This window comes from Sturnus vulgaris, chromosome Z, assembly GCF_052056855.1.
Source record: "Sturnus vulgaris isolate bStuVul1 chromosome Z, bStuVul1.hap1, whole genome shotgun sequence".
Lineage (NCBI taxonomy): Eukaryota > Metazoa > Chordata > Aves > Passeriformes > Sturnidae > Sturnus > Sturnus vulgaris.
The window spans coordinates 47,675,717-47,799,365 of NC_142283.1; the positions used below are offsets into that span (position 1 = coordinate 47,675,717).

The following is a 123,649-nucleotide window of genomic DNA, read 5'->3' on the forward strand; positions in this document are numbered from 1 at the left end:
TCATTTTTAACCATTTTTTGTCTTCATTGATTCACAGACTTGCAGTTTTCAAATATTTGTTCTAGTTGCAAAAACCAGTTTGATACACAAAGTAATCACTATCTCACTAATTAATGGTCTTCTATCTAATGCAGTCTCTCTCCTCTCACAGAGTCAGAATTGTTGAAAACTATGTAAGGAAAAAGTTATCCTTACGGTTCAAGGCATTATACTGGCAGCTGCATTCTTCTCCACAAACATGATGTATGAAAAAGCAAACAATATTTATTCCAAATACAGTTTAATGCTGCAAAGTATTACATGTTTTACACAAACATTTAGTATACAGACTTAAATGGAGATGGAAGAAACTCCCAACATTACGCCACTCCTTACATAGTATTTCTTGAATTGTTAATGACTGTAAATTGAGTGTTTGCTACCACTGAAAACTAACCATCCTTTCTAAAAAAACCTGAAGTTTAACATTAAAGGAATTATGGATATGCCATGTCAATATTTACAATACGCTCAACACAGCATTGCATACCACTAAATAGACTAAAATACTAACTGAACCTAAAGACTAGGAACTAACTCACTTCTTGCCAGCAGAGAAAGAAAGCATTCTGGGGCTTTAAAACCTGCAGGTGCATATAAATCACTTTATACTGCAATATAATACAGCTCCTTGTGCATACTCTATCCATCTGTATCATCCAGTGCATAAACCATTCTGTACACCAATCATATACTTCTTTGGGTACTAATATTACTGTGTAGATACAATCTGTAAAACTGTGAATCTTGTAAAAAATGCATAATTTTTATTTTTTAAAATAAGTGTAGCTAATTTCAGTTATGTAAGTTAATACTAATTTAATGTAAAGTGAAATAGCTAAATCTAAAAGTGGTGAGCTGCTGCTACAGAGGAATACCCCAACGAATTCTACAGTGAAGCTTTGAACAACACATAGTGATCTTTGTTGACAAAATCTCCCACGAAGGGTAGAAAGGCTAGAGATTAGATAATAAAAATACAAGAGATGATTCTTGGCCTTTTATCTGCATTAATTTACTTCTTAAATAGCTGAATGCCCTACTGAGATTTTTTAAATTACAAAATTAATTCTTTGTGAGCAGTCAGACTGCAGAGTAGAAGACAGCAACTGACAGCAGATTAACTAGAGCCCTTTGAGTCAGAGGTTGCTTTCAAGCAAAATATTAAGTAGAAAGGCTCCAGTCATTTTGAATAGTACATTATGTCTGCAGTCATTAGGTTCCCAAGCAATACTGAAAATAACTTACTTACCATAACATAATAATTTAGCAAACACTATCAAAAAGTCTCACTCAAAGTAGGGCCATGTTAGGCATCAGAAAACTTAGCTGGGTTCCAGCCAGCAATCCTATCTGTATAAGGATCTAATAATAGAACTTTTAATACCTGAGAAGTGTTTGAAGCTGAGCATTTCATAAACGGGGGAGAGGAAGGAAAAATAGCTATGTTTCAAAGAGTAACAAACATTACTACACAAATTTTTCTAAACAGGTTTCATACAAAAATTATATTACTGTGTGTCAAAAAAAAAGATGTCTCAAATCTACTAGCAACTGTTATAAATATGTCCTGTTCCATTTTATGTCTGTGCTGCTTGTAAGATTTGGCAGTCACCTGACAGTAGTCTACTCACCTATTTTGAAGGTCTCATGAAAGTCGTATCTTGTACTAACAATTTGCTTCAAGAGTATCAGCATACACCTTACTTCTTGCTTTCTAAGCATAAATTTTAATATAAAAGTTTTAAAGGTTTTAAAATGCTTAAAAAATAATTCAGCTGAAAGTTCTTGCTAAAAGCCACTTTCAAAAAGATGATATTGTATAGAGTACATTTTTGCATTGATAAAAAACAAGTACAACTTGAGACATATAAGCAAAAGACAAAATCATGGTCTAATACTAAAAAAGGAAATAACAATTAATAATAAAAGTGTACATTCAAAGCCTTATCCCACTTAGAGTTCTGATATTAGAGGTATGAGGAATCTGAGTAGACCCTTTTTTCTCCAAAACTGCAGTTATTAGCAGCTACAATTGCTCATACTTGAAAATCATGCCTGCACTTTGCACCATTTTTATAAACAGGCCTTATATTAATTGCTTGCAAGAACTATAGCCATTCCTGAACCTCAACAGCAATAATCTTAAGACTAAATGGACCTAGACATCCCTTTTCTTTACAAAATGGACTGAAATAAACCAGAAAATCAGAATCTTTTGCAAGAATGCAGGACTCAATATCACATCTCATGGCTCACTGAAATCTAGGTCTTCAGCTTGGTTTTTAAGCAGTTATCTCCTTTTTTCCTAAGTATAACCAGCGGAGCACTGGACTATTTTTTACATCACTTTGCAATGCATTGGTGAGAAGTCAGGTCTCAAATTAGAAGTGCAGCCAGGCACCTATGAATTTTTATAGTTTAATCACACTGTCAATCAATGCTGACCTGAGATCTTACTGAAGGTAATGTTCACACTTCTGTGAGCACTTCAATGCCAAATTCAAAACCAAGCATGTCTCAAGAGGTAGACAGGGATTTCTGTGACATTTCTGCAAGAAAGAAATACACACTATACAAATATTCACAGGACAGTGGAAATACAATAAAATCCTTGAACTCCCATCTAGTTTTAGAGACTTGTGTCAGTTCCCTCTGCATTTACATCGCCTAATTGCACTTACAGCGTAACCAGCTGCAAACACTCATCTCCTGTTGTACTTGGGGAAGCAACCCTGCATTCAGTGATCCAAAGCAATGCACAACCTGGGTGCCACACCAGGCTGGGAACAGCATGGGCTTCGAGCACACTCTTGTGGCCATGTGTAAATGCAGCAAAATCAGATCTAGGAAGGACACAGATGGGATGTAGGCATCTTGGACTGCTTTCTTTCAGCAAAAAAAGTTACAAAAGAAGTGGATCAAGCACCGAAGGTGACCTACTGCAAAAAGATCATTCCTTGACCCTGCTATTTGAAAAGAGCTTTCATGAAGAGAAATGTTACGTCAAAAACATGGCGCAAAAAACAAAGAAACCATTTTGTTACGTCAGTGTTCAAGTGCCTCCATGTTCCTGCTTCCTCTCTCTTCTTCAGAGAAGAATGAACAGACTTCCCTCTTCCTATGACACTTGAAGTGCTGCCTATCTTAGGAAGAAGAGAAAATACAACACTAGTCATTTATCATTATATAAATATTGTCTGTGCTGGAATGTAAGTTTATGTTGAAAATCCATCCCCATTCCATGGCTTCCAACTTCAGGTAATCTTCACAGATCTTTTTTTGTGTGCGCAGAGGAGGGTGACGTAGGGAACTCCAATGAATGCCCACCTTTCACTGGGCCAGAACTTTATGACAGGGCCCTGCTCAGGGATCTCAGAGGCAGCATCGAAGTAAGCAAAGCAGACACATCCCAGATATGCCGCAAGGCAAATCAAAATGTGCCTGAGAATAGCCACCCACACACCAAGAAAGAAAAAAAAAAAGGAAAGAAAAAGAGTATCAGTAATATAGATTCAGTAAAGTGATCAACTGTATAACCATACTTTAAAATCAGTCTGTCCTTCACCATCTTCTCACAAGCCCCCCACAGGACTGCTGTCTGTCCTTTGCATGCATGCAAAGAATATTTGGAAAGGAAAACTAAAAAACTCTAGTTTATCCCTGGTCTAAACAGGCTCCAGCATTTTGGCTTCTCTGCACCTGTCAGATTTGTGCAGAAACGCTGAGATATGGCACTTCAAATAAGTAACTGTGACTTGCTGGGTAGTAAAAGAGAAAAGGCATCAAAGCCCTTCACTGCTCCTCCACCTCATCATCATTAATTAATCACTAATCCTCATTCATCATGAGAATTACCATCATTATCAATGGCAGTTAAAGTTTTCATAGTCACAGCTGTGGTTTTTAGTAACCAGTATGGCAAAGAATTCAAGTTACAATTAATGAACCTAGTTGCTTAAGAATATGATCGTGCCAAAGAGACTCCTAAATCTGTCATCCTGAATAGTACAAGATTTGTTCTGGGCTTATAAAATCTTACCATTTATTCTGTTTAGAACTAACCAGAAAGAGCCACCAAGCAGCACAGAAGGGTAATATGGGGAGGACAGATCACATTTGAATCAAACTCTGGACTTTATACACAACACTTACCACACACAGTGCAAATAGGGGAAGTTAAATGAGGACCAGATCTCACAAAATGCTTTGTCACTGATCCAGCAGAAAAGTGCTAGCATCCACCAAAGACCTGAAAAGAGACCCAATTTGTATACACGAAGGTTTTCACACCTAAGGAGAAAAACATAAATAAATAGTTATAAAACAATGCCAGACATGTATCATTAAAATGACTCCACCATAAATGTGCTTAACAGATTAATTTCACTTACAGTAAGTCTGGCTCTGATGCAAAGCAGAAGCAAGTAACAAAACAAACCATTTTATCAGTAGCTGTGCTCTGGGTATTGTCTTAAATACCAGTGTACCAACGGTGGGCAAACATCAAAGTATTCCTATATCTAGGGAGGGGTGTAACATTAGTTACACATACAGTTCATTAACAACCAGCCGTGCAGCAAATGCTCAGATTTGCTCGTATTTGTTACTGTGTAAAGACTTCTGTTAATGCTAAGGTATTCCTCATATAGTGAGAGGTACTATTGTTCCTAACAGCATTAAACCATGTACCTAAGCAGCTATGCATAAGAATCAATTTTGCTTTTTAACGATAAAACTAGACTACTGAGATGAGAACTTTTGTGTCCTGACAAAGGAAAGGGTATGTGTATTGAGAATATGAGGCTTTCCTGGACTGTCTGAAGGAGATAAACACATGCAACTGCATCCCATTTAAGATAAGAGGTTTGACCTCAGACTTAAGAGCTCCTTCAGTCAGGACCTGACTACCTAAATACCAAGAAGAAAAGGCAATTAACCTGCATGGTTCAACGAATTCAAGGCTGCAAAGGAAAACTGAAGGCTTATTTACCCAGGACAAGATCAGCCATGGTACCGACTGTAATGAGAGATTACACCTCAGGTGGTGCTCAGTACCACCATCATGTACTGCAAATTACTTTTATAAACTGAAGACTAGATGTTGTAAGGTGTTCTACAAAGGACTACTTTAAGGCAGAAAGATCACAAGGAGAAGAGCACAGCGTGCTGATGTCTGTAATACTCCTGGGTTTTCTGAGATTATCTATCATGGGGTATTCAGTTTCTGCAGTAACTGGGCTTCGGGTGGGGGTCAGGACATGCTTGCTGGGGAAGCAGGAGATTGCAGAGTCACTGCTTTTACTACAATGAAGAGAAGTAATGCAAATACCACTTGGACACGTAGCCTTTCTTTTATTTTTCAACAGACATGGACACTGTTAAGAACTAGAACAGAACTTGTTAGCTGAAGGTCTAAAAAACACATTTATGCTGTCCTGATCCTATCCTACTGTATTCTGAAGGAAACTGGATCCCATAAATCTTGCACTTCTATTTCCTCTTTCATCTACACAATGCACAATGTCGTCCGTTTAACAAAAAACAGTAATCAAATATCAGCATTTCTGCAAACATTTGTGAGCTCCAGTCATTTGTTATTTAAGGGACACTTAAATACACAGTTCCAGCAGCATTATCTTCTAATGTCTTGAAACCCCCAGAAAAGCAATCTAGCTTTTCTTCAAACCAGTGCAATGTTGATTCATTGAATGTTACACAGATATCTCCCTATCCTAAGGAAAATTTAAAACTTTTAACTAGCTTCACCTTTTAGCCAAGGGAATAAAGGAACCTGCTATAATGAAGCAAGGCTCTCCCCACAGTCAGATTTCTAGTAGAAGAATCAAATAATGGTCAGACCAGAAACTAGGGTAAACCTTCATTGCTCAAGGCTCAGAAGTCAGCTGAGCAACAACACCCTAGCATCTATCTGCACATGGAGGAAGTTATATGCCTGAAGGTAACTCCCTAAATAGCTACTAACTTGGTGACTTTATAATTTCTGGCTTGGACTAGGCAAGTCAAAGGATACACATCCACCTTCCCACTGATACCATGTTCTAGTAGAGCTTTTCCTTTTTTTTTTTTTTTTTTAAGAAACACAGGAAGGGATTTGTTATGACAGAAATGAGAATAAAGTTTAACAACTTCTTTGTCTTTCAAGAGCACTTGACTACCTTTTGCTCTTTTGATCACCTACCCACAATACACTCCTCCTCCTTCCCAGCCATACACTCTACCTTACCAGGTCCACATGTAAGAACGTAATGCTCTTTTGTGACAAAATTATCTCCTCATCAAAAACATTATACAGAAAATTTTCATTTGAAAACAAAGTGGTTCTGATTCCCCAAAATTCTGTACAAAATTGAGACAGCCTAGAATAGGAATAACAACAAGGAGTTTTGCTCTAAAATACCAAAATCTTCAGCATGGAACAGAAGCAACTTTTCCTTTCTTCCCCAAATATCTATTTCACAGAAGAATTTCCACTGCAGCCTGCCAGACTTGGATGTGAGGTCCCCTCCTGGCCATGGTAGCACAGAACGGAAAAATAGCAAATCTTCTAAATTATGCTTAGATTAATTTTCCCCCTGCAAAAGATGACTCTGTACCTCTCACTTTACAAGAATGTAACCCTTTTAATTTCAAAAGGATCAGTATAGCTTACAATTTTATTTGCCTTTTACATTTAGGAATTCATCCACAAATATTAGCTGTGTTAAACGATCCCAACGCACAACCAGAGAGTTCCCTATGTCACTTCTGGTCCCTGTTTAGTCATCAATTGAAAAAGAAGGTCTCTCTGTGTTCTTAATTTTCTCCCTAAAACAAAGGCTGGGAAACTCCAGATATTTTAGTAACATATGACTGTCCTGGGGTGACTTTATGATTGATGCTGGATTTCCTGCCATATCTGTCCCAAACCAGGACAATGACCCTGCAGAAAGAGTTTTAAAAAACAAATACCTGTAGGCATATCAGTTCCTAGATTTGAAACAACAGGACTCAAACTTAGAAGACACTAACAATTTGTCCTTTCAAGTTTCTCAGGAGCTCATGTCTGGAAAACTGAAACGGAACTGACAGAGAACTCAAAGATTATCCAGTGCCACAACCAGATGCCCCTTTGCCCTGTCAGTAGTTCCTTCATGCTGTCATCAAAATGAGACACCACCAATATTGTTCTGCTATTGACCTTGTCCACAACTAACTTGTGTGCTGTTTCCAAGTGTCTTTGACCACAGAAATACACAGAAGGATGTCTAATGTGAAAAGCCTCATGCACACCTTTACAAAACATTGTTTGGAGAGGCTTCCATTGTACAGCAGTGGCAGATCAGGGTAATGTAGCAAACAGAAAAATCTCTCTTCTAACAGACGCAATCAGAATAAAGACATTCTGTTTCTTGTTTTGATGGACATATGCAACACATAAGAGCAAGCATAAGATGTCAACTCTTCCTCAGACACTGCAGAAGAGGTGAGAAAGGACAAATTCAAATGCTAGTACTGCTATAGTCCTTCTCATGGTGCATGAAGAGATGGAAAAAAAAGTCTCTGGACAGCTGCTGGTATCACTACAACAGAAGAACTTTCTAAAATGTGGAAATCGGTCTTAGGTTCTTCTCTATTTGCATTCTGGTTTTATGATTTCTACGGCCTTGACGGACATCTATCCTCCAAAATGTAGTAATTAACCTTATCTCTGTCACTCTGACTCCATCACATTATTCATATCAGATGACAAAGTCTTGCAAGACTCACAATACAACTTTGGAGTTGGAACATCTTCCACGTGTGCTTGGGCCTTGCTCCATATTCCCGCTAGCATCCAGACTGCAACCATGCCATCACCTCACCCTTATGCACACTATACAGAAAAAATGCTATCCATAAAGGGAAACCTGGGCCCTAATTTCACTATAAATAAACAAATTTGAGGTAAATCAGGTTGCAGCGAGAGGTATGTTGCAAGACCCCAGAAAGTATCTGACCTACTATAATGTCCTAGGGAAAAGAAATCCAAAAAATGTCTCAACTGCCAAGCAAACTTATACTATGTGTGCTCTTGCATGTGGTAGAAGCATTTCTGATCTGCTGCCACAAGCACTGAGACAGATCTAGTGTTACCATCTCATGGTGTCATAAGGATCTGAGACGGCAACACTGCCTGCATTGAGGAGAACTGTACTTACCTCTTCAACTCAGCAATGAGCAAAGCTGTGCAGGGAACTCCCAGTGTCATTAGTGAGATGTTGTTAATGGCAGGCTTAATGAAGGCCAGGCAGGTGGTAACTCCAGACAGGACACCCACAGCAGCTTTAAATCGGCTCCTGAATAAAGTTTATGCACAGAAAAATTGCTTTTAATTCAAAACTTTTAATTACTAAACCCAGAAATTTCAATATTACTTTAATAATGTAACAGAATCTAGGTCTACCTCTGTACACAGTACTGTACATCCTCAAAAATATTCTGTATAATTTTTCAAGCTTTAAATATGGATTTTCAGGATATTTTCTTATTGTTAATGCCTTAACCTATACAGCTATATTACAGTCTGCTTCACTTTCCTTTCTCTCTTTAGAGTCTTCAAAGATACTGAAACTTACATGCTAGATTAGAATATTTCCTTAAACAAATTCAGCAGTAGGTGAGAAATTCCCAGACTTTTTTATAAGACTAAGATTTGTTATATTCTTAGAAAATATGAAATCACTATTGCACCCTATGTAGACAGCCTGACAACTTTTAAATTAAAATTTAAATTTAAATGTTAACTGTTGTTTAATCTTCAGGTTTGCACTTCAAACAACCCACATCCAGTCTATGGTTGGGCTATGGCAGTAAGAAGATCACCATGCTGCCTTTTAACTACTGGCCCATAGCTTTTTAAAACAATTGCTGTCCAAAGATGCTCTTCTATGTTTGAAGTAAGGTTTCAATTTATTTGTACACTACCACTCCATGGCCACAAGTGTCATTGCCTTCACCTAGGTTCATTCCAATTTGCCTTCTGTTTTAAAGCTTTTCTTTCTGCTGGAAAGCAACAAGTTACTTAAGTAGTAAGTTCTGATATGACATTAGTGTCTTAATGAATACATACATCACGAATTACTAATGATAGATAACAACATTTTCAGCATTGAAAATTCTAAGTGTGATAAGGATGAACAAAGTGAAGTGTACAGCTGTGAGCACACAATAGACATAATACTAGAGGATTAGTCAGGCAAAGCAAAAAACTTAAAAGTATTAACCAAACCATTTCTAGGTTAGGGTTCTGTCTTGGATTACAAGGTAAGGTATACATTCTATCACCACCTCTAGCACCTTCTGATGAGATGTTAATGGTCAGTCATTTGCAATAGCTGCCCAATGCACACTCAGCCTAAAGCAGGGCCATCTCCGATCAAGGGCCATCAAGGATTCCCTGGAATGAGTCAGAGAGTTACATCATCCCATTGTGAGATGCCCCACCCTAGGGGGACGTAGCTTACATTCCTACCTGTATATAATTATGGGGCCTGGGACACCATTATACCACCAATGGATTCCCAGAGGACAAGAGCTCTCAATAACCACCACTAGACCTCCAGAGAAGGACCAGACCTGTCTACAGGATCACCGTTTTGACAAGATCACATCCATCACTCCAATGGGACTGTTGCCACCACCCTGACCAGCAGGGTGTCTGGCTGTATTCTGACTTTGTCAGTTTAAGCCAGTGTTTCTGTGCTATTGCCTTCATTGCATATTTTTCCTATTAAATTGTAATTCTGACTTGGAATCCCTCACAACGTATTTGTGTGGAGTTAATTCCTTCTGCTTGTCTGCCTTCAAACCAGCACAGGTTTGTTGCCCAAAGTGTCTACATACTTTAGAAAGGAATCAAGACCTTCTCTAAAAAGTAACTGTCTTGACACATTCTCCCAAAAGTGGAAGGATACAATAGAATCTTTCATCTCTCAGTATTTACAGTTTTAACACAAAGTTAAACAGAAACAGTATTTCACCCCATAAGTATGATTCCTTTACAAGCCAATAGTTTAACATCTTGGTCCATACTATGAACCTACTCTGCAATATCAGAAGACACTAATTGACAAAATGTAACCTCTAGGCTTCTGGGGGCTCATTTACAGAGTTTATATAAATTACACATGAATTTAGGACACTGAATTCTTCACTTGAAGTAAACATCTATGAGTCAAACCATAAACCAGAACAGATCAGTAAAGCTTGTTAAGCTGACAATGTTCTGTAACAACACTATACTGTAATATGCAGAAATACTAAATTTACACCAATGCAACAAGGCCATTAAAACACATAGAATCACAGAACATGCCGAATTGGAAGGCACCCAGCAGGATCAACACCTTCAATTCCTGACCCTGTACAGCACCATCCCCAGGTGCTTGAGAGCACTGTCCAAACGCTTCTTGAGCTCTCTCAGGCTTGGTGCTGTGACTGTTTCCCTGGGGAGCTATTCCAGTGCCGAACCACCCTCTGGGGTGAAAAACCTTTTCCTTATATCCCACCTAAATGTCCCCTGACTCAGCTTCAGGCCATTCCCTCAGGTCCTGTCACTGGTCACCACAGTGAAGAGACTGGTTCCTGCCCCTTCTTTTCCCCTCATTAGGGTGTTGAAGACTGCAGTGTGCTCTCCTCTCAATCTTCTCTTCATCAACTGAATGAACCAACTGATCCCAGCCACTCCTCACACAGCTTCCCCTCCAGACCCATCACAATCCTTGTTACCTTCCTTTGGACACTCTCGAACAGTTTCACATCTTTCTCATACTGTGACACCCAGACCAGCCCCAGCACTGGAGGTGAGGCTGCCCCAGCTCAGAGCACAGCAGGACAATCCCCTCCCTTGCCTGGCTGTGATGCTGTGCCTGATGCCCCCCAGGACAGGGTTGGCCCTCCTGGCTCCAGGGCACTGCTGGCTCATGGTCAACTTGCCACAGACTGGGACACCCAGATGCCTTTCCATGGCACAGCTTTCCAGCATCCCATTCCCCAGTCTGTCCATACATCCAGAGTTTCCCCATCCCAGAATCCAGCACTTCCTCTTGTTGAACTTCACCTGGTTTGTCACTGCTCTCATTTGTGGAGGCCTCTCTGCCCTCAAGGGATTTAACAGCTCCTCCCAATTTCGTGTGGTCATCAAACTTACTTAGTATTCCTTCCAGTCCTGTGTTCAAGTCCAAGCCATTTATGAAGACTTCGAAGAGAAGTGGGCCATGCATATAGGCTGTATACAGTAATTAATGGTACACTCTACTCAGTGAAAGCTGTTTTGAGGTAAGGTCAGTCTAGGCACCAAACTTCTCTCCATGCATTAGCAATTTCTAATCTGACATACTGTCAAGAAAACAAACAAACAAACAAAACCCCAACAATCAAACAAACTCCAAAATCTCCTGCAAAGACTAACAGTGTAAGAGGGCAAAAGGCAGCAGCCTTAGCAATCTTCAGATTGCACTGATGTTGCAATTCAAGTCTCTCCATTACCTCAACTTCTTTACTGCATAAAAGAACAACAAAATGTTTTTATGGGGGGGCAAACCACAAGCAAATGGTTTAAACTGGCTATAATGTATTTTTTAAAACCTGCAAGAATAAGAAAAAAAATCCCTTTACAACAACAGGGTTCTAAAGAAACACTTAGCCTTTGAATACCTAAACACTATCCTTAACCACTGCCTTAAAAATTCAGATGAACATTCAGCTAACTTCCATAAGTTCACTTGTATATACACTTTAGGGTATACAAAAGGAAGGAAGAAAGATGGCTTCTCCTACATTAGCTGTAAGTTTTTATATAAACTACTTATCATAAAAGTCTCCCTATAATCAACCAGAACACACAATTTCAGAGACAAGTCATCTCATCTAGTCACCTGAAGTTACAGGACACTAAATCCCACTATCAGCAACTGCTGAGTTGGGAATTTTGAACAAAATGGGCTGATGGAAATACAAGCAACTGGAAGAGAATGGAGTAAGAAAAAAATAGCAGTGATAGTGGTAAGGTTAATAACTTATAATGATGCCATTATGTGCAGGTTTAGGTGCTAGCACAAGAAGTTTCAAAAAACATGAACGTGTACGTGTATCAGTGTATGATTACCTGTCATTTCGAAAAACTCTGGGCAGGTATCTCCTAGGGAACCACATAGCAAGAGCACACATCAAAACCCAGAGAACAGCTAGCTCATCCAGCATCTGGCCCAAGAAACTGAGGGTGGCGTGAAAATAAACAGATCCAATTCCTGGAAGAATGAATCAAGAGACACTATTATGCAGTACCGAAATATACTGAAACACTCTGCTCATGCTCAGAACTTCACAGGAAATGGTAGCTACCATTTGGTGCAGAAAAGGTTATAAAGAAACTTTACTAAGAGGCAATCCAAGTCATCATACCCTTGTTAACGATGAAGAAAAGTACGTTACAAAAGTAGCAGCTAAAAATGTCAGCTCCCACTAGAAAAGATGTGTAGGAAGAAACGTCAGGTGGAAAAGTAGAAAGATAAACCGATCAAGAAATAAATGCCAAATGCTGCTTCAGAATTTGCTCAATAGCACAAGAATGGGCAAAAGAAAGAGGAAAAGCAGCATCTGATGACTACTCCATGATATAGATTTACAGGTGGAAGTGTCACACTATGCCAGAGGGCTTCGATTATCCCCTTGAAGTGCCTCCAGGAATGGACACACTTCAGAATCTCATATCTGTATCTTTAGGCCTTCTCAGTACAATGAAAACCCTATTCCTCTCTTGAGTTGCACTGGCACTTCAGCTCTCATTTAGCAAAGAGGGCCAAATTTCCCACCAACCTCAGTTTCCAAAAGGCATTTTCCTTTCAGAAACTATGGCTGCTTTGGCTTTAAGCAAGCACAAACAAATTCTTCCATAGACGTCAGGATTGCTTTGTTTTAAAAAACAGTCAAGTACAAGGAAAAACTGATGCCCTCTCTCAGTTCACACATGAGTTGGTAAATACAGAGTAACCAACTTACCAACCACGACTAGCAGAATCCATATTAAATATATTCCACTGTTGAAGCAGATTGCGTATTGACGAAACAAGCACATGCATATGGGTGGTAAAACGAAAAACAAGACGTTGCTTATCTAGGGGAAAAAAACAACAGTCTCACAAAGACAGAAAATAAACACATCTTAAATATCCACAAGATTTCTATAGTAACATTTTGTCATTCAGCGAAGCCCCAGTTCAACAAATTATGATCCCCTCTTTCTGCCTATGCTGAGCTGTTTTTGCAAAACATTGTTTTGTTTAACATCATTAAATTAGTACCAGCATAAAAACTTTCAGGAATGTGAAATGTGGCTAGTCACAATTCAAGTTAATTCCCAAAAGAGTTTTATTGAGAATCTGCATTCAAGACTTTGGCAATTCAGAAAGTGTACAAGATCAAGCTACTGAGGACCAGTGACCTGTCCTCTCAAAGGCTATCAAGCCTAGCATGGAAAAAGCACTAGAAGTACTGGCACCAGGAAGAGCTAGACAAGCTTTGTGGAAGTCAATTTACTGAGCAATAGTTATTGTCTGGAAGGTCTGAAATACATCACTAGGCTAAAAGAGTTAAAACCCTTTCTGTGCAGGGTAAAGAGAGACTGGAGCTGTAAGTCCTTTTATACTTCAGTTTTTTCCCTTGTTTCTCCACTAGAGACCATGATTAAAAACTAGTTATAGGAAGGTGGAAAGGCTGTAATTCAGACCAATGCTAGGGGTTTTTCTAATTTAATATGTATGATTTGAATGAATGTTTTCTGTTTTTAATTGCTTACAAGAAAAAACAGCCTAAAGCATGATTCTGTAAATTCTGAAAACATTTTACTATCAATTAGCAGGAGCTGTCATTGTAGTAGTGATCAATTCGTCCTTCCCAGGAACTGCTGGTCCTGAGGGTCAGCCATGGCATAGTAACTGAGCAGTTATGAAAAGACTATTGCTGCTTCACAGTGAGCCAAAGAACAGGAGGAGTCTCCAGCCTCAGCTTTCTCATGTTTGCCTGCTTAGCACAAGCACAAGACTAAATCACTCCCAGAAACACTCTTTTGAAGCTGACACAGAAAACAACTTAGGGTCAGAATATTCCTTTGGGACATATCTCCTCTTCACAGAGACTTACAAACTTATACTAACAATAATGAAAATTTACTGGAGAAAGAATTCAGTAATAACACAGGAATTTTTCGTTCAGCTACTGTTATCAATCTCTTCATACAGTCTGAGAACAGATTTCAAGAGGCAGATCAAGTTGTTTTAACTCATGTAATGCAACCTATACATTCAACAAAACAGGTTCACCTGAGCAACTTTCATTCACAAAAAAAACCCACCCGGTCTCCATGCAGCAGAGATGTCGGCAAAGCTGGGAATACAGTCATGGACCAGGATCCCAGTGTATGATGTGCTGGGACATACACAGAACAGGAAGATTTCCCTCACCCCAAAGCAGGTAGGAACCAAATACAGTGACAGTAGGGATATGAACGAGTTCTCTGAGGGCTTGGGAGTGCTCTGTGCATTTCAGGCATTTAGACACAGAAGGCAAGTGTCAAGGAGCAAAAAAATAGGTGGTTATAAACCAAGTGGTTTGGAAGTAAACTTTTCCATCTCTACAGTTGAAACTGACCAATGAATAAAATTAGAACAGGCAACCAGTCTATCAAAATTTGGCTAGAAAGTCCTTATTCCACCTAGGAACAAGATGACAAAGGACATACTGGATCTACTTATTATAGCTGTAGCAATGTCGATTTATACAAGTGATTAGCCAGCAAGGGAGCAGTTCTTTGCTATGGTAGTACTCCTCTGGCAATGAACTCCCAGTCATGCTAAGGTCCTGCCTACAAATGCAAGAAACCCCTTGCAAACCGGAGCCTAAGCATGACTTGTTCACAGTGGCCATCAGGAAGATTTCCTAACATTTCAGAGGCTGAAATAACTGTAGTAACTAGACATTTCAATATTAAATTATGGCTTCAGAAAGTATGCTACATGTGCATTTTTTATATTAATACACAGTGGCCTCCATGATTTGGTAATTGTACAATTCAAATACTTTGATAGTTATGTTAAGTGCAAAAAATGACATCATTTCCTTTGGCATCTGCAAAAGACAATGATTAAATATTACAGCTCTGGAAAACAGGCAAGCAGCCTTTCAGTAACATTCCATTCATTTAGCTTCATAGAATTCTGGACTTTTAATTTTATTTTTCAACTAATTAATTATATTAGAGAAATTCAGGACATAGGCTTAGAGGACAGAGAGAACAGGCTTGCTTAGATCATGATCATGCAACTCCACTCACATCTGGCCACTCTCTTGACACAGTATGTTTCCTGCAGTCCTACCAAAGCTCATGTATTCGTCACTATTGATTACATCTCCCAGAGAACAGCTGCAGCACTCAACAACCACACCGTGTCTACTGCATTGTGTCTTTCTGAGCAGAAAGCAAAACCGGTCTAAAGTAGCTCCCAGTAACAACAGAGGGTGTGTGTGTCCTCCACATCCTGGTACCTAACAATATTCACATACACTAAAACTCTTCTGCGGTAAAAAAAGATGCTGTAGGGAGAGTACAAGCATTCTCTCACACTCTTAGGACTACCTCATAACTTTTAAAAACTTTTATTTCCACACTACTAGAGAATAAAAGAAGAAGAATAAAACCCTACCAATTCCCTTTGTAAACGGAAATTACAAGCACAACTAAATGCAATACACGGAATTGCTAGATACTGACTTTCCCAGCCAAGAGGGGAAAAAAAAAATACTCTTTTCAGGTATTTAAAACATAAGCAATATGTTTTATTTTGTAAATACCTATCCACAGAGAAAATTATTTTAATCATGTGGAGGCATTTGTTATGGTCTGAAGTAGGGTTACGCTACATCAGAATACACCCTTCATTTCAGAAGAAAAAAAAGGAAAAACATACTTTTTTTATAACTATTCCTTCAATTTGAGCTAGAGTGTTTTGTGGCCTCTTTACTGAAAAAGTTTAAGACTTGAATCACTTCAGCTAGACAAAAATCATGTTAAGTCTAGCTTGTGTATGTTTTAAAAAATTAATTTGATCAATTTATACATAACCTCTAAATAGATTTCTCCTACTGATTCTCCTACTAATCCTGTTGAGTGCTTTGGTTTAAGTCCCACCACAACAAATAATTTTTTAAAAAACACGTTTCAGATAAGCTGCTCCAGTTTTGTGCTTACATGATTATTATGTGAGACCTCAACCACAATTCTGACCTCAGCCATGGCAGTTTAAAATGTGGATTAGCAAGGTTTTAATCTAAAGCTTAATGACCCAGATGCCAGATTCAGGTCTGCTGAAGAGTGCTTCCTGGAACTTAAAGGGAGTTTGAATCAGTCAAAACAAACTGATCCTAGAAGGAATAAAATTTAGTTTCCACCTAAGGTACTTTTTAGAGTAGGGCCAAAACTTCTTAACTGTACTCTGAGCATCTGGTTTTTTGAGGACACAGTTGCAAAACCCCATCAGTCCACTGCAACTCACTGTTTTAATTTTCAGAAGTTGCTAATACAGAAATCAAGCCCTAACAATGCCTTGGTATTACTGAAGAGAGCCTAAACATGACTACCCTCAACATTTTCTTTCTTGTCCCTTTTCAGTGTACAGCTTACTGATTTGTATACAGCTGCCACAACACAGCAGGCTTCAGGGCAAACTTTCTTCTGTGTCTGTCCACCTGTCTGAAGCATCAGTTATTCATCTGGATACAAGTGCAGTTTCTAGCATTTTGGCACAGTGCTGTGATTTAATCCTACCCAGCAACTAAGCGCTGCCCAGCTGCTTGCTCACTCTTGTCACAGCAGGATGGGGGAGAAAATCAGAAGGGTAAATGTGAGAAAACTTGTGGGGGTTGAGATACAAACAATTCAATAGGGAAAATGTAAGCTGTTCATAAAGAATTCATTCAGCACTCCCCATGGATAGGCAGGTGTTCTCCATCCCCAGGAAAGTAGGGCCCCATCACATGTAACAGTCACTTGGGAATACAGATACTACCACCCTAAAGCCCCAACTGCTTCCTTCTCCTTCCCCCAGCTCTACATACTGATCATGACACCATATGGCCTGGAAAATCCACTGAGTCAGTTGGAATCAGCTGTCCCCTCCAAAAGCTTTCTGCACCCCCAGCCCACTTGCTGAGTTGGGTGATATGAGGAGCAGAAAAGGCCTGACTAAGCCCTGCTCAGAAGTAATGAAAAAATGCCTGAGTTATCAACACTGTTTCCAGCACAAAACGTCACCCTATACCAGTGCCTAGGAGGAAAACTCACTCTACCCCAGACGGAACCAGCACACACAGTAGGATACCCATCCCCCTGCATAGCTGGCTACAAAACATTTGCTGTCTTCGATAACTTGTTTATTCTGACCTTTTCCTCCCTTTGTTTTTGGTTCTTGCACAGTGACATCAGACACACAAAAAAAGCCAACAGTTTCCCTCACACACCCTCAAAATTCTTCAGTGGCACAGACGAGCTACCATCTTTAGGAATTTGGCAGCTAAGTACAAGAAAAAAATAAGTTAGCAATGTATACAGTACACCATGGAATTACTTGCTCTATATGTGCAGAGCCTCCCGTAATACAAACTCCAGTGGGGGAAGCCAGACACCTTCTTCCACTATGTGTTGGCAGTCAAAGAAGCACGGTTTGAAAGGGAAAGGAAGTTCAATCAAGGATAGAATTTTTGGGAAAAAAAAAACCTGCCCACTTTAAAGTATAAAAAGACAAAGCAAAAGCTCCAGCTCTTCATATGTGCATACACCACCTCCTACAGAACAGAAAACAGATAGCATTTGCAGGTTTGCTTCTAGACAGGTGATTTTTATGGAAGGGCAAACTACCCAAAAGCCAACGGATTACCTTACTCTAGGGGATCTGTCACTGACATTCTTTACATCAACAGGATGTCGGGAGCATTGCTCCCTTTCTAAAGTGCGTGCTGTGGCTGTTTTTGTAAGTTCTTTCCAACAGCTGAAAGGTATTGGAAAGATATGAGAGGACGCGGGGGTAAACCATGAGTAACTGGAAGGAAGCAACAATTACATTATTCCTCTTCCCTCTCCTTCCATTCTTTAGTTGCTTTCTTAAATAGATATCTCCCCCTCTTCCAAAAATACCCTCCTGACTTCATCCTGTAACCTAAAGGAAAACTCTCCATGAAAGCTCTGTCTTCTTAGAGCCAACTATGTTTAGTAGAACCCCAGTTTTGCCTCCAAACACCAAGGTACTTTTTTATCTTGACCCATCAATTCTGTGCATGCCCATCAAGGTGCTGACACCTGTTTGTGCAAATGGGTACTAGACCAGGGTAATCTAGCACCAAAAACTCGCTGCTTGACCACCGCAAGTCTCGACAAAGACGAGGACAGGGCCTGCTGTACATTACTTACCGGTACTACTATGACTAGTAAACCTCCCCTTGTTATACCTGAAAAACTAGGTGAAAATTCCTAAATTTTAGGCATGACAGCGACCGGAGAAGGAAATGAAGTCGACAGCCATAGCAGGGCACGCTACAAACCCACGAAAACCCCGCAGGAGACGGGGCTGGCAGGCAGCAGGAGCCCCCCGAGCTGCAGCGGGACCTGCCCGCTGCCGCAAGCTCGCCCACCCGCAGCCCCCCGGCGCCGAGGCAGCCGCCGCTCCCGCTCCGCCGGGCACCGCACCGTGTTGTAGAATTCGGCGATGGCGGGCACGATAGTGTAGTTATCCTCGCACCAGTCCACCTCCGAGCTGCCGGCCCGCAGCGGGTCCCACCACAGCAGCGCGCCCATCGCGCCCGCCCAGCCGCCGCTCCGGCCCTGCCCGGCGGCGCTGGGGGCGGTGACCGATCCACCGCCTCCGCGGCCGCCAAGGGGCGGGGCGGGCCCGGGCCGGTCCTCCGCGGGCACAGGTCGCGGGGTCCCGCACCGCTTGGGTTTTCTGCGCCTGTCCCGAAGGTCCCGGGCAGCCGGGCGGTGGGAGTGCCCGTTCCCCGCTCCCCGGCGGCTTTGAGCAGCCAGCTGCTCCACAGGCGTGGGCAGCACGCCCGCCTCCCTTGTACGCTTAGAGATATCTCACACAGATTTACAGAATTGTTAGGGCTGGAAGAGACCTCTGGAGATCACCCAGTCCAATCCCCCTGCCGAGGCAGGGTCACCTAAAGCAGGTGACACAAGAAATGTGTCCAGGTGTGTTTTGAGTGTCTCCAGAGAGGGAGACTCCACAACTTCCCCAAGCAGCTATTCCAGTGCTCTGCCACCCTCAGTGTAAAGAAATCCTTCCTGTTAAAGTGAAACTTCCTGTGTTTTAGTTTAGGGCCATTACTCTATGGTGTGCCACCAAGCACCACTGAAATTTGTCTGGCGCCATCCTCTTGGCACCCACCTTTGAGGTATTTTTATGCACTGAGGAGATCCTCTCTCATTCTTCCCTTATCCAGGGAAGAATAAGCCCAGCTCCCCGAGTCTTTTCTCGTAAGAGAGAAGCTCCAGACCCCTGATCATCCTTGTAGCTCTCCACAGTAGCTCCTTGTTTCTTTCGTGCTGCGGAGGCCAGCAGTGGACAGATGACACAGTGCCAGTTCCAGCCGTGTGATGGAGAGGAGCGGCTGCTCCCCGCACGCCCCTGCTCCCGTGCGCAGGAAGTGCTGGACACAGTGCCAGCAGGGAACCACTCCATCGGTGGGAGCCGCTCATGCCGCGCAAACAATGCGCCTTCCCCTGAAAGCCAGTGTGTCCCGTGTTGATGGCACTTCTTTTTACAGGTGCCAGCGCTCTCAGCCCCGTAGCGCCTGCGTGCTGTTCTACTGGCCGCTCCGAAGGAACAGTCTTTCTCCGGCGAGAGGCACCTCAAAGAACCAGTGACAGGCCCGGGCCTTCCCCAGGCAGCAGCTTATTGCCCGAAGCCAGGCGCGTGAGGGGGCCGGGGCCTGGCCACAGAGCGAAGCCACGCCCCCGGACACCCCTTCGGCCACGCCCCTATACGTAAAAGCGTCACTCGACATTGGGCAGCCTCGGTCACGCGGGGCGTGGGGGGGGTACTGCTCTCGCGAGAGTTTCTGGGTGTATGTAAGAAGTGCGGGCGGAAGTGCGGCCTTTTCCGCGGCGTCGAGACGTGGGCAGGATGAAGGTAAGGCCGCGCTGGGCTGGGGCCGCGCTCGGGTAGGGGTCTGGGGCTCCCCCGCCGTAAATGGCCCCGGCGCTGCCCACAGAGCCGCCGTTGGTGGCCAGTGGTCTGCCGCGGCGGGGCTGGAGCGCACCCGCCGGGTGGATGGCGGTGGATTGCTGGCGGGCCCCGCTCCCTCGGTCGCGGCTCTGCTGCCGCAGGGCTGCGGAGCGCCGGGTTTCTGGAGCAGCCGCTTGGCTTGCAAGGACTTTAGCGGGTGAGAGGCCTGTGTAGTCCACTGTAGGGCCCGATAGGGGCGTACCGTGTGCGCTGTTCCCGAGGCAGTGGCGGCAGGCGCCCCTTCAGTACTGCGCTCTGTAGCGTCCCCAACGTAGCACAAGTGATCTCCTAAAGCAGGTGCTGTTCCCTTGCAGTAATTTGCGTGTCTCTCTAATGCTGTCTGTGCTGAGAGGGGTTTGTAGGAAGAGGAGAGCACAGGTTTCTGCTGCTCGCATTCTATGATGGACCTCAGTTTTCTGTGCGACTCAAGGAGTTGTACAGCCCGATGTGGCCAAGCATAGACGTCCCTGTCTTGGCTCTCCAAGTGTGGTGGTGACAGGGTTTTCTGGCGAGCATTTATGTAAGCAGCTGGGGAATTCCGGCTTTGAAATGCCAAGCTCAAATCATCAGATTAATTGTGACGTTTTGTTAAAACCTTTCCGCAGAAGTTTCAACCAGATTTTTTTTTGTTTTCTTTTCGTTGTTAGCTCAACATCTCTTTCCCGGCTACTGGCTGCCAAAAGCTCATTGAAGTAGACGATGAGCGTAAGCTCAGGACGTTTTATGAAAAACGAATGGCCACGGAGGTGCTGGCTGATTCCCTTGGTGAGGAGTGGAAGGTGAGTAGTGCGGAAGAATGTGTAACAGGTGTATCTGAGAAGCTTAAAATACAAAATTTCTCCAGTATGCACTTGTCACACTGTAGTGCTTGTATGGTGTGCATTTGGCAGTCAAGTTAAAAAGTTTCTCCTGGTATAGATGTACTGAACTTACTGGTCAGGGTAGCTTCTTTGGATACCTGAGTGGGGAGTTTTTGGGTTTTAAAGCCTTAAAGTAAAGCCTTTATATAGACTTTCTTGCTCCCCTTCAGACTAGCTTATTGCTTTTCCTTTGAATGCTGTCTCATGGTATTCAGGACAAGATCAATCTGCAGTATAAAACTTCTTGTCTGTTCAAAATTGACTCTGTTTAAACTGCTGCTAATGTATGGGAAAAAGCACGTTGGGCCTGGCAGATGGGCTTGGAATAGTAAGTATTAATATGGACAGTGCAGCTGAATTCAAGGAATGCAATCTTTTCTGCTGCCATCTTCAGAAGGAATGTGATCAAACCCTTGCTTTTCCTTTTTGTCTGTGTGTTGCTACTCTAGAGACTCTGTTCAGATTCTGTTTGCAGATATTCTGTTCAAATTTCCAGTTTGTCAAGATAACTAGCTGTAGTTGTGTTTACAATTGCAGAAAAACTAGATGATAATGGTAAAAGATTTTGCGCTGTGTTACTTTCCAACAAAACTTCAATGGGATGGAAAGGACATTAAATGTAAATTCCAGTATTCAGAGGTATTTTTTACATTTTTTGAGTAAAATTGGTGAACGGTTCCAGAGGTGTTGGTTAAAGTTACTGGCGCTAGCAGTGACAATGCTGCATCATGTGATGTGCAGTCTGTTGAGATATCTATTATTTCTTGAGATGATACAGACGTGAGTAAATCAAGTGTTTCTGTTTTCCTAGGGATACGTTGTCCGGATAAGCGGTGGCAACGACAAGCAAGGCTTCCCCATGAAGCAGGGTGTCCTGACTCACGGCCGTGTCCGCCTTCTGCTCAGCAAGGGCCATTCCTGCTACCGCCCCCGGAGAACCGGAGAGAGAAAGCGCAAGTCTGTCCGCGGCTGCATCGTTGATGCAAACTTGAGTGTCCTGAACTTGGTCATAGTGAAAAAGGGTAAGAGTTTGGATGAAACCATCAATAGGTAGACATAGGCCCTGGGAAGGAGCCTGCTTCATAGTGGTTGGTAAGTTGTGTGGAATGGAAGTGGCAGTCCCAGTTTCAGAGTGTGACAGAGTCCCTCTGAGCATTGCATTCTTGTAATACTAAAAATGGTTACTAAAACGCTTCTTGTTGCTGCCAGCAGTCTGATCATGTCAAAGCAGCCAGGGGTAGCTGGGATGATGCTATTGACAGGTGAACCCTAAAGATTACCTGGCATTAAACCTAAGTGTTTTGCTGCTGAATCAGGTGCTCAGTAGTGTAGTAATTAGCATGTTTAAACTTACGTTCCCAAAGGTGAAAAGGACATTCCTGGGCTGACTGATACAACTGTGCCCCGTCGTCTTGGTCCCAAGAGAGCCAGCAGGATCCGCAAGCTGTTCAACCTCTCTAAGGAAGATGATGTTCGCCAGTATGTTGTGAGGAAACCTCTGAACAAAGAGGGTAAGAAGTCCAATAGTACAGCTCTTCAGGTTTCTGTAATTACTGCCAAGGTGTGCAGCCTACTGCACTGAATAAAGCACAGTTAATAGTGCCTCTAGGAAGTTGACACCGACTATATATCAGCTTAGTCAGCTGTAGCTTGTGGAAAAAAAGTAGAATTTCTTGGTTGCCTCATTTCCTTCACCCCCCTCTGCCATGTTTTGTCACAGTTTGTTCTTAAAAGTATGATCGAATCTGGAGAAATTTTTACTAGTGTTTCTGAGAATAATCCAAAAGTAGTTGCTAATGAAAGAAAGTTAGATACAAGGTAGAATGTTGTTAAAACTTTTATGGTGTGGGGGAAAAGGCAGTGTAGAGAGAAGATGGTAAGATTTTTCTACCCCCAGGCAGGCAGTCTGATCTGAAATGAGATTTTATTGGCAGGGCACTGCTTTGCTTACTTACCTCTCTCTTGCAGTGTAAGATTTTAATACTGTATTTCAAAATGGGTTTTTAGAAGAATATGGTAAGACTTGGGTACTGTGAAAACACATCATAGGAAATGGTTTTCTCTGTTAAGAATATGATCCTGGTGGATATCAGACTGATATATGATTGATAAAGTCATATCAGGCTTGCTTAGTAAAATTTTATTTTACAGTTGTGTGTGGTAGTGTGTTTTGTTTGCTCATTGTAGACTGTAGATCTGTTTTTTGGGATAAACAATGTCCAACCTAAGTAAAATTGTAGATGGCATTTTAATGCTGGAAAGTACATTCTAATGTATGTACAATTGCTGTATAATGAATTCCTTTATTACTAAATAATCCAAGTTTAGGGGTAGTTACAGGAGACAGACCTGCTTCTAATAACAAATCGCTGCATCTGGTGATAATTGATCATTCCTCCTGTAAAAATCTGTGAAGATGTTGAACTCTGTATACAGTTGCTGTAATACGGGGTACACTAATTCAAACTTACTCTCAGGATGGCTAGATGAGGCCTGTGGCCTCTTTGGAAGGTGCTCTGCCACTTGGTTCTGATCTGTAATGGTTTTTAGGGAAGAAACCCAGAACGAAGGCTCCCAAGATCCAGCGACTGGTGACTCCCAGAGTGCTGCAGCATAAGCGCAGACGTATTGCCCTGAAGAAGCAGCGCACTCAGAAGAACAAGGAGGAAGCTGCAGAGTACGCGAAGCTGTTGGCCAAGAGGATGAAGGTATGGTTGCCATTTTAGCTCAGCTGTATGCAGTATAGCTCATCTCCCAGAATCAAGGGATTTGGTAAGCTGGACTGTAGCTCAACAGTTGCACTATGTACCTGCTTATTTTGTATATAAGTGCCCAAATATGACTATAAACATAGCTGGTCAGTTGGGGTTTTTTGAACATTTCTTTCTGTTTCTGCCAGTCATAGAGCAATAGAAATTAGCCAGGCCCATTAATTTGAGAGCTTTTTTTGAAGGAAATAAAGTTATGCCTCCAAGGATATTTTCTTCTGTAGCTATTTTGGTTCAAATGAATTCTTGTTCTACTTAAAGATGCCCAAGCATTTGAGTGATTGTGTGGAGAAATGGGATTCAGCCCTTGATGGAGAATAGGTTGGCAAGAAGGTATTTTTTAGTATAAGTTTGCCCTTGCTCCTAAAACTACAATGACTGATGAAGCATTACTGCAAGTAGTACAGTTGGAATATTTAGCACAGTGCTTCCTGAATTTCATTAATTTCTTCGAGAGAAACAGAGATGCACGTTTGGTGTGTTGAGAACTCTACATCAGTTTCTTAATTAAAGTTTTGGGTGCATACTGTGCAAAGGCACAGGTCTGTGCTGCTTTGGATACTTGAAAAATTCTTCTGATCTGTAGAAGGGAAATTATTTTGCTCTGTTGACTTAAAGAATCCATTCCTTCAAGTTTCATTTTCCCTAGTTTGTTCTTGGTAGATGTTTTGAAGTGCTTGATGGTACTTAACATCTTCATACTCCATGTCTTTCAGGAAGCAAAGGAGAAACGCCAGGAGCAGATCGCCAAGAGGCGCCGGCTTTCTTCTTTGAGAGCTTCTACATCCAAGTCTGAATCAAGTCAGAAATAAAGATTATGTACACGATACTAAAAAAGACATTGTACATTTAATTACCAATAAACTCCGTTGGTGGTGAATTTCCAGTATGAGACTTTGTAGTGCATGTTGTTACTGGCAGTTGCTTCAACAGGAGTTCAGACTAACTGCATGATGTACACTGAACTGGAATAACAAACCATCTTCATGCAGTTCTCTTATGAGGAGATTGTGTCACTAACTTTTGATACTGAGTATAACATTGGCAAAACTTAAAACCTTCGGTTGATTCTTGGCAGAATTAAGTGCTCACTGGAACAAGTTCCCCGGGGAAGTGGCCACAAACCTGCTAGAGTTCTGGGAACATCTGAATGATGCCCTTAGTCAAAAGCTTTTGTGGTAGATAGTCCTTTGAGGAGCCCTGGTGTTGCTCTTGATGATGATCCTTAAGGGTTAGTGCAAACTGTGATATTTGTGATTCTTTAGGTATTGCAGCATTCTGCTCTTAAAATTGGTACTGAGCATGAGAAGGCACCTTCTAAAAGGTTTGACTTAAAAAATGACTTGAGGATTAAAAACTACAGTAGCCTTAATGTATTCAGTATGTACTGGGTGAGGGTAATGGGAATTCGACTTCCCAGTGTGGTATAAGCTATTCTGTATGCCTTATTCTGCTGTATAGGCTGCCGGTACATCTTTCTCTGAAGCAGTGCAACTGAGACCCAGTTGTGTTAAATGTGTGAAAAACATGTTTATCAAGTTTTGATGATGTGTGGCCTTGTCAGAGCCAGGAAATACATGGCCTTATCACCAGTAGCAAAAAAAACCTTTCTACGCTCTTCTCCCTCACTTGTTTCCTGGACCTGCCTTACGAGTTAATCTGCTGCTTCCTTCTGTAGTATTAGGCTTTCAGGTGCAACTCAGCCATATCATGACTTGTAGACTCAAAGAACAGTCCTGGCTTAAAGGGACCTTGAAAAATCATCTGGTCTGGCCTGCTCAGGTCTGTGAGGTGGCTCTCCTTGCTGACATGTCTACCTCAATCAACATCGGTTTAGTGACACAGCAAACGTGGTGAGTGCTTTTGGTCCCATCATCCAGATCATTCATGGAGATGTTACAATGTGGAGCCCAGTACTGATTCCTGGGGGGCCCCGCTTGTGACTGGCTGCCTGCCTCAGTAAAACACACTGATCACCTATGAGATGATTCCTGCCCTTCTCAGATCACCCCATCCAGTCTGTATTTGACATCTGTCTAGGAGGAGACTAGGAAACGGAGTCAAATGCTTTGCCAAGGTCTAGCTAAACAAGGCTGCTCTCTCTTGACATGCTCTTTTTCTGTAGCACTTAGGAATGTAGCCTGGCATGATTTGCCTTTGATTAGCTCACACTGAGTTTTCCTAGTCACCTATTTTCACCATGGCTTTAGGTCATGGATGACTCAAATCCCCAACCTGAAGGAGGCTAATGAAGTATGAGCATATTTTCTCCGCCCCTGTGCACTGCTGGCTCTACTGCAGTAGAAACTGCTGTAACACCACAAGGCCAGCAGCTGCTGAAGTCCCTTAACAGCAGTCCAAAATCTGTAATACTAAACACAATGCCAAATGCTATTTGGGAATAGAAACTTTTCCTTGAATGTTTCAGCAGTTTCGGCAGGATTTCTGCTCTTTAAGGGCAGTTTTTCTGCAAGCCTGAAGCTTGGCTGCAGACTCAGACACCTTAAGCTTCAGGACAAGTAATGGACCCTGGTCAGAACCTGATAGGTTGCCATTTCATCTCTCAAAACCAAGGGAAGCTGAATACACATAACATTGACATACATAATCATTTTAACCAGCAAGGTCTGAATTTAGACAGCATGACACAGAAAACAAATGAGGAAAAAAATGCATCTTAAAGAAAAGCATCTTGAGGAAACCTAAACAAAAATGTTGGAACGTCCCTCTGAACTATAGGTGAAGTAAGCCTCTGCTCTTCCCAGCAGTTTCTGTCTGCCACCCATCTCCACGGAACCACTGAGACTCCTCCAGGCAACTCTGAGAAACAGTAATGTGCAAACACCTGCTGAAGCAGGGCAGTGGCTGGTCAAGTCTGGGCATTTTTTAGGGCTTGTCTCAGGGTCAGGTTGGTGCCCACCAAGAACACGAGGTCTTTCCTGCTCAGCTGCTGCTAACATGCAGGCTTGTTAGTGCACAGAGGCAAGACCTTTTGGATTACTTCTCAGTACCCATCAGTTCTCCAGCCTGGCATGTTAGTTGACTTCCTTTTCTTTTTAGACAGTAGAAGTTTGTCTCTACAGAGATAGGAATAACTATCACTATTACTAGGGAACTACCACGCAAGGTGGCTCTGTCCTCTCCCTCAACAGGCCACATGAAGGATACGAAATGTGAAGAGAGGGTAACATTCTTAGCAAGCAGTATTACTGAAAAGACAGCAGTGACAAAAGCAGTCAGAGGAAAACAAGGAAAATCAGTATGATGCTTACAAGACACTCAAGTCCAAAAGACTGACTGTTCCTCAGCTCCCTATCTAAATGCAGGTCTGGAAATATATTAATTGTGAATCTTCTCTACAAGATATCAATTTGTGCTACGCATATCAGTCTCATCAGCAAAAAAGGTCTTTAGGGTCTGGTATTCTTGTTACTGTCAGATTAATGAACTGACTGCTGTACATGAGGGTGATTGAAAGATACTCAGTTATGAAGGTGAAGGCCTGAGGCACTGGCAATTTCTACTACTTAAATTTTACCTCAGCCTCACTCCCATCCTTGCCCTTGCCCCATAAAAAATAAAAAAACCCAAAAAACCAAAACCCCAAAACAAACAAAACAAAACAAACAAACAAACAAACAAACAAAACACCAAGAAAACCCCTAAAAAAACCCCTGGAAACTATATGTAACCTGCAACTGTGTTACAAGTCAAGAGGTCCACCAGTGTTTTTGCAAGCTAGGATGCATCAGGCGAAAGCATCACTCTGTGCCCCCATTACGAAGCCATTGAGAAATTAGAATGTCAGGGAAGTGTTCTCCCAAGTAAAGCCACAAATATGCTGCAGAGAGCACCAGCTGTCCTCAGGAAGCCAGGGCCATGCTCTTCCTATAAATAAGAGCTTGACAGATTCTGCCACACTGAGTCTCTTTTGCAGCTGTTCTTACCTCTACTGATGCCCAGTGCTTGCTGAAGGCACCACAGAGCCTCGTCTCCAGAAGCCACATCTCCACAAGTGAATCCCATTTTTTATGTCCCCCTGCCTCTGCTCTTTCTCACCATTCAAATGCCACCAAGATACTGTGAAATAATTACCCAAAAAGACAAATGTCTTTTGCCCTACTATAGGCTGAATTTGCACATAAGATTAAGTTCTGTCAGTCATGTAAATTCCAGTGGTGAAAAAAGCTGAAAAATGGCACATTTTTACACAGGATGCATATATATTTTATTCTGGGAACAATATTAAAAATTGCTTCTTAGTCTAGAATATCTATACAGAATTCAGGATATAGAGTGCCCTTTTAAACTCGAATTTTTTGTCAAATGTACAAAAAGATTACAGAGAAACTAATTGTTAATCAAAGCACAGTAAATGGATGCCATTTTTCAACAGTTCAAAACAGTCTCGAAACCAGTGCAAATTTTATTGCATTAAGCTTCCCAGCTCACTTAATAGATTCATAATTTATTCACACTATATCATTTCATCCTTGTTACAATACTTTATTTTAAGCTCCTAATAGGAGTTTAATGTGCTTCTAAATAACAGCAAACAATCCCTTTTATTTGCACCATTGGTTGATGCAGACTGAAAGAACAAATAAAAACGCCATCCGATTCTCTCAAGTATGCATCACAATACAGCACAGGAGAGTACAGAACTAGAGTCCAATTCAACCATTCAACACTTAAATGGTAAAAGAGTATTTGTTTTTAAAAAGATCCATAGTGAAAAGCAGATATACAGAATGCATTTTAAGATTTTTATTAGTTGAAAGGAAAAAAAGAACCCTTTTGTTGAAAATACACAGTTATGTGAATAAGATTACCTGCTTACTGTTAATAAAATAGGAGTTATTTGCATTGAAGTAATTGCTGAACTAACTTTTACAAAGAAAAAGCTACTGAGTGGATTCTTCAGTTCCTTACACTTAAAAATTTGTTTTGAAAATATAATTTCTATGATCTAATTTAATATAAATTTTAAAAATATCCCCTATGTTGCAGTTATTCAAGGAAAGCAGTAAACTCAATGAAAGGTATATTCTTTCAGCTGCAGCAATACAAAAAGCCATTAATTCACAGTTATAATAGAATATTACTCATTCACAAGTGCAATGTAGCTTGAGCTTAACCAATGTGAAATTCCACCAGGAACAAGACTAAGTTACTTGCAAAATTAATTTAGTTTGAAACACATATAGTAAATAAAATATTTTCCATTATAATTGTATTGTCTAAAATTGAGTTATATAAAATGTGAAGACAGGATATAAATAACATACAGATGCTTCTAGTAACATGTAAAAGCTGGTACCACTTACTGTGCCAACACTGCAGCCACATCAGTCTCCTAGGCTTAAAGGGTTTTCAAAGTTGTCAGGTTTTGGTGATATGCCAGAATATAATTGCTAAAGAAAAGCTTTGTAACTTAAGAATCCTGATTTTGAACGTTTAAGACCTCATTTGTTGTTTTAATTCCACAAAAAACCCAGCTCTTCTTGTGTGAGCACACAAGCTATATATGTAACTGATTTATAGCTGGGTGAAAGGTGCAGGATAGTATCTCAGCACAACTGGCTGCAGTTCAACATAGTTAGGGAAACAATTCAAGGAAGCTTCTCTTTGACAATTGTTCTTCCAATACAAACTTTCTAAGTTCTTGGGCGTACCTGAAATTCAGTGTTTGCGTCCACTTCTGTTATCAGGTTGCTTTACACCCTAATTTTGTGCACCCATTGCATGTTTTGAAGTTAATGCTGATCTGTAAATGTTTTCTTTAGGTAGTACATGGGAATTAAAAAATATACACAGAAGAATCATCTCCTGAACACTGGCTGTTGGGATACTAGAAAAAGTACGTGGACGCAAGAGTTCACAAATGAGCAAAATGCTAGTTCTGTTTATATTGACAGAAAAACAGAACCAAAATCTAGCTTATCCTCATCCCTCCTTCACAACACTTTGCTCAGATCAGTAATGTATTAGGGACTCAGAAAAATTTGGATTCCTAGGAGCTGGTTCAAACAAGTTAGAAGCATTTGTACATAACTAAGTCATTCCCATGTAGCCAAAGAAGTTCATCCTGTCAACTAAATTGCAGAAGTGTGCCTTTAGTCCCTAACAAAAGTGTTTGCAATGCATTCGCAAAAAAACTTTTGAAACTTTTACCGGGTTATTTTTGGCCAGATTTTCTGAAACTCTTACCTTTTTTTTCCCCCCAAAAAAGCATCTGAGATGAAAACAAATTGTTTTCAGAGATGTCCCTTTTCATCTGAGCTATGGATTACATTAAAAACCCAACTGATTAGTTAGCTACTCGAAAACCTAAGCATTAAAAACTAAAAAGGATAAGGTTTTCCTTTTTTATTCTATATTAAAGAATTAATTCCAATATGCAGATTCAAGATTTCAAGTAGCTACATGCAGGACTTATACCATTCTGAAATCCAGGTGCCTACACCAGGAATAACAGTTAATTTGTAGTGTACAAAAATGCCAATATGCAAGAGCAAATCAAAGCAAGTTCAATTCTGCACTGGTCTTTTTCTCTTCTGGCTTTACTTTTGATGGAGTTTTTTTTGTTTGTTTAGTGTATATAGCTGGGAAAAGTTTAACAATTAACACTAGATTGTGACACAATCTGCTTTGCTGTCTTTACAACAGCACTACCTTATTAATCTATATTTTCAGCTACAGATGAGAAAGTTGCTTGGAAATGAAGATGATGCGTTTAGGGAAACTAGTACATAATAATATTATTTACTATGTTTTAAAACTGTTTGGATGTCACATATCTAAAACAGCACTCACTAGACAGATTTTCCTTGCCATTTAATGAGCTGGGAGAATTTAAGTGTAACTAAAATTTGATTCCTTGCAAGTTGCATCACATAATCACATGGGTTCTCCATTTAACACTCAAAAATGGTCTTTGTGTAGCTGTCTGTTAAAAAATAATGTATAGAGTCATAGAGAAAAATTTGCTGGCTTTGATTTGTAGAAATATTAATTTGTTTTGACGAATGCTTTAGGTAGACTTTAATTTCAGAAGCATTTAGAAGGACGGAACCATGTCAATTATGTAACTGGAGAAGAGAGGAAAAGATGAAGAATCAAGGACTGTTCTTCAATTGTGATGTAGGTCAGATATCAGCAAGCAACTATGCATAAACCCAAAGAATAAAGAATAAATAAAAAAAAAATTGTGTGCTTTCTTGCTTTTAGTTGTTGAGAAAGCACAATAGTTTCATCAGGAGAGAATCTGTCCAGGTAATATCCCCATATTAACTTAGGATCAGCACTTTTAGACAAAATACAAGGCCATAAGCCTATGATGTAAATATATTTTGTCATAAATAGTGCAACTCCCTTGTTTTCACCTCATGAAAAAAAAAATTGGTTTGATTGTTTCATGTAAAAAATTCTTCCAGACAGATCTTCATCCCTCATCATTTTGAAGAATGAAAAATTTTTAAAGTAGTATCAAGTAAATACATTCATACCCAGATGCAATTAATATTTTAAGCTATGCTCCTTTTGCATGCTACAAATATCTATTTTCTCTATGAATTATTCCATTGTAAAAGTCACACCACTAACTTTCAGCAAAAACCTGGAATAAATCTTATCATATTCTTCAAGTAACAGAAGCACTTAAACTGTTGACCAGTATCCAGGCTCTCCTTGCCAAGACTATGACTACTGTAGTCAATTAAATATGTGAGGCGAGGAAGTGTCTCATCTACTAGAAGCAATACAAAGATGGATACATCTTTTCAGATCATACACATAAGCACTTCATTTCAGCTAATATACACCTTGAAGACCACATTTATAAATACATCTTAATTGAAATATTGAACCTGGACTATCAGTGCAAAATAATTAACCCACAGGCTAGTATGAAACCAAGGGAGAGGGTGGTAAAGAATTTGAGGAAGACACCTCTTAAGCACACATGCAAATAGTATAAAGCATACTTTTTTTGCAGGCAGTATCTGTTGACAATTCTTGTGTGTATTCTAATACCATTTGAGCTTCCTACATAATTTTTAGAAAGCCATCCATTTCTGAGCTGCTTTGTGTAGAACCTATTCTTCTTTGGAGAAAGCAGACAGTACCTTTACAGGATCTTATAGTTTATCAGATAGAGAATACAAGACAGTTGAGTGTAAGTCTCTGTTTTCTCACAGCTGTAGACACACATTTTGAAAAGGTGAGCAAAGGTAATTCAGAATACCGACTGGGACACAAGTCGAGGAGAAGGGTAGCAATTGAACGTACTGTGATCTGATGAAAGCAACAGTGTTGCAGCTTCCAATCCAAGGTTTCAAATATTCACATTCATACAACTATACCACACACTAATAAAAGGATCCCTCTCTAGGTAAAGGTCATTTTAAAGAAGCATTGAAGAATCTGAGAACTGGAAAAGTACTTAATGAAATACACCAGTAGTGGTGGCCCCTAAGAAAGTCACCAACTATAGACTACTGTTTCATCATCAGCTTTTTGAACAACTTGATATTGTAGAGGAAAATTTTAAGGGAATTAAAGAACATATTAAAAAAAATGGGAAAAGCAGATCAACCACTGAAACAAACTCATAATTTTAAAGTATTTTGACATACTTTACAATGCGCCTATGAGATGAATTAGAAGAATATATGTTGCCACTCAGTGAAACTCGTTTGACAAATTGCTCAATTAACACCTTTTGGGACTGAAAAGTGTATATATCACCATGCTCTTCAGTTTGTTCACCTCTGCTTTTGTCTCTCCAAAGTTTGATGTGTGTCTTCCTTGCTTTTATATTAAAGGTGCTCCAAAGCACTTCCTGCAACACTCAACCCTGTTGCTTGGTGGAACATCTATTCTCTGCATCTTTTCAAGAACTTCCTTTGGTAGTTTTTTAAGTGCAAGTCTGTATTCACTATCAAAGACCTCTGAAATAGAAAAAGCACAGTTGAGCATACTACTATTCCTACAAAATGCTTTTGGTGATTTTTATATAGTAACAAAATTATCTCCATTAACTAGATACTGATTTTTTTTTTCAAAATGCACCTTCTCAGAGGACCTGAAAAGCATCTCCATAAGATGGTGTGGCATTACAACACATGACAGTGGATGCCCATTGCTTCTTTCACAGTTCCATTTGCCTGTTCCCAATCACCAATTTCCCCTATCACATTCCATAAGAGAGTCACTTTGATTGTGTAGTACCAAATAGAAGATAGGATGAATGAGATCAGGAAAGGGTGAGAAATCAGGATCTTAGATAACACAGGTCTGATATGTGGGTCAGAGAAAGATAGGCAAGACTGGAAACACAAAGAACTAGAACTACAATGAGAACTTCAAGATTTTCAAATACTCTTTTTTAAGGTGATTCATTACTGGTTTCAAACAAAGTCAAAATTAATAATTCCATCTGAATTATATTTATATAAAAGGAACACCTAAAGACTGACAGTGCAGTAGTTTTCACTAAAACACAATTGAATCTTAGAAACAAATTTTATACACTAGCTTTCATGTAAAATATCCACAAGGATTGCATTTCACAGTATTTTTTACTTACCAATGTCAATGTTTTCTCTTCCAAGAGATACCAGAGACAGGAAAAGAATTTCCCTGTAAAAACTCCTAGGGGAATATTTTGAAAGGCGAGTTACTGAATTAACTCAAAATTAATTAATTAATTAAAGCATCAACTAATCTGTGTACAAAATCAGTATTGCAGACTTGTTATGTAGTTTCTGCAACTGTTCTGTTAACCTTGCTTGTGAAGAAAGTGACCAATCTACATGATTATTAGCCTAAGATTTTCTAATGCCTGAATACTTTTACTTGATGCAGAAAGCCACACTACTGTTAAATCCTAGTAGTTACATTTCCTATGAAAACTTCCTCTATCATAGAAATGCCTAACAAACAAGAAATATTAAATTAACCACCATTTTTTATTTATTATTAATTCATTCCTGCCTGACCATGAAGCAATATGTGGGTGTGAGTTTCTTTCAGATCACACATAGTTTTGTTTTTTGTTTCAGAATGCCATGGTCAATCTCAGAAACAGATATAATTAAACAATCAGATATTATTTTTTCCCTTTGTGGAAGTCATAAAGATGCTTCTCTAGGCAAACCAATTTCTGTTTCTTTTTAGTAACTACAAAACACAGAAACAAAGATGATGTAGCATGACAGACTTCAAACATCTCTTGTATCTCCTGTAATTTACTTCAGAGTCTGTGCTTTTGAAAGCTTTCCTTGAACTTCAGTGCCGGTTACAAAATATACCATACAAGAATTATTTCCATATCTCCCTCTCTTTGTGGCTCATGCTGCATCCACTTTTCAAAGCCAGTACTCCAGGTTGCTAGAATTTCTGAAGATATAACTAGGGCGAATATTCCACACACTGCAACAGGATGCTGTACACTTGTATTTATCATTTTGCTAAATCTGGAGCAACATCAAAATCAGTGTAATTAATACCTGCATTTTTCCTACTCATTGTAAAATGTCCTTTTTTATAAAAGAATCACATACATCCATTTGATCTGGATGAGTTATGCATCTGAATATAAAGTACATCTGTTTATAAACATGGGCATAAAAAAATACACATGGTCTTTGGTGGACCCATTCATGAAACTGAATCTTCCCAGAGGTCCTTATGAAATTATCACTATGAAATGTACACAGTCTGATCTTATTTAATTTTTAGTGGGGAAAAACTAAGAAGAGATTACGCCTTTACCTCTGTCGTTTCACATCTGGCTTAACTTTCTGTAGGAGGAGGTTGATTGGTTTAACAACATCATTATGCTGAATACTTAGTTTGATGTTCTCTATCAAAGTGTTTGTTGCCTGCTGATCTTCTGTCAGTGTGGAGGGTTTCTTTTCAGAAGAATCTGGGAAGTGGAACCATACAGATTATTGGAGCACTAAAGATTTTTTTTCACTTGGAAATATTTCTGGTTATTAAAAAGTGAGATACAGATAGAGAACCTCTACTCAATCTACAAAAATTTGTTATAATGGAAGGACCCTGTCTGCTTATAGTCTTAATTCAAAAGTAACTTTACCCATAAGTTACAGGATGCATCAAGTATCCATGTGCAAGAGGTCCCACAAAATAGAGAAAGACAAGAGACTGAAGAGCACCCAGCATCAGATGTTTCCTGTGATGACTGGTTATACAGTGGTTGGTTAAATACAGTTTTATTGCTGTATTTAAAAATAAGGTTCACTGCAAGAAGATTATTGTTATACAAGGGAAAAGAAGTAAAATAGAAGTGTCAGTTTTCTTAGCAAAGAAACTTTTCTTATCTAAGCCCTTCTTAAAAGCCATCTAGGATTAACTGGTAACTTTGGGATACATATTGAAATAGATAATGAAAGTTGAATCAAACGGGAAGGAAAATTACCAAGACATTTACCATCATGCTTTGTTATTTAAAATGCCATGTTCAGAATAACACTGAACTATTTATTTTCTGGAAGACAGTGACTCATGAGGGAATAGTAAATCCACGTACTGGCAAACAAACAAGTTTACAGATTAGGCAGCGAGTACATGGTGTGTAAATGAACTGCAGACCAAGCCTAGTAATCTTCACTACATCAACATGATGTTTTCATAAAATATATGATGCTTTACAAATGTGATTTGTATTTTCAGAATATTTTCTGACAATGCTATATGGCCTGCCTATTCCACATCTAAAACAGGCCCTTTGCACCCTTGTTTACACAAATATATATATTTATGCATCTTCAGTCATGGCTAAATGACTTGGGGATGCTTTTCATCTCTTATGGTTACATCAATATGCTTGCAGTATTTGAGGGAAATAACACATGTTGTTCTGGTGCTCCTGACAGTAATTTTCTGATCAGTCTCTATTTTTAGGACATTTATCAACAAACCCCTTTTAATTCCTTAGAACCAAAATCAGCACATAACATAGTTTTTAGCATAGTTTTTAAAAGTTAAAACATGGTTTTAGAAGTTTAGGTCAACTAAGTTTTTTTGATGATCAGAACTAAGGAAATCCTTACGGTCTTATAACCAATCTGCCTGTTTTTATGCTAGACAAGGCTTTCTTTGTTCTTACTTTTTGACAGTCAAGAAGGGGGCCAAATGGACAGACTGATGATGTTTCATTCATTTACAGAAGTAAAATATACTTTTTTTGTAAGACAGCCTTCTTCTACGTGCCTGCATAGCTGTTATCAGATAATGCAGTGAAACATTCAAATCAAGTGAGGCTTATTTAGCACCATGTCTAGAGCAATCAGCAATTCCTCCCATCCTGTAAGTGTATGACATATGATGAGCAGATTAAACCTATTTTCACAACTAATTTGATACAGATTATGTGAAGTATGTAAGGGATTGCAGATGCTTCACACTAAAAAATTATTGTGAATTGATGGGCTGTGTACACTTCAGCCACTATAAACCAACAGTTTCTTTCAATAGTCTCTTCTTCCTGTTTTCGGTAACATTTGTTTTACTTACTGAGATTTCTCCAGGATATATATAGGGGATCCCCTGGCTCTTGGTGGAGATTGATATTGTCCCATAGAAGATGGATGCATACTAGCTTGCTATCTTGAGCAAGAGATGTCAAAGGAAGCTAAAATACATGAGGAAAGGGAATGCGTTTTAAAAACACCAGTATAGTGTTATGTTATTTAAAAACCCTGCTATTTTACTGTTTTTGCAAACAAAGAAGGTTAACTTTATTTAACTTGAATCTAAAAAAGAGGAGCAGATGTTATCTTCTACAGTACACTGCACTCAACCAGAGAAGTCACAAGTACTGCAACACTTAATTACTCTTTTTAGTTTATTCTAATGTATAAAGGCCATTAAGTTTTCTACAGGCATCTGAAGAAAATATTTATGAGTGTATCTGGAAGTATCTTTGTGCACTACACATTGTACTTGATCTGTACTACTAATTTTAACATATTGCAATATTTTCTGACCTTTGAGCACTTTGGTATGCATGGCTACATGTTAGCCTTCCCAAAAAGCAGAAAGAATCTTCATACGTACACAAATGTAAACTATTTATTTTCTATTAAAAATATATGGTAGTCAAAACAACACTTATGTAACTCTTTAATAAAATCAAGTGCCTCTGGAATCACTAATACAGTAAGAATTACCAGGCAAGAAAAACCTACCACTTAGTGTGTCTATTTAAATAATAATTACATGATATTATGTCCGGTCTTGCTGTATTTTCCCTGTTAATGCAACGTGGTTTTCCAGGATGCTTTAGATTTCATTAGTATTGTCTTCAACTACATTTCTTGGAAAAATTTTCTTAGTTCTAGGTGGGTGTTTTTTTGAAAATTGAGGGAAAGAATTTTGAAGTTGAAGTGTGTACAAGTAGATAGGAAAAGACTACTTTTTTTGGCATGCATCAAGTACAATTACATATTCAATTTCAATTTGTACCTATACATAGAAATGATATCAGTTTCAATCTACTCCTTTAAATTAGAAAGGCAAAATATGCAAAAGACAGATCTATTCTACATTCTTGTGTTCTAGTCATGTAGTAATGAAACTCAGTGGAGTTTGAAGAGCAAAACTTATTCTTGGAAGAGAACAAGAAATACAGTCCAGTAACATTAAATATTATAAACTCAAGTGTGTAACTCACTCTATGTGTATGCAATGTATCACAATTTCTTCACAGACACATCTTGTTTCCTATTCTTCAATGAGTCTTACTCTCTGGCTTTTTAAAAGAGACCATGTTGACTAGAATTTGAATACTGTTTTCACAGATCTCCCTTCAAGAACCCTTGTGGGAAACAAATCTATCTACTTGTATTGTAAAAACCCCAGAACGTATATTCAGCTGTTCAGGATTTACTTACCCGGTTGTTTTGAACCAAGCCCTGCAGCTTAACTCACTGTCATACCTGCTATCTAACGCGAGGAAGCCATTTACCTGCACTCCCTCATTGCAGTGTTCAGATGTTAGAATGAGTCCAGGTAAGTTGCTGGGCAGATCCAACCGTTGGAAATACCAGACTAGGTTCCAGAAGATTATTGGGTGTTGATTGATGAATTTGGATGTATGAATCACCTGCTCTCCCTCATTCTCCAACAGTGATTCAAGCTCCTTATGCAGTACCAAAGGGCTCAAATATGGTACAGATACAGGGGCAGGGTTAGGTTGTTTTATTAAAGGATCCTAAAAAAACATGCACAAAAAAAAAGGTTTTGTTTTTTTGGTTTTCTTTATTTGTTTTGGGGTGTTATTTCTTTGTTTGTTTGTTGTGGGGGGTTTTTGTTTGGTTTTGCTCTCATATTGTTACTAAATCAAATAAGGTATTTCTTCCAGAAATACTTTTCAGGATTACTTGCCCTGGAAACCTTCATTGTAGAGTTTCTTTTGACACTTGGAAGAAGCCTCTGGAGCTACACAATAACTTTAACAGTATCAGCAGTTTTGAACTGCTGGGGATTTCTTAATTTTAAAGATTGATCACCTGGGCTTTCTCTATTATGTGAACAAGAAAACAATGCTAATTTGTTATAACTTGTTCCTGATGGTGCAGTTTCAAGCTATCTAAGCTGGTAGCCAGTACAAAGCTGCAAGCCTGCAGCAATGCAAATTGAAGAGAAATGTCAGTAATTCTATCAGCTATGGAACTGAATCATGACTTCACATGTTAAGGCATCCTCTGGAAAATAAGAAGTACCAAGAGAGGAGAAACAATTTTTTTCACAAGAAAGGTAAGAGTCTCAATACTGCCTCTTAGCTTCTCCCCAACAGAATATATGGAAGGAGTGTAAGTAAATGCATAGAAACAGAATAAACTTTCACTCTTGCAATGTGTTGCACTGTTGTGTTTAGTCAGCTGCCTTACTACTGAACTTCCAGTTTTAGAAAGACAAAGAATAGCTTTATTCTGTTAGAACATTTCAAATCAAGTAGAACTGTTCATTTGACAAGTAATGGAAAAGTCATTTTAGATTAACTGAAATAAGATTTTTTTAACTGTAAAAAGGTGTAAATATGCTTGGCCACTCCCATTCTCCAAATGGACAAGAATGCTAGTAGTAGAATATTAGTAAGTTCACCATCTTAAATTTCTCTCAACTGAATATGCAGCTTCTAGACTTACCACAGCTTCCTGCAAACTATTTGGAAGACTAACGGTTGAAAAGCCATGAGATGGTCTCTGGGAGAGATCAATGTTTTGCAATGGACCTCCCACACTGTGGCTCCGAGTCAAGGACACTCCCCTTTTTGGTGGATTATTGGCATGTGTCTTCATGGCTGTGGGATCTGTAGTCTGTTCTTCTGCCAAATCACTGTGTGAATTTTAGAAGAAAATATGCTAATATTTCAGCATTTCTATGGCAACAGGAAGGAAGCAGAGAAAGGCTGCCAAGTGAAAATCCCAAACAAATTTTCTCTATTAATAAGAAATTGTATTTTCCCAGTTAGCTCCATTGTTTAGGGAACACAGAACAAAATGCTTCTCCGACCAGTATAAACATCTCTTCAGAAAAGCAGTTAGGTATAACTTAAGATATTAATCTGAAAGCACTGCAGTTCTGTACAGAAACCACTGCTCTTGTACAGTGTACTCTCGCTTAAAAAACCAGCAATCCAAAGTTTTGCCAATCTATGACGATTATCTTCTTTTGACCATGCTCATCTTTATTCTCTCTTCCCTGTATGTTTTAGTGTCATAAACAGAATAACACTATAGCAGAAAGCAATTTAAAAATTGCATGCCTAAGTAATAATAAAAAAATTATGTCAAACTCATCCAGCAAGCTAATTTAAGTAAACTCAGGCTTGTCAGATTTAATGCACACAATCAAGACATTTTCAGATCTGGGAATATTCGTTCTGTGCTCCTTATAATTATAATGGATATAACTATATTAACTACTATAATGTGTAAAACTACTGAAGCTTCAACTACAATATAGAAGAACAAAGTGAAACAGAAATTGTCTGCTTCCATATAATCTGCAGAGAGAAGAGATTATTTACAGGTGACTTCCAGTTCTAAATTTTACTTTGGTTAAAAATACATTGTCATCAAAACTAAGATGTTAACGTAAGCAATACCACCTTTAATTTTTAGTGTATTAACACTAACTACTATTGCACTGATTAACTTTTAGTTGTCTGACACAGGTATTAGGTCATTACTCTCGAGCACTTATATTCCAGAATTTCAAACGAATGATGATTAAAAAAACCCCAAACAATTACAACAAAATGTAACCAATCCCAGCAAAAAGGTCACAATTCATAGCAGAATTATTTCAGTTCTTCCCTGGTCCAACATGACACCTTCTCCTTAATGCTTTTTTTCCTCAAACTGTTTCCAAAGTGATATTGTTTTTCAGAGTTTCAGTTTTACACAGGTTTTGTCATAGAACACAAGCCCTGCACAAGTCTTGAGTGCTCCCAGAACTTTCTCTCAAGCAAAATGTTCCAGGAAACGGACTTATTTTTTCCCATAATATAGTGTCGTTCTCATTAATCATACACACAAGGTAAGAAGAAGCAATGCTTGAATTTCTGTGTGAGTTTAAATAGTGATTGGGTTTTAACCACATTGAGTAGAGGTTTTACCTACTGACCAACAGCAGATGGACATGAAGTTTCATTTCTCTATCTGTATCTCTAGAACCTATTCACTTGGTGGAATGAGTTTACTTCAAACTGGTAAAAGCATGCTTAAAACATGCAAAAAGTGAGGAAGGAAAGAGATGATCCACAAGTTACAACTGTACTTTATACACATTTGGTATAAAAACCAGCCTTATCCTTTATAAGTACGGAACTACTGATGCATTTCTGACAGAATTAAAATCCTGTTTAACCTACCCCTGCTCAGCTGAAGAGCTGGTTTCTTCAGCTATGGTGTGGCTGGACTGGAGGTGATCTGAAAAACTGATCAAGTCAGCAACAGCTGGACTGGTCAACAGTTTCTGCTCCAGAGGATCTGTGGTTAATGGAAGGCTGCCACTCTGTAAACTATCTCCTGAGGTACTTTGCTTCAAGAAAAAGCTAGTTACAACATGAATGGGAGGGAGAAAAATATGAAGGTAAAAATATAAGGATAAAATCATAAAGTTATTATTTTCTACATTTACTTTTCAAAAGTAGCAAATAAAAGAAACAACATTTAAAAGCTCGACAACAGGACATAAATTTCATCCTACTCTCACCTCTGTAACTTATACAGGCAGAGTAAATTAACACGTAGAGAGATTTGATCGGCAAAAGAAGACATCCTACACTGGACATAAATAATTCCAAGTGACCTTAGTTTGTCATGGTTTCAAATCAGCAACAATGTATTAATAGGTGACACATCACTGAAAATGGTTGCTATTGTAATGTGACATTACAAATTAAACGATCATACACCATTGTAAGCACATGACAACATGAATGTGTCTTGCTTGCTGAGCCTCTGAAGTACACACTTTGCAGTTAATACAGATGTTCAATTTCTGCATTAGAGAACACTAGTGGAACCTCTGTTTCACAGCAATAAACACCACAGTGAGAACTGGAACTTAATTTTAAGTTCCATTTCTCACAGTGAAACTAAAAGAGGCTAAAAACAGTAAGCAGAGAAGCTTAAAATGGAGAAACAATAAGATGGAACATCTGGAACTAAAAGCTGCTAGCAAACTTGGTCAGGGAAAAATTCTTTGCTCAGAGATTTTAAAATCTCTTCATATGCTTTTATAAAGTTTAAAGTCCATAGGCTTTGTTTTAACATTGAAACAAAATGAAAACTGACTTAAACCTTCCGTACAATTATGCTTACAAAGAAAATACGAAACAAGAAAGGGATAAGAAGGCAACCATTTCATTGGATTTTGGCTGTTTTACAATGCAACCCAATATTTTACACAACTTATGATTTCCTTCAGTACAATGAGGACCACTGAATAGGCAGTAACATTCTAGCATACATCTAGATGGGGAAAGATATCAAAGATCCTCTTGTGATAAATATAACCATGCACAGGTACAAAGGCAGGAACGGAGTATCTATAAAATGCACTGACCTTGCAGAGCCACGCAGGTCTTTAAACTCAACATGAAGCAAAGGTAGGAAGGTACTTTTACAGAAAGGGCAGGTAGTGTTCAAGTTTGAGTCATCTGCTGTCCACCCAGCCATTATTTCTTCATCATAAACCAAAGCATCACAAGCTCTGCATTGAGAGCAGCTTGACATCAAGACCTAGAATAGGAAAGAATTAATATTATCAGGGTTCTTTTACAATTGTTTTTTATAGGCTTAGTACCCATAAAAGTTTAACAGGTATCAGAAGGTCAGTAGGGAGAAATGAGTTCACCACTTCTGTCTCATTATACCACCATAATTATCTCATCCACATTAACTTTTACCTATGAAATTAAGACATTAATAATTTAGTTCTGACAGGGAAAAAGCATTACCCTAAAAGTCTACTAATTTAGCTTTGCAGTTGCTTGCTTCTATGAAGCATATACAAATTATATATAAATTATATACAAATTGTTCTGAATTGTATATAATAAGTAAGTATAAGAATAAGTAAATGCATGTCTACTTATCCAAAAGAGGAAAGAAATCTCACAAAACCAATCAAACACAAAACCTTTTATAATAGTGTAGTGTGTTGACCCTGGCTGGATGCCAGGTGCCCACTAAAGCCACCCTAGCAATCTCCCTGTTCAAGTGAATAGGGGAAGAAAAATATGACAAAAGGCTTGCCATTTGCTCTGTCAGACATGGGGGAAAGTTCAGGCAGCTCCTCTGCTACCAAATCCTTACCATACCAACCCAATACAAGTGGAAAACCAGAATGTTGTGTCTTTACCTAATAGAAGTCTCACCACTAAACTAGATAGAGAACTGGAGAAAAGATGGTAAAAGTAATCCTGTACTAACTGAAGAATGGACTATACACCTTGTTCCTCTTACTTCATTTTTTTCAGTCACATGGATGAAAAACCACAGAAAAAACAGCATCAAACACAGCTTCTAATAAATTTTAGAGCCCATATAATTTAGCTACTCATTACAATGACATTTTTTACTATGCTATACCCTTTTATATAATATACCCTTCTGCAGTGCAGAAGCTCGACAAGCCTAGACATCTAGAAAATGAAACATAAATGAAAATTACATAGGATCTAGCAAAATAACACTGCAGCTGAAAGAAAAGCAATCAAGGCAAATGCAGTGACCACTTTCTATGTATCTGAAATCTGAAAAGCATCTACAGGTAATAACTGAAACAGAGAACCATACTAAAACATTATTTAATTTGGTTTGGCTGGGATAGAGTTAATTTTCTTGTTAGTATTCTTTATAGTCCTGTGTTTCAGACCAGGTAACCAGCTCCATGTTAACTGATAACACTCCAATATCTTAGTTATTGCTGCACAGGGCTTTAAACATCATCGTGGACTTTTTCATTATGTGCACAACTCAGCCAGGAGGCTGTGAAAGGACACAGCCAGGAAGCTGACCTCAGCTGACCAAATGACACTGTGAAACGACATAAAACTCTATGTTTTTCCAAGGTAGTTCTTCCTTGAGGTGTCAAGGGTGCTGACTGATCTCTGCATTACTGTGGTTTTTTTGTTGTCTCCCTCTTTTTAATTTTACCCCAAAATTCATGTATTAAATTGTCTTTATCTCAATCCTTAAGCTTTTTTCTTTTGCCCTTTCAATTCTGTCAACCATTTAAAGGGGATTAAGAAAATACCTTTGTGAGGGCTTTGGTGCTGGCTGTGGTCAACACATCACTATTATTTAGTAACAACTAATTTTCATAAGGAAAATTAAATCTAAAACCCCACAAAAATTCTGTTTCATCTTAACTTCTCTTTCACTTCAAGTGTTGACCCTTCCCTCAACGTATTTTTCTCTATATATGATGGATGCATGAAAGTATTTAAGACATTCTTCTTCTTAAAGCTGCTGTCGCACTCCAAGCTACAAGTATTAAGCACCTCTGCAGCAGAAACAAGTAAAATTGTTTTGAAAAAAACAACCACAATGCAACTAAACAAGTAATTAATACAGTACTATTGACTAATTATAGCTTTCATCTATGAGTTCATTAATCTTACCTCCATTGCATAGTTCTGGAAAATGCTGGATAAACTAGTATTATGTGAAGAGCTGTGCTCTGATTTCTCAGAATCTAGAACTTTCATACTTTTTGGGAATGAAACTTCACCTGGACAAAAAGAGTCATTTGAGTTTTATATTCAAGCAAAGAATAATTAATCCAATCCCCAAAAAATAACTGCTGTTCAACCAAGGAAAGAAAATTGTACCAAAAGATCTCCAAAGATACAAGTATCTGTAATCCACTAACATAACAATTACAATACAGATAAATAAAATGTTTGTGATTAACATTTCAAGGTTACTTTCCTAACAAAATAAATTACACATGAGTAAAAGAAAAACACAAACAAAAAACAGACTGGCAAAGAGCAGCAAGATTGTTCAATGTATATTGACCAGGTCAAAAAAGTTAATTATGATTTCTTGAATAATACATCCATATGTAAATAGCAAATGTAAGGGCACCACCAGGTGAGGCATATGATACCAAAAATGCCATTACTACACTTATATTTTCCCTGATTAACACTGCACTAAATCAAATATTCTTTCTTTGGTAATGCTAGCTTTTATGGTTATGAGCATTGTCGAGGAAAAGGGGAAAAGGAGTTGGAATACATTCACCAGAAGGAAGTGGTTGGAATCACTCCTAGAAGGCAAAATTATCAAAATTATTTTTTTTACAAGCCCAATTTTTTCTATTAAAAACATCACCACCAGTATCCCCACATCAAAAAGAAGGCCCCTCTTTTCTCACCTCAAGATTATGTTTGTGAACAAATTTTATATACCCTGTTGGCTGCCACTCTTTATGGTTAGCTCTTATAACCCTCCTAACTAACTCGAACTAGAAGGTATCTTGTTAAGATTTTGTGAAGCAAGGCCACCTTATGTCCAGTACACAAGATAGCTCTTCTTGATGCAGTCCTCTCTTGATGCAGACAACTTTACAATATTTGCATCACTGAAGTATTGTATTGCTAAAAGACCTAAACCAACCCCACAGCTGTTCAGAAATACATATTTTTTTCTCAAACTAAGAATCAAATCCAACTGAATTGAATCTGAACTGAAAATTACTAGATTTATTTAATCCAGTTTTACATCTGGCAAGGAGAAGGGAAAGACAGTTTGCAACAGGCTCACAGTCATCAACTATTTACCCACGTAAGTTCAAATCAAGTATGCATACAACACCTCATATTCCATGGTAATGATGAGTAACTTCTGGTGTGTATTGCTTTATGCCTTTTGTGCACATGGAACTATGGGGCTGTTCTGTTGGTTTGGTTTTGGTTCGTTTGCTTCTTTACTCCTTCAAATGATCTGTCTCTGTTAGTTATCTAAGTACTTGCAGTTCTCAAACTTCTTAGCTTTTCTGTATCAATATTTCACTATTAATACTTTCAATGGTCTTATATAATGAACTTTACATGAATGAGCAGGTGTTTCTTGTATAACTAGTTAGCAATCTTCCTATCACATACAGAGGAAGTATTTTTATCATTAAACTCCTGCATATTGTATCAGCTTTTTATACATTCAACGAAGAGAGAAGCATTAGCTACTTGCTACAGCAAGAGAAGTGTATAGAATGGAAGTAAAAATTTGCTTGCAATTCTCTTAAGGGATTGAAATAATTTCACATTATCATAGCTTCCACTGTTTCGAGTGATTTCACATACAACAGTTTTTCCTGTTTATTGTATTATAATCAAGTTATCAGGGGAAAACAAAGCCAAATCATCTCACCTGTACTGTAATGCTGTCTTCCAACATCTCCACCGCTGCTGCTACTGCCAAGACTAGTAGTGCTTTGTGTAAGCTCATTTCTATGTAGGCCGGGGACTCCAGTTCTTGATGACAGATAATCTCCTAAAATATTATCTTCAAAGCCCACAGGGAAGTTATAGTCTTGATGGCTTTCTTCCTTTAATGCAAGAAGAAAAAGTAGCATTTTTGAGTACTTCCACATCCATTATTTGACTTCCATCTTTATCCTAAAGAATAAATAATTAAACTAGCAAATTAAGATAAATCCTGATGTAAAAAAATATCAGATGTAAGGTAAATCCATGTAGCCTCAAAAAGTCCAGATATTGGACAAAGCAGAAGGGTATTAAAAAACTGATAAACTGAGTGACAAAACAATAGGGATATAAATTTCTTCATTACAGGAGAAACTGGAAAAGTGATGCAGAACAGTGATTTGTTGGACATTACACAAAATGAAGTAACTGTCAGAAAAAAGGTTCAAGTTAAAGTCTTATTTTCAGAACTGAAGACAGGAAGGAAACATACCAGCTGAAACGATACAGCAGTAATGCAGTCACCAAAACACAAGATGCAACAAGGTACAATAATTAGGATATTAAAAAAGTTAAGTTAAATAAATAAAATAGGAGACAATGAAAGGATGCTTGAAGAAAAGTGAAATAAGTCACATCTTTGGAATTATGTGCCATTAAACAAAATTCTATGCAACTATTCTAATAGAAAGGCACAGAAGAAAACACAGATCATAGGAAAAAATCTCAGGAAAGAAAGCAAGGCAGCAAGATCTCATTGTCACAGTCAACATCTGGTTAAAAATTAAGATTTTTTATTTATTTATTTAGTATTAAGAGAACCCATTAGTAGTGTCAGTTAAATTTGTTTCACGTAGAAAAAAAGTCAAAGCTCTCTTCCCCTTCTCTATCTTTTAAGAAGGCTGGGCAAAGAAAGGAGAATTTGCAAAAGACAACAAGAAGCTATTTTAATAGCCTGAAGAGGAGAGAAAAAAGATCCTTAAAACCAAACACCAGATTGAGGGATTAACTGGATCAAGGAGAGGCCTTTCTAACTGAGAAAACTGTGTTTGAAGGCACAATAACAAGACGTAACAAGAAAAAAGAAAGTTACAATGTTCATCCCTCTATATCTTCTTTCATTCTTGTCGTTATTGTATGAAATGTTTCACTCTGAAAAAACACACTGTTCATCACGGAAGAACCATAACATTTAGTTTCCAAATTCCTGGTAAGTAAATTTACTAGGTCTCAGGCTGTACCTTATTACTTTCAACTTTGACCCTCACCCACCTGACTTCCTCGGTTTGTACTTTATTTTCACAACCTAGTTTTCTGAAGTAAGACAAGGCAGTATGGCATCATTCAAGTAAGTACATAAATTTGTACTTACCAGGGTTTCTTGGTTCCGTTTCTTTACATATAAATAAAAACATAAATAAATGGGAGAATGTTGAGAAAAAAACGCCAAAATCTACTGCTTTGAGACCATCTAATTTGCTTTTATCTGAAAAGTGGGTTTTTTTAATGGCAAGAAAAAACACCACAGATAAAGTGTAATTTTTATTAGCTCATAAAAGTCAATACTTAATAAAAAATACCATCTAGAGAAGCAATCTTCTGGACATAGAAGTTAGCTCTCTAATTTTGTGTCTCCAAATTTTTAATACTGAAAAACACTTACCTCATCATCTGAGTAACTATACGCTGATGTTACAACTCCCCACATCTTACTGGCCACATTGGCAGCCTGCTTCATGCCTGATCTCAAAACATCCATTTTTGGTCCAGACAGTATATTGTCTAACTTCAGATTGGATAAAGTTGTTACAACAGTTCCCAATGAGCCATGTGGAGAAGAACGGCCCAGTCCTGTCAGAGACAAAGACCGCTCCTTTTGAACTTGTGTTTGAGTTTGTTGCTTTGATCGTCCAGTGAATGTTTTGGATCTGGAGACAGAAGGACTTCTTCGATTTTCATAACACTTGGAGGATGGCAGGATGGGATCCAAAGGCAGGCTTGACCTCCTTTCTTGGGAGTGACTAAGTGTACCAGAAGCTTCTGTTTCCGTAATCGGCTTGTGCAGTTCCATGCTGGGAAACTTACTACCCAATGGGTTTTTCAAATTCATATAGCTCTCTATTTCATCTGCCAAATTACGTGCTGCAACTGGTGACATCAGCTTTTCCCCAGGTTCTGGATAACCTGGTTGTGTGCTGTCAGTAGCTAGCAAAGACAGAGGGTCCAAGCCTACTTCAACATCTTCCCTCTCGATTGGCTTAACCACTCCATAAAAGCTATTTCTTTTAGCAGTTGCATCTTTGGTTTCTGGTTTCTGGTTTTTAGACTCAGCTGACTGTTCAAGATTCATGTCTTCCGCTGTGGTCAGGTTTCCATCTCTTCCATTCTCAAGATACTCCTGCCCTTCCCCAGGTTCTTCCAGCACTGGTGAAGACCTATGTTCTAGGTCCCAATCACTCTCAGTCACACCACTCCAAGCACCACTTATGTCAGAAACCTGCTGATCAGTGATATTTTTAAAGCTGTGGGATTTATTCATATGAGAGGGTGAAGTTTTGACTCCAGATAAAGCTGCTGTCAGGATCTTGGCATCTGCTCCCATCATTATTGCTATTTCTTTAGAATGCAAGTCCAAGCTGCCTTTTTTCAGCAGCATTCCAGCTCTGCTTTCACTGCTGAAACTGCAGCTTCTCTCTGAAAACAGCTTTTGCCTCTTCTGTCTTTTTTCACTTGTCTTCTTAGGAGAAACATCACCAAAGACTGTATCTTCGACTGAATCCTGAGTTATGAACAGTGGGCTAGAAACAGTATCTAAAAGAGAAAATGTATTAATAATAACGTATCCATATCTGCCAAAAATGCTTGTTTCTTGAAACCATGTGAAGTCTCCTTACATAGAGGAAGCTGGGAGTACCACAATCCCAAGATACCCATTAAGAAGTTACACTAGCATGAACACATTATTTCACTGTGAAGACATCCTGCAGATCAAAAGCCATCTACTATTTGAAGTCAAAGCTGTTTATGGGCTTCTACCTCCTTTCCCTGTGCCAACATCCAGAGAGTAAGTATTGTATCTGTGAACTAAAGGAAACTACAATTTTAAGTAAACGTTCCTCTGGTTGGTTTTGATTTTTTTCCCCCAAGAGCTACATTCTAGATTTAAACATCAAACTCTATAGTTCATTCTGGTTCTGAAAAAACTATCATGTGTGTCTGCCCATAGAGATGCACTATTTCATTTATGACACAGTGGTATATTTAGAAAATGCTAATTAAGTTTAGCATGTGGAAGATATAAACTAATTTTATAAATATTAGCTTAAAGTAATTCCTATTTCCTCAGGGTAACTGTGAATATTTACTACCTAGATAGCTGTGTTAGCTAGGTTAAAACCTCTGTTAAGTATGGAAATTTTACTATATTAGGACCTCAAAAGAAGACCTGTTGTACCATATCCATCTGCTGGAGGATGTTTGAGTCTCACACCAATGCTGCTTCTTGGCTATCCATCAGTTCTCATAACTGCGTGCCAAAATGTTCCAGGCAACTTCTTACCTAGGACTCCATTCTGTGCTATCAAGCCACACTGAAACTGGACTACTTCGTCTAGACATAAATGCAGAAAAAAAATGATCCCCAAGATTTGGCTTTTATAATATTCACAAATCTTCCTCATCACAAATCTTGAGATAAGTAAATTGTATGCAGCACAAAGACTACACACATTGTTCCTACATTATAGATTGACAATGTAAGCTTCAGGAATAGAGACTTGTCCGAGATCAGCAAGGTTTAGGTGACAAAGTAAAAAGTGGAAACACTATTTCTCTTTATTTCCTAGCATATTAGTGAAACACCCAGTGCAGTGCAGGGAAAAATCTTGTTTTTCAGCCTTAGAATCCAGAGATTCCTTCTATGACACCTGTACAGGATAATGGCAGAACGCATACATTGTGCGAGACATCTGCACCTTGAACAGAAGTTTTGTTTCTTTTCATAACACGAAACAGATTGCAAAACACTACAGCACAACAGGGTGAGGACTTTAGCAAGCTCTGCTTCACCCAGCGACTCACCATCACTGCTCTTCCTTCCACTGCTATCAAAAATGCCTGAAGGAACTTTCACAATACTGTTACCCCAAGCAGGTGGATCAGCTGGGCTTGGAGTTTCTATATTCAGCTGTTGCTTTTCATAGGATTTTTCTGCAGAAATCTCTGCAAGAAAGAGAATGTGAACGTTAGTACATATATAGATACAGATAGATACATACATACATACTTACATACATACATATATAGATATAAATTTAAGGTTTAACTCAGTAATTATTTGCACTGGTATGTAAAACATAAACTTCATCTGACGCCTTTTGTAATAACAGACTAAAGGATCAGTCCTACTAGGTACTGAGCATCTCCTGAAAGCAATACCCAGAAAGGTTATAGCTGCCAGCATTATGCAGAGAGTGCTTAGATGTTCACAGGGTTACAGCATTTGTCAATTTCTCCCCCATAGTATTTTTTCAACTAACCAAAACAAAGCAGAACAGATTTACATGCAGGGCTATTTGTTTAATGAGAGCTTTAAAAGCCCTAACTCACATAAAGGATCTCATAACTCAGATATGAAACAAATTCAGTAATGAAAACAAAAAAATACAGAAAAACTAAGGGCAAAATTTAAACAGAAGACAGGAGATGACCATAAGGCCGTCTATAGCTGGGAAGCATTTGTAAGAAAAAGTAGTTCCTTTTATTAGGTCAACAGGTACAGCTAAAAAAAATTGTCAAGATTTTAAATAGATAAATGAGAGGAATGGAATGTAAATTACTGCTTACCCAACATTTGTCCCATTTTTCCATCTATATTAAGTTAATCTAATAAAAGGTTATTTCTACCTATACACATTCCACTGCTATAATTTCGGGCACAGAAGTAAAATAACTATATTAAATCTGTTGTATTCTGAGCCTTGGAACACTATTAATTCAATGCATTGGGTGTCTGTGGTAATCTTATGCATGAAACACACGTATTTCCAAAAGTCTTCACCAACATAAACACGCATACTTAACCTTCTATTAAGTCTTCAATGTGAGAAGAAATATCTTTCTCAACTTCTGTTTCAGTTGCAGGAAGACTATCCTCACCCTCTCCCAAAAGTTCATCCTTGGATCTGTTACCCTGGTCTGACTGACCACCTGTTAGAAGAAATACAAACACATGCTTCAAGTTAGTTTTTCCTTCCTAAATTTGTTTATCAATAAGAAAATAAAGGATCTGAAATTTACTTGTTTCACATGTTGTCTCTCCAAAAAAGTTCATAGTAAGATCTCCAAAATATTGAATTTCTGGAAAGATCTACGCAGGGATGATAACACCAGAGATAACTAGGCTATACCAATCCAAATTTACTTTGCTAACTATATTAAATATGAGTTATTCCCCTAGATACACTGTGGTGACTATTTTTAATGCACTGTATCTGCTCTCATTCCTTTCCTATCACATTAGCATGAAATATTTAACTGCTGGGTAGGCTAAATTCTCAAATGTATTAACAAAATAAATTTTGACAAGCACACCCATAATTGAGCAAGCTTCAAACAGTGAATACAGCCCTAGAAAAAACCTGTACCATAAACTGTGCTATATCTTTGAACCAAAGTATGCCAAAGTATAAACTGTAATTGAAAAAAAGAGTAAAACTATAAACATTTTTTAAAAAGTCTGTTCCTCTGCTATACCAGTTAAACTTGCCAGCTGTAACTCACTATAAAACCAAAAGTTTACAGTAATCAAAGAAGTCTGTCACATGAAAAAAATCCAGAAAGTCTCTTTTCTCTGTTATTTTTATCTGAAGTGCTGCTGCATGTGCTAAAAGACAAAAATACTATGTGGACATATTTCTCAGCAACATGTCAAACAGGATTGTTTATATAATTCAGAGTAGCTATTAGCATTCATTATTGTAAGAAAAAAAGATCAAAGTAAGTTATTGAGCGTGAAAGGTGTTAGGAAGCTCCATAAAACTTGGGCGACAGATACAATTCATCTACATATCACTGCTATTTATTTTACCAACAAATAACAACTATGTTAAAAAGAATTTTAAGTTTGAGCAGCCATCAATTAAAACATTTGGCTACTATATTAAAAACTTTTTATATAGAAAATTAAGTTCTGACATTCTTTGGTGCTCATTTTCTCTCTATTAGATTTTCAGTAATGTTAGTATCCCTGCCTTGGGCAGAAGTGCCAATACCTCATCAATAAATGGGTGAATTACCTGCAGGAGTAACATTCAAGGGTAGAAATAATGCACACGTGCATCCAAGGCTTCACACCATAAGTCTGCACCCCACACCGTGAGAGCCAAGGACAAATGCGGCACCCAAGAGACAGCAAAGAGCAAAAAGCAGAGCAACAAAGAGCAGAGAGAAGGGAAGTTCAGTAATCTAGGCAGACATATCAGATGAAGCACAGGAATCAGACTCAAAGTTCTCTTTACAGAAGGGCTCAAGATATTAAAAACATGAAGAGTGTGCAAGAATCATTTTGTACATTAAGTTTTGAAGTACACACAGAAAAGAAGTTTAGTTGAGACTGCACAGGTAGGATGTGATCATTACTAAAGCAGATAAGAACAACCATGCATTTTGTCTTGCCATCTTAAATTATTAACTTCCTGTGCACTCTATTTACTTCAGAAGGAGTGCACACTATGTTTTATATAGAGTTTTTCTCCAGTTTACAACCTGCCTTTCCTTTCCCACGGTGTCTCCTAAAAACTGTATAACAAGGTTCTGACAAATTCTGTATTTATTTCAAAGTTTAGCAACGACTATTGGACACTTGAATATGGCCTTTAAAAGGACAGTTTGCCTAAGCTAACATAATGTACTAATTCCATGAATGCTAATTAGACCTTTCTGGAATATTACCAAGACAAAGTATCTTCAAGTTTATTTTATCTTCTAAACACCTCACCAAATATCACTCCTTTCCTTTCATGGAAAGATTTTACTGACATAGACTACCATTTCTGTGAAAAAATGACAATATGCAAAAATTAAACAGCCTCATATGCCAGAGCCTTTTCTGAAGATCAACACAAAAAGCAGGGTACATGAGACCACAGCAAAATATTTATTTTAATATAACAGTATTTCTGCTATGGTACATTCTGAACTAAAGCATGATGTGCAGTAAAGGAGAAATGTTCAACAATAGTGTAGTTCTATTTCTACAAAAGTTAACTCCACACTTCTCTACAGCCTCAAGAAGGGAAAGTAGTAGTTGTGAAGGGGAAATCAACAGAAGACTAGAAAATGTAGCCTTTTGGGGAACTGTTAGTAGCAAACCCAGCAGAATCTAGTACCTGTGCTAGAGTGATTATCAACGGAATCAAGCCTGACTAAGTCACTGACGAAGAGGGTGTGCTCCCCACTGTTAGCATCATTAGAACTATCCACGCTACCATGGCTCACCATGTCCCCATCACTTCCACCTGTGGGACTCCGCAGAGCTAAAGACATGAATGAGAGCTGGTTAGTGAGAGAGGACTTAATTGTTCAGGTTTTTAAACAAATCTAACGTCTTCAGACAACAGTAAATACTTCTGCTTGCACATACAAAATAAGAGTATGAAATTCTGGCAACAGAAATCAAGATAATTAATTTTTCAGTATGCAAAAGACATTCTAATCCTGTTACAGCCATCAAGTTCACAAATATCTATTTTTATACGTTTAAGGACAGATTTCCCACTTTCAAAAGCCACCATGTTAGCTGCAATCCCTCAGAAAGCATGTCATGCTCTTGCTTACCAGAAATAAATCAATTTCAACTAACTTATTACCTGGTATCACAGGCACTCGTGGGCTCTGCGTTGATTTCTTTAAACACTGCCTAAACTGCGCTGTGCCATGAACTATATTTCGCACCTTTGTCCACAGGAATATGCCACTGCGGTTACCACTAGGCCAAGAAGACTCTAAAACTGCCTGCAGAAAGACACATTTTTGCAATAACAAAAACAGTAAGGCAGTTATATTAAAAAACCACAGTATGATAAGAAGCCTTTTTTTCCCTCTCCTAATAAAAAAAAGAAACCATGAAAAAAGAAAGAACCATGAAAAAAAAAGAAACTGTAAACCATGTAAAATAGGACAAATACTTGAATTTTTATGATCACTTCCCTTTTATTCCACAGCACAGTACACAATAGCTGAGTAAAACCAGACAATGGATCAGAATTTCTTTAATTAAACAAGTTCTGTTTTTATCTATATATTTTGATAGCAACAGAAGATCACAATAGCATCTCCTTTCTTTTTCCTTTATATAGTCTACCATGTAGTTTCATCAGGATATTACAGGAACTTGGAAGCAGGGAAGGAGTGGGAGGCTCCTTCAATTAGCTTAATTCCAGTCTTCATCTATCTTGGATCTTGCTATGTTAAAGAATACACCTTAGAATAGGTATATTTGACATGGAAGCACTAGATGTTTCCAAAATTTGCAAATGGAAACAGTGTAAATCTATATTTCAATAGAATTTTTGGTTAGCCAAACAGCACAGGTACATGAATTTAACAGTGTAAAAACATTTAGATTCAGTCGTTCTGTAAGCATGTCCAAACTGATTGCTTGACCAACACAATCAGCAAATCCAAGCCAAGAGCTGCAAGAAACAAAAACATGCTACCAGACATTGGGAGTGGCAACTGCAAAAGACACTGGACCCTTACCTTATTGTAATAACCATAGGTGATGGCATTCGGCTGTATTCCAGCATTTTTCATTTCAAAAAGGACTCTCACAGCCTGAACAGGCTGACCCCACAGTCCACAGAGCTGCATTACTACTCTGTAACAGACCTGACAAGATACAGAAATGTGTAAATGGAGTAAGGACAAGAATTATGAAGCATCTTAAGCTCTTTTCTGATTTCCAACTTTTACACATGTAAAAGGGAAACCTGTGAGAACAACTAGTTAGTCCATAACATGCTACAGCCAGAAGAGGGAGCAAAAATTAAACAGCAAGTCACGGAACCTCTGTTCACACTGTTGAGCACGCTGATATTTTTTTTTCACTCAGCTCTTCTATTTGAGAAATAAAGAAAGGTGCCCATGTGAAAAAGCAGGATAACTTGCTGCTGTGTGCCTGTGGATACTACTGAAAGAATAGTATGCTGCATATAAACCCATTACCTCTTCAGTGCAGTAAGGCTGCAAAACATTAATTAAAGTGCAATAAAAACCAGGGACATTCAAGAACTTCCTTTTGCAAGTCTTCAGTAGGAAGACTAGCAATATTGAGTTGGAGTACTTGTCCCAGCAGACACTATGCTGGGGATAAAAAAGAGAATTAATTTCCAGTTGCTGCAGTTAAGCTGACTTGAGATGATTTTAAGGCGACTTTAACACAGGTCTAACCATAAGTATGCTTAATCTGGCAGTGTCAGCAAAACTGTATGGCACCTTGTCTTCTATTTCAGAGTCATGGTAACTGTATTTGATTTGCACTTGCCTCATCTAGTGGTTCCACATCAGTTTTCCTCATTTTAATCAGAACATCATATGCCTGTTGCAGGGCTTTGACCTTGGGATGTGCAACTCTGACATAGGCTGGCAGACAAATAAACCACAGACTGTAACTATGACTGAAGAGACACTTAGCCCACTGGGAGGGGCTTACGTAATACTTCTTGGCTAATTTATGGGCTGTTTTTATCTCCTGTAAGGGTGAAACAAAACACAAAAGTAGACAGAAGATATAACATCTTGAATCTAGAAATCTAACTCATATACTGGCTTCTTAAGAACAAGCATTTAATACTAATAGACACATTCAGCTGAAGATCCCTTTTTACCATTCTGTTATTAAGACCCTCTGCAAGCAAAAACTAGTATCAGGATCAATCTTTTTTTTTCCACACAAAAAGCATTAATTTTGATTTTATTTTATATTACAATCTACAGCTTAAAAATGCGTTTGACAATAAACCGCAATCTCAGATAATAATTTTTTAATCTCTTCTGTTTCTTTTATTTATAAGCGTTCATTCTGAATAGTTACAGAGACCAAACCTCTAACAACATTAACTTGTAGTGTAAACAGGCTGTGGCAGTTTTACCAAGAGAATTTGTATCTTTCAGTGATCACACAGTGATTACAGTGAGACTCATCTGACCTGTTTTGTCCTCTTTGCCATGAGGGCTGGACTATTTGAAATGCTGCTTCCAGCTGGGTGTCTGCTGAAGGAGAGCTTGAGCTCCTGTGGCCTGTCAAAGAGCTTGAAATCTAGTCGCGGGAAGTTTTTATAGCTATATAGATGATTTAAAAAAACAGAAAATAAAATCTTTTCACACACCTGCTCATAGCAGGAAAGCTACGCAAAGACAACTGGTATGGAAAAAAAATACAAACAGCAGAATAAAGAACTAGGAGGAAAAAAAAAGAGAAAGCAGCAAGATCCTTTTAGCCTTATTCACAAAGATACTACAAGATGCCTTGGACATTAAACCTCCAAAACAAAGGAAATGGGAATCAGACTGCTAACCATGTCATGAAGGTCAGGGGAGCAGAGACTATGATTAACAAGGACAATAACAAAAAACAGAACCCTCACGATCTCCAAGAAAGGCAGGAAGAATCAAATCGTACCCAGAATGTCTGAAACGCCACACTTCCAGCACAGGGCTGAAAGACCGAATGCAAGAAATCTGAAAAGTGGAGTGGATGCTTTATTCTTTTGGTTCATTGTCTGCAGATCAGTAGTACCAGGCAGACTCATAACCCACTCTTCATCATTCCCAACATAGAACAAAGAGCACTGCACTTGCTACAAAATACACACAAATGGCTCAAACAGGAAGAAGGACACTGAACACATGCAGAGAAATATTACTATAAAGTCGGCAAGAAGTTATTGAAAAATTAATACCATAACCCACAGGTTCTCACATATACATACCCAAACCACTGACTTCTAGAGAGGTTCATAAACTTACCAGAATCTGGGCAGTTCCTATCTTTCAAAGAGTTCTTCTGCACAATGTATTAAGGCAAGTCTTGCACCAGCATGGAACATCTGCCCTGCTAAACATCATAAGCACTCTAGTTTCACTCTGTGTGACTTGTACCTGTATTTTGGCACTTGGTCCTGGCCATCATCAGCAGGTGGTTCTGGTGGCATTATGAACACCGTGTGCTCACTTTTTTGTGACTCATCAAGCTCAATCAAGCGTGCATCTTCAACAGAATCTAGATCAACCTGAAAACAGAGTTTGTACACTAAGTACAGAGTTTGGCTTTGTAACAAAATGTCCTCTTCACATCAATTGTGTTAGAATATGTAAAAATATATTTAATACACGCTGTATTTGATTGGATATATATAAATTATACTTGTTCTAATTATTCAAATATCAAGTCCACAGCCCTTTCCAATTTTATGTCACAATCAGGTATTCCTAAACATTTTCAAGGGCAAAGTACCTTTTCTCCTTTTTCCGTTCCTTTGTCTGGAAAGAGCTGGGAAAAGAAAAAAAAATTAAGCATTTTTTCTCAATTCCAAATTAAATCCTAAATAATTCTATTAAAGCAGTGTCACTTGCTGAAATATTAAAGAAGAAACAACCATTTTCTATATTACTGTAGAAGCAATTTAGCTCTTTTTCAAATACTTCAGTGAAGAATTCAGCAATCAGCATGCTTTCAGTCTGATGACATTATCTACTAAATACAAAATGATTAATATATTAAAGGAAAAGTGCTTTCATTTTCTTTAGTTGAGAGAAACTTCTGTTTTGCAGCTATTTCCAATATGACAACCTACAGTAATCAATTATTAACAAAGTATTCTCTAGATCCACATTTAGCAGAAAAATGGAAAGGCAAATAAACTTTTGTCCATTCACAAATGTTAATCTGATTAGAATCAATACTGAATCAAAGACTCAGTCTATAAGAACTTGTTATTAAAACGAAGGCCCTGCCCAGAAAGAATAATATATATCTGCCTTAAAAATTAATAATAGTTATAATCATATGTATATTTATCACTCATATATAATTAATAATATTTATAATATTATTATTTTATAATGTTTTTAAAATAAATACAATACTCTAGCTGCTAACTTTAATATTGAGTGCTTGGAATTTTAAAGATGAAGCTATAAATTCCATAACCTATCTAGACCAGAACCATACTGATGTGACTTCATTGGAAAAAAAACAAACAAAAACCAAACCAACCAATAAAAAACCACCCCCCTAAAAAAACTCCATCAAAAAAGAAAAACTACGCAACCCCCCCACCCCCACCCCCAACCCCACAATCTTTCTCCTATAACATGCATACAACGAAAGGGGAACTTATCCACCAGTCCTGACGACATCTGAAGCAGTAGGCATATTTAAAGTTGAAATTGTGGGAAAAACTACGTTTTTGGTCATGACAGATGACCACTGGTAGCAATTCCTCTTTAGAGGGAGGAAATTAACATTTAACAGGAAGACATGGATGGTATTTTGTTAAAGTGTCAGCTACTGGTAATTCTCACATTATCTTATAGATTGAAATCCTTTCATTTCCAACAACACAGAAATTATCACCATGCAAGAAGATGAAGAAAGGAAAATGACTCCACAATAACCACCATGAATTCCAATCAATCCTTTTGAATACTTCTTGCCAAAGTTATGTACCTTCTCAACTAATGGACAGGACAGTAATACAAAGTGAACAGAATATTATTATTTAGTAGGATATTTTTCACCTTTTCTATGCAGTCATCAAAAAATGCCAAGCCAGTATCCTTGTCACTCACAAAACTGCACTCTTCAATAAAGCGGCTGAATATCTGTGTTTTGGTGAGATGTGTGTAGAACTTTGTATAGGCACGGTCTCTGCTTTTTAAAAATCCTGGTTATAAAAGGAAACACACAACTAAATACCAGTTAAAAGTTCTATAAGAAATTAACCATGAAGTATGTTAACAGACTTTAATCACATAAATTATTTAAGATGGTAATACATGAAGTATTTGCTTTATCAATAACAACAACTACTTATATCTACTTGCATTTGGAAGATTAAAATAACAGCATTTTTAATAGCTATTTTTTTAACATCCTTGGCAATCAATCACACCCATGTAATCCCTTCTCACACTGCTTGTTAATTCACTGTGCAAGAAAAAGATGACCTTGTACAAAAACATCCAACAGCTAAAACAATACTAAAATAAAAACTACGTTATTCTAAAACGTGATGGGCTTGATAAAATTGAAAACTCTCCAAATGACTGCCTAAAAATCTCTTTTAAAATCTCTTTTCCAGTACTTAAAAAAAAAAACAAAACAGCAAAAGAAGAAACAAAACCCAAAACGCCACCAGACAAAACCCTTGTGACATTTTATGTAGTATCCAACTCATTATTAGATCTGAATAGTTAACAGTGATGAGGGAAGTGACATATGCTGACTATTGTTTATTGCTTTGCCTATTTCTGGTTTCTGCCTCATTCTCTACTATTTTTTCATTTCTGTCAAGACCATTACTTCATGCCTCATTACTTTAGCATTTTTGCATCATACAAACTGAGAAATATTTTTTCATTCCCAAGAAATGCCCTTGCAGAATATGCCATGATGAGAGGGCATCATGCTACTAAAAAAAAAAGGTTTTTCTAATACTGGAGCTAGTGCAAATCTGCAGTTTTATGTATCTGTGTTCCAGTCAACTTTGAATAGCTTAACTTTAGACAACTGCAATTTTAAATACTGTCAAGAACTGCAGAACCAAAGGGAACTTTAACCTTTTAAAGCTATGCAGCTCTTCAGCTCTAAAGTTGCAACACTGCCAAAGCTATCAGCAGCTTGTTTGCCCCACCCTCACCTTGATGATCAAACAGGGAATCGGCAGCAGTTGCTTTATTTGAAGGTGCCTGCGTGATTGGCTTGAGGAATGTTCTGTAACCCTTCAAAATAGATGCCATGAAACGGAGAAATGCTTCTTGGATCTCCATCTCAAGTTCTGTCATCTTCTTCTGCCAGGAGAAATCTGCCTCTATAGGAGTCATTTCCACTGCAGAAGAGCCTTCTTGAGTTTTCCTGTGAACTAGCAACGAACAAAACATACAATTCTTTAATAAAAATTCAGTGCATTCAAATTTTTTTCTCTATTTTCCCGTGTTCATAAAGTGATAAGCACTAGAAATCCTGTGATTATTTTCCAGTTGAATTGGTTGACATAAAAGGCAGGTGACCTCAAAGGTGTATTTTTCTAACTCATGTAGCAGCCTGTGACATATAACAAGGATGCCAGCTCAGTTAATGTTACTTCATACTCAACTGAATATAGTCTTTCAACAGTAAATCAACACAAACACAAAGCACCATGTGTGGTAGTTTTTTCCACTCCCTGCTCCAACCCAGCTCCTTTTGGGCTGCTATACAATTTCCAGTCTCCTCAGGTATTCTGTTTAGGACTTGGCCTTGATTATTGGCTCCTGAGCAGTTAAGGTCTCCTTCAGCTTATCAGAAACGTTGGCTGTTCTCAGGAGCTGCTGGTGCCTAAAGAACAGTTCTTGCCTAATGGATAGCCTTGGAATACTATTTGACTGAATAGCAGCTTGAACAGAACAATATTATTATTATTATTATTATTATTATTATTATTATTATTATTACTAGACTCTTTGAGGAAAATTACGGTATTCTTCAGCCTACAGGATGAAGACTGACAGATGACTGAAGCTAATAATTTTGTGACACTATGCAGATTAGTTCTAATCCATCAGGCCCTCTGAGCTCTCCTGGGCAGTATGACTGCACCAGTGCCTCATTCTCTGTGGGACCACTCAGAGCTCACCATCTCTCCAGTTTGCCATAATCTAAGGACCATTGCTGAATCCTGCTGACTGGGTCTGGGCTACCCCCCAGAACCACCCAATCCTCAAAGCTCAACCTGTCACCTCTGGAGTGTTGTCATGGGATAAGAGTATCTCATTCAAGGTGAATTTTTAATAGGTACATACACCTTTGCGTTCAATTCTTCAGGTCTGTATGCATGTATGCGTGAATGGATTTAAACACACAGTGGCAAGTGTGGTACAAGTATTTCCATCTCAGATCTGTAATGAAGTTATTGCGGTACTTATAGTAAATCTTATTAAATCACTTTGTAAATGTTGTATCAGCCAATGACTAAGTGCTGCTAAACCCTTTAGACAAACCTGGGCTTGGCCCCTTAGTCTAAGGCTAAATTTGGATTCACTCGCACCCAGATTCCATCAGGAACTTAGCGGGTCCTCTCTGAAACTCTTGACTCTACAGAAGAGTCTCCCCTAGGTCTTTATACTATTGCCCCTTTGCATTACCAGACTTTATTACAATTAGTCTACCTTGATTCTAATCTGATTTTCCTTTTGTGTTTTATCCATGTAATCAGTGACAGTGAATCTTGCTGCTGAACTTTGTTGTGCTTTTGCAAATTTGCATGAAACCTGCTTTTGCTGATACCTTTGCTGCTTATTCTTCAAGTGACATAAACCACTCATTTGTTACGCCATGTTTTCCCTGTTCTGAAGAATACACATCTAAAACTACTTTTCTAACATCAATCCCAACATTTTAGTGCACCAAATGGTGGAAACAAGTAAGTGATATTTAGAGTTTACTCTTGCAGTCTTAAAAAATCAGCAGCAGGTACTGCTGAAAATGACAATTCCACACTTATAACAAAAATATCAGTTATAAGAATAAAAATACCTCTACATAAATAAATATTACAACATAGCTATTATAATATTGTCAAAAATAGAAAAATTATTTAAGAGAGACCACTGGCTGTGCTCAAGACAGAATTAAGAAATAGCTCCTAATTAATTATGTACTCACTGCTGATAAAAGTAAAAGCCAAGATTTTCTAAGAGATGAAGTAAAGGTTATTTGCAAAAAAAAAAAATCATAGAAAATTAAGGCAGGAACATCTGCCTCTTATTTAACACCATTTTTTGGTTTTGTCATTCGCGAATTTTGTGTATCTTAGGTACACTTATGAGGTCATCATAGTTTCCTTCCCCATTATAATATAACCTTACATATCGTGAACCACCTTACCTGAAAGAACCTATCTTCAGTTAGAAAGAAACAATACGTGAAAACTGTTAGGTCAGTTAGAACTTAGCTCTTATCTGTCAAAGACATTAGCCTGAAGAAGGTCAGTTTTTATTCTTCTTTTGACAAAACAGTTGGTCAAAAATTAGCTACTCCATTATTGTGGTGGAAAAGCCATTATCTAAGATATTCACTAGCACTGGACCCTGGGAACTACCACCCTGTCAGCCCCTCCTCTGTGCCTGGGAAGATCATGGAACAGATCCTTCTAGAAGCTGTGCTAAGGCACAGGGAGGACAGGGAGGAGACTTGAGACACCTGCACAGCTTCACCAAAACCAAGTGCTGCCTGACAACCCAGCAGACTTCTGTGATAGAGTGACTATATCAGTGGACACAAGGGAAGGGCTACAGATCTCCAGAACTGTGTAAAGCCTTTGACACAGACCCCCACAACATCTTCTCTCTTAACTGGAGACAGATAGATTTGACAGGTGGACTGCTAAATGGATAAGAAATTGGTTGGAGAGTCTCATCCAGAGGGTAGTGGTGAATGGTTTAGAGCCCTGATGGACATCACTGACAAGTGGTGCCCCTCAGAGATCCATATTGGGTCCTGCATTATTTAATATCTTCATCAATAACACAGACAAAGGGATCGAGTGCACCCTCAGCAAGTTTGAAGATGACACTGAGCTGAATGATGCTGTTGACATGCCTGAGGAACGGGATGTCATCCAGAGGGACTTGGACAAATTCAGGAACTGGCCTGAAAATGGAAATCTCATGAGATTTAACAAGACCAAGTGCAAGGTGCTGCACCCTGAGTTGGGGAAACCCCCAGTATCAACACAGGCTGGGGGATGAACAGATCTCTGCCAAGGACTTGGGGGTGCTGGCAGATGACAGGCTGGACATGACCATGAGTAAAGACTAAAAAAAGATTAAATTCTAAGAAGTCATATAAAAAAATCTAAAAAATAAATCACACTTCATGCGATAGGAGAAAATCATTACATTTTTATACGAATCAGAAGATTTTATTTTATCTATTTCACCTGCTGCCAGCTGTGGGTGCAGTTTCTTTAAGGTGCTGAGAAGGCTTTTACATGGCTTTTTAGGAAATTGCTTCCAGTTGGTGCTCTTCTTATCATCTGATCTAAAACACATAAGAGACAAAAAAAATATAAAATACAGGCAGTATAAAAAAGAAAAACATCGACACCCTTAAGTCGCTTCATTTACAGAAGAAAGTACCTTCAAATTATTTTGAAATCTTGTCACTGTGCCTATTTTTTAAAAACAAAAAAATGGGACTGACATAACTCAGAATTTCATTTCTTCAGATACAGAACAGTATAAAGTGAGTAAGGAGTTTTCTTCAGTCTGCAAGGAGGATCTGCCTTCAGATTTGATTTAGACTTTATAGACGATTTCCCTTACAGATTTTTTATCAGCCTTGCTAACATGATTTAAGCACACTCTTCTACACGTGATTATTATACAAAGTCTGTTCTAGTGTAAACTTGCCATACCACTGCTGATACAAATAAAGGCAGTTCTGAGCAGAATACTTTATTGAAAGAGGCCAGATCCATCTGAGAACTTGATGGTACAGTACTTTGCAATATGCCTACAGCAGCCCAGTCCCATCTTCATAGTCTAACTACCAGTACTAGAAAGACTGGGAATTCAGCTCACAGTTGGGAAAGGATGTGGTTGATTAAGCAGTGGGGTAAATTGCCTAAAAGGATGCTCATCTTCTTTAAGGAGAACACTGGATACAACGTTAGATCTGCTCTAAGCAGTTGGATATAAATAAAGAGTAGGGAATAAATCCCGGGAACTCCTATGCCTCTTTCTGGAAGGCAGAAGATGGGAGAGAATTACTCTTACAGAGACTTTAACAAACCTCTTTGTCATGAAACCTAATGAGTTACTAGTACCCAAGCTGATAGTGGCACTAGCTGTTCTTGCACTTTGCATCTGAAATATTTGTTACATTATTTGCTTTATTGGCATGAAGACAGAAATATCTTAGGAAAGAAGTCAAAGTTTCTGGAGTTAAAGAAAAATTCCATGCTTATGGATGTCTTTGCCCATTCTTCCCCAACAATAATGGTATATCTATAAAAAATGTATATGGTACCATTCCAAAAGTGACAGAAGAAAAATCCTGCTTAGAAAATAAAACAAATGCTCAAATCTTTGCCCTAAAAAGGCTAGTATACCTTGAAAGCCCATTATGTATCATAGAGTTAAAAAAAAATTTAAAAAGCAATAAGGAAGATGATGAATGAATAGGTCTTTAGTAATTTTTGGTATAACTTAAGAAAGATAATAGCAGCATACTTGCTTTCAAAAGACACTAGACAGACTGATGTACCAGAAAATAACATAATTTTTCATAATATTAAGCAGTCTTTCCAAGCCAGCAACAGTGCTGCTATAAATACTTTTACATCTAAACAAACATATGAATCCAGCACTACCACACTGCCACAGAACTAAAAACTAGTTTTCTAGTTTCTAAAACTAGAAACTGATGTGGATAAAATTAGGTGAAAGAAATCTTTATTCACGGATAACACAATATTCTCATAATTCTGTATTATCATCAACACAAAGTGCTTTATGGAAATTTGGGCTTACCAACACACCTCAAAAATTGAAAGATATACTCACTGCCAGGTTAAAAATGCTTGATAATGCAGGTACCAATACCTCCCATTTACCAAAGTAAAATGTTAGAGATGTCAAACTCCTCTGGAAGTCAAACATATTGTATAGATAGGACAAATGCAAAATGGGCAGCAAAACCAGAATAGATCAATTCACTATTGAAAGAGAAATGGACTTATAGGACAGTAAAAGAAAGGGTAGGAAAGCCTTTTCAGTTGATTGCCTCCTAAGAGGTCAGCCACTAGATTTTTAGTTTAAGAACCAGTCCAAGTAGTGTTGGTACTTAGTCTTTCTAACAGTCCTAAAAGCATCTTGACATCCTTATCACCCTGCAAAATCTCCTGGGTATATCTCTATTTTTCTGCAACACAATCCTCAACTTCCATTCTACTTATGAACAAAAATACTGAGATATTTTTCCCTGCAAGTATCTTCAAACGAGTAAGTTATCTGTCATGACTTTCTTCAATACATTTTGCTTTCACAACACCCTTAATTATTCTCTTGCTGGCATAATACTTTGTTATAAACTGATGAAAATGATTTTTGAAGTGTTTTTTATGGAGATGTAGGGGAAGGAGAAAAAAAAAACAGATAAAAAAATAGGCACAATTTGCTCTATTGTTTACCATTTCCTGTGATGCCAATAACAAAACAAAGCATGTCAGTAATGTAAACGAAACACTGGCATCAGTAGAGGAAGAGTCCTTCTGAGAGCAAAAATCAAGAAGGCATTTCACTGATCCACAGATCAAATTACTAACTCTAACTTAAGTGAGTAAAAAAAAAAATAAATCAAGATTTAAATAAGACATGATAAGTAAAACTAAATTTTCACAGAGATAGAAGGTGTATTTGATTTAGTGATGATCACCCTCATCTTCAAGTAGCTTAGATTTTTCATTTCCATTATTTGTACTCACATTATAGAAACCCAGAGAATTATTCTGAATTAGCCTTGCCTCAAGAAGGTGCAAAGAAACTGCTCAAAGAATACTTCCATTTAAGAAAAGTACTTAAAATACAATAATCAAGTTAGAGTATTTTAAAATTAATGTAGCAAAGACACCAAATTTTGCTTGATTGGTCTCACAAAAAATCTGGTCCTTGTAATGTCAGAAAAATTTCTTTGCTAACACTAACATAAAGTAGCCCAAGTGCAAGACAGTATCAAGAGTTATTATGAAGGATCCTGAAGCATTCATGTTCATGTAGGTTAGAAAAGACCTTTAAGATCATCAAGTCCAACCACTTACATAACACTTCCATGACCACCACAAAACCATGTCCACCACTAAACCAAGCACTGCATCTACATGTCTTTTAAATACCCCCTAAGTTTGGTGACTCAGCCACTTCTCTGAGCAGTCCATTCCAATGCCTGACCACGAGTGAAGAAAGTTTTCCTACTATCTAATCTAAAGCTTCCCTGGTGCAACTTGAGGCCATTTCTTTTCGTCCTGCTGCTTGTTACCTGGGAGAAGAGATCGACCTCCACTTGCTACAACCTCCTTTCCTGCAGCTGTAGAGAGTGGTAGGGTCTCCCTCAGGGTCCTCCTTTACACACTACACAACCCCAGCTCCCTCAGCTGCTCCTCACAACCCTTGAGCTTCAGACCCCTCACCACCTCCTCTGGACATGCTCCAGCACCTCAATGTCTTTCTTGTTGTGAAGGGCCCAGAACTGAACACAGAATTTGAGACATGGCCTCACCAGCGCCCAATACAGGGGGACAATCCTTTCCGTACTTACTTACCATTGTTACAAAATTTACAGCAAGATCTGCATCATATTTTTATAGGAAGTGTGAAGTGTTGATCCTTGCTGTACTAAGTTTTAATTTACTTTAAAGCTTTAGAAATGAGAAAAAAATGGGACAGTAAGAAACAAACCACATTGGATCAACCAGTGTTTAACAATTTTGTCTTGTAAGCACTTCAGCAATCTCTTCAGCTTCAGAAAAATGTAAAATCTCCATAGAACTTACATGTAGACCATGTTTGTGTCTAAGTCAATGCACACAATATCCTGTGGTGGATCGTACAGATCAAAGTATCGTGAATCAACTCCAACAATAAATGGAAGAGGTGCACTGAGTACGGTGGCCAGAGACAAAGGACAGAGGGGGATATATGGACACTGCCACTGAAATGGGAATATCATCTGAAGGAAAAATTAAATGAAATAAATCATTAAAACAAGACAACACATACTGTACAAGAAAAAACAAGACGTTACATGCAGCACATTGAAATGAAATTACTAAAAGCTTTGTAACACTATCAGAAAAAAAGTCTCCAAGTTTGTCACTTTAATACAATATAACTCTCATTAGCTGTGCAAAATTTATGATCTTTCTAGGAGTTCCTAGCTAGGACAATTGAACTAAATGCCGTTGCTGGGAAAAAATAACCATTTAGTACATCAATCATTTTAAAAAGCCTTGTTGCAACTGTGGTGTTTAAATCAATTTCTCTCACTGCTCTACAGAACACTTTGTACTTACAGCTACTACAGCTTCAGCAACTCCTGTTAACACAGCTGGTCTGAGGGAATGGAGGAGGATCTTGCCTTCTAGTAATACAAAGAGTAACAGAGTGGCACAGTTTTCTGGTCCAAGATTCATGAGCAGAGTGCTAAAATTTGCTCCACTAAGGAGTGGATGGGAAGGGGGAAGAAAAGAAAAATGTTACAGGGTTTTAAAAAAAATTCACTACTATCAAACTTCTGACAACTGTTAAATGTTTGGGATCAACTAGTTGCATGGTGCTAATACACATCAAATACCTACCTATCTAACTAATTGCTATCATGTCATTTTAAGGCTTGTACTACCCCAAAGAAACCTAAATTTGACCTCTATTGCTAAAGAAACATACACTAAACCATGTTACTGCTAAATTTGTGTTGTCTACAGCACTCTCTCTCAGAGGTGCACTAGCATCTTGTCTTCATAACAGTAAAGCAATTGCTAATTCAAACAGAACTAACACCAGCAGTTTCATGTGATGAATTACCTCACATAAGAATCATGGACTAGAGTATCCTTTTGAACTTAGAATCACAGTGTCAAATTCCTGTATGAGTCAAAATTAATACATCATTTTGATGGCAACATGCTTTTAGTCGCTACAGTTTAGCCTCCATTCAATTTCTTGGGACTGTACTTATTTAGGAATTCGTAATGATATCTATGAATACAAGGGTGTAAAATCTGTCCTTAAAAAAGTTATGCGTTGCTTTGCAATTTAGTGCCTGGCTGCAATTTTTCACCTAAGTTCTTGTGTAATAAATGTGATTAAAGATGGGATTCTTCTGCATAAAGAATATTATATAATTATGTTTTGGGGTGGAGAGAATAAAAAGGAAGAAGATTTTGGTTTTTAACTTGTAACCAAAGATGAACAGAAGTGTTAAAATAAAACCATACGTCAAACTCATAGGGAGGTCTAACCCAGAAGATGCAGGCAGTATCCACAGAGACTGCATCAACTTTCAACCACAAATACCAATTTGTAGGTATACTTTTGAATTCTTGAAATGTTTGCACAGTTGTGCATTCATGGATTTCACCTAACTGCTTGATGGTATTGTCCCCCTTGGATCCAAAAAGGAAACAAAAGCAAGACAGCATTCTCTATGCATTAAATTTTGTTTACTACACTGGTTCTGAAAATACCAAGTCTTTAAACACGAGTATTTTTTTTTTGTCTTCACAAATATCTTATTATTCCTTTAGAGTTCCAGCAATAATCTGGCAATTCATCTTTATTTCAGGATAATTTGTGATATTATACTTCCACAAGGGGCACACGTATGCCAAGACAAGACTGTGTAACATTATAAATGCATATTGAGCTTCCTGATTATAATACCTCATGATATTGCACTGTTTTGACTTCCCCCTATGACTGACTCCTGCTCGCCTGTGATTTTTTCAAGAAGCATACATTTAAAGCATTAATAATTATACCTTAATGGCAATGGTGTAGAAACTGGCTGTGACAATATTAATGCATCATGGGCAGAAAGCTGAAACACATAAAGTAGTATGTGATTGACATGAATAACCTCAAAGTTAATACAGTATAATATTCCAATATAAATATATATCCATAGTCTCATAAACTGCCTGGCATACAGGCACAGTGCCTTTGGGACTTGGGTTCACTAAGTGAACAGAGCTTGTATTAGTCACTGAAATAATTTTGAGAATTACAGGAAATCGTCTGTGACTCAGTGTCGAGCATGTAACTGCTGCTAGGTGATTAAACAGAGAAGCACAAGTGACAGTGCCCCAGGGGACTACCCTCTGACCCACAGCACAGGGTGGACAAGTGAGAGGAAGAAGACAGAAAACAACCCTACCACTGAGGTAATGCAAATGGTGTCTATAAAATGACAGCATAATACATGACAGATATTGCAAAAGTGCAAGTAGAACACTTCTGCCATCCACACCACCTGAAGTATGAAATAGTTTATTTTTGTATCAGTGGGAGAGAAGGCCAGCCATCCGTCTCTTCTCCCTTCCAGTAGGTGTGTATTCAAAGCCAAGTAAAAAAAATAAAGGAAGAAACCAAAGGCAAGAGAGGGTTTGCTGTTGATGTAGCTTAAAATGGATGAAAATGTTTTCCTTACCTGCACAAGAATCCTTGGCCTCTGTGGTGAAGGGAAAGGTATATTGTGCATAAAATGGGATATATGCCTGCAAAGAAGACAAGATATTAGGAAAACAGCACCAGGGAGTAATAAAGGGCTGAAAACAATGTTAACTATATTTTAGAATTAATATGGAAGTATGTCTTAGAAAGACTGTTAAGATTGCTTTACTGTTTTGTTAAGTCTAAGAGCCTATTTAGGCAAGCCGAAATGAAAAAGCTTCCTTCACTCAATTGCATGCCTGAAAGTTAATAATGGCAGCTTCAGATATGTAAGCAAAAGATAAAAACATACTGGCATTTAGGCAAGCCACTTAAAATCCCAGGCAGCCTAACCCTGCTCTACAGTTTCTAAAGAGATTGTGCTAAGAGAAATATATACCTCACTGGCCAATGTCTTAACAGTTTTGAAGGTAACATCATTTTTCATCAAACTTTCAGGACCATGACAAGCATCCTCTGTAGAGTTTGCATACATATTCACAGACAATATGAATTAGCTGCAGGGCTTGGAAACAGACATAGGTATTCACCACTAATGTACAGCATTCCTGAGCTTATATTTATTAAGCTAAAACATGGGACTGCAAATGTAGCATGTATCACAGCCAGGCCTCTTCTGTGCTTGAAGTAGCTAAAAGAAAGGTAAACAGGCTTGACATATTCTAAGAAAGACCCAGACTAAAATCCAGTTAGCTTTGCTGGCACTGCAAGAGCCAGTACTATTAAACAGAAGCAGCAATGATTTCTATTAGTACAACGTAAGCCAAACAGTGCAAACAAGATGATGGATCAACTACACCAACTAAGCAACTGTGACACACACAAATCACATGATTTCTTGAGCTTATAACTACATTCCCAACTTAACTTAAAAAATGTCTTACATACTTTTCAATGGGAAGATGATGAGGTCCAGAGACAGAGAGTTTGTAGATGAACATAAGAAATTTTCGAAATGCATCAAAGAAAGGCCAGTGTGAGAGAAGACAGATACATTTGTTTGAATTGATGGACTTGGAAGTAATCACTTTTCTCTCTACAGTCGTCAAAAGACCCAGCTGTGATTGCTGTTTTTCTGTTAGCAGCTCCCGGGGATAAGGCTCATAAAACTGGATAGCAGCACCATAAACCTACAAGATGAAGAAAAACAGCTAAACAGGCCCAGTATTTAACAGGAATACGGGCTAGAACTTTTGATGCATCTTTAAGTCTTTGGAGTTTGCACACACTACAGTGCTTCTGGTGATACCTTAAGAAATGACTTTATCTATGTAACATGCACAGAGCAACCCTATAAACAAAATGCCTGGAACTCTATTCCTCATTTTCATTGCACCCTCCTCAACAAAGTATTCTCAAAGTATACTCAATTGAAAGGAAAGGAACCAAACTTTAATTTTGTGACAAAATCTTATCCATTCATCATCTGGGTCAAAAACAACCCAAAAATCTCAACCCCAAACCCTAATGAAATGTTTCTGTTCAGTAAATTCCCCTATCATTACTAAACTAAATAATAAAACTATTTTTACTTTGACTTCCCTCATTTTATCAAGTCAAAAAGATAGAAACCTTTTCTAATATTCATTCCCTATCTGTCTGTGTTTCATATTCTGGCAAGCTTAGCAAAAATGAATAAGGAAAGAAAAACAGTAGTAGCTACTGCATTCCTCCTTGGAAAAGAAGCAATAATATTTTGGTTTTTTCTGTTTGGAAATGGAGAAGTATGTAATTTTTTTCTTAGGGGAGTGAGACAGAGTAGAAGTTGAGTTGTTATCATCAATAGAGCCAAACTGCTGTTTATTAGAGACCTAATCACACATTTATACAGACAGCCAATCACACATTATAATCACTTACTCCCTCATACAGTTCACACACACACAGAGTTTGCAAGCTGAAACAACAGCTGGGAGACCAACTGTAAGCAAAGGCTCCCTTGCTTCATCAGGATTACCTCTACTACCTTCCTTCCTGTAACCCAAGTCATACAACACGTTTTTGATGCCTTTGTGTGCTGATGGCCTTATAAGATTCAATAGACAACTCTGAATGTTAGAAGATAGACTTCAGATGCTCTGAATCTATCCCTTCATGCAAATTCAACAAGTCACTTAAGTCTTGGAAACTCATTAGAGTCTTACACATCCTAGCTCTCAGACCACACTTTTCCTCTCCCTACCTTCCTGCTTTCTGGTAACTAGTTTTCAATTCACGTGCAGAGACATCTACAGAGCTCTATTACATAAAGTCATGTGCCCTGTTATATGAAGTCACATAGAAGTGTCTTTTAAGGTAACCATGTAAAAACTAACAATTTGCTACATCGCTAACACATGTGTTAAGCTCTCTTTAATATACAGAGTACACTTCCATTCCCATTACATGAAAGAACAGGGAAAGCCATGTGCTGTGAGTTTTGATTAAGTGTATGATGGTTCTGCCTACATAGGAGTAAAGAGCACATACTCTTCCAGTTGCTTCCTGTTTTGGTTCAGTTTCATCTTACATGAAGGCTTAAGAAATATAATTTTATACGAGAAGCATCAGACATTGTATTTCTCAAACATAGAAGAAATAATCCCTATCTATCTCCATAACAGCCATCTGAAATAAAAGCAAAAACACAGTGTGGAGCCATACCTTTTCTGCAGAAGAGCAGGTCAGTACAAATGTTGAGAACACTGGTAGTGGATATTTGGTTTGAGGGTCCCAGCACTCAATAGTAGCTCCCATAGGAAGGCAGAAGAGAGGTACAGAATCTGACAGTGGAAATGATTCATAGTTCTCTTGAGGATATCTGAAAATTAAGCCTCAAGAACAGAAAAAAGTAAAGTAAGCACATTTGCTCTGTAGGCCCTAAATACTGAGAGCAATCTATTTTCTACAAAATCTGTGCCTGAGTTTATAATTTTTTTACCTGAACTTTATAACTGAGAATTACAGTTGGAAAGAGAAAGTCTTTCATTTGACAGTAAGACTAAGCCATCCAAGTAGCAATCATTTGAAAATAGTGTATGAATACTGAAGTTATCCTTTGAGCTATTGCACTCAAAAACAGTAAATAATGAAGATTTTTGTATCAAACCAGTTGGGAGTTACTTGTGCTATTTAAATGTGCCCCTGGAATAGACTTTAATAGAAATTCCTATGAAGAAAGTGATAATTTACTGTAAAAACAGCAGTAATATCTTCACTGAAAATAGGATGAACTAGCTGACTGCATTCTCTGCTACTCCGTGTATCTAACTCTTGCTGGGAGAAAAAAGACACACAACCATAGGTTTACTACTGCTGCTCATCTTGCTTATTCTGTGGTACACCATTATCAATTCATTCAGCTTCTGTTCGGTAATTTACTTCTTTCAAAGGAATTTGGTGTACTTACTGCTCAGCAGAAATGCTTCTGAAAGTTTTTTGGGCTTCTTCAGAAACAAAAATAAGCTGCAGCATTAAAAAACTTTTAAAAACCAGACTTGTCATTTATTGTTCAGAATACTTTTCACTCTCCTCAAATAAGGAACAAGAAAATAGTTGTGGAATTGAAGAGAAGAAACACATTTAACTCTCAAATTAAATAGAAGATGTTTAGACATAGAACAAAATACAAGTAAACTTGAACAGGATTTTAATTATTCTTTATTCATTACCACCAAGACAAGAAAGATGAAGTCTTTTCTTACATCTGTAATGTTTGCTAAGACAGAAGTTTGCTAAAGCCTCAGTTAGCAAACCTGTCATAATAAGAACTAAAATAACAAAGAAAAATGCTATTCCCATTTTTTTCCCCTGGAAAAAAATAAGGAGAGAAAAGAAGGCATTCTAGAAGTTGATTTCAACTGATACCCTCCAGGACCAGTATTCTGAAAGAGAGCGCTTAAATTTTTTAAATTATTATTTTATTTTAACAAGGCATTTGAATCTCTTTGTTAACATATTAAGAAGCTTCTAGAATTACTTACCAGCTTTATATGCTAAAGAGTTGGAAGCTGGCACAGACTTCTTGTAACAAAGGTATACACTGGAACCCCACTGAAAGACACAAATTTCTTCTCAGAACCAGCAAAGATGACAAGCAACAGAAATCAAGCATTTAAATATACTCCTTTTACAAACAAATCTGACATTTTAACAAAAAACATTATAGAATAAAATGAGCAGCTGACTGCTGAGTGCATGTAAATGACAAAAATGAGAATTCACCCTTCTTTCATTTTTTAGAGGTTACAGGATTTACATAAAATAACCATACCACACACCACCATAGTACTCTCTGACCTATTTCAAGAAAAGAACAGGCAAAAGTGAAGCAGATTAATTTCCACCTTCATGTTTCCTTAGTTATTTAAAAGTAGACTCTTATGGGGACCTCATTGCAGGAAGTCAAGTTCTAATCATCATAACTCATAATTTGAAGCTTTTATTGTACTTCTATAAACTGGTTATTGACATAGCAGTTTTTTAGTTTGTGTAAATATATTCTACCATTCAAAAAAACTCACTTATTCCATTGCAAATAAACTAAATGCAGAACAGACTAAATAAAAGATAACCAATTAAAGCAAAGGACACTGAGAAACTCTAAGCAGCAATTATCCTTACAATGCCTTAGCAACACAGGCATTATGAAAAACTAGTAAAAAAAGGGTTTCTGATTCGTCCCCAGGGTCAGGATCCCCAAAGGGTGTGGGAGAGATAATTAAAAAAAAAATTAAAACTTCATTGCACTACTCCTAAATAGCACCTAGATATGAATATGCAACCTGATGTAGTGAGTAATCAGTATGAAACAGTAATTTCCAACATGAAAGGAAATCAAAGCAATAAAACCTACAAAACTGACATGTCACACATGGTATAAAGAATGAAGTAATTGTAATGCAGTGGTAGAACACAATTACAATAGTGCTAAGAAGAGTTCAAGGAGGTCCTTCTTTAAATATATGTGTTGGGCTAAAAAAAAGAAAAAAAGAAAGAAAAAGAAACCCAAGCTTATAGACACTCACCATGCCACAATTTAAATTCTTATCCACTTTACAGAATGTGTGAGGTGGGGTTTCCCCTTTGCTGGTAACAATAACACAGATATCTGTGACTGCCAGTGAATTCTGAGGCCGCACGGGAGGGGCTCTGCGGTAGGTGATGAAGATGCGCTGAGAAGAAGCTGAGCTGTTGTTAACGTTGGCACAACGACCGTAAGGAGTAGCTTGAATCACCTCACAGCCGGCGATAATGCGATCCTTCCCTTCATAGAGAACTCTGCACACAGGAAGGAAACGCTGTTATGTGCATTCAAACAGACACAAAGGTATTTTAACGAATTGGGAGAAACTCCCCATCCATTAGCAACTCGTGTCATCATTACAACATTTTAACAGGCATCTCTTATATTGTCTTTCAACATGCAACACTTGAGGTTGAAGAAACTGCTCAGAAATATTTTAAATTATACTGAACTCTCTGTGGGAGCAAATCAGAGTTACAGAAAAACATAATCAAGCTACATTGAAAAGGATTTTGTTATAGAACTAGTTGGAATGCTGCACTATCAATGAAAAATAAATACGAATTCCACTTTAAATTGCTTGCACACATGACAGTGGATAATTTAATTCCTAGAACGCCTGCTAAGTGATGTAAAGTTTGTTTTTTTCTGGGTTTTTTGTAAAGTATTTTTTGGGTTTGGGGGGTTTTTTGTTTGGGCTTTTTTAATAAATATTTTTGGAAAAGCACAACAGAGGACAGAAGTCTGCTTCCCAGATGAATTTTTACAGAAAAAAGAATTCCAAGCTCAGTAATAATTGACATTTACAGTTTGACTAACAGCTCTTAAGACAATGAGGCAGGAAGACAAACTAATACTTTGTTCCACAGTAAAGGAAGAAACAGTACGTATAGTTGAATGTACTCCTAAAAAACAGAATATACCTTACATGGCTGTACAGCAACATTTGTATGGTGTATGGTTTTTTTTTTTCGTTTTGCAAGATCACTAACTTAGATCATCATATTCTTAGCAAAAAATGATAGATCCTTTACAGCTTCACAGTAGCTAAATAAGCTATAACATTTCTTTACCTAACAAAAAGCTGTTAGAAAGTCGCCGTGAGAAAAAATGTGGAAGTCAAAACATACACCTGAACATTTTTAATGCACAGATGCCATTACAGGGCAAGCTTTATCTCCCATTTCATATCCAAATAAGAAATAGCTCCATTTGCTTGGTTCTCTGAAGTATGTTCAGAGTATTTCTCACCTTCAAATGAGTTTTTATCGTAACAAGACTTAGGATAAAGGTACCACCTTAAACCTTTGTACTTTGTCATCTCCAGCTTCTCACTCATAGTTCCTCACAATGTTAAAATAAAAAACAACCAAGCAATACATATTTGCTGTCCCAAAATACCTTTGGTTAAATGTCTGACAGACTAGTAGCAACCATGTATTTGAAAACTTCAGAAAGTGTCTAAGCTAAACTAAGAGTCCTTTAATATCCAACAATCCTCAGAACTTAAAAAAAATATGACTGAACTTCCAAAATTACTTAAGGAACTGGAATACACAAATATTACTGCTTATTATGATTCAACAGAAAAAACACATATCTTGTCATAGTACTGATGACAGACATGAATTACAGTCATAGAACACTAAAACAACAAAGAAATCTCACGAGTTGGGACTATATTGATGTAGCTACTAGGCTGCCAATTTAACTAGTTCCTGGAGGACAATAATAATCAACAATGGTTTCAGTTGTAAAGACTCTGACCATCAGACTTGGTACATTGAACTAACGTGTACTCTCAGGTGCAAAACCAGCGTAATACCTGCATTTCCAAGTTGCAACATTAGTGTTAATATACTACCTACTGATTCCAGGTATGTATATAGAAAGTACATGGAATTGAACTACTTCTAACCTAAGTAATGTTCTGGAAGAACATATATTTTTTTCCTTTTTATTGGGTTACCTCCTCCATAAAGTTAAAAAACCTCAAACAAAACAACCCACACAACTACAATGGCAGCAGCTCTCAGGCCACATTCATTGTGCATAAGGAGTTTACATGAACTCTTCACATCACTGTCTTACATTGATCAGAAGAAAATACTAACAGAGCAGTCTCCAAGAAAAGTTTCAGTCCAGTTTTGATTTCAGTTTCATGTGTTTTAAATAAAAAAAAATTATAAATTTATTCCAGAAACATTTGTCAGCTCTCAGCTTATGAGAAGGAACACAACATTAATCAGACTGTTCCAGCAGTCCAATTGAGTAAGTTTACAAGTATTCTAAGAAAAATACTTAAAGTGTTCAAGACTTTATCAGTGGGGTGACCTCTCACCAAAAGAAAAAAGAAAATGAAAGCAACACGCACCTCTAAATGTACACTAGAGAAGTATGATTAAACCCACACCACTTCCTAACCTCATGCATAGTTCTGAACTTACAGTATGATGCTGTATCTGCAAGCAAACAGAAGAAAGCCATCACCCATGAATCACTCAAATTAAACAATGGTTTTAATGATTCAGAGAAAACATTCAGAAGTGATGCAGGAAAAACTGAACATGACACCCTGTATATACAATGCCCTCCCTGACAGACTGTTTACTTCTACTTGTTTCAACTTCCAAGTGCCTGCCTTTGATTAATTAGTACTGATCACAGTTGGACTTGTTTCCTGCCTTTTCACATTTATAGTTTGGTCACATCCTAAGTACACATTATTTGCTACATTATTCTATCAATGTCAATACAGTTTCATTTCAAGCAAAATGTAAACCAGTTTCCTGTAGTGTTAGGTCCTTTGCAAGAAAGACCTAAAGAATCTTAACATCACATTGTAAGACTGTTTGACGTTGTGCGTGGAAGTTCTGTCATGCCCAGTTTTACTGATTTAAAAGTAAACTTCAATGCATCAGGTAACAGAGTTTAGAAAGAAGAAACAACGTTGTGGCTGTTGAGCTACAAACACCAAACCACAGAAAACTTTACTTCTGGAAAACCATTTCAAAACAGTCAGATTTTTGTGAATTGCATTTGTCTAAGACTGTTATCTGTTTCTCTAGGTCCAAACACAACTCTATCTCTCACAGTTCTTAGGCAAAATATGCCTTTATAACTCCTCTTCCTCTCTCATTTTGCAAGTATTGAATAATAAAGGAACTTACATAAATATTGTGAGGTCAGAGAAGTGGTGGATCAAGCAAAGGGAAAAGACTGATAGACTGATTTATCTTTTATTTCTACTCCTATCTCTAGTATTATTTTTCTTAACAAACAAATTATTAGTTTCATCATTATTACCCTACACTGTTCTAAACACCCAGCTGGAGTTGTCACAGTGATGAGATTAAGGAATAATTGAAGATGTTGGCTGCTAAGAACATCTTCCAGTTTCTATTACCCTTCTTGAAATTTGAGTTCATTTTCTTTTTTGAAATACATCTCTAATGAAGAGGATAATTTATTCAATAGATATGCCTGCAGACATTTTCAGAAATCAGGCATATAGAATCATGATTCTTAGCACAGAAACCCTAAGCAAGCAAAAGCCTCCCATACCACTTAAAAATATATTTAAAAAATCAGAATTTCTTTACTTATATAATGCAAGTTACCTAACTTTTGCATTACTTGGTATTACAAGAACCTCTGCTTCAGACAAGAAGTCTGATATTCTTTCTTTTCTATACTAAGTTTTACAAATCGCAAAACCACTTGTACTTTAAAAAAACGTTTTTTGTCATGTTTTTCTTCCATGCAAGAAAGATGAGCTGGAGCTTCAACTGATTCCTAACTGAAGTGTAAAACGAAGAGGTAAGGTTTTGTTTGAAAGTCTCACTGCACTTAAACCAAACCAGATCTCAAATCTCAGTTCTTGTCTGTTTCTGGAACATCAGCAAAAAAACTAGTGAGGAAAGCAACAGAATGGCAGTAACTGAATTACTTCACAGACATACAAGTTTAAGATACTAAATTTTACAGCTACATGTAGGAAAAGGATCTTAAAGATCTTTTATCCTAGGAACGAACCTTTATTTTTCCAACTAATATTCTTTCCAACTAATGAATCTGACTAATCCTGGGAAATGTAACATCCAGAGGCAATGGCACATGGCCTAATTATATGCAAGTAAGTAACTGCAGGAATTCACTCTAGCAACAGATACTTCAATTCAACAAGCAGTGGACAAATAGATAGGAATGAGGATGGAGGGCACAGAAACACCAAACACAAGGACAGTGGCAGGCAAACAGCAGAGCATATCCCTATCTCCCTCTTCACCAAACAGCATTTGTTTAACTACTTTCCCTAAAAATAACACTGAAAGAAATACACAGACAGACACAAACATTCATAAAGAATCACCTGAGTGTTCTGACTATGACATAACTCAATTTCATACGTGATACATACACTAATAACCCTGACCTAAGAGTACACATTTCAACCTTTCAAGGGATATACTCTTCCTGTACATATTGAGTTCACTCAGCGTAACAGACAGGCTCTAATGTGAAGTATTATTTCATATTGGTTCTTTAATAAAATAATATAAAACAGCATAAATTAGCCTTCAGACTGTACATGCATCTTTTGCCTGAACTCTACTTTCATCTAAACACAATGGAATTCACTGGAAAAAAAAAAGAGGAAAAAAGATTGCTCTAACCATCTCTTGCAAAGCGGGAGAAACAGCAGGGGGAGAATATGCGTCATTGCTCAGAGAGAAAAGGCTGCCATGATGTGTTAGGTGTGACACCCTAACTAGATCTGTCTATAGCAAAATACAGAATAAATAAAATTTTCCAAATGCCATCATCTTAGTTAACTACTTGCCTATTTTACAAAATCTCCCCAAGCATTCAAGCTCCTAAGGTCATGGGAGACACAAAACAAATATGCTATCCACGTTGCTTTCTTAAAGACACATGCTGATTTTTCAGGAATTCCTTTGAGGAAACAGTCCCTGTAGAAATTCTTTCTTCTATAAGAACTTAATGAAGTTTAACAAATCAGTCAAAATATAACTTCACACTGTACTGTCTCTTCTTGCAGTGCCAGTCACACACATGGGGAAAGATTATGTTAAAAATCACAGTTTCACTTAATGATATTAGAGGATCTGGGTTACAGAACTAAATTGAATTCACTGCACTGAAGACTCTTGGAATGCAGGTTAGATGATCAAGATGAACGGAGGTTAGAATGTACCAGATTAATTATACAACTTGAACTATAACCCTTAAGACTGAACTATCTTGCCATGAAGCTGCTTTCATTACTCAGATTTCACTATTAGTGTCCCCCTGACTGGATGCTGTTAGTGTGTAAGAACACAAATTATAAGTCAAAAATAGGGTATGTAGGCTTCATGTCCAAGTATTTAAGCTTATAAATGAAAATAACTAGAAGTATTACAGCACATATATATAGATGCATGATTTTTACTCCCTACTATTTATTTAATAACTAAATCAGGGAGAAAAATGAACATTCTTTATTTTGCCATCATTGTAACAGCACCACACAACCAGGCTCTATTTTCTTTCTCATTATATCCTCAGTAGTTCGACAAAGTCCTTATACATTTTTGATTTGTATTTTAAAGTGAATACCACAAAGTGATAATCTTTGACTTCTGAAGTAATTTTCAGAGTAAGCATGTTAATGTTTCTCGATTTGGACTACATATTTTCTATAAATTAATTCCGTGTTATTCCATCATCTTTCATAAAACTGCACCAGAGAACTTAATTTCTCATATTTTATCAGTTTCATCTCTCTCTCCCATCTTTTAAACTTAAACATTATCATTAATTTTAAAAAGACAAGCTCACTAGAAGACTGACACTTTGTTCAACATATTCCATACAGAAACATACAATAAGCAATCAATAAGATTCAAACAGGACTTTTTAAGAAGTTTCTCACATCTGTTTTCTCATCATCTATGAGGAGTAAGATTTTATTATTATTGAAGGAGGAACTGAACTGCAATAGAAATCTCACCCGATGTCAGTAAGAGGTGGTTTGTCCCGGCCTCTCTTGTAGCAAAGAAAAAGTTCAGGACTCTTTAGACTTCCATAGTTTAAGTTGGCTTGGAGGGCTGTAGGGGTGGCCTCAACACAGGTATATCCCTCTGGGACAGTTTCACCAGCTGATTTAATTATCACAGCAATGTCAGTAATTGGAGCTTTGGGACCAGTTGACTTTGTTTCATGTCGGCTGATTTCTTGGTCCAGGAGGGTTGCCGTGTCTGTATCAGTGAGCCCTGCCACTACAAAATAGTCAGCCACTCGTGGACCTTTATCTTCAATCATTGTTATGTCAGTACTTCCTGGGGAAAAGAATGAGAGAAATCAAACATTCTGCTTTCAAACTCAAACTCTTATCTCAACAACTATGAGGATTTCGAATTTTTGAAAAAAATTTTTGCATATAAAAACATTCTTATATACAGAGTTCATGAAAATTCTATGGAAATTGCAAAACAAAACCTTGACTTTTACTGCACAAAAAAGATACTGAAAGATACTGAGGTAATCAGATTTCAGTTCTAGCACCACAGCAGTAATGTTTTAGCACAAGGAAGTTTAAGTGAGATATAGGATAACTCAAAGCTCTTAACACAGGAGTTACAAAGAAAATTGTGTTATCTATGAGACTGCCCAAGCTCTTCACATGCTATACGCTGATGTAGGTATTCCAATATAAAAGCATCCATATTTTTCTGCCATTGTTTGTGAACAATTTGACCACAGAATCACGTTTTGGTTTGGGTTTTTTTTCAACAGAGAAAATACAATTGCAAGTACAGACTCACCACTTCATCTTCTGCATAATTCATCCATTTTGTTTTATAACATAGACCTAACAGTGCAGTCTTGAGATACTCAGCTGGCAACTGTAACATCTGGAAGTCATTTACAAAAATCACACGTCCAAACCCACATTTCATCAGCTGATCAGACAGTACACATCACTGCTCAGCTGCACATTCCAGATCTGGAAGAAGCTGTTCTCCCAACACCACTGATGTTCACTAAGTATATAATGTTAAAGCAGCGAAACTTAAGTTTCTATTAAGAACAAACCTAATTGACAGCCTATGCTCAAGTACCTCAAGTACCCAAATCTCATTAAAACTTGTATTTTTACAAAATGAGTAAGATATATTTAACCAGTAGCAGTCAAGCAATTAGCCTGAATACTGTTATACCTCTTCAGGAAGCTAAGTACGTAATTCTAGATCTCCTTATTTCCATTACTAGATTTCTGGGAATCCCATATAAAAAGTTGATGAGCAATGGAAGCCTGGTTCCCATCTCTGAAAACAAGACTGCCACGGTCCCGTCTACCAAGGCACTGGTGGTTCATGGGTATTACCACCAATATAATTAGTGCACCAATATTGAGAAGTTCCTTGTATTTAGAATGTCTCTAAGTCTGGTAACTACAGAAACACTGGCCTCTGCAGAAAGAAAGGTGGTTTGGTGAAGGGAGTTATAATCTTGTTCCCTACAACGTGATTTATGCTCCTGTTCTTATCCTGATCTTTCTTACTGACATTTTATTCAGAAGATATTTTTGATCTTCACAGACACAAGACTTCTTAGATTTTTGATAAGCGTACTAAATACTCATCTGAGGCAAAAATTAGTTATCTGTCCTGCATACTTAATAAGAAATTTTAGCATAAGATTATGCAACTTGGGTGCCACACACTATATTGCAAGCTACTGTAGCATGAGATCAAAGTAGGGAGGGGAAGGGAAATAACTCCTTGTAAATTTGTTGTACCTCTATATTCCGATTACAGTTTTTATTTTCTTACACTGAAATAACAACTTTCCAAGTCCCTTCAAACATGAAAGGAGATATACCTGCACTCTTTAAAATATTTTTCCATAATACTTTTCACACTGTCACTACAATGTTCTCTAAACACTTTGGCTAACAGCTTTGTAGGACAATCCATGTACAGACATCGAAAAGTTTCCCCTCTTGCAAAGGAGAAAGACATGGGACAGTTATTTACGTGACTGGATTTATGCCTAGAACATGTGGACACCATATCAACAGGAACAATAAAAGGTTTAGTCAACTGGTCAGGTTGTAATTTCCTTGTTCTTCAGGTGCCTAAGTCTCTTGAAGAACAAGGAAATTACCCTACAGCCATAGCTACCTGTGAAGCTTCTAAGACCCTGAGGTACAAAGCTTGCCTCAGTTTACTTTTACTGTCATAAAAAGCACAAAATTAGCAATAAAGAGCCTTACAGCTAAGCAAGTCTGCAAGAAATGCAGTGAGAGTGGCTTCAACTTCATCTCTAAAAACCGGTCTTCAGCTAAAATGTCCCTTCTCACACTGCCACTGCTCGTTTCCACCTTCGCTTCTGACCGGAACTATAGTTTGTGCAACCACATAATGAACTGGAACAAGAAATTACTCTGGCTGAATGCTAACCTGGCAGAGACTTAGTGTTTAACCAGAGCAGTTCTCCAGCGACTGCCTGTGTCAGCACAAAAGCAGTAACAGTATGACCCTTTCAGCAGCAGCATTGACTTACACCGGATTAATCATAAAACTGCAAAGTCTAAAATGTTTCAGTTTGCCTCTCAGATGCTTGGAATTGTTGGAAGGAAAGAAGGAGGAAATCATTCACTCTCTGCTTCTCTTAAAAGAAAGTCCTGAGCTAGAATACATTGCAATCTGTAAAATACCATTTGAATTGAAATCAAATTACTGGAAAAAGGTGATAAAAATAGCAAAATGGTTGGCATTCTATAGTTTTTGGTTTTTTTTAACTCAAAACCTTTTTTAAATGTTCCAGCCTTTGATTAACTGGGTCACATTCACACAGCTCAGTATCAAGTTCTCTCAATGCAACATTAAAATCATGGCCTACATTTACTTCTAGCGCCAGAACAAAGAAAAAACCAAACAGTAACAATAACAGCATACGTCAAAAACCTCACAAGAGTTCATATTTTTAATCACAGCTCAAGTTCCTGGAATTGCACTAATGTTATCCGCAAATGTGCTTTACAGGGAGAACTTAGTTTTCCTGGGAAAAGAGAGGGAGGAAAATTTAAAAGCACCTGAAAAAGTAAATACTAAGATTTGGAAAATTAGAATGCAAATGAAGAAAATCCATTGCTAAATTTTAATCAGTGGGTATCAATAAAACTGTAGCATTTAGTTGCTAAGGAGCATACACTTGTATCTTCTTGCGTACATTACACTTTCCTCTTAGCCACGGCTATGTTATACATGATAGAAACTCTGTGTAATATGTGGCAGGGAAAAGTCAGTCACCAGACAATTCAGCTGAGATACTTGGCACAAAAATTTTGCATATCAGCACAACATTTAGTGAGTTTTTCAAAATGTTCTGAGTCTCTCAAAACAGTTCCTTTTCCACAACGATAAGTAAGGTTTCAAACAAGCACAAGTCAGCTCTTCAGGAATTCATTCTCCAGGTTCAGAAAGACTTAAAGAAACAGGATCACTGAAAAGAGACCTGAAAGTAATAGCTCTTAATTAAGCCATGGTGATCTTCACTAACGCAACAGTTTCAGAAGCATAAATAGACAAAGAATTAGCAGATAGCCACCAATACAAATAGAAACAGCAGAATTCATCAAGTCCAAGAATACTCTGCCTTCTGAACTGCAGAGAAAAAAAACCCCATAGGATCTGAGGGGAACAAGATGAATCCACTGCCATTTTCCATTATTTTTGTGATGACTCACACAAGAACAAGTATGAACACTGTTCCTCTTAATAGACAAGGGAACATTCTTTTAAGAGCCCATCTATTACAAGTTTTATCAAAGCAACTTTTCCCAAGAAGAATTTCAAAAGCTACTATCCTCTGTCCATGTTCTGTGAGCACAGTTCTGTATATCAAAAGACTAAGAGAAAACTCAACATTTAGAAAATTTTGCGATTTCTATTGTAATACACAATAGTGTGTTTCCTTGCAGGAAAAAACCTAAACACACAAAAAAAATCTAAAATTAGAAACTACTATCTTCATGTTGGATAATGGCAATGCAGGATGTACTGAATAAAAAGTCAACATACAAGTTCCATAAAAGATCTTGCTTTTGAAATCTTCAAAGATACTTCATTTTAAGCCAAATAAACGGAAAACAAAAATTGGGAATTCTATTTTAAGAACATAAGCAATACCGTTTGAGGAATTACAGACCCCAATGTCCATATGGACCCACATGGGTTATGAGAAACTATTTAAGTGACGTTAGTTTTCCAATTCATTCATAGTCCACAACAGGAAAGTTTGCTGTGAGAAGTTTGGAAATTTCTTTTTTTTTAAATAAAGGAAGGGGGAAAAAAGAAAAATGTATACAGAATAAAAGAGGCACTTTTAACTCTCCCCCACGTTTTTCTAAAAGGAATTCACATGGGCAGTAATTAAGTTTTGTAGATGAAAAACAAAACCAACCAGCAGAGACCACATTTTAAGGCACTTAGTACATCTAGCCTAAGACGAGATTTGTTTAGCAAAAAATACACAGCAGTGAAGAAAATAACATCTTTTCAATGCTAAATGCCAGAAACATGACAAAGTGTTTTCTCCCACAGTTCACTTAAGGTTGGCTGCTTTAAGAACATAATGTCTTTCTCAAAATCAAAATGCAATTTTATAATTCTTTATAAAGTTCTAGCATAAATATAGTTCAGTTGCTATTATCTTTACAAAGGTCACTGACCTTTCTTAAGGAGATGTTTCACAGGGAAACTGCCCTTGCTAAAAGGATTCCATTTTTATCAAAATAGTTTTCATAATTTTTGAAAAAAATTACTACATTAGAAATTGTTTCAGTTACTTTACTAGTCTCTAAAGCTCCAGTTAGATTCTAAAAATGTGTTAAGTGTCAAATTAGCCTCTAAAATTAGGCATAAGTCTACAAAAAAAATGGTACAGTCAAATTCATTTTTGACAAGAGTCCTAAAGAAAAGGAAGCATAAGCTTTGCAAAACTGCATAGAGAAGCAACAAAGGGAAAGGGTTTATTACAAACACCAATCTCATAATTTGCATACGAATACTAACACCTTTAACTAACAAGAAGTTTTGGAAAACTGTATTTATATACTCACTCTAGAGTAAGAATAAGACCCGGTTTCAGAAATAGCTGTTTTTAAGGCTTATGTGTAGGTAAATCCTTGAGTATTATTTACTCCTTTCAGCTCGGGGAAAGAAGTGTCACAAGTGCTGTTATCTCAATGCACAAAACCAACAAAATAAACTTACATCTAGAGTGTGTATGGATATCAAGGGTTATTTTTTTCAGTTCACTCCTAACTGGAGTGCTACCCTGATGTGTTCTCAAGAAAAACCAGCACAAGGCTCAGGAGGCCAACTAGCATAGCTTTACTCAGAAAAATCAAGGTGATCTTCAGTCTTATATTTCCACTTCAGAAAGCATGTTACTACCTGAAAAAGTAGTAATGGCTGTAAGTGATTAACGGCTAATGCAACATTGTAATTTATTAAACTTGCATCTTCTTTCACATACTGACATTAGCCACAAACTGCAATGTGTGGAAACCACTACTTATAAAGTACTTGGCATATGGAGGCCTCTAACATGCATACACAGGTGACTGAAGAACTAAGAAAGACGAGTTCTTCCCTTCATAACTGGAAATATTTTTGTAACCAGACTGCACAGGAAATGAGTATTATTCCAGACTGAAGAGTAACTTCAGCACTTTTTGTTCACTGGGGTTGAAGCATCTATTTTATAAACAGCCTCCACAGTCAGAATTTTAAGCAAGGTAGATGTTAAAAATAACTCAGGACTTCTGAATAAATCTTTAACTTAGCAAGTGGTATTAGCAGCAAAGAAGTTAAAAAAATGTACATGCACTCTGCTCTGACATTTAATTTTAAAATGAACTGACCTAAAGATCACTGAAAACACTGAATTTACTATGTTAATTTAAGAGAGAAAGACATTACTGGATAGATAGAAAACAGCGCATTAGGAAGCAATTTACGAGACTTGGAAAACTTATTGGCTACCATCTGAGTTAGAAAGAAGCATTAGTATGTTTCTCAAGCACTGCCCTAAACAAAAAATTATACAACACAATGACTAACTACCACAGGCACCTCATGCCTCAATACAGAAATTCAGCTATGTGACCAAGTCTTTACAGAGTCAATCTCTCTTCCAATTAATTAACCAGAAGAGAAAAAGGGTATACAGATTCTGAAAATATAGAAAGTTTCCCCAGTGTTCTAAAGAAGGGAGATATCGCATTCTTTATTCATACAGACCATTGTTTATCTTGCACTGAGATTAAATAGCACTATTTGTGAAGGAATGGGAAGAACAATATATTTTCCCTTTGTATAAAATAATCTTTATTGATGCTAGCGAAATCTTTATTTTGTAACAAAACAACCAGTGCAGAATTTCTTTTAATTAGTGAATTTGGAAGTGTGCCTTAAAACACATAAAAAGTATTATATAGTATGCATATACACCTTGGACAGGCACATTAAGTAACAAATAAGAGATACTTCTTGAGATAAAACAGCACTAGCTATCTGTTAAAGCTGAAAAGAGAAAAAAATTATAAGAAGATTTGTAATTACGCTTAAATATCTGTTTGAAGAAGTTAAATCACTGTCATACCCAGTAAAGAGATACAGCTGGGCTGCACTAAGCCTTTAGCTTGTCACTCTTTCTTTTGCACACATTTCAAATACCAGATTCACAAAATGATTTGGGCTGGGAGCAGAGTGACCTTATACATCATCTAGTTTCAACCTCCCTGCCATGGGCAGGGAGGCCTCCCATTAGACCAAGCTACTCACAGCCCCATCCAACATGGCATCGAACACTTCCAAAGATATGGCATCCACAGTCTGGATATCCTGATTCTCGGGTAAGCTGTGCCTCACCACCCTCATAGTGTCTTACGTAAAATCCAAACTTTTCATTAAGTTTAGAATTGCTGCCTCTTATTCTGTGACCTACAGGTCTTGGCAAAAAAGCTTCCATGTAGTATTTCACAACAATGGTAAAGATAACAGCACGACAAAGCTGTTGGCAAGAAATATATGATGAAAAATGATCAAAAAAGACAGATTTTTGTAGAATCAGGTGATCCTAAATCCGAACAATGAAGTTTAATTACATGGGGCAAAAGAAAGTAGAACCTGAAGGCCTGAACATAGGAAGTTTGATCAGCAGTGAGGACTTAGACACTAAAAAATTTTGTTTCTAAGACTGCTCATAAATATCAAATGCTAAAGGGCTGTGTTACCGGATATAGTGATTAGTATTAATACTATGACTACAGTTTTTTTAAACATCACATTAGTGAAATACAGCAACAATAGTGATTCCTTTGGCTTCTTTTTTTAACTCCTTCCTAGCTGCATTCCACAGCAACAGAAAGAGCACAGTGAAGGTGCTTCTCAATGTAAACTGTAGTCAGTAAATATGCATGATTATTCTTATTCTAGTTGCCTCCATTTTTGTCTCTGTTTAACTAGATTTCAAGATTGGGAAATTGATAGTTGAAATCACTCTGAAATGCAGTAAGGAATGCAACTATAGACTAAACCTGGCAATAAAAACTTTATATACTGTTTGGTGGGCCTTTTTTCCTAGACACGAGAAACAGTTACAATTCTAACACACTCATGCACCCACACAGGCTTAAATGTACACAGCAAGTGCAAACAGTCCCCACTATTCTTTAACAACCAGAACGTACAACAGCTGGCACTCCAGTTGCTTGTCTGTTTCAGAATAGCTTTCACTGCTACTGCTCACATCGCTGTGCTTGTCCATATCACACTCACTTTTAAGCAAACCCATTTCTACTCAGATAAGTGTGAGACTCCAGCTTATACATTTCACTTTCACAGCAGTAATCAGAGCTTGCAAGCATGTTCCAGATAATTTAAAATTATGACAGAATGGAACATTATAAACTAGACTATCCCACAAAGTTAAGTGAGTTCAGGAGCAGTTAGTGAGCAAGGAAGTTATCAAACACTTAAAATGGCACTTGCAGCACACAGAGAAGTCACATGGACATATCTATATGTAAGTTCTCTCAAGCACATTTTACAATCTGTAAGAAGATAACGTGCATCCGTATACACACCTTAACAAAACACAAGGTAAGGCAGCATTATTTCCAGCATACCATCACCACTGAACAGGATTAAAATAGGGAAAAAAAAAAGCAACCCACAAATTTTTAGCCAGTTAGTTGCAAGAGAAAGAAATTACTAGAAATGTTTTTAAAGACCTTATTTTTTGGACTGTGGATCAGATGATAATGAAAATTATTAAATAAGCAATAGTTATAGTCACTTGACTAAATTACATGAATATTAGAAAAACTAGAATTGCAAAACTAACTTCTGAGATGCACTGCCCACCTTCCACCTGTCTTAACACAACCAGCTGTGGAACAGGAATAGCTGGATGTCACCAGCATTTTGGTCTGAACATGCAAATATGCAAATACAGGACAGTTCCTTCCTAGCAGTTTTCAAGTAAACATTTGGGAATATTGTAATTGCACAACTGAAATATATTACAACCTATTAGAGGTGATTATCTTATAGAGGCTTCTAACATTGGAAAAATAAACTTAAGGACAAAGTCAAAGACGAAAAGCTTGCCAATTTTAATGAAAAGGATGATTTAGGACTGAGTTAATTGAACTTCATCCAGAAAATAACCTGTATCAAGGTCTGGTACTGAAACTAATCTAAACTAGCTTTTTGCATCAGGTAGCTAAATGGTTGCAAACTTGAACATATGCAAAGAAAAAAAAATGTTGACTCTGCAGTTGCTGTTTGTGTACAAGATTGTTTTCTGACTGCGTATGAACACAAAAATCAGGCATAAAATGCATATAACCAGGCTTGATGGTAAAGTTTTCTAAAGCATTCCAAACAGACCAGGCCACTACAGTTAGGGAGTATCACAGCAAATCACCTCAGGTAAGCAACTCCCATGGAAATAGACGCACCAAGCTTAGAAAAAATCTGATGATACAGCAGGATTTTCTTTCCCTCCACCTGTACAAAAAGCAGTTCTCAGAGCAGCAGAGTTCTGTAGACAATGTTTGAGAACAAAATCACTTCTGCATTAAGTTTTTGGTATGTCAAACACAGTTATACTGTTAATACAGTTAATACGAAAAAAACCCTGAGCTACATAAATTGATTAAATAAATAAAATTTAACGTAAAATTACCATAGTTTGAACTTAAATACTAAAGCTTAGAACACCACACGTGGGAAATGCAAAGATGTTTTTCACACTTCACCTGTTACTCCTACAATGACCAAAGACAACCACTATTTTTAAAAACTTGGACAGGTATTTGGTATCTCTTTTTGGCAATTTGTTACTAACATTTTCATGAGAGCCACTAAAAAGTACACCATTCATACCATGGGAATGCCTGTGTTCTTCCAGTGTAGACTTCCTTTCCAATTTGCTTGGAGATGATGCAAAAGTGTACATCCCAGGAAGAAGAGGAGATGAAATAAACTGACTCTGCAAATCCAGTATTGTAATAAATGATAATCACATAGCAATAAATATCTAGTTTTCTCAATCATATACAGTTTGCCTCTTATACATCAATTTTGTTACTGAGAAGTCTTATAGCTTCTCAGACATGTTTTAGAAAAAATGGAGAACACTTTGGCCTTAAACAAAATATATTATTGTTCCCCATTACCTGGAATTTTCTTTGCATTTGCTACGTTTTCCTGTCCTGTATGCAAAGATTCCTCAAAGAAAGTGGGGAAACTAGCCACAATTTTTTCAGGTTTATATTTCATAAATTAAAATTAGTTAGACAAGCAATCTACTAACAATTTAAGGTTCTGTCTTAAGAAGCAGAACTGTGCTTTTAGACAGATTTTTTTCTGATTGCTAGCAAAACAGTGGGGCAATGATGCGATGATATTAATGCCTGTATCGGAGATAACAAAGCTTTCAGAAGCAAAGTTTTGTGATAGCGAGTTGAATAGCTACTTACTAATAAAAAATGGCTCAAAATATCACTAAGTTAATGGACTTTGCAACCCAGGACACTCAGGGGTCTGAAAATTTCCCCCTCAGAAAAATTAAAAGTTGAGGGAAAAAAATAAAAATAAAAAGTTCCCCTAAATTTAAGAAATACACAACCTATTCCAGACCATCCAGGGTACTTCTACCATATTAATTCAACAGTTTAAGTTTTCTTATTGAACAGTAATTTCAGGATGTCCAATGGTATAAAACTGGAGCAGTTACAGATATGTGAGGCCAAAACTCAAATTCTGAACTGATCTATACAGTCTTGAGAAGCAGATGGAACTAATGAAGGCAAGTTCAGTACCACTAAATTAAGTTCTATTGCCAAGGACAGAAAACAGAAATGGAAAAGATATGAGCCAGGAAGAATGATAACCAGCAAGCAGTCCAGCTACCCTCATTTAATAAACCAGCTTACTCTTGTTTCATCAGTGTTGTACCCAAACTGTTCTTTCACATAACAGAAGATGACAACTACTCCAAAGACTGCAAAGAAAACAGTGCAAAAGAGAAAATGTAAAAAAAATAACAGCAACATAGCTCTCAGAGCAACAAAAATACTTTATAAAATCCACTTACTGCCCAAGCTGAAAGCTTTAAAGGTTAGCCATGCTCAGTATTATGTAATGAGTGAAACATCTGCTGCCCTGGAAACATTCTTTGTTAGAGAACTCTTTCTGTAATTGGAAACTCCTTTGGAAAAAAGCCAAATATAGTAGCCTGAAACAAAAACACAACAGCAAAGAAAAAGCAACAAAAAGCACAGTGGTTCAAATATCTTCTGGGAACCCAAATCTCCAAGATTGCTTTTTGGAGTTATTTTGATGCCTTTTTTCGGTTGGGGTGAGTGGGGACTATGATTTAGTTTTGAGAGGTCAAAGGAGAGGAAAAAAAAATGTTGTTTCAAATTCACCTGAGAAGTTACTCCACGTAAGTTCTAAGAATCAGAGATATTCTCTTTCTTATTGCTCTCTCTACTAAGCATAGAAATAGTAAAGTATTAACATTGAAATTATTTTGCCAGATCTCCACAGAGATTTGCCAGATCATAGAATCATGGTTTGACTTGATTTCTGCTAGCCACTGACAACACAATCAGCTATACGTCACTTGAAATCACCCCAGTCACTGGTTTTGAAGAACACGATTTTCCTTGTTTTTGTCTTTTGGTAAAAAACCACCACTGCAGGAAGGAATCTTTGGTCACTGTAGGTGTCTTCACTGACAGCTTCAGCACACCGAAGACAGGCTGCTCCATGGATAAGTTCAGAACCCCGCAGCCTATCCCCACCCCACTGAACTCTTCTTGTGCCTACCAAGAGGTATGATTCCCATTTCTGGTTGGCCTGCAACAACCAGCCTCAAACCACTCGGCTTCAGCATTTTCATTCTTCCTCAGCTGCTTTTCAAGCTTGGTGGGAACTTATTAACACTTCAGAAGTCTGTCTTTTAATCTTCTTGCCAACTCCTCATTAAGAAACTCTCATTTGCCAAGATGTCTTAAAATTAAGACCAAACCACACACTTGACAGTAGTTAGAATATTCATGCTTTTGGTCTTAAGCTGCAGCAGTGTACTACTTATACAGACATATATGTCAGTAAACATTTTCCTCAAACACGAACAAAAAGCTAAAAAGGGTAGCAAGCTTGAGATTCTCTGTCATGGAGTCCTAACATACCAGACATGATAAACGTGAAGTCTGACATTACATCTATTTTGAGCCTTCTCTTAATATTATCATGATACTCAAAATACCTATACTGTATTTCTCATCACACTGTGGAGTTCTCAGAAAAAAACAGTTACAGGGAACTTAATTTTCAGGGATTAACTGCACAGATTTTAAGCAGTAAAGCTAAATAATTTCCAAGAGCATATCACTAGTTTCTGTCATAATTTAACACATCCCCTTGTCTTTCTATTTAAAATATTCTTCAAACTTGTTTCTATGTTGTTGTGGATTTTTTTACTGTTTTGACACACAATATATTTGTGGATTTAGGAACTGATTCAGTAAAATGTTTAAAATAAAACCCTGGTTTCCTAAAGCAGGCTATGACTATCATGAATACAATTCGCAATTGTTAACATTCCTATTTCTAATTTAACCACTTAGGAATTAATTAATTTGATTTACTTAGAGAATTGATATCAAACTTATCCAAATTTTTTTTAAATCCCAAGATTTGATCTCACATGACTTACAAAACAGCACAGTCCCAATGCTCATTTGCTGTGGCATGCCCAAGACATTTGAGGCGCCCTACATTCATTTCTCTGCACAGGTTTTTTTTGCAAAAAATCCAAACCAAACCAAACCAAACAAACAAACAAACAAAACAAACAAACAAACCCTCCCCCCCCAAATCCCAAAAACAAAACAACCAAACAAACAAAAAAACCCCCAAGCCCCAAAACAATAAAATCATGAAAACAAACCCCCAATCTCTCCCTCACCAAACCAAAACCCAAACAAAAAAACAACCAAACAAAACGACCAAAAAAGCAGACACCTATATCCCAGCCCTCACAATGTGCTCCCAAGTATTCAGCAGTGGAACATCCTCATTTTCCTGTAGTGATGCTGCTCCACTGTACACTTTACCATACTGCTGGCTTTTGGAAGGGACAGGTAGAATGACAGTTGTGGTGTCAGAGGACTTACCTTAGAGATTGGCTACCATCATTTTAGTCCCTGCTCAAAAAAAGAGAGCATAACCCTGCCCTTTATGATAGCTTTAATCTTTTATACTCTTTTTTAAGGCCAGGTCTAGGGCAGTATCAATGCTCCATATAGCTAAGAGGAGTAGGAACATAAATGGAGCGATATTACTTTTATGCTTAACAACCTGGACAACTCAAATGTGAAGTATTTAAACTCAGACATTCAAACCAGAAAGCATGCTGGTTAATGATGAGAATTTTAAAAAGGCACCACAAACAATTAGACACTTGAGGATCAAAGCAGTTTCCCTCCTCAGATCTGTGAATCATCAAGCTACTAATATACCTAGAAAAACAGTTCAAAATAAGAGGAGTGACTGAGTAAATAAGATCTTTTATTCCTAGCAGAATCAGTTGGATCAAACAGACTAAGAAGAGGTTTTGAGATGTACAATGCATACACCGTACATCTAAATCTCACAGAAGAAAAAAGAAAATCTATAAACGTCTTTGAAAGGATTTGTTCTGTTTTCTTTAAAATAAACTGAAACGTCACATTAGCCATTACATTCGCAGTGAATGAGTCATCATAATCCAAAAGAACTTCAGGCATTCACATATAATTATCTTACAAGTAGATTTCTACAAACAAAGTTCAAAGCAAAAATGCAGCAAAATATATGTATCAGAGTTTGAAATGACACTGCCTTTTAAGAAAGCATGGATTTCTTTTAAGAAAATTTGTGTACCATGCCTTTTTTCAAAGGTGAACTTGTTATTCTGTCTACCCAATCCTGAACTACATACTTCGCCCTTTATTGTATGTTAGGTACATCTGGTTTATTGTTAGAATTGTACTAGCATATTCAGAAGTCCACAAAAGAATTCTGCTCTTCAGAGTCATAGAGGTATTCCAATATAAGCCCCCGTGAAAGTACGCCACCACTGGCAAAACAAATTTTTGGTTTGCAAAATCTGTTCTACCTATGGCATGAGCTTTTCTTATACCAGTACAACTCCAGGTTTGCATACAGTGTTGACTAGTGTTGGAAAACTTTAGCGGTATGTCTATACTTTATTCACAAACAAAATTAATAGTCTTGTACAGGGAAAATTACTACTTACTTATTTACTACTAAGACATAACAAAAAATGAAAAGCAAAAAAGCTAAGGAAGGATATATGCCCAAGGTTAAGCAAGAATTTAAGGCCAGAAAAAATTCAAGTCTTTCACTGATGATTCTAACTGCAAGCATGTATTTTGAGTCAAATAAACATTGTAGGGGAGACACATATACTTGCTTGTTCTGGTTTCAGCAAAACTTTGAGAAAATAGTAACACATTTATGCAGTTACAAAGTTTTATCTCTTATGTCCTGTTGACCTTTGAATATTCAGAACTGAAGACAAACCTGGATGTGACCTACAAGAGGCAAATTGCTCCCAAGCACTAGCAAACCACATCACAGTGGTTTCATGACTTTGAAACCTTATAATAAAACTACTTGTACTCTTCCTCCTCCTGCCAAATAGAAATTTTATTCTTAAATGTATGTGGTACCTGTTCAGAAAACTAAACTTCATAGGGTTAGCATTCCCATATTCCTCCTGCAGGAATTGGAAGCAGAGCACCAAGGGGCACCTGATGTTAGACTTTCATTGGGAATTACTCCCTAAAAAGAAGGTGGTAGATAACAGGGGAAGAAAGAAGCCTAGAAACTTGAGTCTCCCTAGGCTAAAATTAACTTCTGTCAATACTGCCCTTAAGTCACATCTTTGGCAGCTTCAGCACCCTAACATATGTTAGCACCTAAAATACATTTTATACACATGAAATATTTCTCAAGTTATCAATCTCCTTGAAAGCATTTCCTCTGGAAAAGACACAGCTCTTTTTTAGGATTTGTTTCAAGGAATCCTGTGAAAAGTATTGTCTATGCTGTGAAAAAATCCACCTCAGCATACTGAAGTTCGTATTACCTGCAAATACAAAACTTTTCTGCCACTTCCTGCTAGATACCTGCTAGAATTTTACATTCTCACTAGGATCATTAATTACTTAAAACGTTATTATGAGATTTCATGCTCAGCCATGAAAGCACAGGTACAAATGATTCTGTAGTGTAGACAAGCTGCTGCTGCTATTTCCAAGGACAGTTGACTGATCAGCTATTGAGAACTGGGCACACTGGTTTCCATACTTTGCAATAGTCCCCTTTGATGATTAGAGTAACCAAATGAATAATCTGTTGCTGTGACTCAGCATTTTACTTTATATTTCCTTTTTATAACCTTCTCTTAGACCAAGATGGATATCCTGCAGAAGCTTCAGGGCTTAACTACGCAACTACAGGTGCCCTGAATTCTTGAATTTCGTGAAACATTAAGTCCTTGAGCTTCTTTTTCTCCATATGCTGCCAAAAGGTAGCTGCTCTCTTTCTCCCAACCATGGTTTTATCTCTTCCTGAAGCATAAAAATACACGTATTATATAGACACAGCATGAGGATATTTTAATCTGAAGACTTCTATATATGTCAGGTTTCTTATCTGGGTGAGAGTATAGCTTCTTCCCCAGAGAATAGCTAGGAGAGCTGAAGCCATGTTATGTGACACCAGGAACAGCAGCACCGGGTTGCTCAATAGGGAAGGGGGGAAAAAAAAGTCTTGCTTTCAGCAGTCAACTCCTCTACATTGCAAAGACTTGCAAAAGGGAAGAGCAACACTGAAGAATGCATCAATAGAGAGACTTGAGTTTATGCATTACTGATCAAAGGCTGAAATTAATTAAGACTAAAGCTATCACTTAAATGAGCTGGGTACAGCTGGGTTTTTTTTGGTGAAAAATGATTACATTTTGTAGTATACCTGCCCTTTGTTCACAATTGGAAAACACTTTCATTTCAAGATGATGAAAGCTTCTACTCCTTTGGACACTTGTAATTGTAAACTCAGCTGTTGCTGCTGGAACTGAGTAACTTAATTTGCACATCAATCCTTGATTTACACTATTTTTAATATCTTTTAGGCAGAGGAACACAGGGTCTTGGTTTTTGCCTGAAAAGCATCAAGTCTCTTTAGAAACTTTTTGAGAATTCACAGACCTTTGAGACAAGAAAGGAACTGAATTGTCACTAAATACAAAGATGAAAGCAGAGTAAGGCAAAACTGACCCACTGCATTTAACTGAATCAAAGCAAATGGAATGTGTAATGACATGCAAGCCAACATTCAGCAAGAAACTGTGGGTACATTTTTACTGTTCTCTCAATCAACAAGTCTGAGATGCTGTTAAAAAAAAAAAAGAAAACATAGGAAAAAAAATTGCATGATTAAACAGAGACCATAATCATAATCTTAGTAATTCTGAATACTCAAGTTTCTTGTCTGCCAAAGCAAACAGTAAACATCAGGACTGCATTTATAAGCTTAAAAAGTCTGTAAGCAGAAAGAAAGGGCTAGAGTGAGATACTAACCAAGACAAAACTTTCTGCTCAGACAAAGCCTGGAATACAGAGCACAGTGTAACTGTATGCCTGAAACTTTAGCATAAGTAAGTCTTACGCTCACATTTTGCGACAGATGCCCAAGAATTAACTGAACATGAAAAGCAACACCGCACCAGAAACTATGTTGCACTCCAGAAACTGGCCTGAAATAACTCACTTTGCTTCTAAGAACAGAGATCAGAATCGTGAGCCTTCACCTCCACAAATTTGCAGAATGCAACACTCTCATTATCATTACGGGACGTAGCGTTTCCAACAACCCTACCTTTTAATCAGATGGGAAAGAACCAGCATCACATTTCTGTAGAACTATGGGCAACAACTTTAACAGAGGGATTATTTTTGTAGCAAACTAGAAATTTCAAAGCAGATAAAAAAACCCTAAAACATTCAGTTTACTGTTTGAAGCACTACAGGAGGAAAACAGGTCTCATGATGCAAGCACAGCAAACTGATTTTCATTTTACAGATCTGAAGCAGTATGGACAACTATCAGGCAAGTCACATAGGAAACAACTTAGTAACTATGATTACAATCCCCAAGAACTATTTTACAGGTCACCTACGCCAAGACCTTGAATATCATCCAAGAAAGCAGCATGCTGAAGGTGGGCAATCCTTGCCTTGGGATGACTAGTAAGCACAGGAAGAAAAAGATCACCTTTGACAGTGCAAGCTACTCTTTGAACAAAAAGACCTGATTAAGAGGTTACGGGCACTTCATGTTGTTATTTCAGTCAGAAGGCCATGAAACCAGTAAGAAGGCCACCAAACATACTAGCCTTTATGCACACTGCTCCTACAGGTGCCACTGAAAGCTTAACAGTAAGACGTAACAGTCAAAAGACTATCTTACCTTCTTCTTGCAACGTTGTCAATATATCTTTCATGCCAAATTCTACTGAGACTTTTGTCCTACTGTATTTTTAAGCAGACCCAGATGGTGTGTCAAGATGAACACTTGAACATACTTTTCCTTAAAGCATATCAAGGTTGAATTCTAAAATCAATTCTCCACTGATCAAACGCAGACCTAAAGAACTAAGCTCAAAAAGATACCGCTTCTAGAACTGTATTTAAACAACATGTAGCACGGTAATTCCAAATAAGAATTTAATATATGTTCAGTCAGAGGGACGTTATATATACCAACATTTAATACTCCAATTTTGCTCAAGTTGTTTTTTTGGGGTTTTTTTTAATGAAAACCATATAAATGTTAATCAGAAAGAAATCTCACACACAATCTTCAAGTAAGAAAACAAATACGTAGGACATGGTCCAAAAAGATGTCATTACTTTGCTTTGGGCTATGGAGGGACAATCTTAACTGAAGAACAAACAGCCAAATGTAACATTGTATTTATCCATAAGTATCTACGAAAATGCCCATCTTAACTTGTAAGATTTTTTTTTTTTAAAGATCCAAACATTGAGATTTTAGCAGTACTTAGTGTCAAGTTGTACTAGTAACTGTTTTAACACAGAAGTCAGAACTCATGTGGGCAAGCTAATACTTATATTTCTGCTTTCTACTAAACTTCCTTGCACTGCTCAAGACAGACATGCATCATTAGCATTTAATATCCACTGGAATGGTAAAAAGCAGATGGCCAGCCAATTCTTTTAAAAAAAAAGTTAAAAATCTTAAAACCCACTTAGAGTACATTTGTAATATAAACATTAACAAACTATCTAACCAGTTAAGGTTTTTTAGCTGGTGTCCTTTGTGCAAAGGATTTGAAATACATATGCTAGTGTGGCTGGTTAATCACTTAAGTCAGGTCATGACTGCTTCGCAAAATCAAAAAAAAAAAAAAACAAATAAAAATTCTTTCATTTTCCAAGCAGATATGAAGTAATTTGCATTCCACCATTATTTTTTTCCACAAGAACAAAACATTTACTGCCTTAACTCCTATCATGCCATGTTAAAAAGCGTGCCACAAAAACTTTTATTAACTTTGTGTTTGGTCCACAGAAAGCCAAGAAAACTAGCAAATAATTCTCTTTTCATTAACATAACCATATGCAGGTTCAAATTTACCTAAACTTTAAACTATTATGAAGTTTAAAAACTTCACAGTAAGCCAAGAAAATATTAGAGTAAGTCACACTAACACAACTTACAGGGGGAAAAAAAAAAAGGAAAAAAAAGGTCAAATGAAATGTCCTGTTTGTTGTGTGTCCTGCCCTCATGCAGATATAAAAGGCTAGCCACAGGGTTGTCTGACAGCAGCACAACAGTCCATGTCTGCAACATGTTTGATCTTGACAAGAGGACTTAACAGCATTAAAAAGATTGGTATAGAATTGACACTTGGAATTAATATAATGTTGATCAGTTTTTGCATCTCTTCTGAGACTGCAGAATCAACAACTGATTTGTGCTCCAACTTTTGAAGACTGTGTTTGGCATTAACAGCACACTTGATCAGCTTACATCATACTTAAAGCTTCCGTTAATATTTTTTCTGTATTTGACGCACAAAAGCCCTAGCATATCACCAGATCTTTCCACTCCATAGGCTATCTGGCTGTGCAGCAAAGACACAGGAGATATCCTCAGATGACAAATCAGATTGATTAAAAGTTATGCATTTAGCTTTTTCCTTGTTCTCACATCGTCAGTACTTTAAGTTTCTCACTGATACGCCCAGCTTTCAAAACACCAGCGTGACTTGGTCAGGACGATCCCGGTTACCCTAACACCCTTCCAAGAGCCGGTGACGATCTCCAGTTCGGCACAGACCCCCGCAAGGGTTAAATGCGCCGACGCCGGAGCTTAGGGGAGGAGCCGGGCATGGAAAGGGAGAGGAAAATGGAGAAATACAGGAGGGAGCTGCCCCGGGACTCACCTGCAGCTCCTGCCACCTGCGCGGCTAGAGAGCCTCGCGCTCCCGTGGGGCGGCCACGCCCGACGGGAGCAGGGAAAGTTACAATTATCATGGTAATAATTATAGTGAAAAAGTCCAGAGAGCGCCTCCGCCCTCCCGGGCGCGCAGAGCAGGTTAAGGACGAGCCCCGGCGCAGAAGCTGTGCCGGGGCAGGTCAGGGCAGGAGCCCTTCCCAGGGACCGAGTAGGCGCCGAGGAACACTCCAAACCTCCCTGCCTGTCCGACGAGGAGGGGAGTTTCCTCTGGACGCGTTCGAGGGGAGGGAAGGGGCCGTGTGGTGGGGCATAGGAGAGGGGCTCCCCCGCCGAGCGCCGCGCCCTGAGGCGGGAGCGGGCGCCGGACCCGGCAGCTCGCCCGCCTCCTCCCGCTCCCGCCTGTCAGGCCGCCGCCTCCTCTCTTCTCCTCTCCTCGCCTCTCCTCCCTGCCTCCCTCCCTGCCGCGGCCGCTCACCTGCCGCCGGCCCCTGCCCCTCAAGCGCGCCGCCGGCCGCGCCGCTCCCGCCCCGCCGCTTCACCCCGCGCCCGCCGCTGCCTCAGGAGCCGCCGCACCCGTCACCGCTCCTGTTTGGGGAGGAAGCGGCCACCATGTTACTTTCTCCCCCTCCAACGCCTACAGGCGGGTCCAGGGCCCGCCCCGAAAGGAGGCGGCGGCGGCGGGGCCGGGGAGCGGCGGGGCCGGGGAGCGGCGCTGCGGCGGCCAGGGGGCGCCGGCGGGAGCGGCCGCAGCCAGGGCTCGGCCCGCGGCACCGGCACCTGCGGCCGGCAGCCCTCAGGCCGGCCCGGTGCCCCTCAGGCCGGCCCGGTGCCCCTCAGGCGGGCGGCCGGGCTGCGGGGCTGCCCTTGTCCCCGCTGCGCCTTCGGTGACGCGTTGGGTTGTACCAGGAAAAAAGTAGTAAGAAAGGAAACTTGGCGAATCACAGAATATTCTCAGTTGGACGAGACCCACAAGGATCATCGAGGTTCATTTCTTAGTCTTACACAGGACAGCCCCAAGAATCAAACCGAGAGCATTGTCCAAATGCTTCTTGAACTCTGTCAGGCTTGTTGAGCCTGTTCCAATGTCCAGCCGCTCTCGGGGTGAAGAACCTTTTCCTAATACCCAACCTAAACATCATTTGACGCCGTATATCCATATCATATCATCATATTCCCTCGGCTCTTGTCACTGTTCACCAGAGATGAGATTAGTGCCTTCCCCTCCTCTTACTCTCATGAGGAATCTGTAGACAGATGAGGTCTGTCCTCAGTCTCCTCCTGGGGTGAGCAGTCCAAAGGACCTCAGCTTATCCTTGTATGGCCATGATCGTTTCAGCTACCTACCCCAATGAGGTACGTACTTCGTAGGTGACTCAACCAAATAGCGATTGACAGATTTTCTGAAAGATATAAAAATCGTGGTATAGACAAGGTCAGAGGGTTTGCCGTGAGTGAAGGGAAAATGGCAGACAACATAGTTTTTCTGTGTTTTAGTGAGGTCTTTGGTTTTTGTAACATCCTTCTGGACAAGTTGTCCAGCCGTGAGAGGAGCAGGTTCACAGCAGTGGGTGAAGAATTGGCTGAAGGGCAGAGCTCAAAGGGTAGCAGTCAATGTGGCTGCATCTGGCTGGCAGCAGCTCATTAGTGGTGTTTCTCAGGGTTCAGTTCTAGGGCCAGTCCTATTTGATGTTTTTATCTGTGATCAGGAAGCAGGAGTTTGAAAGCATGTTTAGTATGTTTGCTGATGATGCTAAATTGGGGGACGCTATTGACTCTCTTGGGGAACTCTGGTTGCAGAGCAATCTGGATGTATCAGAGCCTTGTAAAATAATCAGTGTCATGATGTCTGACAAGAACAAAAACCAGATTCAGCACCTGGGCTGGAGGAACTCTGGACACAAGTATAGACTTGGGAGAGGAGTGTGTTTAGAGCAGCCCTGCCAAAGGGATCTGGGGGTGCTGGTTGGCAGCAGCTCAGGGTGAGTCAGCAGTGTGTGCCCGGGCAGCCAGGAGGGCAAACCCCATCCCGGGGTGCATCAGACACAGCATCACCAGCTGTGATTGGGATCATCCTGCTGGATTCAGCCGTGGTGCAGCCTCACCCTGATTCCTGTGTCCAGTGCTGGCCTCATAGTTTAAAAAGGATGTGAAGGTCTCCCCCAGAGGAGGGGGAGAAAATCTGGTGGAAGGGCTGGAAGGAATGTCCTATGAGGAGCTGTTGAGGACTCTGGATTTTTCTAGTTTAGAGGAAAGAAGGCTGAGAGGTGACCTTATTGCACTGAACAGCTTCCTAAGGAGGGGATGTGGAGAGGGAGGTGCTGATCTCTTCTTCCTGGGAGCCAGCAACAGGATGTATGGGAATGACTCAAAGCAGCTCTATGGGAGGTTTAGACTGAACACCGCGAAGCATTTCTTTACAAAGATGGTGGTCAAACACTGGAACTGACTTCTTAAATAAGTGATCAATGCCCTAAGCCTGTCACTGTTTAAGAGGGTTTTGGCTGGTGCGATCAATAAAGTCAGCCTGGGAGTGCTCAGGCAGTTGGACTAAATGATTGTTGCAGGTCCTTTCCAAGGGGAACTGTACTATAGTACTCTATTTGGTTCTACCCTAAGTTGTCTTCCGTTCTAGCTCTAGATTTCTACCACCTGTCAGCAACTCTGACATCAGATCAGATGTTCCACTATCCTGGAACTGTTATTATTCAATAACTGACTCGGAACCTCAAAGGGTGTTTTATTGTGTTCATTTTTATTCTGAATTCTTGATTGAATAAACTACCCTAAAAAGTCACTGAGTAGTAGATCTGCCATAAAAAATGAGATGACCATCCTTTTAGTAGCACTTAGTCATGGTATTGTTCGTGCCATCCTTAAATACCACCTACCCAAAGGAAAGAGTGAGGCTAAGAGAAAGGCGGCTAATTTACGTGGTTTTGAACCTATTTCACTCAGCGAGGTTAGCTCTGATCCTTGCATCTAAAGGAGCAGTGGGTTGGTTTGGTTTATTTTTCTGGAATACTATGAGTTTCTGGATCCATTCTGCCCTTTTTGTCTTTTAACTAAAGCAGATAATCTAAGCGTCAATGTTTTTTTACAAAAATAATCCTCTAAATCATGCATATGTCAGGCAGCTTGTTACTGCTGAAAACCAATAATTAAAGAATTTTATGGTGTAGCAAATCATTTTGTTTAATTTCTCTCTGCAAAGCAAAAAAATCCCCCTCTGTTCAATATAGTTTCAGACAGTTTTCAAAAATTGTCTTGACTTTGATTAATCACCAATTGCCAAATTTATACTCCTGGTAGACCTGATCCTTTAAACTCATTGGAGAAAATAATTTGTTTCTTTTGAGTCTTTAGGAATAAAACTATCTTCTCTTTTCAGATTTCTGACAGAACAATTGAGCGTTTCTTCATAACTGCTGGAAGATTTCATTCCTTAATCCTCTAGTTGCCTCCAGTCATATGAATTATGGAAATGACATCAGAGATCACTTCATCTTCTCTGGCTTTTGGAATTGACATATGGAGTAGGAGTTGGGTCTATAAAGAGGGTAGTGAAAATGAATAAAGGGATGGTTGCCTGCTGCCCCAGGGAGTTCTGCTGATTGAAATCTGTTAAAAATTGTGTGAGGTAATGCTAACACTGTAATATGTGGATGATCTGATCACTATTTACTTTTGAACAGTTATAGCTGTGTGCTGCAATTCCATATAAGACAGCAAGCTCTGAATCTGAGTCTTTCTTATTGTGCAGCTGGTTATGGTTTCACAATTTATTTGCTCAGACTGTATGGTATGTGTGGGAGCTGAAGATTCATAGGCTTTCTCTGGCTTTAGTAATTTAATCAGTGACATACAGAGATGGGATAAACATAAAATCATTGTCATATATAGCTTCAGCTTAAAACGTGTATCATGCAATTGGCAACTGTATTTCAGCCAACCTATCTGTTGGAAAACCACCATATTGTCTGAAAGTGTCAGGATTTCAATCCAGTATTATAATTTTTGCTAGCTGTGACTGTGTTACGAGATCAAAACCTAAGTTAGGCTATTCTTGCTGGAAAGGTCTTCCTGAATACCAGCAGGGAAGGATAAGGATCTCTTTCTTTATATTAATAATTTTAAATGAATAATATATGCTGCTTAAAATACTGGCCTAAATTCAAGAATACTTTGAAATTATTAATTTTTTTAAATCTTGAAAATCTTTTTAAAAAGATCTTGTTTATCTTGATCTTTTCTAAATAAAATGTGGCAAGATTTTTCGAGATATTTATCTTCCAAAGGTTTTTTCACTATATTTTTTCAAAATATCACCCTCCCTTTCCTTGTAAAAGCTTTCGGTTAGAATCTCTCTGGGTCCAGCTTAGAAGGCAACAGGTCTTAGAATTGTTTTCAAAATGCTTATGATTCCCTGAAGTGTTATTTCTTGCATAAGTCCTCAGTAGTTGGAAAAAAGAGGTTATTCCTGCTAAAAAGTATTAAGCATGATATCTCCTGTTTTTTTGCTGCACATAGAAAATGGGAGTTTCAGATAGCACAAGATTGTTGCAACGTCTGTTTTTGGTAGGACTCACTTTTGTCTGGTTTTTGCTGTTAGATTTGGCTCTGAATTTTTTTAGCAGGTTCCTGGGTTAGCTGGTATACAACAGTCATTTCTTTATACTCACAGAAGGTTCTGTATTTTGTTGCATGTTGAACCTGACCAGTCAGCCCGCGTGAGCAAAAAGGCACAGAAGACAGGAACTTTCAAAGTACATTCAGATTTGTGATTTATGTGATTTTTGATCCACCTGTAATTGCTGAGATAACTGATCCTATCCTAATAGGAATGTCTCTGAGCATAAATTCTGTTTTAAAGTTCAGGTCAGTTTATGCTGACTCACTTTATCCCTCACTTACCTAACCTAGCTGCTTAACTGTAAATCCTTAGTTCAGTCTTAATGGCTGGTTATAGTAACACAACCTCTTTTTTTTTTTTTTTTTTTTTAATTTTTCGTGAAAACTCACTTCTTGGAAATGAGGAAACATTTTCTTGAGCAAAAACTTGCTCGGTTTATCAAAAGATCTCAGTTTACTTGATTGAAATAAATAGATACTTCACAAAGACTAAATAGAACCTTTTAATTTGGAGAGAAGAAACAAATGTCTGGAATATAATGCCACACAAATTGCATCTGGGTTGGGGAAATCCCTGGTATAAATACAGGCTTGAAGATGAACAGATGGAGAGCAAGTGAAGGAGAGGCTGGACATGACCCAGCCATGAGCACTTGCTGCCCAGAAAGCCAAATGTGCCCTGGGCTTCATCCAAAGCAGCGTGGGCAGAAGGGGAGGGAGGGGATTCTGTTCTGCACTCTGAGACCCCACCTGCAGTGCTGCATCCAGCTTGGCAGCACCTCTCCTAAGAGAACAGGCTGAGAGAATTGGGATTGTTCAGCCTGGAGAAAAGCTTTAGAGTGATCTAATTGTGGCCTTCCAGTACCTGAAGGGAACTTACAAGAAACATGTGGAGGCTGTTTACAAGAGCATGTAGTAACATGACAAGGGGGAATGGCTTCAAACTGAGAGCAGATTTAGATTAGATATTAGAAGAAATTCTTTATTGTGAGGGTGATGAGGCACTGGCACAGGTTTCCCAGAGAAAAATTGTGGATGCCCCATCCGCAGGAGTGTTTGTGGCCAGGTTAGATGGAGCTCTGACCAGCCTATTCTAGTGGAAGGTGTTGCTGTCCACAACAGGGTGTTTGGAAATAGATGATCTTTAAGGTCTCTTCCAACCCAAGACATCCTATGACTCTGTGAAACTCAGATGTGAAATAGAACATCGTTTCTTACTGTGTGATAGTAAGTGAAAGAGCCTACTGAAAAAAGGTAGATATTTAATTTCTAGGTGATTTTTGGGGCAGCATATGTAGTCTAAAGAAGGCAATATGAGCTAATAAATTTTCTTGGCTTCAACATATACGATTAAATCCAACATTTAGTGCATTTATTTTATAAAATAGATCCTACTCAACTGGTCTTTAATTGGTCCTCTGAGCACTGACTGGAAATGCATGATACTGAGCCTAATTAGTTTCTTATTTTATCCACGCTTAACAGAAAGATAAAAGTTAGACCTTGTCAATATCAATAGGATATTTCTTGTTCCTTGTTGAATCTCAGAGATACTGCTGGAAATAGGCACGATCCTAGAAAGCTGAACGCAAGAGAAACAGGACACAAAAGAAAAGGAATTGGAGGCAAGTAAACATAAGCATTATCATTCTACTGCTGTTTTCATTTAAGAATTAGAGAAGCAACATTTCTTACACTGGGGGAGGAGTACAAAATGCTTTCTGGGAAGGAAGTAGGGATGTGTCTGTTGACTACACTTGTGGGGGTCTTTGGCTAAGAACCCAGGTGTCTGGGAGCTACATGGCATCAGTTAGCCTCACTTGGAGTACATAGGGGGTGTTTCTTCCTTAGAGTTAAACGCAGGTCTCTGTTGCTTAACTGTAGCTTTCTCAATACTTTGTCCTCTGACTTTATCCCTCCCCTAGTGATTTCTTCCCTGTTGACTCCTGTTCTCTAATCTCAGTGACAGCTGTATGTCCTCAGTCATCCCACTCCATGAGGATACATATGAGGGGGAAAACTCCCTCATATGTAAGGATAAGCAAGGATGTTGTATAATATCCTTGTTTATCATATTAAGCAAGGATATTATACAAGAATCCTTGACTAATGAAGACTAGGTTTTCTACGTCTGCAGAGACAGGTGTCTCAATGCAATCTACGACTTGTTAACTCAGGTTGTGATTCCACAAAAACTTCAAGCGAATGGAAGAGGCCAAAAAGCATAGGTTTAGCTTTCTTGTGGCTCTGCAGATGCATTTCCTAGCAAAACAAAGACATCAGCAAGAGCACCCCTTTTCCAAGCCACTCAGTCTGCTTAAAGAGTTCTTCAGAAAGTACCTTTGAAAAGTGATAGGAGACTCATAGTAGTTCTAGTCACAGTGGAAGCGGGTAAGTACTGTTTGAGGTGTGGGACAGCAGGTAAAGTTGACTTATCCAGACAGTTTGGGTTTCTATAAAAAAACCTATTTACATTTGGTGTATGTGAACTTAAATGCTAAGTAGATTTAGTAAAGGCTACTCTTAAGATTTAAATCCTGGAAACACTTATCTGAGACCCTGTCTCAAGGAGAAAAATAATCACTCAGTGTGACTAATGGAGTTTGGTCCCATGTTCCAGAGCATATGTAAATAGAGCAAATGGGTGTGTATGTTTGGTTTTGTTTTTTCTTTTCACAGTTCTTTTTCCATTTATTAGGTGCTTTATGGGGAAAAGGATGGGAAGTGAGATGGGACAATATGTGCAGAGGCTGGTTTGTATACTAAAATAGAATATTTGATCCTGTTGGATAGTCTCAGAGTACAGAAGTGATTCTCTTTCAGGACTCAGCAGGTAAACAGTTGCCTACATAAATGCTGCCTGGCTCTTTTCATTCCTGAGCTAATGGTGTTGTTATTTGAACACAAAAGACTTCAGCATTCCCAGAGCTCTCTGTGTTCAAGTTTTCTATCTCCTGCTTGAGAAAGCTGGAGGGAATGACCTTGTAACATATTTCTGGCATCAGATGAGTGAGAAATGAGGTAGGAGATCTCCCTACGCTACTCTACCCATTTGCTCAGGAGTGACTCAGCCTTTCATCTTTCCGAAGTAAATAAATAGAGTTCTCTACAGTGTACCATGGGTGGTGGTTTCAGTCATGACCTTAGAAGTTTGTGTTCTCTTTGCTCCATGTATTTCTCTTCACTCTTTTCAGAAGAGTAACTGCTTATTGTACTTTTTTTTTCCAGAATCTTTTTACAGTTCTCCACTTCTTTCATAAATTTGTTATCTATCACATAACAAAGAGAAAGCCTAGGCGTACAATCAAATCAGTGCTTTTTGATGGCAAAATATGCAGATGTGTTCCAGATCCATACTGCTCATCTGTATATTTTCAGGAAACAGGAAAATCTAGTAGTCAGCCTATCACAAAGGCACAAGTAATGCACACAGCCCCTATATTTCTACTTCTTCCCCCAGTATTTTTAACTACTCTTTATGAATTTCTTAATCTCTATGCTAATCATAATATTGTATAAATACTATATTCTTTATAATTGTGTGATATCAGGATAAAAACACATCAAAAGTGTTAACTATTGTTATAATTTTATATTACTGCTGATTAACTAAAAAACCTAGTACTCAAACAGAAAAATATTTCTCTACAAATATTCTCTAGAGCAATGTTTTCAGACTTAATTTAACTGTCCCGTATGTTTATAACTTTGGAACATTGCATAACATTGTGAAAAACTTGTTTCAATCCGCGATAATCCAAACACATACAAACAAGATTTTCCTCAAATTGCCTGAAAGCAAAGACTGTTTTACAAACAGAATGAATAAGAATAAATGTATAGTTAGCACTGGCTGAAAAAAAACTTACATGAACTAGTTCCAAAACAGTTGCCTGATAAAGTAATCAGCCTTGCTGATGTGTTGCCTAAGCATAACTGGGTGTAACTGAGAGAATTGCCTGTTAGGCTATGATTTTTATTATTTTGACTATAGTTAAAACAATAGAGCGATTAATACTTGATAAGGAGCTTGAAAGGCTGATAACTGGATACTGTTGTGTAGCAACAGAAGCTGTTCCTCTGGTGTTTTACATTACAAACATAAATAAACAGTTTAATACGTGTATATTAATATTAATATCAATCAGTGATTAGAATCTGGATCACTGGATCTCAAGTGTCTTAATGAGAAATCAGTATAATAAAGTATACTTTCATGTACTTCTGTTATGAGTTTACTGGGTTTTTCTAAACATGACATTTTGCAGAACAGCCAATTTTTAAAGCCATGTTGTAATAAAATAAAAAAATTGATAAAACAATGAAAATAATAAATAGCATATTTTTCTTTTAAAACCTAATAAAAATTTCGTTGGAGTACTTGATTTAGGTATAGCAAAATTTCTTCTTTATTCTGAGCAAACTAAGAATTTTTAATGGCTTATTAAATGTAATTCTGTTAGGACATATTAATCTACTTTTTAAGGTGTTCTCATTACTCTTGGCTATTTAATACTGGTTTTCCTCTCATCTTTGTGGTTGTGATGGGGTTTTTTTTGTTGTTGTTGTTAGGAGTTTTTTTCCTATTTTTACATAAATTCCTGAGGAATTTCCATTTCAGCTGTATTCTGGTCTGTCACAGAAAATTTTTAACTAAGACCAAATCTGCCCATACTTGATAACTTAGTATCTAGAACTAGAAGCACATACTGTAGGACTAAAAGGTGTACTATTGATGGTAATCTGTATATCTTAGTAAAGGTGGATGATTTGGATATTGTAAGTCTGAGAACAGAATTATTTTTTGGAAAAAGACAAACCTTCTTTATTTCAAACCTTCCTTAGTAATATATGGTGCTTTGGGAGACTTTTTTGTAGCTTATTACATATTGCAGTGTTTATAGGATTATTCAAACTGGATGACTTGCTATAACAATCCTTCTTACCCAGCCTAAGGTACCTTCACACTGTTTTTCTCAAAATATGGAAGAAAGGTGTTTTTAATTATATCCACTGGAGTAAATATAGAATTTTTGCATATCTACATAAAATTTTAAAAAAACAACAGATCTGCAGGATGTCACTATATTGGCCTGATGGTCTGTGCTGCAGGTTCAGGTAGTGAAAAAAACCCCATACCTGCAAGTACCTAATGAATTAGCACATAGATATTTGAGTGGCATGTGTGAAAGACTTTGGTTTTATCTGGAGAATGCATGTTACACGATTAATTGGTATAGTATGGAACAGAGCTTCAGCAAACAAATCATAATGTAAGATCTTCACCAGTGTAAGTTCAGGTAGTTCACTCAGGTGCTGTCAGTCTTTACACAGTAGGGACCTTTTCCATTATTTAATGTACAGATGCAGCAACACTCAGCATATTCTCTGTTCTTTGGTAACTACCATGATGCCATTGATCTAGTTCCAAGGATAGCAAAAATCCATTAGCTATTGAATGCATGAAGTAAAATTTCTAGTGTTTCTTAGTTATTGCTCCTATAAGTCCTACTTATAGTGTTATTTTAAAACAATTATTTTTATTACTTTGATGCACCCTATTCAGTTTTGTCTTCAATGATTGTGTAGCAAAGAGGAAGCATACAGAAAAGCCTTTTCCTTTCTGACCATTAGGTGGAGCTAATAATCTCTTATATGGGAAAGTTAGTTAATTTCTTTCCGTCAAATTGTCCCCACCTTTATTTGGTTTTGTTGTTTTCAGTTTGCCCTGACAGAGTGTGGCAGTATTGTATAATCTCCTTTCAGGGAATTTCAGACACTGGACTTAGCGTTACTTAAGAGCTGAAAATTTCCAAAAGTTCAGCAATAAAATAATCATAATGAAGGCTTCCCTAATTATGCATGTTGCCAAGCTTTTAACTTAAATGAATGTTTAAGCACTTTACTGGGTTATGTCTTACATATTCCTTATATGTCTGGGTTGCTGCACTAAACTGTCTGGTGAAATAAACTTGCTTATCACATGGACTCTAAATACCTAATTGCCTGCCTTTCTGATGTCAATTTTTAAAATTATTAAAACCAGCTAAAATTTGTGAGGTCCTGATACTTAAACATAATTTGAATGGGTTGTGTCCTGCTGGTGTTGCATGGGTTTTGTTTAGGCAGAGTGCTGCTACACACAGATAGAGTTAAAAGTAGTGTGCAAATGTCTTAATTTTATTTGTAATTCACAGAGCATGAAACTGTCCTGACCTGAGGGAGGAAGGCAACAATTTGTGGTTTATAGGATTTATTTTCTTTGTAATGAGGAAAGGAAGCACAAGAGATTCTAAATATATTAGCAATAGCGTAATTTTTGTAGGAAGAGAAGGAAAAGTATTCCAAATTGTAGCTACCTCTTCTCAAAATCTGTAAATAAGTTTGTGATTATTATAACTAGACAGAGCTGCTGTTTACATTCTATTTCGTTTATATTCCACTGCGATAATTTGAAGAATTCCTGCATGTTCCTTCATACTGTCCTTCACACTATGTATAGCATTCTGTAATTTTGTAATTTTTTAAATTATGTGTGCGGTATTCATAAGAACGTTTTTTAAATTGTTGTTAATTGTTTAAACTTTAATTTCTGCTGTGATACATGTTTCTTTCCAAATCTGATATAAAAACACAGAAGCCAGTATTCTTTTAATGTGTTCAATTAATTGTTTCCATTTTTAATAGTATGTAAAATGCAAGCCATAAAATACTGTTAAACAGGCTAGATGATACTTGCAAGGCAGAAGAAAAATCTTATAACTGGTTTTATGGAGGAGAAAGCACCTTTTTTAGAAATAAAATGATATTTCTGTGGTATTTGTGGAACAGAAATCGTAACCCATCACTTGCTTTGTTAGGACCTAATGCTGTTTTCACTGAGAAGATAATTGCAAGCTTTAATAGTTGTCACTGTTTTGGAGAACTGATTAAGATAATATTTTCTCCTAAGTGAAATTGTCCTGGTTAATTGTCTCAGTTCATTGAAGGCTCCTATGATCTATAAAAGAGTCTCTTCCTACCTCTTGTCTTAGTAAAATCTAGTGTGTTTGAGGAGTCTTGAGAAGTTAGGAGGAATTTTATGTGGTTTAGGTTGATGTTGCTTGACTCTAAGAATGGGTTTTCACCCATGAGATAGCCACATGACTAGGGCTGGCCATCCTTTAGTATTTAATAAGAATAACAGTGTTTCTTAGATGAAAATTAGTAGTTACCCAGAGGACATAATCTTTCTAGAATTAACAGGCTATATTAATCTTAATACTAATTAGATCTGTATAAATGTAATAGGAATTAAGTTTTTCACTTCAATGATTATTTTTGTGCTGAACTGGGCAGCACTTTTGTCATGTCACTATGAGTACGGGTTTCTTATATGTCTTATGCAACAAGGTATGCTTTCTTCTGAATAATTTCTTCTAGAATGATTGTTTCACTCTTGTACAGCTAGTTTATATGTTGATGTATGTGGAATTGCATACCAGATCTCCTACTTACACACGAAACTTACACACGGACTCAGATAGTGACAGGTTTTATGCTGTGTATCAGTACTGGGTTTTCCTGGCAAGGTTTTGGTAGCAAGGGGTCTGCAGGGATGACTTCTCTGATAAGTTCCTGGAAGCTTCCTTGATGTCCAACAGAGCCAATGTCAGAGAAATCTGCCACTAGCCATGGTCAATCTCATCAGCAATGGTGGTAATGTGTCTGTGATAACGTATTAAAGAAAGGAAAAAAGGTATTGAGCAGATATAACTGCTCTATAAACACCAAGGTCACTGGAGAAGGAGGGGAAAGAAATGCTCCAGGCTCCAGACCTGAGATTCCCCTTCAGCTCTTGGTACAGACCATGGTGAGGCAGCTTGCAGTCATTCTGCCACAAGTTACAACGACTAAAGATTGAGAAAATTCTGTGAAATTTGCTGGTTAACATGGTAAGGACAGTAGAACAGAAAAGCATTTTACTCACTTGATAAGGTCAGTAGAACAGAACAACATTTACTCTTATCAAGGACAGTAAAACACAACAGCCCAACCTTGGAGAAATAGATAAAGGATGTAACCTAGGCAAACAGAAGTCATGCAAAATGCAAGCAGGATGCCGGCTCAGCTCTGCAAGGCTGGAAAAGTTGAAGTTGTGCAAAACAATGATATTGCACTTACTCAGAAGCAGGTATCAAGAAACAGCCACATAGAAAGAACACTGGACATTGAAGAGAGACCCCAAAGAATCATATAAGGACTTCTGATAAGGGGAATGATTATGTCAAATAAAGTCAAGTAACTGGGGATAGCTAATGAATATACAGTCAGTGAGTATGATAAAAACTCTGTTCACTTGATTCTCAGGGCACTCAAATAGAGGAAGGGTCCCTCAAGTGACCAGCATGCTTTCTAATACTCAAAATTGTGTTAGAAAATTTATGTCCAACTAATTTCTGTATCAAACATATTAATGAATTTGAAGAGCTTGGTGTTCCCAAGGATTTTGAAAATACTTGTTTTTCTGGTCTTCAGAATATTTGTTTCCATCTAGTAATAGAGTTAAAAGCTAAATTCTAATTACATGATGTTATAGTGGTGAAAGTTACCAAAAATATAGAGTCTGCTTTAAAACAATGCTCCTCAGAGTATAGATTTCTTCATTATTCCTGCTCTTATGATTGGCAAAGACATCTCAAGGATTTGAGAAATCATAAATTCCACTTAAATACAGAGAAGATGACCAATAACTTAGTGAGAAAAAAATTCATGGCCAACTTTACACTAAGTTCCTATTTTTTTAAAGCAGACATGGCATGTCATCTAATGCCAAAATTTATTTTTGTTTTTAAAATGTTTAGCATAGGACAAAGCTGTCATAAATTATGTGAAATTTATTCAAGAATACGTTAGCTAAGTGTTTGTCCATGAGAAGATATCAAGAATCCTTTTATCAAAAAAAATGAATGCGCTGCTCACATCCAACTACAAATTTAGCAAATATATGTAAAAAACTAAAATTGCTTTCTTACAAATAGCCTTGGATTGTCATAGTTCCACTACCTAAACAATTTGGCTAGCAATGGTACGTACAGGTACATCAAATAATGACTAGTGGAGGAAATTCAAAGGAAGTTACAACAGTAAGCAGAATTCAGAGGCCAACTGAATGAGGTTAATCAAGGGCAGGCACCACATCTTTCCCTTGGGGAGCAACAACCCCATGTAACACTATAGGCTAGGGGCAGTGTGCCTGGAAAGCCTTCTGGTGGGAAAGGACCTGACAGTGCTGGTGACAGTGGCTGAACATGAGCCAGCTGTGCCCAGGTGGCCAAGAAGGCCAATGGCATCCTGGCCTGTTCCAGCAACAGTGTGGCCAGCAGGGGCTGTACCCCTGTACCCAGCACTAGTGAGGCCACACCGTGAGTGCTGTGTTCAGTTCTGGGCCGCTCACTCACTATGGGACAGACATTGAGGTCCTGGAGCATATCCAGAGAAGTGCAATGAGGCTAGTAAAAAGTCGAGAGCACAAATTTTATGGGGAGCAGCTGAGGAAGCTGAGGTTGCTAAACCTGGAGAAAAAGAGGCTTAAAGGGGACACCTTATCTATGACTCTCTGAAAGGAGGTTGTAGCAAGGTAGGAATTGGCCCCTTCCCCTAGGCAGCTAGTGACAAGGCAAGGGGAAATGGCCTTAAATTGCACCAGAGGAGGTTCAGGTTAGACATGAGAAAGAATTACTACCTGAAAGGGTTATCAAGCATTTGAATGCGCTGCCCAGAGAGGTGGTGGAGTCACCATCTCTGGAAGGGTTCAAGAAATTATTGGAATGGTGCTTAGTGCTATGGCTTAGTTGTCATGGTGGTGTTTGGTCAAAGGTTGGATTCAGTGATCTTGGAGGTCTTTTCCAACCTTAATTAATTATGATTCTACATCAAAAAGTGAGAAAATAAATTTACTCATATTGAATTACATATGTACTTTGAAGCTTTCTGAGAAAGCTGAGAAGATCAGTACTGGGTTAAGACTATCAACAGAAAAATGCTGAAAAGCTGATAAAGCTGTAGCTACTAAGGAGGAAGATTAGTAGGCTTAAGAATTGTATATGTAGTGACTGTAACTATCCATAGGCCACGCCCACTCAATTTTTATTCAAATATGGATACTCTAGAGTTTGCTTAGAAGCCAAGAAACCTGAGCAATCAAGTAAATTCATGAGGGTTGTCTTTGAAAAAGGGATGAGAAAGTGAGCCTGAAAGTTAAGTCATTCTACAAAGGCAAATACAAGACTGTGAGGCTGTTCCACCTGAGGGAACAGAGTGTATCAAAATATTAAGTTGCATGTATTCTCATGATTTATACTGATGCTGAGCTTACAAATACAAGCTATTGTACAGCATGATGCTTTATTTTTGTATTTTGATTCAGATCTGAATGAACCATTATCTGGCAATAACCTAAGAAAATAGTAACTTTTTTTTTCCAGAAAAGGACTGACATAGAAGAGTGGCCTCTAAATCCTAAAAGATTTATTCAGTGCCAGTTGGAACCTCTATCTGCTCATTAAGGGACATTAGACAGATTCTAATCCAAACTTTAGTGAAGCTGACAAAAAGATTCTAATGTATTTTTTAAGTCTGATAATTAGGACTGTCAGAAGTGGAATGCTTGTTTAATAATAACAATTTTTAAAAACCCTCTTGCTCCTAATTAGGTTCTTACACACTTTATTAATTAATGGTGCACAATCATTCTGAATATCATTATTATTTAGTGTTATTAGCATAATCTCTGTGAGGAGCACAATGTTTTGTGCTTTAAGTAGTTTATAATGCATTTGAGAAGATCATATGGTTTTGGAAAGTTACTATTTTTTCTTTGCAATTACATATTCAGATGTTACCGTTAGTGGTTCCAAAATTTCTTATGAAGCACAGAGCTGGTTTCTTTTTGGGTGTTTTGGTTTTTGTTTTTTTGGGTTTTTTTTGTTTGTTTGTTTTTTTAATTTTTTGGGGGGTTTTTGGTTTTGTTTTTTTTCCTTTCTTTTTCTTAGTTTCAGCAGCTGTAAGAAATGTTACATGTCTGTAAAGGAAGCCATGGTGTCTGTTTTCTGACAGAAGCTCCATAATTTTGCAGCCTTACCAGAAAGACAGCTTTATAAATAGACCATGCCAAAGGGATTTAGCAAATAGTGAGGTACTTACATTAATTATTTAGAGGAATAAATTAGTGGATTTCTGGTACCTGACTAGTTCTGTCCTTAATATATGTGTAAATGTAGTTACTGATCAGAGGGATGAGCAAGTAAAAAAAATCAGGGAGAAGATACCCTAATTTGTGAATCTGCTGTCTTTCCTTATTTTTAAAATCAAGGGTGTTGGTTTTGATGTAGAAGACTGTGAATGTACAAAAAGAAAAGAAGGAGAAACTAGAGGAAAGGTCGAAGATGAACAATTTAGTAATTCTGGTAAATACATATAGCAGTCTAGCAATTTTTGACACATCCCACTGCATTACAGAAGAGGGGAAATACAGACTGCTGACTTCACTCAGGAAGCTTGTTGTCTGCTGACTCACTGACTCACTATTGTTCACTTCGAGAAAAAGTGGTTCCATATGAGAAGACTTCACAAGTAGTTGAATAGTTCTGAGGAAAGGCAAGGAGAAAATGCCGAGGTTTTGAGTGTAAAGGAATAGGTTTTAACTCCGTATTATATGCTTTCTTTTTTTTTTTAAGGCAGCCTAGAACAGAATGCTGAGTAAACCAAAAGCATACCTGCTTAGTGCAAATACAACCTGATTGTGATAAAGTAAGAAAAGTTGAAGAAACATAGGCTTGTGGTACGTATCAGGAAAAAGAGTAGAGATATTTTTTTAAGTCAAGCTTAAAGTAGGTTCCACTTGCTTAAATTACTAAAGAGAGATGCCTCCCTTAAAGGGAGATGTCTGTAGATGTTCAGAAGTAAAGGTTTTTACAAAGTTATCTGTAGGAAGGGCATGGATATTCAAATTCATGGAGATTCAGTGCCTGCTTCTTGGGATTTGAGTGAAAAATCACTTATAGAGGTCTCTAGTTGTTCATTCTTATGTGATGCTAGCAGCCATTTCATGAAATAATTGTTAGTGGCTATCTGTCATAATTCTTGTTTGAAAGAACAGTCACAGCCTTAGCACTATTTACTAATTAAGCAGCGAAATTGCAGTGAATTTATAAACCTATTGTCCTAACCTTTTAAAGCAAGAGACATACTGTCAGCTTTTTTTAGCAGGCATATAGTAACTTAGAGAATTACTTCCTGTTTTCTCTTTGTATCATCTTTCTGCTTTTAAGCTTAAATATAGAAACCTTAAGTATCTGGCAGAAGAAAGAAAAAAAAACAGAGAAAGGAGCAAGAAGTTGTCTTGACAGAAATAAGAAGAGTTCTCAGCCCTTGAGTTAGTTTTTTTTTCTCCTCACAGTGGTTGTTGGTTACTGGAGCTATTAAATAAACTTGTTTGAAGGGTCCTGAGACCATCTCTCCTCCTGGGGGTTTGGCTACCTCAGGACTAATTTAATATTGTTGAGTACTATTCCCTCTTTCTGGTAAGCTTGGAGGGATCCCTCCAAGAGACATCCCTTGCAGATAACACTGCAGAAAGTCTTTACCTTCCTGTGGGAACTGACCTGAGGCGCTGCTCTAGTGATTGGATCCTACCTGAGCTACAGGCACTGCTACATCACAGTCCTGTCTATGCCTCGCCTTTAGCCTGCTAATCTGGGTCCAGACCCTAGGGCACAGATTAATGTTTGAAAATTAAATCCTAGGAGACTATTCATGTATGAAATTAAATTTTGGTGAGAATGTAATTCTTCCAAGTTCTCTTCTGTGATGATTTTACTGCATGATTACAGTATTGTACAGGGGAAATGCGGCTTCTTTTTGTTTCACAATGCTGATGGAACAGATTGTTATCCTCTACTAAGTTACAAGAGTTTCAGATCTAGAGGTTGATCATTTTATGTAAATTATTCATTCATTAACCCATATGAGGCAATGTGAGATGAGTTAACAATGTTATTTAAGCTATCTTAAATAACCGGACATATTTGATGGACATGGGTTGGGGGGTATTACACAATTCTCTCCTTTGGCAGATCTGAGAAGGTGTTGACATCACTACCTAAACAACAGGAGATAAGATACCTGAGAAATGTTAAAGCAGCAATTTCTTCTCTATTTCTTTGTATCATTTTGTTTTTGCATTTAACCTGCCAGGGCATCACAGAAATAAGAACTTAGTGGTTTTGCTGCCCAAAATGCCTTTCCGTTTGCCTCTTCAGTACAGGCTTCAGAACATTATCATCATACCATCAAACAAATATGGTTGCTCCTCTTCATAACAAATGAGGGAGTATTATCCTTTAATTATTTAATTATTTGTGAACTTGATACAAATTGATGCTTTAAGATGGGTAATTACTGAGCCATCCAAATTCTGAAGGTTCATGATTGATGGAATCCTACCCTGATGAGCACATGGGAAAGAAGACCAGATTTTTTAACCTTCAGAATATACTTAACAAAATAGTCTAAATGATGAATTTCTATCACTTTCAGAAACTTAACTAAGTCTATGGACATACTATTTTTTTATTCTACATGTTTTTCTTCCCCTTCTGGACTCCATTTCAGTTTCTGTTGCAGATTTGGACCTTTGTGGACTTGCTGATATCTGTTCTTCTGGTTTTTTAAGTGGAAACAGAAGCTGGGAAAGAACAACATTCAGCATCTGTCTGTTTTACTAGCTTTCCTTGAACTTCAGATGACAGAATATTGAGAAACATCATCCCACGTCCTCATGCAAGTTACTTGTTATCTGCCCTGAACCTGTCAAGGCCAGCTTAGCTAGATTTATCTTGCCAGAAGTAAATTAAGAAACACTCCCAGGAATTCCTTTGCCAATAAATCTAAGGAAGAAGTAACCTCATATAACAAAACAAAGACAATAAGTTTGGGAAAGTCCACATGCTCTTAAAAAGAAAAGGAAAGAAATATTCTTAGATTTGCCTACTGAATGTACAGCCAATGAAGGTATAGGTTTCACACAAATTTACAGATTAACTATCAGGCGTCTTACACTATCCCACTGATATGAAATCTACAAACATTTTTCCTTCCTTAGGACTTTTAGTTAGTTAGTTCAGATGAAGAATACTTTCTTACTCAGATAAAGAAAACTTTTCCCCCTCCAGTTGTAAGATAAAGCTATAACAGCGCTAAACTAGATCCAGAGCATAAAATCACAGAATCATAGGATAGTTTGGGTTAGAAGGGACCTTAAAGATCATCTAGTTACAAAGATATAGGACTACAGAGCAAAACTTTCCCAAAGACTGGAGGTCACTGAGTGCATCTCATATTTATTTGTTCATAACAAAGTGAACTCTTAATTTTAATTTTACAGTTGGGAAAATCAAAGGGCTAAGAGAGCAAGAACGTAGCTTCTAAGGCAACCTGATTTTGAATGTCTGAGTTGGACATGCCTTTCAGAGGCACTGAATATCTGGAACTCCTATTACAGCTGAGGAAAATTGCCCTTGTTCAAGGCTACATTAGCTACCAGCCCAGGCTTGCCAATTTGAAAGAAAACATTACTACATTATAAAGCATAGTAGGATATGAATCTGAAACCAGTTATATTAGTACTCCTGGTGGTTTACTAAGTTTATTTTACTGCTGGTTTTGAGCAGTGGGGGTGAGTGGCTGTTTCTGACTACAAGAATAGCATTCAGAAATAAGCAATTAAACAGAAGTAAACAGCAACCCCGTAAAGATTTTTTTGCTATGATATGGAGAAACAAAGTAACTACTTATAATTGTGCAATTTAGGGTAGGTCAACACTGATGAGCTCAGTTTCCACAGCTTCATGCTCCAGTCTGACAGGAAGCCTTGTGCCCCTTTAATAAAATGTGATACCTAAAATGTTTCTTACTGGAGGTGATGAATTTGAAAGGAATGGCATGCTAACACAGCAATAAAAACTTCTGGATCACCAGTTTTGTGTTTAGCAAGTATGGAATCTAGGGGAGACCCTCATTGTTACCAGTGGATTTTGAACCTTGGTCTGCTGCTTCTCATTCCCCTGAATCACTGACCGGAATACACAGTCTTGTGTACATGCATTGCGCAGTACATTAAGCAAGAACCTAACGGCCTGGTTTAATAGTAGTGTTTGATTTAGCAGGTTGGGAAACTCTGCACTGCAATAAAAGATGAGTCATTTTTATTGATTGTGGCAAAACAGCCAAGTGGGCCTTAACCAGGGTTTGTGAACATTTCCATGCATGAGTTGCTTATCAGTAGCACATATTCAAAGCAAGTATCTTGTCAAGAGGGCAATTTCCAGTGCTACCTAGGGACATGAAAATACTTCTAAGAGAAAGACATTTAGCCTTGTTCAAGAAAGAAAATCCACTAAGGTGAGGAGCTTGTGGAAAACTTACAGTATCAAGAGTATCCTCCACAAAAACGGTGGAGGAAGAGCAAGGCTTCTGTGGAAGCCTTTGGGTTCCAAAAGAAGAAAGAATGTCTTCCACACTGTCAAACCTGAGACTTGATTCTGTCTCCAAAGGCTTTTGCTGCAGGATTTTTGCAGCTAAATCAGTACAGAGCCCATGAAGTCAGTAATGCCATCTGTCTGGCCCTCTTTTCTCTTTTTGTATCAAGTCAAAGGAAACGTAAGTAGAGAAAGCTTGGATGTTTTGTAGTGCATTCATCTTAGAATTCCTATGTAGTGTATAAGAATAAATATACATCTAGTAAGGAACTAGATCTTTTTGAACTTAATAAAGGAAACTCTCAGATCCAGATAAAAATAAATAATTAGTTGCTAGTAAGTGGCTCATTGTTAAAACATATAAAAAGAATGTGGTTTAGGTGGAGAAAAACATGAAGTAAGCATGAAGTATCTCAGGTTTTGTGGTGGGAAGGTCTTACAGTACAGCCATTATAGTTTTAATAGTTACATTTTAATTAGTTATTAGTTATATTAATAGTTCCTAGAACTGTTCCTCAGTTCTAGAACAGGGTCTGGACATTTTTGTCCTGTGCATTTTGTATCTACCAACAAAATTACCCATAGCTGCATCACCTGACTGTTAATGAAATACAATTAAAGAGTTAAAGGATCTTGTTAGCACAAATGCAAAATTTAGCGTATTGTTTAACTGATGGTACCTAGGTAATTGCCAAACAAGGACATTTTTCTTTCTGATGGTAACTTATTATGAAGTAATTTGTCTTTTGCTTTATTCTAACTTCTGCCATGGCCTCGTCTAGTGTGTTTGACTACATAAAGGGTGAAAACTAAAGGGGACACATGGGTTGATGGGAGTTATATGTCACATGAGACATGAAGGCCTGCTGTTATCTTTCTGAAGTGCAGCATGACACTATAACAACAGGTTGCTGCCTAGCCTTCTGATGACATCTGATAGGGTAATAGATGAACTGTAACCAAATTAAAAAAAAAAATCCTGTACCATATGTAAATATATATAATTGACTGCCTGTCCTTATCAAGCCAGCATGAGTTAGTCCTGTTCCTCCTTCCTCTGTCTTAATTAAACACGTAATGTGTGTTGAGGGGGTGGGCTTATAGTGCCTGTCTGCCTGCAACTGATGATACTGTTGCTTGCTTTTGCCTTTCTTCAAGTATTCAGAGGAGAATTAAGTTGGACCCAGTTAGTGTCTTTTGAATTAAATTTCAGGTTAATTCTGTTACAGCTGAAGAGGTAAGAGGTAATGATCTTTGGCCATTTGGATGTCTTTTTAACAAAGAAGACACACTGAAAGATAAGTACATTACAGAAAAAATTGAGTATATTATGGAGAAAACCTGCAGGTTGTGTTAGTCAGAAACAAAAGGTGGAGTACTTCTGGGCAGAGCAGAATAAGGATGCTATTCTTTCTAAGTACAATTAGCGTGGACTTACAAAAGGAGGATCAGGCCTCACAAATCTGATATCCTCTTCTGGAGACAGGAAAACTAAAGGAGTCACAGCAGGAAAACTATTGACATGATTAATCAAGACAAGAGGAAAGCTTTTCATACAGGGACATACAAAAGGCTTAATCCCAAACCCAAGGAGTAAGGCAAAGAAACAGTTTAAGTGAAAAAGAAATTAGTTGCAAGTTCAAAGACAGAATGGTGCAAGACAGGATTACAAAGACTATAAATGAATTACTGTGAGACTGGAAAGAAAGGGGAACAGTGGAAAGCTGATCAAAAATAGTCTTTGACAATTGTGTTATTTCACAATTAACAGTCTCAGGGTGTCCACTACAAGTATGTTGATTCCCAGTTTGGTAGAATCACTTGCATCTCACATGATATCTACAAACCCATAAAAGAAAAATGTTCTTTGCATATTGAACATCTTTGAGGTCAGATGAATGGGTGTGATTATTTATATTATGGACCCTGAACCATCCATCCTTCACAGCTATAAACAGCTTTTTTTTCTTTGTATCCCTACAGCTTTCCTGACTGCTGGAAACAGTTCAGTAGTGGTGCTACTGGCAAGAACTTGAGGCAGAGAAGGCATGTCAGTTTTCTTGTGCTTCTAGCTCCCTACTGAGAGCCTCAAAAACTGTGTCTGGAGGCAGTCCTACAAAGCCTGCCAGCTTACTAAGGCTGTAAGTGGACATAATTTGTTGATAGCTCCAAAGGGCCACCCTTCTCTGCTCTCTGTTTGCAAGCCAAGCAGATAGTTTTTGGATAGTTTTACATAGCATGGTTAGGAGTATGACACCACTTCACTGTTTGAGCAGCCATCCTAAAGACTGAGAAAAGGCTATGGCTAGCTATCTCCATGTGCAAGCATAACTACTTTTAAATAAAAGTAGCTTCAACATGTTGGAAGGGCTCTCAGAACCCCATTTTTTGAGTTCTAAAGTTATCACTCCATCCACCAGCTGTGAGGTCAGGTGAAGATCCCTGTATCAGATCTGCTTAATACATTAACACTATAGCTGTCAGTCAGCCCTATATCAGCATATTAGACTACACCTGTTCCTAAAGGAGTATTAGCAGACTACTCTGGTTCCTTCAGACTTAGCACTGCTTTCCCCTTTGGTCTTTCTGTCAGCCTGTTAGGGAACAGCTGATAACCTGGTCTCAAGACAAGTGGAAGTACCTGTCACCAGCTGAAACTGTTGGTCAGGGCCTCAATGGCATGGACAGGGCTTATGGTCCCTGCCCTGCCTTCCCTGGAGCATCCCACATTCTGCTTCCCAGGGCTGCCAGCCCCTGCCCCAGCACTGCTAGGCCCTGGGATTGATGTTCCAGCAGCTCCTCCACTTGGCTGTACTAAGACAGTAAAAAAAGCTGAAGGATCCATGTTATCTATTGTTGCTATCTCTATCAGAGCTGTGTTAAAGAGATAGGAGGCTGAAAACTGAGGCTTTCTGTATCATGAAGGACATTATAATGAGTTTAAAAGAGATTCACCAAAGGATAGATAGGTTTTTTTATCTGGTCAATTAACTCAGACCTCCCCAGTTAAGGATATATAGGTGGACTTATAGTCTAAAATGTTAATTAAATAGACTTGAATGGATGAATGTGCTGATATATTACTTCTTCAAAGAATGAGACTTCTTTCATTAGATGCATTACGTGACTTTAAATACCTGCCCTGGTCTCATGGAAAAGAAGGGTAGGGTATATTGCCTTCCTCTTTTAGCAAAAGCTGGGGTGTCCTGCTTTTGTATTATCTGTTACTACTGTTTCTCTTGATGCCCTTCTGCCTTCCTCTTCATCAGGCTCGACATTGACCACAGCACTGCTCTTTGTTTTATGGTATTTGAGGAATTTGGTCAATCCAAGATGTACCGGCATCCTCTCCCCTTCCTTCCCCTGCCTTCTTCTTGTCTGCCTGCCTCTCCAACAAAAGCAATATTCTCAACAGGAAAGTTTGTAGATTTTCAAAACTTCAGATAAGCCCTTCTAAGTTTGTAAAATACAGGAGGGCATCTAGTTGTGAAGAAAAACATGACCACAGTTTATATTCTTAGTCTGCCAAGGACTGTCAAGGGGTTGGTACTATCTCTAGTTACTGCATTCTGGCAGTGTGTCACTGAGCTGTGCACGTCTTGGGTGTTTCTGTACTACAAATAATGGTGCTACTCATTAGTAAATAAATCCCTGGAACAGTCTAGAATTCCCAGTAGAGACACTCCTGACAAAGGGCCTTAATTAATTTGGTGGTAGCCATGGGCACGCTGAGTGGTTTACACTTGAGAAGCCACATGACCGGGAAAAGAAACAAAGACAGCTCTCAGATGACAACAATGTAAAGAGCAGAGTACATGTAAATGTTTGGCTTGCATGCTAGCAGTGGTGTAATAAATCTGTTATTCTGCTCTGTTGTCAGGGGACATTG

The 123,649-nt window shown here is 38.0% G+C and overlaps 3 protein-coding genes across 4 annotated transcripts; 1 reads left to right on the forward strand and 2 right to left on the reverse strand.

Annotated features, from left to right (window-relative positions):
• Positions 1-263: 263 nt before the first annotated feature.
• Positions 264-19,786, reverse strand: ACER2 (alkaline ceramidase 2). 2 transcript variants are annotated; one of them, XM_088156801.1, is made up of 6 exons: positions 19,515-19,786; positions 13,081-13,195; positions 12,188-12,329; positions 8,241-8,378; positions 4,195-4,332; positions 264-3,483 (listed from the first exon to the last, which is right to left on the reverse strand). In XM_088156801.1, the coding sequence occupies exons 2-6, from the start codon at positions 13,154-13,156 to the stop codon at positions 3,297-3,299; spliced, it is 681 nt and encodes a 226-aa protein (XP_088012927.1). In that variant the 5' UTR covers positions 13,157-13,195; positions 19,515-19,786; the 3' UTR covers positions 264-3,296. The 2 variants fall into 2 exon arrangements, with proteins under 2 accessions (XP_088012927.1, XP_014726338.1); XM_014870852.2 differs by lacking the exon at positions 19,515-19,786 and adding an exon at positions 18,815-18,950.
• A 329-nt stretch (positions 19,787-20,115) lies between these two features.
• RPS6 (ribosomal protein S6) lies at positions 20,116-24,871 on the forward strand. Its single transcript, XM_014870982.2, has 6 exons — positions 20,116-20,258; positions 21,002-21,133; positions 22,026-22,236; positions 22,579-22,725; positions 23,765-23,922; positions 24,699-24,871. The coding sequence occupies exons 1-6, from the start codon at positions 20,253-20,255 to the stop codon at positions 24,792-24,794; spliced, it is 750 nt and encodes a 249-aa protein (XP_014726468.1). The 5' UTR covers positions 20,116-20,252; the 3' UTR covers positions 24,795-24,871.
• On the reverse strand, positions 22,156-100,168 carry DENND4C (DENN domain containing 4C). The gene is made up of 33 exons (XM_014871109.2): positions 100,089-100,168; positions 80,476-80,803; positions 74,461-74,713; positions 73,417-73,486; positions 72,098-72,267; positions 70,343-70,584; positions 69,432-69,498; positions 68,764-68,822; positions 67,297-67,441; positions 66,778-66,953; positions 63,166-63,266; positions 59,887-60,108; positions 58,766-58,911; positions 57,480-57,515; positions 57,125-57,255; positions 56,173-56,305; positions 55,509-55,715; positions 54,725-54,853; positions 53,833-53,977; positions 53,353-53,499; positions 51,047-51,172; positions 50,045-50,185; positions 47,628-48,775; positions 45,909-46,086; positions 44,153-44,262; positions 42,091-42,266; positions 40,892-41,074; positions 39,162-39,351; positions 37,979-38,224; positions 36,526-36,643; positions 34,759-34,912; positions 33,572-33,636; positions 22,156-32,933 (listed from the first exon to the last, which is right to left on the reverse strand). Exons 2-33 carry the CDS (start codon positions 80,784-80,786, stop codon positions 32,797-32,799), a joined length of 5,862 nt encoding a protein of 1,953 aa, XP_014726595.2. The 5' UTR covers positions 80,787-80,803; positions 100,089-100,168; the 3' UTR covers positions 22,156-32,796.
• Between the last annotated feature and the right edge of the window lie 23,481 nt (positions 100,169-123,649).

Coding starts and splice junctions, on each gene's coding strand:
- ACER2 (XM_014870852.2), bottom strand. CDS start 18,922: ATGGGCGCGCTGCTGTGGTGGGACCCGCTGCGGGCCGGCAGCTCGGAG. Junction 12,330..13,080: donor GATTCTGCTAGTCGTGGTTG/GTAAGTTGGTTA, acceptor TCATTCTTCCAG/GAATTGGATCTGTTTATTTT. Junction 8,379..12,187: donor AGAGTTTTTCGAAATGACAG/GTAATCATACAC, acceptor AACTTTATTCAG/GAGCCGATTTAAAGCTGCTG.
- RPS6 (XM_014870982.2), top strand. Junction 22,726..23,764: donor GAAACCTCTGAACAAAGAGG/GTAAGAAGTCCA, acceptor AATGGTTTTTAG/GGAAGAAACCCAGAACGAAG. Junction 23,923..24,698: donor TGTTGGCCAAGAGGATGAAG/GTATGGTTGCCA, acceptor CATGTCTTTCAG/GAAGCAAAGGAGAAACGCCA.
- DENND4C (XM_014871109.2), bottom strand. CDS start 80,786: ATGATTGAAGATAAAGGTCCACGAGTGGCTGACTATTTTGTAGTGGCA. Junction 74,714..80,475: donor CCACCTCTTACTGACATCGG/GTGAGATTTCTA, acceptor TCCTGTGTGCAG/AGTTCTCTATGAAGGGAAGG. Junction 67,442..68,763: donor TCTACACCATTGCCATTAAG/GTATAATTATTA, acceptor TCCACTCCTTAG/TGGAGCAAATTTTAGCACTC.